This window comes from Tachypleus tridentatus, chromosome 9 (assembly GCF_004210375.1).
Source record: "Tachypleus tridentatus isolate NWPU-2018 chromosome 9, ASM421037v1, whole genome shotgun sequence".
NCBI classification, from domain to species: domain Eukaryota; kingdom Metazoa; phylum Arthropoda; class Merostomata; order Xiphosura; family Limulidae; genus Tachypleus; species Tachypleus tridentatus.
In genome coordinates this window covers 33,084,031-33,203,084 of record NC_134833.1, presented here as the reverse complement: position 1 = coordinate 33,203,084, position 119,054 = coordinate 33,084,031, and the positions used below count along the sequence as shown (strand labels likewise).

The following is a 119,054-nucleotide window of genomic DNA, read 5'->3' as shown; positions in this document are numbered from 1 at the left end:
TGTAGGTTTTGGTCATTCATTCGAATTCAGGGGTTAAATGTGAGTGTTGAAAGGCGTTCTGTTTCTTGAGAATCTACGCATTAATTTTCCTTGTATTTTGCTCTATTCAATGTCCTTGTACTCAGAGGTGTAGGTAGGTACGTTCCAACAGCCCATGAAATTTCAGGGAGAAAGCCAAAAGGATACCCGAGGGGCTAGACAAACTTATAGTTGCTGATAAGGGGAGAGACATACAATACAAGTTGTTTGAATTAAACGATGATTGCACTATTCTGTTAAGTTAATGAGATCAATCATACAGAATTCCCTATGGGAACAACATTAAGTCTACGGACTTACAATGCTAAAATCCGGGATTCGATTCCCCGCAATAGACACTGCAGATAGCTCGGTGAGGCTTTGCTTTAAAAGGAACAAATAAACAACCAGCCAAAATCGTAATTACAATTATAGCGAAATAAACATAAAGGGCCTAATTACTTTTATGCGTAAGGAGGGGGGGAGGACAACACCTTTTGTAGTTACGCCACTACTTGTACCATAAAATATTTGAATTAAACTCTAAGATAAACTGGATTATTGAGCTTGCCGCTATAATACTAAAGTATTTGTGGTAATATGTAAATTTGTGATGTACGAGGCGGCACTATTTAACATTTGAATATACTCTCATGAGGTGTAACTCCCTTGTTGGATCATTTTGTGATCCACAGGGCAACAACAAAATGGGTCAAAAAGGGAGTTCCTCCTTTTTCAAAATCACAACTTAACCAGTGGATTCTATGTATTTTATCTTACGACACACTTCATGCATTATACAAAAAACAACTCTGGAAACCTTTATACTGTCGAGTATGAAACTTGAACAATCGGAGCGCAAAGTGTTTGTTTTTGTGTGTGTGTTGTGAGACCAACAATAAGCCTCACAAGCCTGCTGGTTATCAATTACAAAGTTACTGTTTTGATGTTTAACCTTTAACCTATAAAAACTACACTTTTACATAAAACACTACAAATCATGGCTTCTGTACAAGATCCATACCTCTGTAATATTTTGCGTTATAAAAAATTGAATTATCCGGTTGTGTCTTTTTTAATACAAGTTATTAAAATTATTTTTCTTCAAATTTTACATTCTTATTTTTAAAATGGCAGTAATTGAAACTACAAATCAAGGGTTGTCAAAGAAATTAAATTCCTTCGTAACCCTAACTTACCTTGTACAAACTCAAGTTCTTCAAACTTTCATTGGATGGCTTATTCGTTTGCTATTTTAATGGGTGTGGGATTTTTATTAATTAAGTGATGTCAAAATAGTCTATAAATATTAAATCCCGTCAAGTACAATTTTCGAATTTCATTTCTAAAGGGGAGCCTTAATTAGCATCTCATTAGCTATGATACATTATATAACAAATATCCGAAGTAATTTCATTTAACCATGAGTAATATTACTGTTGATACCATATATAGGCCTTGGGTACAAGCACAGATTTATAAACAGCTGCAAAATATCTTGCTCGTTAATTTCATAACAGTGACACTTAGAAACACGAGGGCTTAGCGTGACCTAGTGGTTAGCGTCCCAGGGTCCGTACGCCGCGAAAAAATCGCACTCCACACATCTGGACTGTGGTTGAAAGTCAAACCTTACTATTTAGTTAGAGTTGTCCAAAGTTTGTAGATTGATGACTTTAATTAGCTACCTCTCTCTGAAACTCCAAAACAAAGGAACACAAATTCTAACTCTCCCAGTAACAAAGAGGAATCAGTAGTGTAATTTTCCATAAATATGCATTTCATAAATGAATTACGAATATTAGTAATTAAGAGGCAGATATTACATGAAAATTTCAAAGACACGAACATTCGCTAGATAAAACAATTAAGTGTTTAAGAAAGTACATTTTGGAGTCGTGCTATGAGATTAGCAGATTTAGTGTTGGTAGAATAACTGACGGAATAGAGACACGTGCTCACTAATTTGGAGTTGACATCAAATATGTTTAAACGAACCTTTTTCATGTAAACTGTTGGTTTCAACCCATCTACAGAAACATTATTACATCAAAACAGCTATTTCCAACTCAAGTAATTTGCATGTGGTCAGAGCAGTGAGATGTAATTCCTTAATGTAAACTATTACATATTTACACTTCAGTGAGCTGAACCCAAATGTGAAAATTATCAATTATTCCTAGTTTTCTATCAGCCTAATTCACACAGTGCTATTTGCAAAGGCTGTAATTGTACACATGTTCTTGGCTGGTACGAAATTGCCTGAAAATTGCAATTAAACTATAGTACTTTATCATACGTTGCTCTCACGTGATGTTATGTATTGTTTTTTAACCTTGCCACCAAGATGACACATTTTCTACTAATGTTTGTTTTATAAGTAAAACAACAAGACTTCTTTTTTTTTCTCTCCATCGGAACTGACAAAATTATTCAGTGACAACAATTACATTAATATGATTCTTTTGAAAAATAGTTATACCCAAAGCAAAAAGTGCAAGAATGATCTGATATTGTTTTTCAGAAAAAATTAAAACTAAATAGATGAGTAAATTTGTTACCAACTTGGAAGATGAGGAATACTCTTTTCTTTTTTTTTATTGAAAAAATAGCCTGTTCATTCTTGGCTTGTTGTAAGCTAATAAGACATATAATACTGTATTTCTACAACTTCATTTAGCATAGTTATATCTTACTTTGCCAAAAATTCAAACGCTATACCATATATATAACATATAATAAGAACTCTCGTTTTATATTTACAGCATATTCGTACATCGTTGTTTTGAGTCTGCCATTATCCAACCCGAATGCTTATTAAATCCAAACCAAGTGCTTACCACAGTTCGACAACTACCCTTCGTAACTCGTAAAACCGGGTTACTGTATCAATTTAGAATATATAAAATGACACCATTATAAGTACACGGCTACGACTTATGATATAATGTATTTATATAGACGTATATGTGATAACACGTGGACTTTTTCTATTTTATATACGGTATTTCTTGATTTCTGTTTGCTGACTGTATATTGCAAAGAACAGATAAAGCCATAAAGTACTTTCTTAACATATGAGTTCATTAGTCTTTAGAATTGCAGTATTTTCCTGTATGCCAGTGAGAATATCTTTGTATTTTACAAAGTTCAAGGCTTACCAATACCAATAAAATTATTTTTTCATGTGAATTCATCTTCCGTATCGTATAAAGCGAAGAGTTGAGGGTCATTAACGAAAGCTTGTATAGTAATGAGTTGTTGTTTTTACACGAAACTTAAAGATATCTCTCGGATATCAATAAAACGTCTTTTTTGATGCGTAACTTTTAGTGATTTGTTTATTTTCAACATTTATTTATCTTATAGAAATGTGAAGTGATTTATCAGTATAAAGAATGGGAACAGCATTTAATACATTAACCCAGAACTAAGTTATCTCTTTCACAGATTTGCTCTCTGGGTTAAGGATCTGCTTAACAAGTTCACATTAGTTTTGTTTCAAATTACTTTAAATTATGATTATGTAATTTGTAAGCATATTTTGTTTTGTCGCGTGCTATTAGAAAATGATGATCTTAATAAAAGTATCTATGTTTAATAAGTTGAATCAGTATACATTTACTTACGTATTAAACTTTTGAACATGGATATTTACACTTTATTTATTTACCATTTTATAATACACAATCTTAATATAAAACACGCACTCAATACGTAGTACGTCTAATAAAATTTTAACTCCTATTTAAAATGGAAAATACTAGCTATTTTATCGGAAAATCCCCTGAAAACTATTGTTAGCAACCTTTTGCGTCGATAAAGTATGACTTTAATAAAAAAATTATAACCTCGATAGGGTTAATATGTCTTTATAAAAACTTCTAAAATACTGATTAATTGCGAAGTTGAGTACAAAAATGGTGAAATTATAAGACTTTCACTGGGACTTAGGTATCGTATAGATTTTTTTATCATAATGATGCATGAACATTTGCTAAAAGCAAAATGAACTAAATGTCTTAAACTTTACGAGTAACAGACCTTAGTTTGTTAGATTACACCTTATTACAACATACAATATCAAATTTATGCATTTAATAAAATCGATTCGCAAATAGTCTAAGTATTGAAACAATGTAAAACTCATAGTTCCACACTCGTTTTACAGGACTGAGCTACTGCACGTTAAGCCTAAAACAGCAGTCCGTTAAAACAGGCGTTTTATAAAAATAACATAAGACAATATTTCATAACACAAATTAAAACAATGTAAAATATATTGTTGTATACTCCTTTTACAGAATAATGTGATCTATTCCACGTTAAGCCTAAAATAGTAGTCCATAATAATAAGCGTTTTGTAAAAATAATGCAAAATGATATTTTATAATATAAATTAATACAGTGCAGAACTGATCATTCTATATTTATTATCACGAAATACTCTTACAGTTGCACATTAAGCCTAAGACAGCAGTCCGTCATAACTAGCATTTTATAAAAGTAAAGTGAGACAGAACAATTCATAATAATTTTTATTAGATGTAAATATATTAAACTGTGATTAGTTGTCTTTAGTTTTACAAACTAGCAAATGTGGAAGTGAATTTAATAACAATTAAAATATTCAACATTATTCGAATGAAAATATCGCTAGTGAAAGTACAGAGTGCAAAAAAAAAGGAAAATAAAGGAAAGATTAATGATACGCTTACCTATCTTTCACTAATAGCATACCTTAAATTTCGTGTTTATATATTAATTTAAAACTAACTTTTTTCGAGTTTTTCGCCAGCTTACCAATGTAGTTACAGGCACAAAGTTGACTTCGATGATGCCAGATTTGGTCAATTTATAAGTGACTGCAATACGTGACACATTTAAAAAAATTAGACGAACGTGGAAATTACTCCGATACACTTTGTATTGTTCTTATCAGCATATGTAAATAAAGTAGATAATATTACAAGCGTCACCAGTCGATCGACTATCAATACGAAACTTTATTTTTTCTTATATGTATTATTTAATACTCCCGATACGCACCAGTTTTCCGTCACAAACTAATCTTTTTTTCGCCCATATGGTAATGTGACATATTCAGGAACTGAAGTGTTTTATGAATAAAATATGTATGCTTGCTGGAAGGTCTGTCTCATTTCTCCTACCCTTACGCTGATCGACAGAAGCATCGTGAATTTGTTTTGTCCGCCAGTGGCACAATAGCATGTCTAGGGAGTTACAACGCGAGAAAACGGGTTTTGAAAACGCTGTGTATCTTTTTGTTTATCTATAAACAAACGATTTTATTTTTTTTACAGTCACTGCTGATTGGAGATATTTCAGTAAAGTAACAGGATTAATTAATATTAGAAGCACAAAAGTTTCGAACATATTCTAGATGTGATAATTTATTGACTGGCGTCATCCAAGATGGTGCATATATTATTCAAAAGATGCAGTAATATCGGTCACCTGTGGGTGTCTAAAATACTGAAGTTGATGTTAGTGACAATAAAAACTTGCTTGTAAATTAATTCAGGAATCGAATTGGTTAGATTCTAGCCTCATCAAAGTTGCCACTGTGTAAATTACGCTCTAGGGTTCGTCTTCACCATTGTTCCACCAGATGCAAACAATCCAGTTCAAAGTTTCAAAATGGTGTTTAACGGTGATGATATTCTACGTCTGATGGTCGAGTACTGCCAGGAAACTTTATGTATAGACACGACAACATTCAACCATATATTATACGGTAAAAGAAAATTTATGGTCACCTTCAATCAGTGCTCTTCTGAAACTTTGGAAACCCGAGAACAATGACACCACGTAGAAAAGCATTATACTAAATTATTAAATTAAGGTCTATTGAGCTATTAACCAAAAATCTAAAATATAATTGAAAGCTACAAAAACTGCCCGTAGGTATTTTTACAAATAAATTTACAAATATTTATTGGACATGTGGGTGGGTTCACAGTAAAATGTATTACTTATCTTCTATAATTTCCTAATAATGTTACTGCGTTTACGGATTTATTTACAGTTTTACTCACATATTTTCAGAAAAACAAACTCAGCAGACGTGTTAAGTATATTTTATCGGTTTTAAGTTATGTTGTGACAACTTTCTTCACACGATATAGAACCTTGAGACTAATGCTTCACGAAAACAAGGGCTCAGTTAAAAGACAAAATAAATCTATGAATGAGAGGTTTCTGAACCGTATAAATTCAAATGTACTTATAATACTGAAGGGTTTTACGAAGTTATGAATAAGGACATAAGAAAGGAAACCATATGTTTGTATAATGTTTAATAATATAAAAATATTCATTACACTGCACAACAAATTTTTTGAAAAGTTTTGCTTCCTAAAAAGGTTTTGCTGATTGTGACAGGTACGCACAAATATAGTTTTGGTTTTGCTTCATCACGTAGGAACTTTGAGAAATAGACAATTAACTGTTTACCGGCAATAACGTATTTAATTGCGTTTATGTTTCTCATACGCTTTTAAGTTCAACATCATTAAAAGTGTTTTGCTCCTGATTTTCGTTTGTATTCAATGTCCGGTGCATCACATTGCAGTGTCCAACAGTAGTCAGCAAGCATTGACGGATTTCAGTTGCCCTGATATCGTTTTTCCATTGTAGCAATGTACTGGTGAAACTGAAGATTTCGATGAAACGGTACGTGATGGGCAAATTTGGATGTGATTTTCGTGATCAGCAGCCAAAAATTTATAAGGAACACCCAACAGTGTCCAAGAAGCAAAACCTTTGTTGTGCAGTGTTATCAACGAATGGCATGAAAATATTGCTGTACTGGAAAGAGGTTATTTGTTTAGAAGCATAGATAAATTATTTTGTATTAAAAACAATCTGTAATAGCATCTTCTATGGTAGTTTCTTTAATAAAGTAATCACCCACAATTTCTTCAAGGTTTGTAATTCCACTTGGAAAAGAGAAACCCAAATAATCTAAAATGTTCTCAAATTAAAGTATTTATCTATGTCCTGTTTCAGTTGGCAGGTAAACTAAGCTATATTTTTTATATCCTTACTGGTGTCGTAATCCTTGTCAGGAAGCACGTTAAATGCCAATAAGCATGTGTTTTTTGGTTATTTTTTGTGTCAGAAAATTCTACCTAATATTTTTGTTACATTTTGTGATATCGTATTTATCCTAAGTATTCAACCCACTTCTAGGAAGTAAAGTTTCCTCTTCTTTCACTTTTCTCATAAAAGACAATAAAATAATATAATGTCTCATAATATTACTTTTTTTGTTTAATAAACTTGTGACATTAACCAGTACCTTTGAAATATTTTAAACACTTCCTTAAATGAATATCTCAGTATGCTTGAATGGAATACATACTCTGGTGATAATAATATAATTAAATTTTACTCCCCTAAAAGTAGTAGAGAACACATTTTTATTTAGGGTTTTTCAGACTGTTTTTAAAAATATTTTAAAGATGATTTGTATGTTTAATATAAAAACACTAATACTCTTGGTTAAGTAAAAGTTACGTATTATAATGGCTATTTACTAGAAGCTTGTACTAGCTTGGCATTGTGTCTGTATCAACTTTCTTGGGTGAAGTAAGCCCATATCAAGAAGTAATTCGCAGAAGAAGAGCGCGAGTCTTTTGTTTGGATAGACTATTCTGTGCCATTTGGATAGTTATATAATTTAAAATAATTAGTCTATGCTTCTAAACAAATAACCTCTTTCCAATACCAAACATATACCTTCCTTCAATATCTCTCCACATATACTGTATAATGTTTCTTGTTTCTTATTTGGTAAGAATAATTTCGTGTAAAAGACACTTTATTTGGAGAAGCTAAGTCTTCCCAAAACTTATATATGCTGCCTCTAATGATATGGATACTTGTGCAAATTAGTATGAGCTTAGAGGTTATCTACTTTGTATATGTTTCTTTGAAATAGGCTTTCAACTAGGTGATTCTAAAGATTGTGAGAAACGGCTTCTTATGCTGGCATAAAATCGAGGTGTCGCCACGATTTTCCTTTTCTGACTACAGCTTTCTTTATTTCATTTTGTCTTTGTCTGGTGTGAAGGTCTGGATTCTGCTTTCCAGCGGAGCAGCCAATTGTAGTTTTAGAAGCAGCCCATTTCGGTTTAAAGCCTTGTCATTTATCTTCTCATCATATCATTCTGTATAAAAATTTTGTGAATACTACATTCTTTATATAGTAAAATATTAACATTTATGACAAAGAATATTATTTTTATGATAGTTTTTGTATAAATGGTTTACACTTTAGTGGACAGCAATTTTTTCGTGTAATTCATTGATAATGAATATTTTTATATTTTTAAACATTATACAAACATATGGTTTCCTTTCTTATGTTCTTATTCATAACTTCGTAAAACCCTTCAGTATTATAAGTACATTTGAATTTATACGGTTCAGAAACCTCTCATTCATAGTTTTATTTTGTCTTTTAACTGAGCCCTTGTTTTCGTGAAGCATTAGTCTCAAGGTTCTATATCGTGTGAAGAAAGTTGTCACAACATAACTTAAAACCGATAAAATATATTTAACACGTCTGCTGAGTTTGTTTTTCTGAAAATATGTGAGTAGAACTCTAAATAAATCCGTAAATGCAGTAATATTATTTGGAAATTATAGAAGATAAGTAATGCATTTTACTGTGGACCCATCCAAATGTCCAATAAATATTTGTAAATTTATTTGAAAAAATACCTTCACAGAATGAACAAATAATTCAAAATGTGTAATAAACTTACCAATACTTGACTAACTGGTTTTAGTGTCTCAAATAAGAAACAAATGCATCTACTGTCTAACGAAAATCTGAAAATACAAAAGAATAATTAAATTGATGGAAATATAAAAAAAATCTTTATATGGCCAAAGCTGTGAACAAATGATTTTCATTATATCTTCAATTTTTTACAATCCATTCCATGAGATATTCATACACAAAACGCTTTTTTCTGTGGCTTTCTCTCTTTACATTTCTACAGTTTTCTAACGAATACACTTATTGTATTTAAGATGTAGGATTCTTTATCTTTGAAGCTGTGCTGTATTCGCTGGTTGAATATTTGTAATCTGTATTATACTAAAAAATTGGTAGTAAAATAATGCATTTTTGTAAAACAACTGTTATTAAAATTCACTAAATCTTACAGTAATAAACCCTGAAACTTGTGTTTGTAAACATGTTTAATCTTTATAACAATGTGAAAATTTATTGTATTTTGTAATATATATATATATATATATAGTTTGTCGCTACTGTTTTTATACATAAATTTGTGCCAGATACGAAATGCGCAAAATTTAAACAGTTTTTACCTGAAAGCGATTTGTTTTCATTTAAAACAGATCTGACTGATATTCTGTTTTACTGTTTTTAAATTTTATAAAATTTTCCATTAAACTTTGAAGTATCAAACTGCGAATGAAAACAAATAAATAATTTAGATTTTACTATCACGTTTAGCTAGACTTCTTACATAATTTAAACATTATTATATATTAAAATATATTGTTATTATTATACACGTAATATAATAACTATGTAAGACACGTGGGAAAATGATTAAATGTTAAATTTCGTGTGATTTATTATACCATCAGATTATGTACGATAATACGCGACCAGAGTACGTATGCCAGAGACAAGATAGCACAGTATAATTATTAGTGAACCACTCGCAGTTCAACAGATGGCAGCACTAGTAATATAAAGTTGAGAAAATAATTGTTTATTTGTTCGAAGTGTAGCATAAAGCTACACGATGGGCTATCTCTGCTCTTTACTACCACGGGTATCGCAATCCTGTTTTTAGCGTTGTAAGTCCACAGACATGAAGCTGTGCCACTGAGGGATGATACGAACATAAAATAGAATACATTAGTTTAATGTCAGCATTCTGTAAAAAAAATTGTAATAAAGCAAGGGTGTGTGTGTTTTTCTTATAACAAAGCCACAGCGTTTTTAGCGTTGTAAATCCGTAGACTTACCGCTGTACTAGTGATGGGATAAAGCAAGGGAGATTGCAATGAACTTTTCTTAGTTTCAAGCATTACCAAGTTTTCATTAATATTTATAGAGTGTGTTAAATTAATAGACAATATATTACTTAATCAGATTTGATTCTGTAAAATAAAAACATTTTAGTTTCAGTGTCCTTGAGTATCCACTTTACTTGACTAAATGAAGTTACTACCTAAATAAACAGTTCGTGAAATTTCTAGATATTACAGTATTTGTCCTTCAAGTCCTCATAGTCTATTAATTTACTTTGTTCTTTACACAGTTAAGCAAGGAAAACGCAGAATCAGTAGACCTTACCTTTCCAACGCGTCTTTAATATTTCTATGTCAGTTTTTGAAAGTATGGATAAAATCAATAAGGAATGTAAGGGTCGGCCAGAAGGTCAAATCTCGATATATAAGATTGAGCAACTTAAATGTTTCCTCTTGTTTGTTTTTCTTTAATATTACCTTAAAATTTTAAGCATTTTTTATAATTTTGACATAATAATAGTCACAGTAACTTGTTTTTTAAGTCCAGCGCTGTACTGGAGCGCTCGTTCAGGGCACAACTCAAAAGTTAGAGCCAATTGCCCGGTTGACTCACAAAGCTTGTTTGAAGTTAAGCATAAAGTTAAATAATGGGCTATTTGTACTCTGCCTACCACGAGTATCGAAACACGGTTTCTAGCAGTGTAAGTCCGCAGACACACCGCTGGGTTACTGGGGAGCGACTAATAAAACGAAATAATGGAATGGGTTGGGAGACAAATGATTTATACATTCAACAGGGCGCTATCAAACAGCGTCCTTTACAATTGCTAATACTGTAGTTATATGAAGTGGAATCAAAAGACATCACAAAAAATAAATATAAAAACATCTGTATATGTGAATGGTGAGTTGGTTCATCTAACGTACTTATAATCCACACAAAATATCTTTTTCTACAGTATCATTTGTTTAATCTTTGACCTTCTTATGACCCCTTTCTATTCCTGAAACATTTCGGTGAATATTAAATTTTTACCAGTCAAAACAAAAAGTAAAGAAACATCTGATATGTTTTATATTTCACGTACATTCCATAGACTAACTATTTCCTTTATTTATATAAAATATATATATTTTTTAATTTTTCGGTGTTGAAAGTTATTGTTTATGTTTACAATGTATAGTTTATTAATAAATAATAATCGCTGTTTGGAAATACCAGTTAATTTATCGAATAGAAGTAGATATTCCTTGCATCTTACATTAAGACCTTCTTTCGTTTCTCTTATAAATTATCATTTGCATTCATGAGTAACTAACTTTATATAAAACACCTGTAACTGGCTTCATTTCTGTTGTCCCTTGCTGGGTCAGCGATAAGTCTTCGGACTTACAACGGTAAAATCAGGAAATCGATTCCTCTCGGTGAACACAGCAGATAGTCCGGTGTGATTTTGCTATAAGAAAATACACACGCTTATTTCTGTCGGCATAACACAATACCTGGGTGATCAGTTGGAATGTCATATTTCTGTAAACTGCACTTTTTTGCTTAAATCTTTGAAGTAAGGTTTGTTCCTAGTTAAGCACAAACTACACAATTGGCTGTATATGTTGTACCCATAATGAATATCAAAACGCAGTTTATAAGGTTATAAGTTCGCAGACTTACCGCTGTACCACCAGGGGGGTGAAGTAAGAAGTCCCACAAGTTCTATCGAATATTTTGCCATTGTTGTCTTATTTCAGCGAATAATGGTTAGTTTTAACGTCTTCCATCAACATTTACTTCAGAAGGTAGTTATTACTTTTAACTATGTCATTTAATTAAACTATTAATTCTTCTGAATTATAGTCAGGTTACATCAAACGAAATTAATCACAAATGATTGGTATTAATATCAAAATAGTATTGAGCTATTGATCCTTATCCTAATCTGATTTGTATACAACTTAAAAAAAATAAATAGTAATTATACTTCAAAAACTTAATGCAGTTGATGATGTAAATATCGTTTGTCACATCGAGTCCTCCACTGCGTCATTGGAAGTAGCAGGTAAATTATGGATAACATGTTTCTTCTTTGTTCTTTTCCTTGACATAAGTGTTCAAAAATCAGTGTAAGTTAATTTACTTGCGCGCAGTCAATGTTTTGGATTTATTTCTAACATATACAACACTTAAAAATATTAGCATTTCTAAGATTTTGTATCTGGTGGAAGGGCAAAAGAGGACAAAGAGGTAAACTAGAAGAATGGAAATCAAATGATATCAAAATGAAATATGGTTTATTCACTTGTAAAAATTATCTGTTTGTTATTTTTAATTATCAAAAGAATTGAAATTACCTCAGTGCCTTTTTCCACAATTTCGCGGCAGTCTGATGGTGTTTTAGCCACTATCAATTCCACCTCCAAGGTCTCAGCTGATTGAACTTTTGATTCACGTTATATAATATAGATATTCCCTCAAACAAACAAAAACACTTTCATATCAGTGTTTTTTTGGAATTTTGCACAAAGCTACTCGAGAGCTATCTGTGCTAGCCGTCCCTAATTTAGCAGTGTAAGACTAGAGGGAAGGCAGCTAGTCATCACCACTCACCGCCAACTCTTGGACTACTGTTTTACCACAAAGAATAGTGGGATTGCTCGTTACTTTATAACGCCCCAACGGCTGAAAGAGCGAACATGTTTGGTGCGACCGGGATTACGACCCTCGGATTACGGGTCGAACGCCTTAACACGCTTGGCCACACCGGGCCTCATTTTTCGTAAACGTTTAACATACTTTTAACCTTTTGTATTTCCAATGTTATAAAACGTTTATATCAGTTGATCACTAACTGAATTTATTCATAAAGTATTTACCAATAATCAAGCTACTTCAGCCGTATTCCTAGAAGAATAAAAGCCTTTGACTATGTCTGGGAAATGTCATTAGATACCGCTACCAAGATATGAAAATAAATAACGCAATTATTATATAAGATTTTCCTTGTGATCGCACAGCCTCAGTTAAAGTTAATAACACCAATTTCAAATTGTTTAACATTACTGCTGGGGTCCCTCAAGGTTTTGTCCACTTACCACTTCTTTACTTCGTTATTTCTGTTAAAAACATCACTTCCTGAATCTAATATTTACATAGTTTTCACGATATTGCCGTACGGAGCATCTAGCGAAATACCGTAACCACAAGTAGAGTACAAAAATCTCTTAATACTTACTAAACTGGTGTAATGATTGAAGAATAATCCAATTAAAACAACAGGAATCGTTTTTCGACATAGTTTTAATAAACCTTTCGTTAACCTAAAAAAAAAAAAAAAGAACTTAAAATTAAATACTGGCGAAATAAAATTATGCCCCTCAACCAAGCTTCTAGGTATAACCTTCGACAGCCACCTTACATAAGCTAAACATTTTAAAAACCTTCACAAATCCATAAGTAAACGTATTGCACAGAACACTCTCGTTATTTCTTAATGGAATATCTCGGAAAGTCGGTTTTTTTAAACCTTAAATTACCTCAGTTACTAACATCTGCATTCAAACCTTAACTAATCAGGATTGTTTTTCTTGCAAAATGCATGCTCCCCGCTAGTACAGCGGTAAGTCTACGGATTTACAATGCTAAAATCAGGATTTCGATTCCCCCTTGGTGGACACAGCAGATAGCCCGATGTGGTTTTGCTATAAGAAAAAACACAAATTACATAAACGCGAAATATATTATGCACGGATAAGTTGTGAATAATTCACCTTTAAGCGCATCTTTTTATTCTCAACACACTACCGTTTAAAAACCTTGAAAGAGTACTAAAGAATATGAGGACCATTCTATCACACAGTAAAGTGTTTGTATAATAAATTAATTTAAACATATATGTATTTAAAATAAAATTATATCGCTTCAAAATTAGCCTCTGTACGAGTGAGGTAAATCTATCTTACATAATCTCGTCTTGCAATCCCATGACGCTTCGGCAAGTAATCTCGAAGCAACCTGCACTCGCTTAGATATCATGTGAAAAAATTCATATTTACAGTAGCTTGTTAAGTGACATATTAGGAGGTAGGAATGTTTTTTGTTTTTTTGTTGAACTGCTTAGGAATTAGTAATTAATTTTGATTAATATGATCTTAAATATATGTATTCAAAAACATTTATTACTGATTTTTAAAACATATAAGCACTCAGCTGAGAAAGAAGTATAGTACCTGTCATTTGCTACTTACGAGGTACAAAGTTAAAAATGAAATGCTTATATTACTATTACTAATATTGGAAGTGTTGCTACTTTTAGTGCTACGTGTTACTGTCAAGTTAAAATTCATGCTTATAAATGTAACTAAAAATTAAAGTAAAAGTCGCGCATTAAGTTGGTTACAAATATTTATACCTTACTTGAAGTTTTTAAGTTGAAATAAATTTGTTACTGTTAGTTTTAATAGATTGTAATGATAGGCCTTGATAGTTTTCAGTAATTTAAAAAAAAAAAGCTGCAGAATATGTCTACTGGTGTTGTTCAATTACTTTATTCAGCTTTGATCTTCTGACTTAAAGAATACTGACAGTCTTTTGAAAAATAATTTAGCGAAGGGTAACAAGAACAGTGCTTGGTTTATAAAAGTTGGTACAACACTAGAAGCTAAAACATAAAATAATTTATGTTTTTAGAATAATTTAATTGGTATTTGGCTTGTTTTTAGGTTTATATATATTTCTAAACACACCCACACACTCAAAGTTTAGAATACAAAAAGTACTATTAATTTAGGATTTTTGATATATATTTTTTATAAGATCATTGGTAAATTTGATGAAACGAATGGCCTACTGTTATCTTGATGTGATATTTTCTGAAAATATTTATCCTTGTAAGATTTTTTGTTTAAATTGGCACTTTTCTCATAAAACATTCAGGTTAAGAAATGTATTCATTACAGTTGAGACATGAACTAGTATTTAAGTTCAATAAAAATATTTCTTTGCAAAACAAATCATTTACTTTTAATAATAGTTGAATCTTCATCTTTAAACACTCAAGATTTTGATAAAAAAATATACAAATACATCTTGGATATTTTTATATAAATATTATTAGATGCTCTAAAAGAGGCTGTAATTTTTAAACCTGACCTTGCTCGGTTCTCCCTTAACAATGAAATTTTTAAGAAGTGTATAACATATTCCAAATGATACTTAAAGTGACTTCACCCAAAAACATAAAAGTAAAGCATATGTTAAGTGCACTTCTGTTATTGTACTTTAAATTTTGCTTTAAGTGTATTTCTCATCATCTTTTTCAGAGAACTTCTCACAACCTACGTCAACATGGATCAAATTATGTCTGTAATTGAACCAGCTCGCCAGTTTGCAAAAGATTCTATAAGACTTGTAAAAAGATGTACAAAACCTGATCGAAAAGGTATTCTCCTTTTGTCTCCCCCTTATGCACAAGAGACCATTTAAGTTATTAAATTAAAATTTGTTCTTTTTCCTACAGAATTTAGCACAAAAATATAGGTCTATAAATACCCTAGAAAATGTCTTATTCTTATCACCTCTTACCCTCATTTTCTCTGAGAATAAACAAGTTGAGAAATCTTGCCTTTTCCCCATAAAACAATCCTCTGAACCTTTGAACTAAATGGTGTACATGGATCTAGGCTCTTACAAATAAAAAATATAACATATGTTAAAAAGTGTGTAATAGTTGTTTCACTACAAAAGTCAGGAGAGTTAGTTATATTGGTATATTAAAAACTCAGACTGGATCTGAATAACATAGAAAACCTAACCAGCTGAGAATGGTTTATTGGTAAGCCATATTGTAAATTTGGAGGTCCATTGTTTGTATTTATTTTCATAAGATCATGCTGTGCATTTTTTGGGCCACTGATACTGTATAGTCTTGCATCAGTATCCAAATCAAACTAAACTATTAAACTAATAGCTATTATGTAAAATGTATGGTTTCACTGGTATTATAGCTTGTACTTTACTGTCTTATCCATGAAGACATCATTTCAAATACTGTAAAAGTATCTAGCTTGAAAGAAATACAAGAAACCATGTTTTCATTTTACACATATTTAACCCTAAAATACTTACACGGGTTTTATCTTGTAAAGTAAATTTTAAATGTGTTAGAGAAAAAAAACAAACCATCCAGCCAATCCCAGCAACCAACAGATGAAAGCAATAGTGGAGACAAACTATGTATGATGAATAAAAAAAGAGTTATATATAACTTATATAAAATTATGTGAAAACCACAAGTTAGAAAAACGTTAGACACAAACTGTCTGAATATTCAAGATAAAAATGACATTAGGTTGTATTAATTTGATTATTTCACATTTCAAATATTAAAATGTCATTTTTCTGCCAGAAGTCTGTACCCAAGAAATCATTTGTTAAATACCAGTACTTTAGTTGGCTCAGTAATGAGAGACAGATATTTATCCAATATGGTATTGAAGAACATAAACTTGTATTTGAAATCTTTAATCAATAACATATAAAGAATGTTGGAAAAATCTTGAGCGAACCATAATTTTTATGATGAGTGTTTGTGAGTGACATGTATACTTTGCATGGTTATTGTAAGTGAAATAACTACTAATATCACCCATCTATAACTAGCACAGAATATATGTTTAATCAGGTAATTTTTCTCAATTTATATGCAATTCATCATCATATAATTTTTTTACATAGATAAATATTAATTACTGTCCAAACAGGTGATAAAGAATCCTATACAAAATGGCTTGTTGTATCTCAGCTGTGTGTGAACTACTGTTTAAGTATGTAACTTCATGAAGTATGCAATACTCCTTGTCCCAGTACAAGTTTATTTTTTTGCCACAGTCTGATATTAACAGATAGTTTTTGAATACATAGTGGATACTGGAGTATATTAGCATTTCATATTTTTAAATTGCTTTTGTTATGAAGCTGTTTTAAAGTGAATATATGCTCACAATTATTTTTACTTTGGTGTTCAAAAGTTTAAGGATTTAACCAGACAATGCACAAAGGTTATTCCCCAATTATGTTTTTAAACTAAAAGTTGTGGATACTACTATATAAATGTACCTTTTTTTTTTTTATATCGAGCATATAAACTCATGTAGTAGCAAAGAGTGCAAAATGTTGTAATTAGTATTTTTAAATGACATTTTGTTACATGCTTTACTTGTGCAAGAGTTGTTGCATATTGTTGTAATAAAAAAATGTAGCATTTATGGTAAAGAATTATGGTTATAAATAAATGGTTTCTTTAGTTGCTATTCTAAACAATTCTGGATAATTTTTATATGAAGCAATGAAGTTCAATTCATAGTAAACCAGTTAGTTTACAACACATAGAATATGATGTGTTTACAATAAAAACAAGAACTGATACATTACTGGGAAAGTTTTCAAAAATTGTAATTTATATTTCTAACCTATTTGTACCTCCAGAATAATTAAAAATAAACAGTTGAGATGAGATTACTCAAACCACAATATTACTTTACTTTCACAAGTGATTAAGGAAACTAAATTACATATTTATGAAATAAATTTTAATGAGTGTGTATTTTCTTATAGCAAAGCCACATAGGGCTATCTGCTGAGCCCAACGAGGGGAATCAAACCCCTGCTTTTGGAGTTGAAAATCCGGAGACATATCACTGTACTAGCGGGGGGCTTAATTTATAATGATTTGTTATTAAAATAATCAGTTTTTACATGGACAAAATATTATTATTTAATGTATCACAACTGTATACAACACATTATTTTTTATTATTATTATTAGAATTCCAGAAGATAGCAATAGCTACAGCCATAGGATTTGGAATAATGGGATTTATTGGATTCTTTGTGAAGCTCATCCATATTCCAATTAATAACATCATTGTGTAAGCATTTTTCCTAGTATTTGAAGTTTAATATTTTTTCTCACACTACTGGCAGGATCTTACAAAGTCTCATTTTCCTGTCAACAAGATGTGTATTGTCAAACAGTTGTGTTGAATGCATTTTAAATTTTTATTTTCAATATGCAAATGGGTGAAAATAGAACTTTAAAATACATAATTTTGTTTTATAAGCACTTATAATAATGAAGGTTTTTATAACTGCTCTTCTTCCTTACATACAAATGTTTGGATAATAAAAATTAAATTTAAAAGTACATAATTTAAATTGGAAAAAACAACTTTTCAGATATTTACAGAAAACCTTTTATTTTGTGCTTTAGGATTCTGCTAAAAAAAACTAAAACTTGAAATTAACTATGATTTTTGTTTTGTGAAGGTAATGAAGTTTTTGGCACAATTTTTGCCTATTTGTTTTTGTTTTTCATTCTAGTGGAACCTGATTTTCGACATGTACAGTAACATGTTGCATCTTTTCAGCATGGCTGCCAGTTCTTTTGAGAGATCAATAATGAAAAAAACCAATAAATTATGTGTATGTTATTTGAAATAAAATGTTTTTAGTTATGAATTAGTGTTTGTAGTTTTTATTACATCATTTGATGGACCAACAAAAAGTTAACACTTGTACATGTGCTTTAAATTTAACTTTGTATACCAGAAGTAACGTGATGATGTGTGGCGCATTGTTAGTTGCAAGATTTTCATTTAATGAAAAAATAAAATAAAAAAATGGAGTACCTTCACATGAGTACATATACTTGTTCAGAAAGTATATAAGAAATACAGCTTGTATAGTCATTAGTAACTAATTAGAACTTCATTCTTAAATGAGTAAATCAACCAGCCTATTCAAGTAATTTTTGGTCCAAAGTTGAGATTTAATATTATGGATATGTTTAGTTTGATGTGAGAAATCATTTACCAAGGCTTTTTCTATAAATGTAGTAGTTTTGGTGGCTTTCTGTTTCCCCAGTTAACCATCCTCACCACTTTTGCTGTGACCTCCTGCCAGTAACATTCATCTCCATAACCAACTCAACTTTGGTAAAGTTAATCATACTGCATTATGGGTTCTTGTGTAGCCTATTGTTCTTATTCCTTCACCAGTTTTATTGTTTTGTTTTTATCATCAGTTCATTGCTTTCTCTACGAACAGTTTTTGGCCACACAAAACTGGTTATGCTTAGTCATTGTGCAGTAAATATCTCCTGCCAAATTACTTTATAAGGATTGCAATCTGTAGTCATCTCACACAAATGTGTCGATGAATTTGTGTCAGTATCTTAGCCTTGAGAATATTGCTATAGGTGTTGTAATACAAAAACTGTTTGTTTTTGCCATTAAATAAAAAAATAGAAATCTTTGCCTCACATTTTTTGGTAGACAAAGTTGAATCATTTATGTGACAAGCGTGCATTGCATAAACATTTTAAGAATGTGCAGAAAATGTCCGATGCACAACTCCAGACAGTGGAATGCTATGCGTGGTCTTATTACAAGCATTGTCAAGTTTCTTTTCAATACGCAAATCTTTGAGATTCTGTTCTCATCCATTTAAGAGTAATATAGAAGCTGATAATATAAAGAAAAGCAATAACAAAAATCTGTATTATCTAATAACACTGCACAACAAAGTTTTAGCTCCTTGAATACTTTTGGGTGTTCTTTAGATTTTTGGCTGCTGATCACGAAAATCACATCCAAATTTGCCCATCACGTACCGTTTTATCGAAATCTTCAGTTTCACCAGTACATTGCTACAAAGGAAAAACGATATCAGGGCAACTGGAATCCGTCAATGCTTGCTGACTACTGTTGGACACTGCAACGTGATGCACAGGACATTGAATACAAATGAAAATCAGGAGCAAAACACTTTTAATTATGTTGAACTTAATAGCATATTAGAAACAAATGCAATTAAATGTTATTGCCAGTAAACAGTTAACTGTCTATTTCTCAGAGTTACTACATGATGAAGCAAAACCAAACCTATATTTGTGCATATCCACCAGGTACCTGTCACAATCAGCAAAAACGTTTCAGATAATCCATTCTCTTAAGATTAAGCAAATGTTTCACTTAAGATTCTTATGGTCAGTATAAAACCTATCAAATTTTGTTTTGACAGGATACAAATTAATATTAAGTGTGAACAATATCTGCACTAAAAAAATTGTAAAAAATCTAAATTTTTTTAAGAGACAATATTGCCAATAACTGATTCCCAAATTGCCTCTGAAGAAGAGAGGTCCACCTTTCAAATGTGCTCAGGTTATAAGAGTTTCTATTTCAGTTTTATCAAGATTTCTTGGACTTGCATGTTTTTAGCACATCATGAACCAAGTAACTGTGTATTTTATTAAAGTTTGGAATTATTGGCAAATTACACACATGCTTTGATAATCAACATTGAAAATATTTCTCTTAATACAAAATGGTAAAAATTTAAAGCAAATATATCAACATTAAACATAACCCTACCAAGATGGACCTTCCAATGGTTAGAGGTCAAAGGGCATGTCACATTTGTCAACTAGCCTTCAAAATTTAACTGAAAAACTATTTCATTAATTTGTTTATAAATTTGGTATCAAACTCTACATTATGAATAAAACTTTAATCTTGTATATATATATATATATACATATTTTCTTAATTGAAAAGGAAATATAAAAACAATCTGAACACTGAATTTTGTGGATGTTGAATGCAGCACTGGATCAAAATACTAAGTCTATTTTTTTTTTGTATGAATTAGGAACTAAAATTACTAATAAACTGACAAGTTAGAATATAAAACAAAAACTTCATATCTTTTCTATTTGCCAAGATATTGCTGATACTGAATCAAACATGATGGCTCTGCTCACTTTCCATTATTGAAAACTCCCATATATACATTTAACTTCTGTTTATGCATGCAAATAACCAACTGAAATGCAGAACATCCCCCTATTGGCCTTCTCAGCCATTTTAAAGTGTTATAATGTTCTCTTGTAACAAAACTTAAAGGCAGGTCAAGGTTTTAGTCTGCTCATAGTTTCATATTTTTGTTTACTCGAATATACCTTAGTTACTAATGTTTGATAAACTACACTGCAATTCTATGGTACTGATATAGCTATTTACATTTTTTTCCCCCCATTATTCCAAATGTATTTATACAACTTTAAAAAATAAAATTTGTTTCAAATCCTCCACATGAAAATTTTTAAAGGCTTAGCAACCTATGGCAACTAGTAAAAAGGTCATGGGAGCTAAAAGGTACAAATATTTGACATACTTATTGTTCTTTAAGAAAAAGTTGTCCAAATGTATGGAAATAGTGATGTATATACATAACTGAAACAAGACTATTTTACAAAAGTACTAATTCTCTTAAACAGCCAAGACAGGTCATTTTTTATTTGTAAAGGTAAGTTTTACATTCTCAGGTATGGTAACATGAGTGCTTGTGCACTGCTTAATTGTAAACTCTGATGTTAGCTAGCAATAGCTGAAAGGTCAATATAATAAAAAGTATATAATGTTATGACATTTCAGCTAGTTGAACTGAACATAATTTGTAGTCATTCTAAAAACAAAAAATGCATAATTTTTCCTTCCTTTTTTTTTTCTGGTGGTTATGAGATCAGTCAAATCTTTGGAATATAAACAGAAGTTCTAATTCAATGGTGAAAAATAAGTTGTTTTTTTTAAACCATCTGATAACTATCTGAATGTTAGATATCTTTCACATGCAGAATTTGAAAATTTTCCAATTCATGAAAGTATCTTTAACCTAAAAATGAAAATTATGCTACATGCCATATAGTCAATATTCTGAAATAAAATAATTTAAGAGAAATTCTTTAGTTAAAAAAATGCTAAGTCAGAAAACAAAATCTTATGTTTACTAATAACTTGCAATTTTTTAAATAAATGCATATTATCAAAAATCATTAACTCATGGATAGATTCCATCCAACCCATAATGAAAGGGTAATTTTAAATATCCTCTGGAAATGCACCAATATATGAATTAGATTTTTCCTTCTGATATAAGTAGAACCAAATTAAATTTTAAGTTACTATAGATTAGCAATCTTGAAAAAGTTATCCATGTACATCACATGAAGCAAAGCAGAAAAATTGCACATTTTCATAAAACTAATGATTAGCAGAGAAGTTAAGCAGTTCTAAAGGCATTTATTACAAATTGAGATGTAGTGGTTATATGGCTTCTTTATTGAAATTACTTGTTAATTTTGAGAGTAACAGTTTTGATATTTTGACCATTAAACAAAATTCTTAAAATAACTAATAATGATATTCAAACAAAATGAGGCTCATTTTCCAAGATTATATTGTTTATTACAAAACAGAAAAACACGTTCAAACAAACATCACACAAGTGAAATGTAATACAATGCTTGACACAACATCCATGTTATCATGCAAAAAATCAAAAATATATTCTACAATGAGTCAACAACTCAAATATAAGAACATGGTCAGACAAGAGAGATAAACATGAAGTTGGAGATAAGTTAAAACTGGCAGTAAAAATAAAGTAAATGCTGTTCTTTTTTTACATAACAAAAGTGAAATTACACATTCATATGTAATAAGAATAAATTTAAAAAGAAACTTCATATTTTAAACTAGTTCTTTAAAAAGATGTCATATTCATTAAAACTGTACAACAAACAGGTAATGTTCTCTTGCATGTACATTTTCTTGGCGTGGTTGATGATAGTGAATCTTCTGGTTTCTAACAAAAAAAATCTCAAACACTGAACGATGATCATGAGGTGACGGTTACCACTCTTCTGGAACCTTCTAATACATTCCTAAAATGAAGACATAAAACAGAGCTTAGACTAATTTCATGTTAATTCCTACTCCAAAGGGGGAAAAGAGGCAGGACAATTTCAAATTAAAACTTAATGCATGAAGTACTCACATTTCTTTCACTATCATAAAAGCTTTTTTAAATTTTAAACATCAGGATACCGAGAATGTTTCAGAACTTTATGCTGTGATGTAACCTAAAAATACTAATCTGTATGCATATTAAAACTAAAAACTTTAAATGCTTCACTTTAAGTGAAAAATGGCAAGCTTTGGTCAATTTAATAATTATCTGAATGACCAAGATTAACAAAAAAGCGCAAAGAAAAAAATGTCTGTGTGTGCGTGTGTGTATAAATACATTTTAGTATTCCCTGGAATTGAGCAAAGCCACAACCTTACCCCAACATTAAAACATTGCTGTTTTCCTGTACTCAAAACCTTCAGAAATTTCCACGTGTTCCTCTTCCATAACCACCTGTTACCATAATTTTAACAAATTAAATTTGGTTTGGTAAAATATTTTCTAAAAATTTATTCCCTCAAACATTAACAAATCTACATTAAATAGAATCCACAAAATATATAAAAACACGTTGGAATCACGATTTCAATGGAATGTATCCAAGTCATATCTAAAAATAATCCTTTAGACATACCTCCATATGGGCCAGATCCCCTTTGCATATAATTTGCACTTTTCATTGGTCCACCACCATATCCACCCCCAAAATCTCCACCCCAACTACCTGAAGCACCAATGAAAATTGCACATTAACACTTATAAACATACAATAAAATAACTGAGTAACAAATAGGTAATTTAAATTTGTACAATTCATTTATCTGCCTGAACATTTTTTAAATCTTCTCTACATCACCTTAATACATGAATTTCAAACAAATATTTTCTTGTATAAACAGAATTTTATCACTTCCTAACATTATGACTATTTATAAGCACTTGTGTTTTAAAAATATCTAATAGATGAATAACTTATTACACAGAAAAGTTGACTTTTAATTTTAATTGGGAGGGGGGAGCAGTAGGAAAATTAGCTTTGAAACAAACCCAGCAAATCCTTGAAACAATGTTGCACAAGAAAATTAACATTTTTTGTGGATGTTAAGTATTTTGATGACACTGAATGCTTATATCTATAAATCCTCTCTGCTTGGGTGTCCTTTACTGAACATAAAATCTTTGCTAATAATCCATATTTAAATAGCATACAAATTTTAATTTTATACAGCAATACATAAAAAAGTACTGAATTCTCCTAGTGCAAGAAATGCAACATTTTTTCTCTAAGCATTCCTTCTTCTGCAATTTATTTACCACCCCTTCAGTAAATATGACATTAATATAAATTGCTGTCAAACTTTCACCACTTACAAGAATTTTTTATAGCTTTCAATCTTGTTTGGTTACAGAGTCATCACATGGTAAACCACGCCTCTCTTGCCATGCCCACCCATCACACTTGTTAATATTTTTCCTACATTTATTCTGAACACATAATTGTAAGTTTCTCTTTCAATACAAGCTTTATTCCCATAGGAAACAAAACTGCTAGTTTGGATGAATTTGTAACTGTTATTGTTGCATAGTTAAAAAGCCAGAAAAATTGCAATAGTTATGGGACATATCCATTGTTTCTTGCATGTTATTATTTTATGATCTTTGGTGTATTATTTAACTGAACTAAAGATATTTAGTGAATTACAACCATTAATATAAAAAAGTATGGTTAAAATGTCACAGTCCACAGCAGCAACAAAAAGGTAAACATTTTATTTATCTATATTCTTCATATTATAAAAATAAAACTTTACATTAGATTAGATAAAATATTAAGAGTGACAAATTTAAAAGGCATGTATGCAAGCAGCTCGAGTTATGTTATTCAATAATGTAACATAAGCCTCACAAATTACGTGATTTACAACTTACACTGGTATAAATAGTTAGAAAATTTAAGTATAAAAAATAAAATTGAAATAACTACTGTTAAAAAAAGTTTTTATTGCAACAGGTTGATTAAATTAACCAATTTGTACATAGGTAGGGAAAAATTTTGAAAATGTACTTATGAAGTTCTATAAATTACACAAATGAAATTTGAGATTTCTGGGACGAAGAACAGTATTTTCATAAGATTATCTTGCACTCGGACTAGTAACAAAACACACTCAATACATTCATAGACAAGTTTGTTTTGTTTAATTTACAAGACTTTAAAGTATTTTTAAACTTCTAACAAATTTTATGAAAGTACAAAAACTGTATTGAAACTTGTAATATAAATATAAGCAGTACAAATGGGTATACAGACTCTATTTTATAGCAAGCCCATTGCAAAAGAAGCGTGCTTGCATGTTTAGAAAAGTTCCTTTCTCATGAAGTAGTATATTTGTTGCTAAAGACTGAAAAACATCCTAGCCAAACTTATGAACATAGGTAAAATGTTGTGAACAGAACAACTATCATTGGTTGGATGAAACCAGATGAATGATTCCAATACTCTGTTCTAAACAACTACCTAATCTTTCAGAAAAGAGAATTAAGTTAGAACAAGGGGTTAAGCTTTCTGTTTAAGATTATTTGTATGAACAGTAAATTAACATAATTTAACAGTCAGAATTAAAAACTCACCTTGACCAAAACCACCACTACCACCACCAAATCCCCTCATTCCTTGACTTGGAAAATTACCTCCAAATCCTATGAAAAACAATGTAATACTACAAAATAGTTTATACATTTTTTTTTTTTACTAATGCAACCTAAAATTTACATAAAACATTTAACTAAAAATTAAGTCTGCCATTAACAGTAATTATGTTTTTTAACCTAATATTTATTTTTATTTGCTATAATTGAAACAAAACTAGTAAAAGAAACTAACCTTGTCCACGGTACGTACTACCTCCCATAGCTTGAACACTTTCAAAAGGAGAACCTCCATAGTCACCTATTATGAATAGCATTAATCATCAACCCTTAACTTATAACACTTAGGTTTACACACAGATGAAGCAATGAAACTTACAAGTGACATTAATGTTTAATCAGTGAAAAATTATAACTAAAAGGATGAATGAACATTAATAAGTGACCTAAAATAACTTACTTTTTCCTGACATTCATAATATACAGATGACCTTCAATGGCTTACCAACTCTTGATAACAAAACAAATAGAACAAATACGAATGAAAGGTTTAGATCCTTTTGAATATTTTTATCCAGTAGAAAGATTACCTAAACCTTAATGTAGTAAAGCAATAATACATTTGAATACCATTATCATGGTATTACTGCCACGTGACATTGGTATGTATTCCAATTGGAACAACTGAAATAAATAAGTTGAAAATTGGTTGATAACTATAAACATGTTGACAGTGACAGGGGAATATAAAAAGGTATGTTTTAGAATGATTTCTATGTTTAAACTTGCAAATGTTTAAAAACCGTTTGATTAAGCAAAATATACATATGGTAAGAATATAAAACCAATACACTTATAAATGTGGAACCACTAGGCAACAGTAAACTGATACCAGTAACAATATTAGTTTTAATAGAAAGAAAGTAATAAGTACACAAGTACAATTAATTCTTTTTTTTTTTTTTTTACACAAATACAAATTATTCACAGGAATAGTTTCCATTAAATCTACTGGATCATAGAACCAACAAATGTGTTACCTTGCAGTCTTATCACAAAACTGGAACTATGACAAAATCCAAAAGGACAATAAAGTATTAAAGTTCCAAAATGTTAAGATTCCTTTTTAATTTTCATTTTATAATTTTCCAAGTATACAAACACTGGTAAAATCACTTCAACAGTGACTACCTCTTGCTCCTGAATATGATGGAGCATTTCTTCCTCCTTCTCTTGATCCAAAGCTGCCCAGACCTTTCAATCTGGCAGTTTCCAGTTCTTGTTTAGATAGAGCTTTTTTAACTTCAGTTTTTTTCCCTTTAAGTATGTGGTGCTTTTTCACTAAGATGGATAAGATATTTAAATTACAGTTACCAGATAGTAGTTTATATGTAGACAAATCAAGTGCAACAAAAACCACAATCTTGAAAACAATTTGTACATTACAATAAAAACTACTGAATAATCTAATGCACTTCATTCAGAATAGTCTACACATCACTACACAGCTAACTTTAAAACAATTTTTTCTGTCATTGCTGAATTCTCAGCACTACCTTTCAATTGTTTAATATATATTTTATTAAACTGTAAGTAACTGTTTAGAATTTAAGATGCACTTGAAATAAGTGATCAAAATAAACAATAATTTTCTAACAATAGCTATCAGCCCTCAAAGTGATTATTTTCACACAACCAGATAACTTATTTCTACCTATATGATATTCCAAGGTTAGCACAAATTACACTTGTATAGTAGATACTGCTATGTCATAATGTGCATTCATAATCTCAAAGCTTTGTTTTACTGAAATATAGACAAGAAAGTTAAACTCAGATAATTCAAATATGTAATAAATGGTTAATGTACAATATAAAGGGGTTATGGTAGTATGAAACAAAATACATGCTAAAACTAATAAGTTTCACTGTGTGTATATATTCAACAGTTTTATCTTAAACAACTGAATGTTAGACTGCTTGGAACAGTGACTGCTGTAGATTTGTTTCACTTTAATAAGCAGCAGCTAGTTTACCAGGCAATAACATAGTGCTCTTATAGCATAAGCTTATTAGTACAGGGTGTTCGGAAAGTTGCTGTGCAGTTTTGTCTGTTAATAAATATATAAGTGCACAGTGACATTTTGAACATCCTGTATATTGCATGCACCAACACCCGTGTATGTAAGCATGCATTTTTAAAAATTTAAAAATATAAAAAGGTATAAATACTGATATATATATATATATATATATATATATATATATTTAAATGTTTATTTCAGTTATACAGGTATCTAACTTAAAAGGGTTTTCAATTAAATACACAATAGTAATCAGTGATATAATCAGTAAATTATACAATGTAGTACTATGAGATTCAAATCTTTGTTTTATTAATGTTTTTGAACCTTTAAAACCTACCCTTCATTACAACCTTACAATTTCTCTACCTTTTCTCTCTCTCTCTTCTCCAATATTGAATGATAGTAATAGTTATGTTTTTATCTGATCTGACACTAAATACAAAGTATCTCATGAAACAATAAAACTATGCATTTATGACAACTATGCAATCAAGACATAAGAATAAATGTTTTGTTTAAAAAGTAAGCACCATAAGGTTACGGATGAAATCTTGGTTGTGGGAAGTTGCACAGAGAAAGGTAGCAGTTCGTACATTACACGTGGTTACTTAAATATACTTACAAACAATCTTATCGACAGCATCGTAGTCATCAAACTCGACAAAAGCAAACCCACGTTTCTTTCCCGTTGCCCTTTCTGTAACAATATTAACACTAACAATGTTTCCATATTCTTTAAAATGGTCGTTGAGGTCTTCTTCTTCTACGTCATCTTTCAGTCCTCCAATAAAAACTTTCTTTACTGTTGCCTGAGCCTCTGGTTTCCCACTGTCCTACAGAAAACAAAATAGATAGCATGCTTTAAAAATGCAGTCTTAGAACACAAATCACAAAAAAATAATTTGATAAACTCTTTCAATTTAAGTGGATTGGTCAAGTGTCGTGTAATCTGGTTCTTTTGGAGTAATCTTTACAAAGAACTGTAGTATAATGAAATTACATGTTTTATCTTAACCACATGTAAAAAGTTTCCCATAACAATTCAGTTCTCTTGACAAAAGTCAGTTATTTCTCTCAAATGCTCCTTATGATGCAATGTATCATTTCATCATTAAATTAACAACCATAACTTAAAAGAAAAACAAAAAAAAACTCACACAGAATATTTTTCCACAAACAGCAAATTTCAAACAAGTATAATTATTTTAGCTACTTAGGAAAATACATAAAACAAGGCCTATTGAACAAGAATGGACTTATCAGGAATTCATAAGAAAGTTCAGTATCAATACCCATTTTATAATTATACAACTTGCATGAAATCCAAAAGTTACTTTTAACTTAGAAATAACATTAAAACATGTGATGTTTGTAATTTCATAACTTGTTTTATTCTTGACATAATAATCTAATTTCCACATTGTTTTACCCAGACGTTAAAGTTAATAATTAATAACCATCAAAACACTAAGGCTGACAAGTTTTATTAACACAAATATGCAAGTTAAACAATGTGATCCATCAGAAAATTTGAAATTATAGTTGAAGAAATGTCTTAATGTACTGATCATACTTTCAAATATGGTTTCAACAATGAAGTTTTTTCACTAATAAAAAAATCACATGCTAGTATCAAAGATAATTATAAATTTTTACAGGAGTGTTAGGGTACTGCTGCTCTGAGCTTTACCAAAATAACTGTTACCTTTGCTGGTGAAAAACTTTTCCCCACCAACATGTTACCAGTGAAAGTTAAACATCACTTTCGTTGACATTATAGTTACAACATGGAAACTGCTTAATGAACAGGTAAATCACAAGTAGTTATTTTTGTCTGTTTACATGTGTTTGTTCAATTGGTTATACAATTCTTATAGGATATGTTATCATAGAATATAAACTAATAAAAACAAATGTCTGTCACAATTATGTCCAATTAAGTTGGATTACTACTTCACAGTATTTTTCCATATAAAACTTCTCTGCAGTCAAGACCATGCCAAGTAATTTTTAAGAAAACAGCTGAATGTAAAAATCATTTTACTTAAGTTCCATATATTCTTATGCTCAGTAATGGACCAATCACTTGATTTTTTCAGACTGTCATGCTTGATAGTGGTTCGTTAAAACATGCAAAGACATCTTAAAAACTTATTGAAAGGATGAAATGTAAGATTTGTTAACAAGATATTTTAAAAATTTTGATTGGACCAGCAAACAATTTAATATTCATACTTTGTTTTTTTATCTCCTTGTTATTGATAAAACCTATGTGATGAAATAAAAATGTAATAACATTTCAAGCATCCTAAAATTGTTAAATCTACAGGTAATGAAGCCTTTTGCCAATTAGTAAGACTTCAGACAAACTACGATCAGAATTTGGTAAAAAAAAAAACACTATTAAACTGCAACACAACTACATTTATTGATTTTAATGCCAAATACTATTCATTTTCTTGAATTAAACTGCTCATGATCAAGACAGTGTTCAAAATAACCTACAACAGGACATGCTGTATTATCAACAGGAGTCAATTTTCCACACATTTGCCTTTCTGACTGCTGTAGTCCCAACTGTAGTCATTTTCAGTGGATGATCTCTACTGGACTCTTACTCCATAAAAATTGAGGTAATTCATTATAAATTACCCAAGATACAACATCTCCAATTTGATTGGATTTGTCTTTTTTTTTGCACAAAAAGTGCAGAAACAATTTGTTCAAAGAACATACTTATTGTTTTTTCGTTTCAAATTTGTTACACTGATCTTTAACATACAGTTAGGAACATTATTTGGTATAAATATAGGCATAAAGTTATTTAAAAAAAACTTCAGATTTGACCATTTTTGTGGAACAATCATACAAATGGATGGTTATTACTGATTATTCTTTGCAACCAGTTTACTAAATTTTATAAAATTATCCTGATTAAAAGAGCATTTACCATAAATAATAATGCTTGTTACTGATGAGACAACTGCATGGGGATAATAGGTGTTAATCTAATGTCTATGGCATTACTATAAAGGAAGCTATTACTACTGTTTTACAGAGAAAAACAATTACTATATATTTTAAAAAGAGAAGTAAAAATGATGCTCAGCACATGTATTCATGTTACTGTATCTAACAATATGAAACTGACCTTTGGTTGCTGCAAAGTGACTTTTCTTGGCTGTGTTTTAGTGGACTAGTATTTTATGTACAGTAACATTTAAATTATTATATATTACATATTTATATAAATTACTATTTACAAACAAGTTTTTAAAATACAGAACAGTAAATAAAGAAGTAAAGTAAAAAATTATCTTCTAGCTACAGCATTTGAACTCTGTTCCTACTGGACATAGGATGCAAATCTTTAAACTTTCACATATGAAGGATATAAATTTAAATATTTCAGATTTACACACACACACACACACACACACAAATATAAAAAAAATTAAGTTATACTGACACCACAATTCTACAATAATTTATTATATTTAATAAGCTGTATTTAGATCTGAAAATATATGACATTTTGAGCATGATACAGACACAATCTCCCTCCTTAAAATCTTGGTTTGAAAAAACAAAACAGCTTCTAATGCATTAAAATGGCTGAGAAAACAACTAGGGGCATTCAAAGCTGTTGACTGGTTATTCACATATACTGAAGCAAGTGAATATACAAGACCATTTCAGAAAATAGAAAAAGGTGAAGTTTAACATTCATTCAACAGTTAGCTAGGTTGAACCTTTTGTTTTACCCATTACCATGTCTCAAGCTGAACAAAAAACTAGGCCTGTCAGGCTAATGAATTCTTTTCCAGCTGTACCTTTTATTTAAACCTAAGGTGATTTTAAATAGATTTAGAACTGGCAAGCTAGTGCTCATCTTTAAGAAGTTAATGTGAACAGAGAATCAATAAACAGTATATTAGTAATTATTAAAAAGTTCACCAATTTCTAATAAGGTGTCCCAACCACTAATATCCATACAAATAAGGCACCATCCATGCAAGATGTAGCACTGATGATACCTTAAGACACAATATTAGCATTTGGTGAAGTGTAATTTTATGTATGTCAATACATATCAAAAGTAAGTCCAAGATTACTTTATGCTATATTATTTAACACATAGCATGCAATTATACAAATGTATTACCAAATTTAATCTGTTCTATATATGATTATTTTTTGACTGTATTAAATATTTCATAAGCTAAATGGCCAACCCTGATCCAATGATAGCTTTCCCATTCAGATATATTTTTATATAAAATGTACATTATATTTTCAAGAAAGGTAAATATCTCATTAAAGTACCACACTCCAAAATTCACTAAAGATGAAATCTTTAAAGCTATGAAAAATTCTTAAGTTTACAAAAATGCAAAACTCCACTACTAAATATACATTTTTAACAATTATATACTAATTTTCCAAGCAGCTGTATAGACAAAAAGTAAATTTCACTTTAATTACATGTAATAGCCTCTGACAATTAACTTTTTCACAGCAAAAAAATTCAAATTTTTAAAAAGGTAAATAAAATTCACATCACAGTTTTTTCATTAATTCAGTTGATGTAGATATATAACAGTAGTAATGAGGATAATTCAATATGGAAGTTACTATAAATTTTAACACTTTAAAAAGATTGTTTCCACATTGACCCAAGTAGTAAACAAATTAGTAACACAGGCAGAAATTGTTTTTGTACTCTTGTATATTTGTGTTAAATTATGACAGTTTCTATGAACATTTTCTGACTTTTCACATAATACACATTTTTATATTGACTATATTTAAAACAGTAAGAATACCTCTCTTGGAACTGCTCGCTTTGGTTCTACTACTCTACCATTCACTTTGTGAGGTCTAGCAGCCTGAGCATCATCAACCATATACGCTTTCTTGTATGTAATGAAACCAAAACCACGGGACTTTCTAGTGTTTGGATCTCTTACTACAACACAGTCCACAATTTCACCCCATTTTTCAAAATGTTCCTTAAGAGAATCTTCTGTAGTTCTGTAATCAAGCCCTCCAATAAAAAGCTTGCAGTACTGTTCTGGATCCATATCACTCTGCAAAAAAAAACAAAAAAAACATTATTTATAGGTCTATATTTTCTTTTTTTCATTTCCTGAGCAGTGCAGGTCTTTTTCCAAGTTGTTGTCGGACACATTGACTGAAGTAAATCATTTGGGACATTTACATAAAAAAATTGAAGACAAATATTTTGTTTCTAAGTTTAACCCATTATGCATTAGCATGCCTTGTATATGCTAAATGTCATACAATGTTTTACAGTTATAACTTGTATTTAGAAATTTAAGTTACTAACTAACGATATTGTTAATAAAGTAGCATTAAAATATAGACTATAGTTTTATTTACATTTAATTTTTAAGTTCACTGGAGAATGGAAGTATTTCATTGATCTGTTTCTAAAGATTGTAACAAACACGTTAATTTATATGGCAAACACTTGACAGGGTGAAAGGTAAAACATATAAAAACCGGAATTGTCTAGCTTAGACCCAAGTATTATAATTTTTATACTGTCACTAGTTGCAGTCAAAGAAATCGTTGGTGGGAAAAAACTCAAGTTTGAGACTTAACCCAACTATTGAAGGCATATATTATTAATATTAACATTATACCATAGGTTAGGCCTAGAACTACGACACATGTAAATTATTATCACATAAAATAGCTTTATCTACTTAGTTAACAACATACATTCATTAAGAATTATCATATTACGAGTAAACTTAGTATTCTGATAACAAAATATGTTACCTCTGATGTGACCATCATAAAAAAAAAATACTGCAACACAAACTTCTATAACACAAAACCCAAGAGAAAGAATGGGCAGAGAACAAATATACGCTCAAGTACTGCCTACATACCACTAAAATAATGAATGTCATGTGATCTATGACGTTAATTTGAAATTATTTTTTTAAAATGACAAACAATTGTGATCCTGTAATTATTTCTTGTAGAAAAATTACTTCTATAATTATTTATAGAAAGAAATTTCTTTAAATGAATGAATCTTATTTTATTCACGATTTTATATCCCTCCACCTGCAATTTTCCCGCTTTTTTAACCAGAAAAAATATGTACAACATGTTTTACGCTTGCGTGAATACAAATCCTAAACGTCATGTGTAAGCTGTGTATTGAATAACTAAACTTGATGGTTATTAAATTGTTTACAAAAACTTTGCATATTTAGAGAAACAGTTTAGGTAGGATACAGAAGTGGAATATTAAAAATACATGAACGAAGGAGAATACAGTATTAAAGATTCAATGAAAAATCTAGTTTTTTAAGCCGTCTCCACACTTAGTTTTATTTTGTATGTATTGGGTATTAAAAGTAAGATCGTGTAATTATATTCGCTATTCTCTTCTGAAATTTATAAAAAGTAATAAATTAATATATTCATATGTATTTTAATATTACTAATGGTATTAATGTTTGTAGTTTAAATTTTAATAAATGCTTTAAAAGTAATCTTTATTTTACCCAACGTAAATATTTTTGGCCATGCATTTTTTATGTACGCTACAATACAGATCTAAATACATATTGACTCTGGCAAAGTAAATTTAAAAATTGAGTGATGAGTACTGCAAAGTTATATTTTTTGTAATAGTAATTAATAATACATTATGTTTAAATTTATGGTATCAACTGTCAGTTTCATATTTGAAAGAGAATGTTTTAATGTTACGTGTTTTGGTTCTGTGTTAAGGAATAACTTACTAATTAGCTGTTATACCACTCCAAGATATATATGTAAATGTTAAAATAAGTTTAAGATCTTTTTTTTGATATACATAAGTTATGTGATAACAAAAAATTTAAAGAATGGTGTGAAACTAATCAATCACTGGCTGGTTTTTGATATATCATTTTATATATATGTATGAATGGTAGAGACTAGTGTCTGGACAATGTACAAACTCTCAGCAACAGACCTATGATGTCTAATATGGCAGATTAATCTTATTCGAGCACTGGAGGCCTTGCCATAAATGTTGCAGCCATAATAATTCATTGGTAGTGGTAGTAGATATTTTTATTTTCTGTAACCTTTATTTCATGTACATCTTTCTTATGAGTTCCCCTGGCTGACTTTGCAGCTTCTACTGCTAGTATGTTGGTTGAAGGTCAAAGTATATTAAATTACAATTTTAATATTTATATCAGCTAAGTAAGAGTTGCAGAAGTCTGGAGGGCTGGGAAACAAGTCAGCTCAAATATTGGCATATTTTTGTTACCTGTGAGGTTTGTTAAGGTTTTTGGTGATTGTGTGTAGCACATATATAAGTTAGTGTGGCATTAACATCTTTTACAGTTCCATTTTAATTTTGTCAACAGTAACCTAATGTGATGTTTAGAGACAACAAGGGATCTATTTGTCTTTGACTGTTCCATCCTCTAAACTAAACTTGAACTATCAAATAAATAAATAAATAAAATAGAAATTTTAAAGCTAGCCCTTATCATCGATAAATTTATCAAACTTTCCTTTAAACTCACTTAAATGTACTGCCTTTACATTTGAAGACAATCCATCCCAGAGGCTAACTATTCTATTCAAAAAATAAAATTGTCTTTGTGAAAGATGACTCCTATCTTGCCAAAATATATATTTGTGTCCCTTAGTCCTACTGTTTTCACTATTAAGTATTTAACTGTTTTGCTTATTGAACACTGTTGGATGTTCCTTATAGAATTTTGGTTGCTGATCACGAAAATCACATCCAAATTTGCCCATCATGTACCATTACATCGAAACTTTCAGTTTCACCAGGACATTGCTACTATGGAAAAATGATATCAGGGCAACTGTAATCCGTCAATGCTTGCTGACTACTGTTGGACACTGCAATGTGATGCACTGGACATTGAATACAAACTAAAATCAGGAGCAAAACACTTTTAATTATGTTGAACGTAATAGCGTATTAGAAACATAAACGCAATTAAATACGTTATTGCTGGTAAACAGTTAATTGTATATTTCTCAGAATTCCTAAGTGATGAAGCAAAACCAAAATTATATTTGTGCATACCCACCAGGTACCTGTCACAATCAGCAAAAACTTTTCAAAAAAATTGTTGTGCAGTGTAATTCATTGACATTACCAATTCCTTTTACAATCATAAACACCTCAAACAGATTCCCTATAACTCTCCTCTTTTCAAAAGAAAACAATTTCAGAAATCTGTCTCTCCTTGTATGACAACCCCTCCATCTAAGGCACCATTCTAGTACTCCTTTTCTAAATTCTTTCTAGCAATTCAGTGTTGATCCTAAGGTAAAGAACCCAAGATTGGACACAGTACTCTACACGTGGCCTGTACAATGTAACTTATTTAGACTTATTTTCAGTATTTCTGTGTATACAATGTAAAATGCTATTTGTCATACTATGAGCAACACCAAGCTGCTCGGATGGCTTAATAGACTGATCAACCACTACAACAAAGGCCCTTCCTTACATGACAGTACTTAGACTATTTCCATCCAAATTATATTTATAATTTAAATTATGATAACCCATCTGTCATTTATTTGCCCAACTCACTAAATGAACTAAATCTCTTTATAAAACAGCAGCATCCTCCTCATATCTAAAACCTTGATATCATTAGCAAATTTAAGTAATTTATAAACCATTTTTCATCTATGTCATTGATGTAAATAAAAAAAACAAAGGTCCTAAGACTGAGCCCTGACTTACCCCACTTACGACATTAATCTAGTTTGACTGAACTCCATTTGTAACAGCCCTCTGCTTTCCTCCATCCAGCCACTCTTCTATCCAATTAGCTAAACTATTTTACACACTTAAAGAGATCATTTTTTACAAGCCTTTGTGGCATCTTTTTTATAGGCTTTCTGGAAACCCAGATACACCAAATCTATACCCTTATTCTCATTTACATGAGCAGTAATATTTTCAAAGAATTTCAAAATTTGTAAGGCGAAATGTACACTTGCTAACCTCATACTGTTCGAAGAAAAGTGGTTCTGAAGCAAGGAATAAGTGATGTTAACACTTTTCTTGTTTGTATATGTGGACAGAGAGTAGTTCCATTCACCTTATGGTATAACATATTCTACACAAGCCTGTCTCAAGAAGTGACACAGATGCTTGACAAACTATTTTAACTTTGTGGTTTTTTTCCATTAGTATATGATATGTATTATTTGAAATAGTTGATGGCATGCTTATGTTTTTTGGTTTTGGAATTTTGCATTTGAGCCATTTGTCTGATTTGATAATGAATTAGAATATGAATCTTGTTGTTTGTGCTTAAAATTATTCTCTGCTGAATATTTCTGGAAGCTGCACTCTTGCACATACACATACATAACTCCATGGTGAATACCATTGTACCCGAGTACTATAGGGTGATTGAAAATTAAAATTGTCAAAACATAACTAATTAGCTGCCTTTGTTTCATCACTCCATCTTCCCAGTTTTTCACTAGTTGAACACCTGTTTTCTCTCAAAATAAAATTAAATGTGCATTAGAAATGATTTAATGTACAATATTGAGATGGGTATTTTCATGATATAATAAAAATATTGAGAAATGTTATTGAATATAATAGCAGAACCATTCTTTACTAGGAACTTACTGGTATATACTTATTAGTTTTGATCTATACTGGTAACTTGCTTTGATCAAAAGGTTATGTTAATGGAATTTATACTAATTGTAAAAATAAAATTAGTGCAAAAATTGTCTTGAAGTATTTACTCAATTTGTATTGTGACATGGGAATGTAGAATTTATTTATAGACCTGCAGATTACAAATCAAAAGAAGTCATTCCATCTGTAAACAAACCACTAGATAGGCCTCAATTACAATATTTCATATAGTTTGCTTTCCTTCTGTGAGGAAAGATACTGACTTATTGGAAAGGGTTTAAAGAAAGGCTAACGGATTATTCAGAGGATAGAAGGGTTATCTTATATGAATCTTTCACCTTGATTGAGGAAAGAACAGTGAAAGGTGATATTGTTGAAGCTTACAAAATTATTTTGTGGATAAGTATGTTAAAGACCTCTAACCTCTTTGTGCTATTGTCTGAATATACAAGTTTAAGATTTGGAAAAGACATGTTAGGGTTCAGTTAGGATATCTTTTTTTTTTAATAATAAATTAAATGTTATTGAATAAGTTTCTTTTGGTACTAGAGAAGGCTAACACTTCATAGTAATTTTGTAGGGAAATTGATGATTTCTTGAAAAGTAAAAGGTGGATTTAAACTTGTTCTTTTCTCAAGCACAGTTATATTGATAGAACAATCATTTAAGAAGGAAAACTTATTATTTATGTTAATCCATTATGCAGTGTTTGCTAAATTTCTGAAGATGTTTTCCTTTTAAGCTTACAATGGAAAAGAAAAAAGCAGAAGGAAAGTAGTCCTGAAGTTGAAGAGTATATTGTTGACAAGAAAGTGGTCAGTGGGCAATTTGAATATTGCCTGAAATTCAAAGGTTATCCAGAGTAAGTGTTCATTTAAATTTACTTCTGTGGTTGTATACAGTAATAAAAGTACACTATATTGTGTGCAGCATTTAGTGAGAAAAAACACAGTAAATGGAACAAATTGTACAAAGCTTGATATCTGAGAAACAAATTTCAATATATTTGTGTTTTTGTCAGTCTTATGTTGTCTTTAGAATACAATGTGGAACTGAAGAGGACACACAAATGTGTCAAAACTATTGTTGTTCTAGGTGATTTATACACTACTAGTTGTTAAGTTTCATTTCACTATAATATTTTCCTAGACTGAGAGGAGTGATCAGTTTTGATTGTCTGAGCCAATTTTCCACAACAGTTTACTTAGAAGCCTTTTTTATTTTTAACACTTTACACAGGTGGATCAGGATATGATAAATCAGGCAGAAATGCCTTGTACATACATAATAGTAGCACTGTATATTTTGAGAAGCATAGAATTGCTCATGTTGTTTCTTTCTTTTAAACTGAAGAATACACACACCTATGAAATGATATACATACCAACAAACACTATGCATATTTTGTATACAAAGCTTTTATTCATACTGTTTGATTACTGATAGAGGTTTATTTCATTTCTTTTTAAACTGTGGAATACACACACAAACATGAATGAGATATATGCCAATGAATACTGTGCATACTCGGTACATGGTTTAATGCCTAATATATTTTTTATATAAAAATGTGTACTTAATACACATCTTACCTGGAACATTGGTTTATAAAACAATGCAAATTATCCTGGTTGAGATGTTTCTTTTAACAGAAGTGTTATTTTTAACATTAAAGAACCCAAAAGTGTTAATCAGTTTGTTGTGGAATGAAATTTTTACTTTTTAACATTTTAATAAAATTTTGAGAATGCATGGGAACCAAAAGAAAATCTTGACCACTTAGATTTTACAGATGAGTTTGAGATGAGTGGAGATGATTCGAACAATTTGACCCAAAAGAAAAACAAAGAAACCTGAAGTAAGAATGTCTTTATTGCATGGGCTTAGACTTTACATAATTTTACATTTTCTTTTCATTTTGTTTCATTTAATGCACATTTTTAAGTTATTAGTTTAAAATACTCAGAAAGTTAGTTTTTCTATGTGAATGTCTAGATTAAGTAACTATATCATTGGAAGTTGAGAAGTCGCTAACTGATATTTAGATGGTACAAGGGCAATTTTTTAATTGCCAAAAGTCTAAAATTAAGTAGAGTGTAAAATTCTACATATAGTAACATTTCTTTGAAGGGAAAAGTATTGAAGGTCATTTCTTAAAGACACAATATTTAAAACAATTTGGTGTAATGAACAAAAAAAAACTTTCATTTGAATTTGTTCTTACTCATGTAGTTGAAAAGCATTGCTATAAATAAACTGCGTAATTGGTGTATTACACATCCAAATATATGGATTATTTATGATGTTTAAATTTATATCTTTAGAAGTATATACACCACTTGAGATTTGTTATCAAGCCTCAGATACTTTGTTTCTATAGCCAGTTGTGCATACATAGTATGTATTAAGTAGAGAAGGTAAGAACCTACAAAATGCCAGTATATAACCATTATGAGCCATGCAAACACTAACTAATTATTACATTTTTAATTATCTCACCATTGCTTAGCATACAAAACATCATGCTAAGTCATAAATTATTTTTGTGTAATAGGAGTCAAAGTTCCCTTTTGAAACATTGTTCCTGAAGCTCATTTTCTTTGTTTTTAGAATGTGCTTAAATAACATTTTTAAGGTTTAACTCTTTAACTATTAGTGCTTCAGCAAATATTATGCCAGTAATACCCATCTAGAGCCAAAATTAAAGAATGAATCAGGAAAATTACTCCTTGATTTGAGATTACAATGTGTAATACATTTTACAACAAGATTTTTGTCTTTGAATATTTATCTGTCAGCTTTAGATACTAAGAAACATTTTTGTTTTGGAGAAAATTGCTGCAAATTGCCAAAATACAAATTTTAAAGAGAGACATTGTAATTTTATAGTTCTGTCTTATTAACAAAGGTAGGCCACTATGTCAACAACAAATGTTGTTCCTGAATGACAGAAATCAACCAGATAGAAATTAAACAGAATCAGTTTTTCATAATTACAAGGAATCAAACTGTGGATCAATAGTGTTAAAATCCAAGATCATGGAAGACTTTGTTGGGGTTTCAGGCTTGGTGAAAAAAGAATTATATATAATGAAAAAAAAACTTAATGGATCACTTGAAGTACTTTATTTGAAGCTGGTTCTAGTTTTAGTTTGAGCACTCATCAGCTTCAAGATAATAGTGATTTATAATTACAACGTTTAGCTATTATAAAATAAACAATAGTTTTAAATAAATAAACAGACCTTTCAAGTGCACGAAATATTAAAACATACCTAAAAGTGAAGTAAAGCAAAAACTTCAAATTAGTAACATATATGAATCAGGGTCTCTTTCCTCTGATAAATTTATATGTAAATAGATAGATATGTGTTTACTTGTGGTGTATTAGTGTGTCATACTCTTTTATGTTTATCATAATACATATTAAACTGTTGATCTCAATTATTTTTCACACAAGCATTTTTTAATTTTTAAATCATTACATTATATTCTTGGTAAGATTATGTAGTTTGAGTTATTTAATTCTCTCAGAAGTGTATATAGTTTTACTAACAAGTGTGTGAAATTATTGATTAAAATGCTGTAATTACATTAAGTAGAGACATTTCACATTATTGTGAACAGATTTTTTTTCATCACACACCATATTCTTATGAGTCATTTTAACACATGATTAACCCTTGCTGTTCACACGTTACATAGTTTCTTCAAATAATTAATCAGAAGCGACTGGTGTTCACATATCTAAATGTAAAATGACTAATAACTGTTAATCAGCTATAATTGTATTAATATGAAAAGAACAAAAAATATTAATAATGAAATAAATAAATAAATCTGGTTTGATTTCCCTACATAGATTTTTAAAAGGCACAGAAAATGTTCTTCTTACTATCACGATAAGTCTGTAATGTTCTATTTCCAGAGATTTTGTTTTTTGAACAAATCTATTTTGATTTTCATTTCTTATCTTATCATTACTTTGAAAATCATTAAAAGTAAAAACTGAGATAAGATTTTGAAATTGTTTTTACATTTAATTTTATTTTAAACAGTTTGTTTTTGATTTTATTTTAAAGAATGAAAACAACCTCAAAGGATTTGACAGAGGTTTAGAACCAAACAAAATTATTGGAGCCAAAGAATCAAGTGGGGAGTTTATGTTTTTTATCAAATGGTGAGTTTTGTTACAAGAAAAACAAAACATTCACCATCTTTTGATATATGTATGTGTGTCATTTTGTCTTACATGATGTGAAAGTTGTAGCTCCCTCAAATATTGCAAATGAACACATTTCAGGATGGAAACATGGATGCCCTAAGTTTTCTACACTGCTGTGTTACAGATGAAACACAAATGCTGGAGCCACTATATTCTGTCATTTTAGATTCTGCCTCCACTCTTCTTTTCAATGAGTGCAAGTTACTTTAAAAACAAAATTCCAGTAGTAATACCAGTTGCCTTATCATAGTATAAATATCTACAAGTTAAAATTGTTTATATTGTACATGTATGTACTTTTTAAATTTTAAGTTCAGTTACAAAATTGCTTTCTATGTGCCATCACCTGTTCAGGAATGAAAAGTGGCTGACATATTGTGAATTCCTCTCTTTTACTAAATTGGCAATACACACAATTCATTCAAATCCTGCAAGAAATACTTTGGATGGGCTGGGAACAGAGGTAATCCAAGTACTTAAGAGTAAGTTATAGAACTGCTGTTTTTATCTTTATTCTTTATGTTAAACTTAAGTCAGTATGTGAGGCTTCTTTTAACTAAGGCATTAATGAACAACTGACCGATTACAAAACGTCTTTTAAAGCTGAAGATGTCCTACACCTCAGAAATGAATGAATTTTTAAAGTGCAATGACAGATGGTTCAAGAGGATCAGCTTAGAAGTAAGTTTTAAACATTCTGCCATTCTCTTTAATAGTACCTGCTTTTGCCCCAATGTTTAGAGTATAACATGTTATTTTTATATGTGAAATTTTTTAGATGGAGCCTAAGTTGAACAGAGATAGACATGATCAGATAAATATTGGAGGAAAGAGGTATATGACAAAATTTTTGATCGTGAGGAATTTTTATTACAAATACAGTAAATGTTACAGTTTCAAAATTATTCACTCTCATAAGTTACAGGAGGGTAAAATCCTGCAGTAGTAATTTCAAACACATTAAAAATTATTCAGCACTTAGATAATTTTGACTACATTTTCTTTTCTTCTTTAAAAAATTAACAAAGTTTCCATAGCTGTCTTTTAAAAGGCTTCCTTTGTACAGAATTACTGGTCATTAATCTGTTATACTAGACATTGCTTTGTGCAAGTATTGTCCTTAGTTTCCTTAAAATTACAAGTTTCTATTTAATTGGTCTTGTGTGATAGCATTTTTTTTATGATTATGGCTGTGTTTATCACTTGTTTATTACTTTCTTCTATTGTTTAGTTTATCTGTGATTTTTTTACAAAAAGTGCCAATTTACCTTCTAATTAATCATCTGTATTTTGAGTAAGCTTGTCTGTATGATGAAACTGACACCAGTTATCCTAGTGGTGACTGTAGATACTATTAATGTAGCAGAAGAGTATGTAAATTCATGATCTTGTGATTAACTCTGTGAATGAATACTCTTCAAGAAAATTCAGTGAGAGAGAGAGGAAAAGTCAGTGAATTATTGCTGTTTGTCACTCAATATTGTTATGTATACTGAAAAGTATTTTCGTGTTGCCATACTTGGGGTGGGTTTAAGTTTTTCTTTCTGGTTATTCTCCTGATTTCACTATTATTGATTTTTTTAATATGTATGATAAATTGTTTATTAATAATATTGGTGTGAAGCCTTGACCAGACATTTGTTTATTAACTGTGTTTTGGTAAGTGTTGTATTTATTTCTGTGTGTTATTGTTGTGAATAAACTATTGATTTTTTTAACCCTGGTTGTAGCACCATGCTCATTTTAAACCGTTACATTCTAATCAGTGTAAATTTATGTGTCAACTGACCTCTTAAGTCTGACCATGGGAACATAATTAAGATTACAAAAGGCCAGTTTTCACTTTTCATCTTAGTAGCAATCAAGTGAATACTTAGTTCCCCAAAGTCACCTAGAATGCACCACAAAGACTCCACTGTCCTCTGATGGGTGTCTCCAAACCTCTGTGAGTTGGGATCCAGAACCAGTGAAAAGTTTCATTTTTGGTTTTAGCTTTCCATGTTTAAGACAAGATGACTTCATAGTCCCCCCCCCAAAAAAAAAACAACAACAACCGACGATACTCAAAAGTTTCCTTATATATGAGTTGTTTGCAGTACTTGCATTCACAGCTTGCTTGATCTCAGACACCAAACATGCTTGCCCTTTCAGCTGTGGGGGCATTATGAAGTGTTGGTCAATTCCACTGTTCATTAGTAAAAGAGCAGCTTAAGTGGGTGGTGGTGATTACCTGTCTTCCCTTTAGTCTTACATTGCTAAATTAGGAATGGCTAATGCAGAAAGCCTGAGTGTAGCTTTGTGCAAAATTAAAAACACACAAACAAACAATTTATCTCAAACACTTGATGTAAGCCTACCTTAGCATATAATATTTTTTATCAATTATAGCTAGGTTTGTTGAAAGTTAGCTAATTGTCTTTTTTTTAATTTAGTTCTGTATTACTAATCTGCAATTATATTACAGTTTAGATTCAGAAGTAGTTTTATTATATCTTTATCTTTAATAATACAGTAAAATGTAATAGTGTATTGTTGTTGTTTGCATAACATTTTACATTCTAAAGAAATTTAAGACTATATTTATTGTGACTGATATTTTCAAATATAAAAATTTTGGATTGATTTGTAATACTTTAAAGAATTTGCAACATTTATTCTACTATTATTCTTTTCATGGAAACAGAAATTATCATAAAAGCAATTTACATAAATTGGAAAGGGTGTTATTACCATTATATCTTACATTTGTTACTTTGATGGTTATGTTGTTGGAAAGAAGGACTGTCTAAATCAATTGTATTACTTGACACTTCGAAACTTACTGCCAGTCAGCAACTTTAAACTACACCCTCTTAAATGTTAGACTAAAACTGATCCGTTAAGCCTTCCCACTGCTGTTATTATAAAACAACAACATACACAAAGCTATAAGCATGCCTTGGTTCAGTTTTTTTGTCAGTAACTAAATTTTACAGGTCCAAAGCAAATAATTCAGTAGAATGTGATAATTTTAAGACAAATTTGTAGCAGCAATTAACAAGTTAATCACATTGAATATAAGACAACACATGTATACTTTTGATTTATTAGGTGTGTGATACATGAATGTATCATAAATTGATTCTGCCTGTGTAGTATTAATATACAATTTGAATTTATTATTTGTTCTGGATATGTGCAGGTTTTCACACAATACATGATCAGTTAATGCTCTTAAATCAGCCTTGTTTCAAGTTAACCTTTGCTATTCTCAAAGTTATATAACGTGTGCTACTGCCCATGGAGAACTTTGTGTACACTGACCTTGTTTCAAAATGTCAGGGGCAGTGTCCTTCAATGTAATATCTGGAGGTTTTGGCCCCACCCAGTGTGAAATGAGAATGATTGCAGTGGTATAGTCATGCAAGGTAAATGAAGTAGAAACCTATTGTGTAGTTAATTTTCCTCAAGTCTAATCCAAGCCTGACCGTGGTTTTTAACCTGATGGAGAAAATCCATCCATACTCAAGCAGAAATACACTCTGTTTCTGTATTGAGGTTTTTTTTTCAGTCTCTCTATTTCTATTAACAAATTATTAGTCATTTAGTACTTTAAGTATTAATTCAGAATTGCATGTCATGGTCAGATCTCTTGTTTATTTTTATTGAATTTCTTTTTATCTGAGAATACCTCAGAAATGCATCTTTTGGCAGAGTCTGTCTTAACTAGATTTTGCATACACACATACTCACATATCAGGGATGCTATGGATAGTCTACAAACCTGTCTTGGTTAAAGCCTGTTTGAGAGCCACAATCAGATAATTAGATTATGATCTTTCTCCAAAAGGTTATATACTTGTGTTAAAAAGGTCAACGTTCCATAATGGTGCTAGATATATACATAATGTTTCAAAATATTATTTTTTCTTTCAGAGGTAAACATAATCTCCTTATTTATCAAGTTCAAAACCTCAACAAATGTACTAATTTCTTGAGTATCATTCCATGTCACAAAACAACTGTGTAGAAATCTTCTTTGCACCCATTACTGTACCTATTTTTTTAAGACTAGACTTAAGCCTTTTAAAATAAAAACCTTTATTAAATTTGAAATTGATTAATTCCTTGTATTGATCCAAAAGAAATTTTATGGCAATAAATCCATAACTATGTTTGATATTTGGATATAGAGCTACCACATTTAAAGAAACAAAGTTGTAATTTTCTAATAATTTTTGCCACATCAAAAGTTTGGCTCAGATGTGACACAACTGCTGAATAAACCAAATGTCCCAGTACCTACCTGAGTGATGACAAGGAGCAACTTCAAACAACAAATGCATTGTCTGTGCAGAGAATTGTTCTTTTGAATTTCCCACAAAGCTATTCAAGGGCTATCTGTGCTAGCCATCCCTAATTTAGCAGTGTAAGACCTAGAGGGAAGGCAGCTAGTCATCACCACCTACCGCCAACTCTTGGGCTACTCTTTTACTAACAAATAGTGGAATTGACTGTCACATTATAACGCCCCCACAGCTGAAAGGGTGAGCATGTTGGGCACGACGGGGATGCAAACCCGCGACCCTCAGATTACGAGTCGCACGCCTTAACGTGCTTAGCTATGCCAGGCCCTGTGCAGAGAAATACAAGCAAACAAAGAGAGGGAAATCAGGAAGCCAAGAACAAGGACCTGCCAAAGTATACTACAACAATTTACTCGTGTGAGGTGTACCAGTACATTGGACCTGGCAGTGAGAATTGCTTTGAGGCTTATCATTCCAAAGTTCAGTTCCAGCAATAAATCATTGAACTGTAGCATCAGAAATGTTATAAATAAGAAAATTCATTGTTTTGTACTGTAAACCCAAAATTATGTTACAACATTTTGGAAAGTCACCTTGTAAGATTTCTAAGTTTACAAATTAAATATCAGAATGGCTGAAAATTATTGGGGGAGTCCAAGAGCCATAGTACTGAAATGGTGGGGAACCTGGGGATCAAAGGGTTAAATTAAAACCATTTTCATTAAATAGTCCATATGTAAAAAGTAGAAATTATCATAAGTTTTGTTTTTGGTTTACTATAATTTAATGAGAGTTGGTTTTTAACTAGAATAAAGTAGTTTTCTTAATACAAATAACTAAAATACTAGAATTTTCTTACTACCTCTTACAAAATAATCTTACAAATAACTATTAAGCTGTAAGTACAGAATTCAGGTATACATGTATTATTCCTTATAAAGAGGTTTTTGACAGTTGGTAGAGACAGCTATTTTTCATCAAAGTATTAACAGCTCAGATTTAAATTAATTATTCTGTGGAAGTGAACAGTAAAGTTAAGGGAAATAAATAAAACATCCCCTACTAAAATTATTATCACTTTATAAACCAGTTGCTTATAAATCAAATGTTAGCTATAATTTGTAATTTACTAAATGAGTCCATGTGAAAAGTGCCAAGCTTTTACTAAATATACAAGTCCATTATACACAAAAAGTTATATGTGTCACAAAAATATAATTGCACTTGTGATATGACTGAATTGATGACATCAGTTTGACTTTGCACACTGACCCCTCTTCTGTGCTTGATATTTGTATTTTTATCCTGACTTTGACTTCTCCAGACAGTTTTAAAGTGGCTTTCAAGTGTGAAGTGTAACCAGATTTGTATGGTGTGGACGGTGCCTATTTTCTCTAATCTTTGTTGTATTATCAATTATATTGCAAACTGTGAAGTTTTATATGAATCACAATTTGAATTCAAGCCATCTTCCATCTATATGTATACAATATACAAACTGTTGTTTACTAGTGCTATCTATATTTTGTATTATATATATTAACAATATATTAAATATTAGACTAAATTTTTCTCCTGGGTTTCAGGTACACACTAACAATGCTGTGTTGAATACATGTAAGATTTTGTAGTGATGGATTATTTTGAGAATTTGATTATATATACATGTAGCAAAGGGTGTATATTGTAGGCCTGAAAGTTTAAGTTACCACAAACCTTCAATGAATGCTTCTTAAAGGGGTGTATCATTAAAAATGTTTTTATAGCTTTTGGTTAGAGAATTAATAGTTGGAATCTTTTGGTATAAAACTGTTACTTTTCATACACATCAAATCCATTTTTTTTTCCGTGGAATACTATACAATTCCAGAAACACAGTAATGGAGTCACTAGTTTTCACAAGTTTTTCACTTGTGTAAACAATTTAGGAATTGCTACAACAAGTTTTAACAAGCTGATGGTAAAAATTTGTTCTAAAGTCTAATTGTTTACCTAAAATAATTTAAATAATTTACACTATTCTTTTTTAAGCAGATGTGCAATTTGCCTGCTAAAGAATTGTTGTTTTTTCAGTTGTTATAGTCTGTTTGTGGTACCAGTACTAACCTAAATTTCTGTCAGTTAACTTGTAATTTTTTATTTATTTAACTTTCTTAACGTGCTTTAATTTTTTATTAAAACAAGTTTTTCTACCAAAAGATTTCCATAAATAACTTAGAGTAATGTGTTGGAAAATAAAAGTAGACTTGTTTTTGCATTTTAAGTTTCATGATGTATGGAAATACACCTACCATCCATCAAATTGTTGAATGTTTTTGTGGGTATACCTAACTTGAAAAATAAACTTCATTACACCCAGTTCATGAAAGACTGCCATGAAATTAAATATAAATACAGTGTATTTAATATTTTGAAAACCTTTTGTAGCAAACCTCACAGCTCTGTCAAACAGTTACTCTACTGTATTTTAATAGGTGTAGGTGATATAGTAATTGAAAACATAATTTATGGTATTTGATAATAAATCTATCATTTATTTTTAAAAAGTGATTTATGATGGATTTTGTAATTTATTAGTGTAGCTAGAATTTGGCCTGGCATGGCCCAGCGCGTAAGGTGTGCGACTCGTAATTCGAGGTTCGCGGGTTCGCGCAAGACGCGCAAAACATGCAGGTCGCCCTCCCATTACTTGGGGGCGTTATAATATGACGGTCAATCCCACTATTCGTTGGTAACAGAGTAGCCCAAGGGTTGGCGGTGGGTGGTGATGACTAGCTGCCTTCCCTCTAGTCTTACACTACTAAATTAGGGACGGCTAGTAACAGATAGCCCTCGAGTATTTGATTAAATCTATCAATTTTTAAAAAACAAACAAACAAACAAGTAGCTAGAATTTATTTTTTTACGTACGTTTAATTCTAAGTTGTCTAGATGAAGTGTAAAGTTATTCTAAAAGCTTTATTAAATTTAACAGTGAGAAGAAAATTATAACTGAAAATTGTTATACACGGTTTATTTTAAAATTGTTCATTCTAGATACTAAACTTCAATAATCCAATATTAAATATTTTCGTGTTAAATAACTGTAAAATTGCAATCAACTACAGTATGTCTTATGAGGAATCACGCCACTCGAAAAGCAGGAGTAAATATTCATGATTGGTTGGTTGGTTTGGGGTTTTATTGTCACAAAGCAGCTGGGATATCTGCGCCAAATATTCATGGGCACAGCACGGATAGTTAGCCCATTGTGTAACTTTGCACTACACACATATACCAACTTTCCGAATTCAAATTTTGTGTTTTATAACTAAAAGAAGCTGTTTCTTTAGAAACATTTATTATGAGTCAGTACCATTAAGTGTAATGGGATAATATTTAGTTTGTTACGACATAGTTTATATATGCATTGAAAAATATTTTTAACACAGAACTTCATTATCTTAAATGAACTAAAACGTGACTTACGAAGTTTTTAAAGTCAACGACCGTTTTACTTTTTACACTTTTCTTTTTAAGCACAAATCAACTGCACTGTGTTCATAGTTCTGTAAATTAGTGTTCAACAGGGTCATAACGTAATTGTCGAAATAGATAAAGCTGTCCATGCGCTAAATATCAGTTATTAATTGTTAGATTAACCCAAATAATCGTTCTGATTTTGTATGTCATCAATTATTGGCCATGGCCGGGTGGGTTAAGGCGTTAGACTCGTAATCTGAGGGCCGCAGGTTTGAATCCCCATCGTACCAAACATGCTCGCCCTTTCAGCCGTGAGGGCGTTACAATGTTACAGTCAATCCCACTATTCGTTGGTAAAAGAGTAGCCCAAGAGTTAGCGGTGGGTGATGATAACAAAGTTTCCTAACACTGCTCAGTTAGAGACTGCTAGCGCAGATAGCCCTCATGTAGCTTTGCGCGAAAATTAAAAAAATATTATTAGTCTTTTTCTTTATTGCTTTAATCATAACAGAAAACAAACCACTAATCGAAATACAAACTCCATACATCAAATTTAATATTACTTTCTCATTTTAAACACAAACGTAATAGAATGCTTCTTTAACATTGGTTCTTCATTGGAATGTTACAGAAATGATGGCATTTGTCCGATTGAAACATTTAAAGTAGGAAACAAATTAACAACATTTTCAAGGAAACTCATCTTTTTGTCCATCCCCGTATGTATATACGTATAATTATGTTTAAAATACTCTTGAAACTTTATGGGGCAGAGTTCTGTTTCTTAGATGTAAAAGGGGTAGGTATAACAAGTGTTATGCCTCTTATCTACATTATGTAGTTTTTTTGTAAATGATACGCTCTAATGAGATCTATAGTTGTTCTTATGAGATATAAGCTGACGGTTATACGTTGAATGAAGATATGGTCTCGGTGACTTATCATGACCATTGTTATAGCACCCTGATTTTTAGAGTTATAAACCCACTAGAGGGCAACACTATGTAATCAAACCAGATACATGAGTGCTATATCTCGTTGATTTTTTTTATTATTTTTGGAGAGTTTCTAAACTTTTATAAATTAAATACATAATTAGTCTCAATATATCAAATAGTACATTAAAAATGTAAAATACCTAAATTGGCAATCCAGTCTATATTTCTACTGAGTAATCAAATCCTGTTGAACATATTTCTGTGATGTAAACGCAATTTAAATTAATTTGTAATAGAAAAACAGTTTTATTGCCAATGTTTCTCGGAAGATGTCGCTTGTATGCTATACCGAGTGTTCCGATTATTTAGTTTTATTTTATTAGTTAAATAAAGAAGATTTTACAGATTGGAACTTTTTGTTTGCAGTACTGTTATAGATTTGTCTTATTGTACTAATCTTTGATTTAAAAACTGCTGTTCATTGGCTCAGCGGAAGTTACATGAGCTTATCATGCTACAAATCAGATTTCGATTCCGAGGGGAGGGTATGTGTGTGTGTTTTTCTTACAGCAAAGCCTCGGTGGGCTCAGCAGATAGTCCGATGTGACCACAGAGCTACAGCGTGGGGTATCTGAGCTGTATCCTCCTCCCCTCCCCTCCGGGCCCCCGCTAGTACAGCGGTATGTCTACAGATTTACAAACAAACTGAATTTCATCAACAATACTTGATAATAAGACTATTTTTAGTGTTATTTTTTTAAATAGATAAAGCTAATTAAATTTCTTGTTAAAAATTGCTGTCGTACCATTTCACTTTTAAAAAAAAAATCATAAATAAATCTATTTTCGGGCAGTCTTCAGCCACCTACGAAATTAGTTAACCAGTGTTCCTAAACGTGATCGAACTTACGCTAGGCTTATCTCACTGTCTCAGTAAAAATTAAAATACGAGGTCTGTTCAAAAAATACGCGGACAGACGTCATAAAACAAAATGAACTGTATTTAGAAGTTACAGGTCTGGGACCCCTTCAAAGTACTCTCCTCCCCAACGCACACACTTATCCCAACGGTGTTTCCACTTGTTGAAACAGTTCTGGCACGCTTCTTTTGTATTGTCCTCCAGCTCCTTCGTCGCATTTGCCTTAATCTCGGGAATCGTCTCAAATCTTCTTCCTTTCAAGGGTCTTTTGAGTTTGGGGAACAAGGAAAAATCGCAAGGAGCAAGGTCAGGTGAGTAGGAGGGGTGGGGAAGAACAGTGATCGAGTGTTTGGCCAAAAACGCACGAGTTCTGAGGCACAAATTTCGCAGCAACGCGGTGCATCTTCAAGTTTTCGGTCAAAATCTCCTAACAAGATGTCTGACAGTCAGACGTCGAATTGTCCGCACCAGGGTGTTGATTTTGTCGACGTGTGGGTCGTCAGTTGACGTGGAAGGACGTCTAGGACGCTCATAATCTTCAATGGACTGTCGACCATCCTTAAAACGTTCATGCCACTTGAAACATGCCGTACGCTTCATAGCAACATCACCGTAAGCCGTGTTAAGCATAGCAAAAGTTTCAGTCGCAGATTTTCCAAGTTTAACACAAAATTTCACAGCAAGTCGTTGCTCCTTCAGGTCATTCATTCTGAAATCCGCCAAACGAAAAAATCGCACTTCACTTAAAACCGCGTAGCTAATACTCAAATAAAGATATCTGCAATCGGGAAATGGCGTCGTAATCAGCTGATCTGTGCGAACCTAGCGACATCAAGCGGATTCCCCTGGAACCAACTGGAGCCGCGCAATTCAAACAGTCCGCGTATTTTTTTATCAGCCCTCGTAAATTTATCAGATTTTGAACTAGCATTATGTGTTATTTACTGTGTTTGTTTTTCTCAATCGGTTTTAGACCTTCTTACGTAATGTATATAAAATTTGATCTAACTTAAACTGCTATGTACTTGATTGTAGTTTTGACCATGGGTCATAAAAGACCAGGAGTAATTAGCATGTTTAATAAACAAATTAATTAATGGATATACCAAACTTCGTAACTGATATCTTTTTTAACGTAATTTATTTTTTAAATATAGTCATATTTTCGACCACAAAACGAGACTATTTTCAATTTAATTTGTAGAAAGACCTTATATCTCCTTTCTATTGTTATGTCATTAATTTGAAATATAAAAATGTTGGCAGAAATTAAAACTAAAATATATAAATTATTTATAAGTCTAAATTACTAACTGATAGCTGTAATAACGATAAGCTTCTGGTGACACCAAAAGAAAACATATCGAGCAGTTAAAATTATTTTTCTTCAATGTTGTATAGTAATAAAAAATGTTTTCAAACGCATTTTTATTATTGAAGCAATTTTGTGTGTGCTGTGTAGGTGTAATGACAAAATGAAAACAATAATTAATTGTTAAATATTAAACGTCTTATTTACGTATTCGTCGTAATTTATTTAACTGTGATTATGACCGGAAGTTTTTGTTTTATTCTTTTATTGAATTATCGTTCTAGAATGAGCTGCTGAAGTTGTGATGCTTGAGATCAACCAAAGTTGCAGAAGGAAGCCTTAGTTAAACGTCACAATGTCGTCTTTCGTGACGTCAATGCTCGATTTTCCTTTTATGGGAAACGAGGCCGATCCTTCTGTTGAGACGCTGATGTGAGATCGGGGTAGCGAAAACCGAATGAATTATCTGAAACTTGTTTACCGTGCATCGAGCAATGAAACAAATTTGATGCCAGAAGAGAAAAAAGTATATACATTTAAAGTTAAACCATATTTTTAATACGCGAAAGGTCTGTTTACTGACTTATACTGTTTAGAAAATTTTACGTTGACGCGAGCTACAACACGCTACAACTTCGGTGTAGAGCTATACAAATTTAGAGCCGATCCACTTTACCATAACACTTGAAAGGACAAACAAATCAAATGAAACGCTATTGATGGTGCTTGAGAATACTACAGGCTCGGTACATTTGGACATAACTAACTACAGATATCACTATGGAAAAAACCGTTGAAGGTAGGCCATGTTTAGGTTAATTTATAAGCGATTAACCGACTGTACTATTTATTTTCTGAAATATTTTGTGAGTACTTAACTAAGCAAATGTGTCACTTTTTAAGTTTTTATATGGCTAGTCTAGTCAGCGTAAGCTAGAAGTAAAATGAGAGGTCTTAATTTCCAGAGCCAAAATTCTGGATCACGTGCTTCGAATGTGAGGTTTAATATATTATATTGTTTAAGGCATTTTTAATGCAAATAAAAATCCAGAACGATTAACACTTTTCCTGGTTATTTGATAACTTGTTTACTAAAAGTAAATAAAACTCAGATACTTAAATTCGACCAATTTACCGTGTACTATTAATATATATATAAATGCCCCAACGGTAACGAAGTAACGTCGTAACAAGACTATAGTGGAAGCCCACCCTCACTTAGCATAGGCAAATTATTACGAGTATTGATTGATTTTATACTGTGTTAATATATTCGATAAGCAAGTCATTTGATATTTATCTTACACGAGCTTATTTTTTAACAAATCTTTAGATCAAGGTTTACACTAAATATATTAGTAATGATATAGGACACGTTAGGTAGTGATTAATCATTTATTAAGAACAAGTGACAATATGTAATAATTATAGCGGTTTGTCGAAAACATTACTTACCGTTACTTTTAGGGTTAGTTAAGTATAATATCATCGTAAAATACAAAATTTTCAGCAAAATTATGGATTTTGTAAAGAAATTAGAATAAATATTTTAAAACTCAGTTCGATACAATTTCATAAAAATTGATACAAATATCATGATTAACAAATACACAGTTTATGTGAGTATATCAAATTAGATGTATTATAAGGTAAAAACCTATACACATTTAAAAAAACGATTTTATTATACATCAGTTAGGACTTCTACTGTATATATCAAAAATTTGCATTTTCTGTTTGTAACATGAATATACACGAATCACTTGAACTCTTTATTTTCCAAATGAAACAAAAATGAAAGGTATTTTTCATTCAACATGTTTTTAACGAAACAGAATGAAACGTTTTTATAAATAATGTTTTCAGTTTTAACGAAAACCTGATAACTAAAACATTTTCTATTCTAATTCCAGGAAAAGTGTAGTTTTCCTCACATTCAGTATAACATATTATAGCTCATTTGTAAGTTAATATTTTTTAATAATGATAGTATTTAAATTAGAATTTTATTATTCGTTATCAGAAATCATTTTCTAATTCAGTTCTTTATTGCATTTGTTTAATTTCTGTGTATAACATTTAATACCTATAGTAACTGCCTCTCACGCTTCACGGTATGTGTACACTACAGTGTGTCAAGAAAGTCAAAATCCTGGTTTCGTATGGTTTCGAACAGCTGCTCTTTCGATTGCAGTTGTGCATTGCCACATCGACTTATCTGAGTAGAACAAAGTAACTGTTTATATACACCTGCAGAGAAAGAAAAATACGGGTCAATAGCAATTTTTCTAAATAAAGTAATTGTTTTATTTTTGAAAATTGTAAGTGTTCATATGATGTATAAGTAATGTATAAGCGTCAGACAGGAATTGAAGACATTGATACCAATACATGTGCCAGCACTCACATTGGCTTCTGGTAAATTTCGTTTGGTTTACGATCTTTACATAACTGAATTAGATATTCGTTCCAAAATATTGAATCACTAAAAATAGGTAAAACTGGAGTTGAAGACTTAAAAAGTAGTCGTGATTAAGGTAAAAAAATGTAAATTGATCCTTGAACTTTGCTTGTGATCTCTGATTTCCGTTGCATCGTGGCCTCACTGCGTTAAAATAAATGCAAATATTCATAAGATTCTATGTTCTGTTTTCGGATTACAAATGAAAATAATAAAAAGAAATGCCCATTTATTCGTAATTTCTATACTATTACTTTTATTTTTAATCCGAAAACAGAACATAGAATCTTATGAATATTTATAAAGAAACAATCGATAATATTGTCATTAGGGTTATCATAATGGAATTTATGCAAATTGCAACTGTTTTAACATGGCTAAGAAAAGGTTTTCTGAACTTTTGTGTATATTCTAAGACTTCAACAGGCAACAGAATCGATGTAAAATATCTGCAGCACTGTAATTAAATTAATCTATCCTGGCTCCTTGCCAAACAGTGTTTCGGTCTTCCTTTGGTGTTACTAACCAAACTCGGAATGGATAAGTTTAGGAAATGTTTACGCGCAAGGTGTTAGTGAATGTTCAAGAAAGAAAAGTGACTGAAAAAAAAAAAAACCCGATTCGAATCAGGCTAATATTGAGGGAACGGGTAGTACACCGAGAAGGTACCGAAAAAAGCCTTATTGTGTGTAGATACGGGGCAAAAAGATTTTGGTGTAAATAGACCCTATTTAAGGTAATACATAAACAGATGAAATAGAAAGTAGAATATCACACCATTACGAAGTTCAATGCAAAAAAAATTTAGGACATCCTCTTCGCTCTAATAGCTTATCTTCGTATATACTCTACATGTTATTTTACTAGGCTGGCACAGCACTATGTCTGCGGACTCGCATCGCTAAACGGGTTTCGATACCCACGGTGGGCAGAGCATAGATAGCCCATTGTGTAGTTTTGTGCTCAATTCCAAACAAAAACAAAAAATTGTTCTTTACGTATAAATACGTGTGTGTGTCTATATATATATATACGTGTTATAATGTTAAAATATTTCAAGTATTGATGTCGTTGTACGAGTACTTGTTCAATAATGATCATAGCGCTGAGACTACTTCCATAAAAAATATGTATTACTTTGAGCTGTAAAAACCACTGTAAGTTGTGAGGATGTAAACGGAGATATAAAGGTTATTATTACTATTGTTTTCTTAATGTCCGATTGTTTCATAACAGGTCAATGTTCTTAACGTGCTATTTAAAAAAAACAGTACAAAGATCTCTGAAGACTTCTTTCATTCTTTGTCTTCCTATCGACAACATCTCTATCCTTTACTGGTACTTGTTTCTTATTAGGCACAAAGCTATACAAAGGTCTTCTCTGTCCACCATGAGCATCAAAACCCAGTTTCTAGTGGTACAAATCCGCAGATATAACAATGTGCCATTGTAGGGGGGGGTCGAACTAATTCCAACAGATTGATATTTCTGGGTCACTACTTTGACATGGGTTATCTACACCTACGAGGATCATTCTACAGGGTTTGTTTATTTCATAATTTTTGCGCGTATTTCTCCCTAGCGTCAATTTCACAGGCTAGAAGAAAGGCAGTCAACTAAATAGCATAATATTGGAATGGGATATTAATATTGCTTGTATAAAGTGCCGAATGGGAGCTGCGAACCATGAGTTCTTGGATTCATAGCCCAGACACATTAACTGCTAGGCTATGCCCGGGCCAATTCTATACGGAAATTAAGTAAAATATTTGATGAATTTGTACACATTGTGATAATAACGACGTCAGTTAGTAGTTGAAAGTGGTCATTTATTTTAGTTACTGTTTACGCTTTCTATTATATTTGACTCTATCACATATTATAGTCTCACGAAACTTTAGTACATTAACGATAAAGTAGTTAATTTAAGGGAGATCACGATTCAGACGCTTGTACGACAAACTTATATTCATGAAAATAATCTTCACACCAGCTAAATTAATGTCATTTTGTTACAAATATATTTAAAGAAAAAAGGTTTGTTTGTTTTGAATTTCGCGTAAAGCTACACAAGGGCTATCTGCGCTACCCGTCCCTAATTTAGCAGTGACTAGAGGGAAGGCAACTAGTCATCACTACCCACCGCCAACTCTTGGGCTACTCTTTTACCAAAGAATAGTGGGATTGACCGCCACATTATAACGCCTTCACGGCTAAAAGGGTGAGCATATTTGGTGTGAGGGAGATTTGAACCCACGACCCTCAGATTAAAGAAAAAAGGAAACTCTAGGTGCAGTTTATACAAACACAAGAATCGCCGTCCATTTCAATGTATAGATCACACTGAAACCTTTTCTTCCTGTCACATTTTAACTGACCTTTTTGTTAACCGGACAAAGTGTGGAGAGGACTTTCCCATACTCACTTCCCATCGTGAGTACAATTTTTGTGTACATCGGTCTATTAGTTTTCGAGATACGCTTGCGGTGACACACCCACAGATCCGATTGCAATACCCTCGCTGGATGAGGATAATTACGTGAAATCTTAACGTTAAGGCAAAATTTTTTTGTAATGTTGCTTCCTATATAAACCATGTTCATTTCAGACAAGTTTTTAATAAAATCTGTTTATTTATAGTTTATGAGCAAGACCAAATACATCAAACGAAACGGTTTGACCTCCTGAGTCCGAGCCTGTAATTAGATATCAAATCACTCAAGAGAAAACGGAACTATGAGTTAAAAGTTTGTATTTAAAAACCTAGAGTCATTCTATGAGCCGCGGCTAAAAATTTAAGGCACACGAATGAATTTCTAACTTTCTGTATTTTTAATAAGCTTGACGCCCACCAGTGGCAGAGCGGTATGTCTGCGGACTCACAACGCTATAAATCGGGTTTGATACCCGTAGTGGACAGAGCACACATAGCTCATTCTGTAACTTTGTGCTTAATTCCAAACAAACTAACAAGGTTGGCTCATCACAGAAATAGCGTCTCTTTCTTCGTCCAAGAATAAACCTTTTAATATAAAATATGTTTTCCGCTTACAAAAGTATAGGCCACACTATAATTTTTCTTAAGCCACATAATAGTTTTAACGAAAGCAACTTGATAAAGTGTTGAACCATGGCAGTGGAATTAAGTAGGAAGAAAGAGACGGGGGTGGTGTGTAATGTCATGCGTGGTATTCTCGCACTCCCTGAGTTTCGTCTTTAGTTTATTCATGCTAATACAGCGTGTGATCACGATTCATTACAGTTAACGGAAACACTGATTTTGAAATCCATGTGTCATTCTAACCGCAATAACTATACTCATGGTAGCAGAACTTCTCAGTAAATATTTTCGTGTGTACGTAATTTTTATAAGCAGTTCCCCAATGGCTCAACAGTAAGTTTGTGGGATTAAAAAAAAAAAACGCTAAAAAACGTTTCGATACCCATAGTTGGCACAGCACGGATATACGTAGCGTAGGGTTGCTCGTAAAAATAAACAAATAAAACTTAGTATTTATATACAGTTGTTCCGTCATCCCCTTTTAGAGATTGCAAACATTTATATTGGATAACGTAAGATTTCAACTTCAAAAACTCAGAAAATCCTTTTCATATCCAGAATGATCAACAATCCAGCCTTTTTTTTTTAATGTGATGAGAAATCTCAACCTCTGTCCATGAAATTTGGTACAAATGCGATGACTTTACTGAGTTACCAACCGAAATCCCCGAAAATTCCTGATCTCCCCCTTGAAAAACTTTCTTTAAAGTGATACAGAATCCGGATCCTGGCCAAATTTGAGGAGGACTGAACCATACTGACTTCCCATCTTGTGTTTGTTTGTTTGTTTTTGAATTTCGCACAAGGCTACTCGAGGACTATCTGTGCTAGCTGTCCCTAATTTAGCAGTGTAAGACTAGAGGGAAGGCAGCTAGTCATCACCACCCACCGCAAACTCTTGGGCTACTCTTTTACCAACGAATAATGGGATTGATCGTAACATTATAACTTCCCCCACGGCTGAAAGTGCGAGCATGTTTGGCGCGACAGGGATGTTTATGAGTCGCACGCCTTAACACGCTTGGCCATGCCGGGCTTCCCATCTTGTGTAAAATGTTGTTGCACATCGGTTTATCAGTTTTTTGAGATAGACTTTTGGAAAAACAACATACACGAACCGGATCGCTATAAACTCGCAGGGCGTAGGTAATTACGTGAAATCGTAGACATGAAGTTATTTGTGATACAAAAGTCGGATCCTACCCAAATTTGAGGAGAACTGTCCCACACTGACTTATCATCTTGTGTAAACTTTCTTTTGCACATCGATTTATCAGTTTGAAGAGATACAGTGGCACAGCGGCATGTCTGCGGACTTACAATGGTTTTGATACCCGTAGTGGGCAGAGCACAGATAGCACATTATATTTCTGATTACTACTGTATTCTGTTTAGTGTCTTTGTTCACATTACAAAATGTCCAACAGTTTCTTCATTCCGCGGTGTTTGAAAGTAATGTGCTTGTCTTCTGTTTTGGTAGTTTCTAGTGCATAAGATAAGAGTAGCGACACTTCATGATCTAAAACTTTCTATTTGTCATCTACGTAAATGTATCTAATTTTTGGTATAAAGTTCTTTACTTTCTTAACTTTAGAGGAGAAGGATTTAATTGTTTGTTTTCGAATTTCGCGCAAAGCTACACGAGGACTATTTACGCTAGCCGACCCTAATTTAGCAGTATAAGACTAGAGGGAAGGCAGCTAGTCATCACCACCCACCGCCAGCTCTTGGGCTACTCTTTTACCAACGAATAGTGGGATTGACCGTTACGTTATAACGCCCCCACGGCTGAAAGGGCGAGCATGTTTGGTGTGACGAGGATTCGAACTTGCGACCCTCGGATTACGAGTCGAGTACTTTAACCACCTTACCATGCTGGGGGCCCGGCATGGCCAGCGTGTTAAGGCGTGCGACTCGTAATCTGAGGGTCGCGGGTTCGCATCCCCGTCGCGCCAAACATGCTCGCCCTTTTAATAATTGCTTTAGAAACTGCACTTTGGTTAGGTATAATTCCTGTGTGGTTGCCATATTTTTAAACGCTTTAGTTTTTGAGTAAAAAATGAAACAAAATGTGCGGGTCCCTGAACTCAAGTTCCTCTCTGTCGTTCGGCTGTTTTCGTGACGTTTTACAACTATGACGTAATAGTTGCCAAACACGCTTCATTGCGCGCCGACCATTCTGTTCCTTTCAGTGCTGGTGTTTTATGTGAATATATCGGTGCTTTTTTCGGATTACATACTTTGTGAGACTATTTTTTGTCTTGATATTGCTACTTTATGTTTGTTTTATGATAACATGGTTTACTGCGTTGCTTATGGTTTTAAAAACGATTCGTCATCGGGCAAAAGCTTCTTTTCGTTTTCGTGCAAGGAGAAGGAACCGGCAAGGTGGCGACAGTGGGTGCGGATGATCAATAGGAAGAACTGGACTCTTTCACACCATGCAAAGCTTTGTCAAGATCACTTTGAACGCTCATGTTTTCTGTCGGATCCCACTGTTTTGGATTCCGTGGGTTTCAAGCCAGGCAGGTTGATACTGAAAAAAAACATCGGCAGTAGACAGGATCGTCCCCACCTTCTTTCCTCGCGTAGAGCTGAGGACTAATCTAAACCTACAGCGTACAGGTTCCACCCCTCTGAAGCCATCCCTTGCCATCACGAAAAGAACAAACTTAAAGGTATGTGTGCAGTATAAAGCGATAAACAGTAACTAGTATAATATAATAATTTAAAAAATACAAGTTTTTAAAGAATGTAACTAGACATACACATTTGATATTCATGAGCGTGTTTTGCATTTGTGGCACCTGTAAGTCAGTGAAACTTTCATTTCCAAGTCTAGACAGTGGACAAATCTTTCCCAAATAGAGTATATTCCAAGTTTAAAAGCTGGTAGATCATTCTGTAGATGTTTTTGTATCATTTTTATATAGTTTGAAGAATTCCATTTTTCAAATTTAACATTTCTAGATAATTTAACTATTCAGACTGCTACATCAAGTTTGATTTTATAGACAGAATTATGACGTATAATTGAAATTCAACTTGTTACGAGTCATAAATACTCGGTACAATGATTGTGGAAAGGCCGAGTATTAGTTACCATAGTCGGCGAAGTATAAACAAATAAAACCCAGCCTGTGATACCAATAATTTATAAACACCAGACAGGTTTCGAGATGCTTAAAATTGCACGTGAAATAATACAGACCATATTTGTTTTCATGGCTTAGGCTTACCATTCTTCCACTGGAGATATAACCGACTCGCAACCAGCCTGGGCGCTATCAGTATCACTCACAGTTCCGCTACTCTCACTCGTGGAACTGTCCTCATCACTAGAACTTGTCAGATCTGTGTCAAAAGTAACTGTTCTAGGTTCGTTCAGAGTAGGTTCGAATTGATATGGTGCTACTCAACACTGTTCAGAACACAAAGTCAAAACAGACTCTGTCTCTGTTTCTTCGTATGCACTGGCCATGTTTATTTACATTCAACACGCTGACGTTGGCGGTTTGTTTGGCAACTATTACGTCACAGAACTTTTCCTAGCGGCAAACGAGAGTTTTATTTTAACTTATGTAAAATAATTTTTCAGTTGTGTCATAAACTTCTGTGTTTTAGGTAAGAGTAACACTTCATAGTTCATATAGTGTCTTAAAATCTGCCTGTCCAGTGATCACCGGTGCATGTTCGGATTGCCGCTCGGAAAGGGCTTTTTTTTGCACCAAGTTCTATGTTTCATTTATTAGCACATATTTTTTATAAAAAATGTGAACCTGCAAAATTAATTAGTATGAATAGTTCTTTTGACTGCAAAGTTTTCTTTTTTCTGTAAAATTCACCTTTAATACATATTGTTGAACTGTTCAGCTTCTACCATTATAGAGGGCTAAACTTGAACAAAAATGGTAACGCTGCTAAAAGGTTTTATACAGCTAGTTAAAAAAATAATTCTTAAACTAAAATTCCAGCCATTGAACGGGTAGCTTAAGTAGGAAGTGTATAAATAGAATTTTTTGCGTAAATGCTTTTATATCCAAATGTTTCTCTTTGTTAATATTTTTAGAGTTAAAATAGCAGTAAATAAGAATAACTATGTTGCGCTTATCACTTGTCATTGGCTGAAATATGAATTTAGGGTTAAACGAGGTAAGTCCCTTGTTTTTTTTAACAATAACAGTTTTATTTTAACATATGTAAAATAATTTTTAAGTTGTGTCATAAACTTCTGTGTTTTAGGTAAGAGTAACACTTCATAGTTCATATAGTGTCTTAAAATCTGCCTGTCCAGTGATCACCGGTGCATGTTTTCCTTAGTGTTTTTATGGCGGAAGTGATGTAGAATGCATACGGGATTCGCTTAGTATTGGCCTTGAATAAAGTAAAGACACGAAAATAAGTAAGTAAAGAAAGGGCGTGCGTGTTGTTGTTTTTATAATTTGATAAACATTATTTGATCCAACCTAACAACTGTTTCATCCTAAGATTGTAGGAAGGGTTCTCTATGATCTGAGCATGTTCCAGGAAAGGTTATTTATGATGGGAGTGTGTTAGAGTAGGCTCTTTATAACGTGAGGTTATATGCTACGAAAGATTATTTATAATGTTTGTTTGTAGTTAAGCATAAAGCTGCACAATAGGCTGTATGTGCTATTCCCTCCATGGGTATCGAAGCTCAATTTCTAGCGTTGTACATCCGCAGACATACCGCTGTGCCACTGGAGAACATGTTATTATGTGCTAGAGAAGATTATTTATGCTATGAGCATGCGTAGGGACAGATGTTTATGATGTAGGCATGTGCTAGGAAAGGCTATTTACAACGTAGCTATGTGTAGGGAAATCACAGGTCTTTTCAAAAATACTGAAATGCTTGTGTTTTTACACACCAACAATTACGAACCGAATTAGACAAATCAACTGGAATGTGAAAACAAAATGCGATGAACTTGCATCTGTTTTTTATATTGTTTTTATCGTTATTTTTCTTTCAGTTTTCTTCAACAGTTATAGAAAATGCTATTTGCTCAAAGGTATTTCTAATTTTGAGTTCATAGGTCAGAATGGAAGCATTAATTGGCTTTGACCATCAATCTCGTTGCGGACCCACGGTCTTAGAATGCAGAACAGTGGATGGTAAACAGTTAACTCCTGGATTTACAGTCAGAGTACCCTAACCACTAGCCTACGTTTGAACGGAAATTATTCCTGATATAAATAGTTAAAAGTTATTGCGTTTATTCAAGTTGTCTAACTGAGGTATTTTATCTTGAATGTATATTTAACTAGACATTGTATGCTGTTGATTAGTTTGTTTGTTTTGAATTTCGCACAAAGCTACTCGACGACTATCTGCGCTAGCCGTCCCTGATTTAGCAGTGTAAGACTAGAGAGAAGGCAGCTAGTCATCACCACCCATCGCCGACTCTTGGGCTACTCTTTTACCAACGAATAGTGGGATTTACTATTACATTATAATGCTCCCACGGCTGAAAGGGGCGAGCATGTTTGGTGCGACCGGGATTCGAACTTGCGACCCTCGAATTACGAGTCGAACGCCTTAACACACTATGCTATGCCGGGCCTCATATAATATTGATAAAATCTGAATTTTATTGTAATTTCACAATAAACAGAATGCTAACTGGATAAAAGCCTTTTCTTTTCTTGCCGGCTACAAATAAATTAAATAATGTAATAAATGTTAATGAAGAACTTACAACTAAACAGAATTGTAATGAAAATCTATCCAAACGTGTATACTTTTATATATTTTCAGTTTAGTCAATGATCATTTTGGCAGATCAATCAGTAGTTTGTTGGAAATGCGATAACATCACGCGAGAGTAATATACGTACAACTGCATTTAAATTTGGTTGCAATTCTAAAGGTAACAATTGATATATGTACTTGAAATATGAGTACGGCACCGTATTGTTCAGTATTGAAACTCGCAAAAGTACAGAAGCAATGATAAACATAGCGAAATAGAAAACGGTTCGTTTCACTTTGATGGTTCCTAAAAAGCGTTGGTCTTCTAAATACCAAAATTAATAGAAGGTTTTTTCCCCGTTAGGCCTTTGTGTTGTATAGCCTTTTGTGCACACGTTCGGCCAACTGTTGAACTCTATTGTGTACATCCCTCTGTACTTGCAGGTTCATAACTACCCTGTCCATCCCTGAGTACTTGTTGTGAACGGCAACCCTAAGTTTCCCCTCTGTGTCGCACCGCCAGCCGTGAGAACTGTTAGACCTAAGCCAACGAGACGTTTCCTGTCTTCTCGCACTGGGTATACTTCCGTCTCACAAGCTAAGCTGTCAGGTTTCCACTTGCATGTTGTACCCTGAAAACCTTCTATTGGTCCTTAAACGTGGAGAAAGCGAAACAAAAAATACAGACGAATAGTAATTATTCAAACTAAAAATTTGGGACAATAGTGATTATGATACAGTCTCGTCAAAATGTACGTCTGTAATAAAACTTCCTTCATTACCCATTCAAATTGTGTTCAGTTTTTGTCTTATAAAAAGTGGGTTTTTCGTAACCAAATTTAAATGTTAAAATATATTGGAAAAGTAAGAACCAAACAACATCAAAACACGAGCGAAGTGCAATAAAACTATAAGGAATATTTAAACACGTGCGTTAAAAACAGTAAAGCATAAGAAAGTTTAACGTAAGAAATCGTTAACAATAGCACCAAATTATTAGTTTGTTTTTAATTTCGCACAAAGCTACTCGAGGGCTATCTGTGCTAGCCGTCCCTAATTTAGCAGTGTAAGACTAGAGGGAAGGCAGCTAGTCATCACCACCCATCGCCGACTCTTGGGCTACTCTTTTACCAACGAATAGTGGGATTTACTATTACATTATAATGCTCCCACGGCTGAAAGGGGCGAGCATGTTTGGTGCGACCGGGATTCGAACTTGCGACCCTCGAATTACGAGTCGAACGCCTTAACACACTATGCTATGCCGGGCCTCATATAATATTGATAAAATCTGAATTTTATTGTAATTTCACAATAAACAGAATGCTAACTGGATAAAAGCCTTTTCTTTTCTTGCCGGCTACAAATAAATTAAATAATGTAATAAATGTTAATGAAGAACTTACAACTAAACAGAATTGTAATGAAAATCTATCCAAACGTGTATACTTTTATATATTTTCAGTTTAGTCAATGATCATTTTGGCAGATCAATCAGTAGTTTGTTGGAAATGCGATAACATCACGCGAGAGTAATATACGTACAACTGCATTTAAATTTGGTTGCAATTCTAAAGGTAACAATTGATATATGTACTTGAAATATGAGTACGGCACCGTATTGTTCAGTATTGAAACTCGCAAAAGTACAGAAGCAATGATAAACATAGCGAAATAGAAAACGGTTCGTTTCACTTTGATGGTTCCTAAAAAGCGTTGGTCTTCTAAATACCAAAATTAATAGAAGGTTTTTTCCCCGTTAGGCCTTTGTGTTGTATAGCCTTTTGTGCACACGTTCGGCCAACTGTTGAACTCTATTGTGTACATCCCTCTGTACTTGCAGGTTCATAACTACCCTGTCCATCCCTGAGTACTTGTTGTGAACGGCAACCCTAAGTTTCCCCTCTGTGTCGCACCGCCAGCCGTGAGAACTGTTAGACCTAAGCCAACGAGACGTTTCCTGTCTTCTCGCACTGGGTATACTTCCGTCTCACAAGCTTAGCTGTCAGGTTTCCACTTGCATGTTGTACCCTGAAAACCTTCTATTGGTCCTTAAACGTGGAGAAAGCGAAACAAAAAATACAGACGAATAGTAATTATTCAAACTAAAAATTTGGGACAATAGTGATTATGATACAGTCTCGTCAAAATGTACGTCTGTAATAAAACTTCCTTCATTACCCATTCAAATTGTGTTCAGTTTTTGTCTTATAAAAAGTGGGTTTTTCGTAACCAAATTTAAATGTTAAAATATATTGGAAAAGTAAGAACCAAACAACATCAAAACACGAGCGAAGTGCAATAAAACTATAAGGAATATTTAAACACGTGCGTTAAAAACAGTAAAGCATAAGAAAGTTTAACGTAAGAAATCGTTAACAATAGCACCAAATTATTAGTTTGTTTTTAATTTCGCACAAAGCTACTCGAGGGCTATCTGTGCTAGCCGTCCCTAATTTAGCAGTGTAAGACTAGAGGGAAGGCAGCTAGTCATCACCACCCACCGCCAACTCTTGGGCTACTCTTTTACCAACGAATAGTTGGATCGACCGTCACATTATAACGCCCCCACGGCTGAAAGGGCGAGCATGTTTGGTGCGACAGGGATTCGAACCCGCGGCCCTCAGAGTACGAGTCGCACGCCTTAACACGCTTGGCCATGCCGGGCCATAGCACCAAATAGCTGGTGTGTATTTTAACACTTGGGTACTGGAGTTAATCAAAGTTTTATAAGAATAATGTTTCGGATCCTGTACCGCCCTTTGAACCATGATACGTTCTCCATCAAAGAACGTTGATATTAACTTTACACTGCACGTCTAATCAGAATATGTACATAGACGTCAAATTCTAAGGTTACGTTTAAGCAGATCAAATGCACAAAAGTCGGTTATAGCTGAGTTTGGAGAGTTGGTATGCGTGAGATCAAATTATATTTTCTTGGTTCTAATTTCGAGTCGTTGCTGGCAACTTATGACCTTATTGGCTTTAGTTCCTTGTTTATTTTATTGTTAACGGCACTAGATAATATGAATACATTTATCACAAAGGCTTTTCGAGTTGGAGAGTTTCCCCTTCATAGGTGTAGCCACTTCTTGAGTTGAAGGGTTCTCTTTCGTAACCATGACCTTCATTTTAGAGATAAGTTTGATGAACTCTTTGAAACTGATCTTTAGTGTGGTTTGAGGAACCCTTGCTTTCCCAAACACCAATGTATGAGTTTCTTTCTTATAGGCTTACTCTTTTGAAATTTGTCCTTTAGCTGTATAACGTTTAACAGTTTTGATATGCGACTATGGAGATCATTAAACTTACCGTTTGTGGCACTGTGGCGACTTGCCATTGTACTAGCATATACAAATCACTTTTATAAAGTGCTATTTACCTTCTATGTTGTCCCCCGCAAGTACAGCGGAAAGTCTACGGATTTACAACGCTAAAATTAGGGGCTCGATGGCTTTTTTGTAATAAAAACACACACACACCTTCTATATTCAAACTTGCTATTTTATCAGATTTTCTGTAAGCTCAATGTCGGTCACAAGGATTTTGTAAGATAAGGTTGTGATGGCTTTTATGGATGAATAAGATAACTATAGATTATAACCTCCATTATTATAAAGCACAAAAGATATAAAAACTCATGTATATAATTTTGTTTTTACCAAACCTGAATAATTATTCTTCATGACTACAGCGAATTTTCGCATAATTTTATGACATACAGCCAAGATATGGGCTCAAACAACCCGTATAATTATACACCAGGTATACTTAGTGCTTACATGAGGTTACCGCAATCTGTATGTGTGTGAAATTAAATTCCTGGTAAAAGAGAACAGTAGCAAAAACAAGCTACAAAAGTTTTCGTTGTTCCAATCGAAAAAAAAAATTGTATTGTTTTACATTTCAAAGAACTCTTGGACCTCGCAGTAATTTATTAGGAAAGAAAATCAGTATATATTTACGGTGTGTATATATATATACGATATGCACATGAGGAACAATTGTGAAACATGGTAGCCTTTTTTAAGAGTCATTTTCAGTTGGCAATATTACACGTTTGTTTTCTTGTGCAAAACTTTACTCAAACCAGGTAGAAAAGCTGAATGTCGGTTGTCCTCGGACAAGTGAATTAATGTTTCGCGAAATTGAAACAAAGATTTAAAAAATATTGTGATATAGTCGGTATCTCCGGACAAGTACACATTTTACAATGTAACGACACTAAAAGGGGACTTATGGGAGTATTGGCTTACAATCGTCACGTGTTTTTATCAGGGACGTGTTAAGAAGTCTAGCATAAAGTTCCAGTTAATGCTACTAAGATAGATGTTCCCCGGATTTACAACTCTACAATCATGTGTTCGATTCCCCCTCGTTGGACACGCATGGCTTCGCTATAGGAAAACACAAACAAACATAATTAAGAAATCTTACCTGGACGTTACTAGGTTAAAAGGTTACGTTTTTGAGCTTATTAGAGACAAATGTGCGGATTTCATGTCATTAACTCGTCGTTAAACAGAGAGAGAGAGAAAAAAAACGTCGTATTAACCAAAATGATTTAAGAAAATTCCTAAGCAAAGCTTGCCTTTAGGAAAGGCCTCTTCGGAAGTTTGAAACCTCTTTAAGTGCTCAGGTTGATGCAGTTTCACATAAGATACTGATTTTTAATTTGTTTTCTTTCATACGAGGTCTGTTCAAAATACGCGGACTGTTTAAATTGCGCGGCTCCAGTTGGTTCCAGGGGAATCCGCTTGGTGTCGCTAGGTTTGCACAGATCAGCTAATCACGACGCCATTTCTCGATTGCAGATATCTTCATTTGTGTATTAGCTACGCGGTTTTAAGTGAAGTGCGATTTTTTCGTTTGGCGGATTTCAGAATGAATGACCTGAAGGAGCAACGACTTGCTGTGAAATTTTGTGTTAAACTTGGAAAATCTGCGACTGAAACTTTTGCTATGCTTAACACGGCTTACGGTGATGTTGCTATGAAGCGTACGGCATATTTCAAGTGGCATGAACGTTTTAAGGATGGTCGACAGTCCATTGAAGATGATGAGCGTCCTAGATGTCCTTCCACGTCAACTGACGACCCACACGTCGACAAAATCAACACCCTGATGCGGGCAAATCGACGTCTGACTGTCAGGGAGCTTCCTGAAGAGTGTGAGATGTCAGTTGAAGCTTGTTACGAGATTTTGACCGAAAAATTGAAGATTCACCGCGTTGCTGCGAAATTTGTGCCTCAGAACTCGTGAGTTTTTGGCCAAACACTCGATCACTGTTCTTCCCCACCCCTCCTACTCCCCTGATCTTGCTCCTTGCGATTTTTTCTTGTTCCCCAAGCTCAAAAGACCCTTGAAAGGAAGAAGATTTGAGACGATTTCCGAGATTAAGGCAAATGCGACGAAGGAGCTGGAGGACATTACAAAAGAAGCGTACCAGGATTGTTTCAACAAGTGGAAACACCGTTGGGATAAGTGTGTGCGTTGGGGAGGAGAGTACTTTGAAGGGGTCCCAGACCTGTAACTTCTAAATAAAGTACATTTTGTTTTATGACGTCAGTCCGCGAAAATAACCTTGTGGTTAGGGTTCTCGAATCGCAGTCTGTGTCGAATTTCGTCACAAAAGTTTCAGTCGTGGAGACACTACATGTGACGAAAATTCAATTGTTCGTTGGTAAAGAGTAGCCTATGAGTTGGCGGTGAATGATGTTGACTAGCTGTCTTCTTTCTATTGCTTCAAAATTACAGACGGCCAGCGCAATAGCCCTCCAGTAACTTTGCGCAAAATTCAATAATCAGGAAACATAAAGAAATGTTAAACTTCCTTGAAGTTCAGAGTATGTATACAGTTAAAAAAAATTTCCAGTATTCTCAACACGACTTAATTGAAATAAAGTGTTATTCCCATACCAGCCGTCTTGAGAACACATCTTCAGGTTAACATGCAGATGGCCGAGAAAGGTCGAAACGTTGGTCTGTACTTTATGTTAATTAATGCTAATACTCCTACCAGCCGTCTTGAGAAAACATTTTTACTTCAAGTGGGTTTCTCGTCATCATGAAAATTGTCCAGTGTTGTGCTGTCCTGGAAAACAGTACTATGTGGTTTGGTTAAGAGGAAATCTTAGCGTCCTGGAAGTTCAGAGTATGTGTACAATTAAACAAAATTGTCCAGTGTTGTGCTGTCCTGGGAAGCAATACTATGTATGTTGGTTATGAGGAAATCTTAGCTTCCTGGAAGTTCAGAGTATGTGTACAAAAACAAAATTGTCCAGTGTTGTGCTGCCCTGGAAAACAGTACTATGTATGTTGGTTATGAGGGAATCTTAGCTTCCTGGAAGTTCAGAGTATGTGTACAAAAACAAAATTGTCCAGTGTTGTGCTGCTCTGGGAAACAGTACTATGTATGTTGGTTATGAGGGAATCTTAGCTTCCTGGAAGTTCAGAGTATGTGTACAAAAACAAAATTGTCCAGTGTTGTGCTGCTCTGGGAAACAGTACTATGTATGTTGGTTATGAGGGAATCTTAGCTTCCTGGAAGTTCAGAGTATGTGTACAAAAACAAAATTGTCCAGTGTTGTGCTGCTCTGGGAAACAGTACTATGTATGTTGGTTAAGAAGAAATCTTAGGTTTGTTGAAGTACAGAATATATGTACAATTTAACAAAATTGTTCAATGTTGTGCTGTCCATGGTAATAGAACTAGAATATGTATAGAATTTAATAAAAATAAAATTATTCACGTAAGTGCAATCAAAATTTTTCGGAATGGAAATATGATAAATGTGGAGCTCTTTAAAGTTTGTTGGAAGTTTTGTCTATTTTATAGTTAAAACAAGAAATTATATCTCGTGAATCAGAGTCTTTTTTAATTACGTCGTTAGAAATTGTTTATGTAATATGATTACGTTAGTGTATTATGAAAAAAATCATTCCTGAAGGCGTTCAAAAGAAATACACTGTTGAAAACACGACTAACGTGTAAAAAAACATACATGTACATAAAACTGAAGGGGTTTTTTAGCCGTAGGAGTGTTATGTGATGGTCAATCCCACTATTTGCTGGTAGAAGAGTACCGAAGAATTGGCGGTGGGTGGTTATGACTAGCTACCTTCGTTTTATATATATGTATATATATATATATATATATGTATGTGTATGTACAGAGATAGAGAGGAAGTGTACAGCAAAATCTCCATCTATTGTTGTTTATAAATTGCCGGTTTGGAGGAAGTTTCGTGTACTTCGCTTGTTTACAGTTACTGAGTGGAAGGTGGAACACATAGTCTTGAAGAACACAAATTGGTTTCGATGCATGAAATCCAGGACTCCCAGTCCTTAGTCATTGTTCTTGCTCGGTCAAACGTTTGGAACTCGTGTTGGTGTTCAGTACAGCATGAAATCAGCACTGTGGTGTTTGATATGTTGTTTTTATTTCTATTTAATTCTGAAAATTTTATATGCCAGATACGTCCTTCCAACATTTTGTGAAAAATTAATTTCGTTTTTGGCTCTGTGATTGGCTAATTTAGGAGTTTCTTTGTAATGTATTGTGTAACATTATTAGAATAACATGTTTAGACTTACAGTTGATGGTATCTGTTTAATTTCATTACACAACTTTGTGTGTGAAGTTACTATTATGACAAAGAAATAGGATAAGTAAATTATTTATTGTATTTCGGATGGTTACTTCTAAATCAAAATCACAACAGATGGACCAGTCTACACGGCCTGTAGATCCATGCTATTAAATAAAACTAAAAAAATAGGTATATTAATTCGTTTCTAAATTATTTTGAAATTAATATTGTGAGTCTCTCGGGAGATAAAAACTGCATTGGTTAACTTTTTCATTGTAACTTCGATAGGTCACTATTCAAAAACTAGTTACTCTCTTCGTTGCTACTTTTATAGAAAATAGCTCAACAATTAGTAACGCTTTCTTTGTTACATTTATAGAAAAACTGTTAAAAATTAGTAACTGTCGTTGCTACGTTTATAGAAAACAGCGTAATAAAACTACGCCGGGTTATTCTTTCACTGCGATGTTTACAGAAAAGAACTTCCTCAGTTTTTAGGAACGCAATTAAAAAAAAAATAGTAGTGTAAATATTTCATTACTCATTTGAAACTTGAAACTGGTGGATTTTGGGAAGTTAGAAGGGTACATTTCTTCTTCATGGTGATACAAAATCTTATAATAGTTCTCTAGACGAGGAAATATGTATCTACGTCAGCAGAAATGGTAACTCTTGTAATTAGAATAGAGAAGTAACAGAAATTCTTTACCAAGTACTGTACTTCAACGTGTGGAATGGTAGTTATTATGAATACTTAGAATGATTCTATAATAAAGTACTTAGTTTTTTGGTATTCGTGTGTTTTTAAGTGGTAAAGTTAAAGAGATTTGTGTTTAAAATGCATAAACGATGTGTAACTTGGTTGTTCAATGATTTCTCTGTCTATGTCCCTTGCAAAATATCTGATTTTTACTTTAGATTTCTTAGGATGCTGAATGAATAGTTGATATATGTGGCAGATGTGTTTAGAGCATTGTTGTTGTGACTTCCCCAACCAGAAAAAAATAGTCATACTGTTAAGAACATTTGGTTTAGCCACATATTTGGAATTCAGGCAAAGGCCCCATCACCAGCACAATCAACAACACATGTAAAGTGATATGGCGGTACAGGATATGCATCATGAGGGTTTTAACTTAATTGACGAGGGTGACAAGGAAACTGTCGGGTTGTCTGTTACATACACCTAATGACATTACACGTGACGTCTGTCCTCATGTTAACTACAGTTCTCTGTCCACCTTCTGGATCCCTATCATTAACCCACATGGTTTAGAGAGAGACTTCCTGTTCTTCCTATTACTCTCTTCCTTTCTAGCCAATCATCAACACTATTGGTACTTTTCCTTTCCTCCCACCGGACATTTATTTTGCCACACCCTATCCTACTGTTTCAGGAACTTCTGAAATAAAGCATTATGTTAATAAACAGTCGATCACTAAAACCTTACTTGTTCCCCTGAAAAAAGCTTTACTGACTAAACTATCTCAGAATTGAGGTTAAGGTTTACATAAACATTCTGTACATGTTTGTGCTTATGTAACGGATCATTTAGGAAATGGAACGTGATAAAATACTAGTTAAAAAGTATTTGTAAATATATATAAAGTTTGGCCAAAAGATTGTCGATTCCCCCAACCCTTATCCTAGTGTTTCTAGAACTGTAATATACAAGCAACAGGCCAGGTTAGTACAAAATTACTTACGAAATTGCCCTAAAAAAAGTTGATAGTATAATAATGGCTTATATACTCACACATTTTCACCACAGCCCGTAGTTTAAGGAATTTCTTGTATTTTACATACTGCTATCTGCGTTGTTATTTGTCTTGAATAGTAGAGTTTTGAAAATTTTTATTTTGCTGTTTGTTTGTTTGTATTTATTTCCACGTTAGCGGTTCGTAATAGGAATCACAAGGAATTACACAAAACCCTGATAAAATGTTCGGAAAAAAGAAACCTCAAAAGGAAAAGATTCAGTTTAATCAACGCTTTAAAACCTTTAGTATTTAGATATTAAATGCACAAAAAAACACGCGTGTTAAACATATTAGGAAAAGAGAATCACCTCAAAATGATCCGTTTCTAATATTTCTTATTTTGATTATTCTCTTGCCAGCCTACAACAAAAATAATTTAGTATATTGTACTCAAACCTTTTATAGAATAGGAACTAAATTACTGCGAAGGTCGTAGGGGTATTGAAAAGTTGATTTGTTTCTTCTATATTATAAATAAGCTAAAAATCATCATATTTCTAGGGAAAACAATGTTATCGTAACTCCTTGAAGTTAAGTTTCATATAAACATCTGAAGTTTCTTTAAAGAGCTTAAGTACAGAGTGAAATGGGAATTACCAGACAGTAATAGATGAAGGTTAGATACCTCTAGCGTGTAGATGCTCAATGCTTTGTACACTATACAATCAGTGTTTTTAGGGTGTAAACCCCGATACTAAGTATGAAATGAAGGATTAGAAATTAATACACGTTCTATTAAATTTTCTTACACAAATTCGTTGAATTGTTACTTTAAACGACACGAAGTTTTATTTAAAGCGATGTTTTATTTAAAAATGCTGTTTTCCTACTGGTACAGTTTAATACATGCTTAATAGGGGTTGTGTCTAAGTATTAGCATATATATATATGTTTACTACTATGCATTATATATATGTAAAGGATGAGAGAGAATAAAGTTACACAACAACTATAAATGTGTACCATGTCCTCATGGGTGAGAGAAAATTAAGTTACGTAGCAACTATAAATGTGTACCATGTTCTCATGGGTGAGAGAGAATTAAGTTACGTAGCAACTATAAATGTGTACCATGTTCTCATTGGTGAGAGAAAATAAAGTTACACAACAACTGTAAATGTGTACCATGTTTTCATGGGTGAGAGAAAATTAAGTTACGTAGCAACTATAAATGTGTACCATGTCCTCATGGGTGAGAGAAAATTAAGTTACGTAGCGACTATAAGTGTGTACCATGTCCTCATGGGTGAGAGAGAATTAAGTTACATAGCAACTATAAATGTGTACCATGTTCTCATGGGTGAGAGAGAATTAAGTTACGTAGCAACTATAAATGTGTACCATGTTCTCATGGGTGAGAGAGATTTAAGTTACATAGCAACTATAAATGTGTACCATGTTCTCATGAGTGGGAGAGAATTAAGTTACATAGCAACTATAAATGTGTACCATATTGTCATATAAATCTCAAGTTTCAGCTTAACATTTGACCCGGCATGGCCAGGTGATTAGGTTGCTCAACTCGTAATCTGAGTGTCTCGGGTTCGAATTCCCGTTCCCCCAAACCTGGAAATTTAAAACCTGCAGTTATGGATAAAAAAAAAAGGTAAGGAAACAAGGTTGGAGATACTGCATACATTATTTATTCAAACGAGAAATCCGTATTTCGACTCCACTAAATGTTATTCAGTGTAACAACATGAAGCCAAAATAGGGATTTGTGGTTTGAGTAAATGATATCCACAGTCTGCCCGCCCTTGTTTTCTTATTGTCTCTTGTTACGATCTCCGTTTGCAGGTTTTTAAATTTTATTTTTTTACTTTTTTTTTTTTCTATAGGAACCTAACCATGGATAGACGCTGAATTAAACAGTTTATACATGTACCTGATAAACTGTCTTCGTGACAAACCCAGAGGTTGGAAATTACATAAAGTGTATGATAAGCTATTGCCAGTCTGTATGCATCCTAGTGTGTCAACTTCGAAACTACATGTTGCATCGGTGTGTTTCTCCACTACTTTCTATCTTGTCGCGACCTTCAATTGTCCAGATTTTTGGAGCGATATATTTCACGTGGCTCTGCCAGAATATGAGAAAAATCTAGACTATATAAAGTTAGAAGCTACTGATAAGCTATTGTAAGATGTTTGTGAGAGCTTAAAACCACTCTGAGTTAAGACAACTTCCAAGATTTAACTTAAACTTTGGAGGACAGGTCGTGGCCAAGTGGTTAGTGTGCCCTGACTGTGATTTTAAGGGATTTACAATTATTTTCTGTTCGCCGCAAAAACACACTCTAGGTTTACTATAAAAATGACAACAAGCAGACAAGAATAGTCCAAGACTGTACCTTTTCTCTAGTCTGTCATATGTATGTGCGCATAGTCTGATCCTGTAGTTTGATTCGACAATCTCTTGTATAGTATACTCACGACCCTAGAGTGTGTGTTTTTTTGCGGCGAACAGAAACGAATTGCAAATTCCTTGAAATCACAGTTAGGGCAAGTGACCTGTCCTCCGAAGTTTTAGTTAAATCTGTGTACCATTGTCGAAAATTCTAAAAGACGAACACCATATAGGGAAAGCAAATGTTGTTTTTGATTATTTGTTTAAAATCAAGTTCTACTGGTATCACTCAAGTTTATGTAAATTTCATCTCATTGTGTATTTTCAGACATATAAGAATATACACTGTAAAAATATTCCGTAAAAACACCTTCAATTAACCATTTATTTGCGGTGTTAAAATCGTACTTTAAAGTAAGGGTACAAATATTAAAATAACGTGAAATATACCGTTAATTTAAAACTATTTCTTTGTAGAGTGACTGTAAGAAAAACACTAGAAATGGACGCATAAAAGTATATTTTATGTGGGTTACACGTTAATTTAAAAGCAATTATTTATGGAATTACAATGAAAGCACTTCAAGTACACGGTAAAATATTTTATATGGAATCGGCGTTAATTTTATATTGAATAACGATAAAAAACACTTACAAGCTGAAACAGTTATTTTAGAGTATGTTCCAGAAATATACATTGGTGAATCACTACTAATTTAAAAGAAAACACCGTAAATAGATTTAAAGTTCTAAACTATTATTGTGGAAAGTCTGGAAGCTCGCCTGACAGTCTTTTTTACCGTAAATTAAAAGTGAATTATTATGCGGTATAGGCCGAAGATATTAGTTTCTTATCTAGTAAACACACGCGTTAACCACATATTCTGTGAGGGCAAAGAAAATAATTCCTTACACTAACAATCACAGCAGCAAGATACACCTAATGTTTAGATAGATTGTTAGTAGGTCCAACTTCTGCGACATTGTGAGTAATTTCAAAGTCCTCTTTTATTGTATTTTGAGTCTGTTTCTCATCTTGCCCTCTTTGGTCATATTTCATATTCTAAGACTGTACTTCTTCTTGTTCTCTTTGGTCATATTCTAAGGCTGAACCTCTTCTTGTTCTCTTTGGACATATTCTAAGAATGAACTTCTTGTTCTCTTTAGCCACATTCTAAGGCTGAACTTCTTTCTACCTCCATTTGATCATATTCTGGGACTGGACCTATTCCTACTCCTTTTGGTCATTTTCTGAGTCAGGACCTCGACATTCCTTCGAAAATTGTCTATCACAGGAGGGTTGGTCATTCTTGTAATACTCATTAGCTTTCTGTACGTCCAATCACTGAATTGTTAATTAAAGCTTAAACTTATGCATATTGCAGTAATCTCATGTCTTTTATACTTAGTGATTCTATGGCTGAACTAGTCACTAATACGTTTTTGTCTATTTTTTTCTTTGGAAAATGTGTGAAATTCCTCTTTTGATAACCACAGTCATATCATGCACACAGACTTATACATACCATCACGTTTTTCTTTTTCATTAAAGTATTGCGTGCCTCTTTGCTTAGTTAGATTTCCTGTTTGTGTTTTGTGTCAACTAGCACATGACGGTAGATCACAATGCTACCAATAAGACGACTGTCATGTGACCAACATGATTATCCTCAATATCCGTTACGTTGACATTTCTGGGACTGTAACAGGAAAAAAAAAAGACGGAAAATCAAAATTATAGTTCATTGATGATATCGGCTTTTCACGTCATTCATCCACTTTCGCCCCCTAGTGGCTCAGCGGTATGTTTGCGGACTTACAACGCTAAACACCGGGTTTCGATACCCGTGGTGGGCAGAGCACAGATAGCCCATTGTGTAGCTTTATGCTTAATTCAAAACAACAACATCATTCACCTTCCAATTGGGGCTGAGCATAGCCGTTAGTGACTTATGTCGGACACTGAAACTGAGTGCACGTTGTTCGAGGCTAGACACAGATATTCGATATACATTTTGGAGCTGTGGGTGCCTTATTTATAAGAGTATCGGTCAAAGCATTCGATGTGACAAGTGCAGCTGGGTGTTTGGTTGCTGACTAGCTGCCTTCCCTTTAGCCTTATCAGTTCAAAATTAGGGACGGCTAGCCGAACTAGCTCATTCTCTCATTAGATATTCTTAAATACTTCTTCTATCAAATATAATATATTTTCCTTTTGATCAGATTAGACTTTGTTAGTTTTTTTTAGGAGATTGGTAGTTTTTTTTTATATTTTTGCATGCAGTTTTAACAAGTAATTCACGAAACTTAATATCTTATTTTTACTTTGACATGCTGAAAAAACCTTGGGCAGAATTTTACTATAAATTTAGTAAATTCAAATATAGTAAGTCTCTACTGATTGACTTTTGCAGAAGACGAAATGACGTTGATAAATGGATGTAGCCTTTCTTAATTCACTGCAGGGTGCGCCACTGTGTGTGCGCGTGACGTGTTTAAAAACAAGTTGTAGTTTGTTTTGATTTTCCCTGAAAAGGACCAGACTAAAGTTATCATATCATTCCAGCCATTCAGTATTTATTCGAAATATATTAATCAGGCTACTCCAACAAAGTTATGGAAAGAGGTAAAGGTCTAGTGTACCTGACCCTCCTGGGTATACAAATATATATACCCAAACACCAGAGAGAGAGAGAGAGATTTTCGCGTAAATCTACATGAAAGTTAGCAGTGTAAGACCAGAGGGAAGGCAACTAGGCATCACCACCCACCGCCTACTCTTGGGCTACTCTTTTACCAACGAATAGTGGGATCGACCGTCACATTATAACGCCCCCACGGCTGAAAGGGCGAGCATGTTTGATGCGACGGGGATTCGAATCCGCGACCCTCGGATTACGAGTCGAGTGCCTTAACCACCTGGCCATGCTGGGCCTAAACAAGTTAGAATATTCTAAAATTCTTAAAGCCCTTCCTTATCGTAGTGGTTTGACATAAAACAGTTCACCCAACTAAGATACTTTTTTTTCACGCGAGAATTCAACTAGTTGTTTGATTGTCGTAACAAAAGTTTAGTTTCATTGTTTCTCTAAAACTAGTCTCATTAGTACAATCTGTTACGATGTTTAACATGTACGAGTGCTTAATAAGTTAATATAAGTACATGTACAAAGTAAACAGTTTGTAAGTATACGTTTATTATTATTACTATGCAAAAGTATAAATACAAATTTAGAACTGAACGCCATCTTGTGGGCGAAAATTGTCACTAATCACAAAAGAATAAAGTGAAAGTAAATGCCCACAACATATGATTTTTTTTTTTTTTTTGCCAGGTGCCGGTGTTATTTGTATTCTGAAATTTTTAGGTTTACATGTAATTTGGTTCTTTCTTTGATCCTATTATTAAACAACTGCCTTCACATAATTAGCTACAGACAGTAAATGTGTAATTAGGTTTAGGAAATTATGGGTTCAAGCACCTACACCTAGACTCTAATGATTCCAAATTTGTTCGACTGTTGTTACACCTCATCACATGGCCCGGCGCTGCGCGGCCGGGTGGTTAGGCGCTAGACTCACAATCTGTGTTTCTCGGGTTCGAATCCCCCTCACACCAAACATACTAGCCCTTTCAGCCGTGGAACATTATAATGTCACGTTCAATCCCAGTATTCGTTGGTAAAAAGAGTAGCTCAAAAGTGGGCGGTGATAACCAGCTGCTCTCCCTCTAGTCTTACACTGCTAAAATAGAGACGGAGTGCATAGTTAGCTCTCGTGTAGCTTTGCGCGAAATTAAACACAAAACCAGAAACACCTCATCACTCTTATCTGGTTCGTGTATAATTGAAGAGGTGAACTACCATCAACGCTTTTGAATACTAGTATTTAGTTATACACCACTTAGGTTTGTTTGTTTTGGAATTTCACACAAAGCTACTCGAGGGCTATCTGTGCTAGCCGTCCCTAATTTAGCAGTGTAAGACTAGAGGGAAGGCAGCTAGTCATCACCACCCACCGCCAACTCTTGGGCTACTCTTTTACCAACGAAAAGTGGGATTGACCGTCACATTATAACGCCCCCACGGCTGGGAGGGCGAGCATGTTTGGCACGACTCGGGCGCGAACCCGCGACCCTCAGATTACGAAGCGCACGCCTTAACGCGCTAGGCCATGCCAGGCCCACCAGTTAGGATCTTCTAATTTGATTTTTGTTGTTGTTTTTTAACATGTATTTTTATTTCTGTCCTTGTGTGTATTTCGATTACATTTTAAGATACGATAAAAACAAACACACTTCTTGAGATGATTTGCATTGTTAGATTGATGTATGGATTTAAACCTAAATATTCTAATGTGGACAACCTCATGAGACATTAAGTAGGACTACTGCCGAAAACATCATGATCGCGAGAACATTAGCTGATGAATAGTTTCTAATCATTTTTTTTTAATGTGCACTTTACTAATTAGATCGTTATTCATTAGGTTACGTTTTAATTAGCTTGATTTGATAAATTATTCATGTTCACGCACAGTTACAGTATGACTACATGTGCTTAATATCCATTAATAAAATAGTAATTGATATTGACGAAAGATCTCTTCGGGGACTGAATAAGACACATGAAGCGTATTTTGCATATTATTACATATTCTCCTTTGCTTTCAGTCATGGGTTCTTAAAAGTGTTTACTGTTTTCGATTTTTTTTTACTGACTAGGTTTACCTATTTTAACAGTGTCTCAGCTTTATGCGCATCAAATAAGTATAATTTTCATAAACATGCTCTACACTTTACTGAGAAAACTAATATCAGAGTAAAATAATAAAATTACAACGTGGTTGTACCAAAACCCGTTGATGCGAACAGTGCAGCAATAGTTTTGTCTTTGTTGTTTGTTTTAGTATTGGCCTGGTATGGCCAAGCGTGTTAAGGCGTGCGATTCGTAATCTGAAGGTCGCGGGTTCGCATCCCGGTCGCGCCAAACATGCTCGCCTTTCAGCCGTGGGGGCGTTATAATGTGACGGTCAATCCCATTATTCGTTGGTAAAAGAGTAGCCCAAGAGTTGGCGGTGGGTGGTGATGACTAGCTGCCTTCCCTCTAGTCTTACACTGCTAAATTAGGGACGGCTAGCATTGATAGCCCTCGAGTAGCTTTGTGCGAAATTCAAAAACAAACAAAACAAACTGTTCTAATATAATATATCTTTCTTTTCCATTTTACACACAGTGTATTTATACACCGAACTTTGGAAAAAGGATATTCTCTGAGTAAGATATATAAATCTATGAATAAAAAATGAGAATAGCTTAAAATGCGAAAATGTTTCTTTGTTGTTATACAAGGGGGTATTTGTAAGGAAGATTAATATACTGGTAATTCCATGATGTGTACTACAGTGTATTAGAAATTACAAAAAATACGTATCGTGTTACCTAGACTACTGAACGTTTGCTGAATGGTGAAACCGATTTCTTTCTTGAAACTGTGTATCCCATAATTATTTTTTTAATCAAATCGTTTTACTTTCAGTCTGAGATACATTTTTACATGTTTAAAATTTTGATATTCCTGTTTTTAAAGAAAATAGTCTATCACAGAAGAAAACATCTTACGAATATTTATAGTTTGCTGTTAATGTTGCTTTTATAAATGCTGCGGCGAAATGGCAGTGCAGATATAAGAAATATCGATGAGACAGGAAAACTTATGCATGTTTGTTGGACGTTGGTGAGTGTGGTGTTTTACGACAGTTCTGTAGCCAAGCTATGTGATTATAAGGTTGATGTACAAATGTAGAGTCCCCCCCCCAATGGCTCAGAGGTATGTCTGTGGACTTACAACCCTAAAAACCGGGTTTCGATACCCGTGGTGGGCAGGGCACAGATAGCCCATCGTGTAGCTTTTTGCTTAATTCAAAACAACAACAACAACAAATTTAGACTCGGATGCCTAAATTTCAAGGGAGACATGCAGGGTACTTGAAATAGTTGAGGGGGACACGTTCCACTTATCCCTCCCCCGGTTATTGTTGTGGGTCCTCACGTCGCGGCAAGTTGGAGCTTTTGCACGTGTGAACATAGCATCAAAACGTGTTCGATACATCTTATTATGCTGTAAGTGTAAAACTGTTTTATTTCAGAATTAGGTTACCAACCCACAGAGACAGTTTCTTCGTAAACTATACAGGTCACTGTGTCATGGTTAGTTTAGGATATTTTCACTTAAAGCTACTTGTTGAAATATCAAAAAGTACACATACTCGACTGTCAGGAACATATTTGTAAAATTTGAAAAAAAAAAAAAGCTGAAAGTATTCCTCCAGGTAGCTCAGGGTAAATCAGAGGGCTTGTGGCCTGGCATGTCCAAGTAGTTAAGGCCACTGAGGGCCGCAGGTTCGAATCCCCATCACAACAAACATGCTCGCTATTTCAGCCGTGGGGGGCGTTATAATGTGACGGTCAATCCCGCTCTTCGTTGGTCAAAGAATAGCCCATGAGTTGGCGGTGGGTGGTGATGACTAGCTGTCTCCCCTCTAGTCTTACACTGCTAAATTAGGAACGGCTAGCGCAGATAGCCCTCGAGTAGCTTTGCGCGAAATTCAAAGCAAATCAAACTGAGGGCTTGTAACAAAAAAAGATATAGTTTCGATACGCGCGATGGGTAGAAGCACAAATTCTCCACTTTGTAGCTTTGCGCTTATAAATAAACGAAAAACAGAAATAATGATAAAAAAATAGGAACAAGTGAAAAGTACAACAATGTACGAATTTTTATATTCTGTACCTCTGTTGGAAATATCTGTTGTAAAATATTTTAACAACTCGAAATGTTTAACCAGTCTGAAAGCTCAATGGATAACGTAATTGTATTATCATTACTTGTGGATATATTGAAATAATTATGTGGTGTTTATCATTGAACGTCATACATTTACTTACCTGTTTAAACTTAAAAATACTGGCGTGGTACAGTCGGCACGTTTTCTACATCGTTTATGCATGAACGTGCCTGTGGGACTATGACCTAAATCGTTTTAGGGGTCTTAGTAACAAATATGAGTCACACAGAAAATTATTATCAACGTTACAGCTAGTCACACTAGTTACCACTCGGGCCAATGATGCATGTTATTTGGGTAATGGGTAATTTGACAACAAAAATGTCAGTTTTTTACACTTTATCTTGGCTTTTTTTTGCTTGTCATTCAGCGTTACATTATCTACGATAAAGTATAGTTTAGAAATTGTCATGTTGCTCTCAAATTTCATACTTGAATTAAAGTAAAGGAACGCATGCAAACACCAGTTGCTTCCCGCTAGTACAGTGGTATCTCTACAGATTTACAACACTAAAATGAGGGGTTCAATGCTATAAGAAAGCACACACACACAAAACAGTTTATTTAGAATTATGTTGACATCACCTGGAGTCATTACATTGAAGAAGCTGTCAAAACTTGTTCCCTTGGTAACATGGAAAGTATATTGGCTCATTCCAATAAATGTAGGTATACTTGTGCAAATGTTTTGCTGTTATATTTACAACGTGTAATGGTTGAAACCTAATTAACAAATTTATTTAAAATCATGAAATTTATGTAAACGGAGTTTGGGCTGAAGAAACGCCAGGGAAAACATTTTCCACAAACTTTAAATTTTCCACCAGCATAAATTATTTTGTTGTTTAGAGCAGCGGAAAGCGTCACGGATTTAAAAATCTTCGACAGTTTATACACCAAAAATGTCGCTGGTGGAACTCAAGTTTAGTTTTGTTTGTTTGTTTTAATTTCGCGCAAAGCTATACAAGGGCTATCTGCTCTAGCCGTCCCTAATTTTGTAGTGTGAGACGAGATGGAAGGCAGCTAGTCATCACCATCCATCGCCAACTCTTGGGCTACTCTTTTACCAATGGACAATGGGATTAGCCGAAACATTATAACGCCTCCACGGCTGAAAGGGCGAGCATGTTTGATTTGACAGGGATTCGAACCCGCGACCCTCAGATTACAGTCGAACACCTTAACCACCTAGCCATGCCGGGCCAAGTTTTAACTGAAGACTTGATGGCGGATATGTTATTAATTTGTATACACATGAAAATTTAAACAAAAGCTTGTTTAGAGCACCTTTAGCACAACAAGTTGCAAGACATGACTTCTCTAATTAAATACTGGTTTAGTTTACATATAAAAAAACTGATAAAGTTATGTAAAAACACGTGTAAAAACGTTACTGATTTACAACATCACGAAATGCTGTAAATATAAAATGCGCTTATGATTTCTGTGATATCCCACTGGTACTCTATGGTTTTAGTTTCAGTTTTTGGAAATTGTCTCTAACATCTGTGTCACTTACCAATGTAACAATGTCATGCATGGAGCTGAGTCTGATGTGATCTAGTGGCATGCTGAGTCTGATGTGACCTAGTGACATGCTGAGGCTGGTGTGACCTAGTGACATGCTGACTATGGAGCCAAGAATCAAAAATTTGCATCTCGCTATCGCAAAATTGCGCTCAATCTCTTGGGCCCGTGGGTGCGCTATTCGATTAGAAAAATCCAAGAGTTGGCAGTGAGGGCTATTGAACAGTTGTCATTTCTTTAAACTATCAGTTCACATTAGGAACGGTCGACAAGCCTAGGTAGATCTTGTGTGGCTTTACGCAAAAGTCCGAAATAAAGAAATCTACATTTTTTTTATTCTCTAGAGTAATTTTTCACGTTACCAAGAAATGTACTTTATAAATGGACTTTGAACTCCAACACTTTACATGATTTGTACCAAAACTGAATTCATATAAAAAATGGTCGTTATTGTTTTTATTACACGTCACGATTCAAATTGTTTTAGTTATAAGCGATTAAACTCGCAAATTTATGAAACTTGAAATATCGAATTTAAATAATTATGTGATAATGAATTTTAATGGGATGATGTAATTCAGTTTTATAGTCTATTTCTGAAATGATGAGGGTTCGAACACTGATTCAGTGGAGTGCTGAGAACATTTTCATGTGCATTCTCAAACTCTCTGAAAATCAAAGTTTTAAGAGTACAATCTTCATTAAAACTAAGCTTTGAAGAAAAAAAGATCCATAATCACTCATGAATAAAACATACAACTACAACTAAAAAGTTCCTTATTTATTTCTTCGAAGGCACTTTGGAAATTTCACTGTTCTAGGGCCTGGCATGGCCAAGCGTGTTAAGGCGTGCTACTCGTAATCCGAGGGTCGCGGGTTCGCATCCCCGTCGCGCTAAACATGCTCGCCCTTTCAGCCGTGGGAGCGTTATAATGTTACGGTTAATCCCAGTATTCGTTGGTAAAAGAGTAGCCCAAGAGTTGGCGGTGGGTGGTGATGACTAGCTGCCTTCCCTCTAGTCTTACACTGCTAAATTAGGGACGGCTAGCACAGATAGCCCTCGAGTAGCTTTGTGCGAAATTCAAAAACAAAAAACAAACACTGTTCTAGAACACAGGAACTGCAAACATATACGGATAGACGTAAAAGTAAAAGACAGTAAAATCTGGCATTGGCAAACCAATCACCTCCAGGGCGTTTAATATACACATATAATTAAGTCTAATAAAAGAAAGTTGTGCTTTGTGTAGTCCACCTGTTACACGAGGATGACGGTTTCCCAGCGTCCATTTCAACAGGTCGATCTATAGAAATCTGTAGGCGCCGCGTCTAATGACATTATCGGTAAATCTTCGTATGTAGTATCATAAATAATCATTTCGCTATCCAGCTGTTTGAGGTATACGACGGTTGAATGGATATGTCATTGTTTGTTTGTTTCTTGAGTTTCGCCCAAAGCTGCTGTAAATCTCTCTGTACTGACCGTCCTTAATTTAGAACTGGTAGATTAAACAAAATGAAAAGTAGTTAATCAACATCACCCACCGTCAACACTTTGGCTGTTATTTCATAAACCAAATGTGGAACTGTGTTAAATTACACCTTCCCTACGGCTGAATTGACGGGCGTTTACAGAGACAAAATTTGAACACACAACCAACAGATTACGAGCCCTGCGCTCTAACTGCACGATATCTCGTGTAGGCAACATGTTTCGATGCCCGGCATGGCCAGGTGGGTTAAGGCGTTTGACTCGTAATCTGATGGTCGCGGATTCGCATCCCCGTCGTACCAAAGATGCTCGTGGGAGCGTTATACAGTGAGGGTTAATTCCACTATTCGTTAGTTAAAGAGTAGCCCAAGAGTTGGCGGTGGGTGATGATGACTAGCTGCCTTCTCTTTAGTCTTACACTGCTAAATTAGGGACGGCTAGCGCAAATAGCTCTCGAGTAACTTTGCGCGAAAAACAAATCAACAAGCTTTTGGCGAAATTCAGCAAAAAAAAGAAAAATCTTACCTTAATAACCTATTGCAGTCATTGGTTTGTTTTAAACCTTTTCACGTTGAAAACTGTTAATGTTAAAAGACAGAAAATATATCATAAAAGAAGTTAATAATTCTGCCTCTTTATTCAGGTTATAAACGTAAAACAAATATTTATAAGCGTACAAACAGTTTTAGTGTTAACAACAAAGTAGCGGATCAAGTTGTAAAGCCCCCTAGTAGCACAATGGTATATGTGCGGACTTTTAATGCTAGAGTTCGTCTTTTGATATCTGTGGTGGACAGCTTTGTGCTTAATTACAAAGAATCAAGTTTTGAAATTCAGAAAAAACGTACAGAACTAATAATGATATTTGATTGGTGTCGTACCCACACTAAGATGTTTATAAAGTGTTTCGGTGAAGTTAAGAAATTTGGGTAGAACCTTGATATTTGTTTATGGGGAGTTTCTGTTGTGTTATTTTAGTTTGTTGTTCTCACAACACTGCACACGAGCGTATAGTAACTGAATATTTTAAACGATAGAATCAACACTTTTGCAAGTACATGAAGTTCACAAAAGTAATTGGAAGTAATTTGTTATTATGACAAAAAACGTGGATACTCAACTGATGAAGCAATGCATTATTGTCATTATCAATCTATAGATAGTTGTACTTCTTTCCTTTTAATTTTAATTACTTATTTTTACTACGTACTCGCTTTAAGCAAAATTTTATGTTAATTTACAAAAGAACTCAAAGGTTTGCTTGTTGTTGAGCGCAAAGCTACATCAATGGGTTATCTGTGCTGTGCCCACTGCAGGTATCGAAACCTGATTTTAAGCGTTGTAAGTCAGTTCGCAGACTTAAGGCTCTGGTACCAGGTGGACAGGACAGAAAGGAGATATTAATTTTATTAATTTATTATTTTTTTATTTTATGAAAATATGTTCAAACACTCACATAACAGCGTTAGAAAGGTTACATTAGATAGATTGATTTCAGTAACAATCAACATATTTTTACAGTAGTATTACCTGACTAAAAGCACCACACATACTTTTACAGTAACATTAAGTGACTACAAACACTACACGTACTTTTACAATAGTATTAACTTACTCAGACACTACACATAGTTTTACGTTAGTATTAACTGACTACAAACACTACACATTCTTTTACAGTGCTATTAACTGACTACAAACACTATACATACTTTTACAGTAACATTAACTGACTACAAGCATCACACTTACTTTTACAGTAACAGTAACTGACTACAAACACTATACATACTTTTACAGTAACATTAACTGACTACAAGCATCACACGTACTTTTACAGTAACAGTAACTGACTACAAACACTACACTTACTTTTACAATAACATTAAGTGACTAAAAACACTACACTTACTTTTACAGTAACATTAACTGACTACAAACACTACACTGTGGAGATGAGATTACCGGTTCACGTTAGGTTACCACCACAATTTTTTTTAAACCCTGCTCCGTACTCCCAGGCCGTGGGTACGTTACAAAAGTGATGTTGGGATCCCACTATTCGGTTTAACAAGAACTAACACTGGGGCGGGGTGACTGACTAGTTGTCTTCCATTTTGTCTATCACTTCGAAAGTAGGGAGGGTTAGCATAGATAGGCCTATGTAGTTTCGGACGAAATTCAACAAACAAGTGTTAAACTTTGTTGTATAACGCAGCTTAGCTGTAACATACAATGTTTTATGAAGTTAGACTTGTTTAAGAACCTGTGTTTATGAACATCTTAATAAAAAATATAACAAAGTAATATAAAGAAAACTGTATTTTTTTCAGTGTCTATTTTGAGTGTTAGTGATCAAGAATACGAGAAGTAAAATGAAAACAATATTACCTGAAATTTTAAACTGTGAACTTAACCCTTTTGGGGGATCAAACACGTTATGTCTAAGACAAGAAACGTTATTATTCATTATTACGGCTAATGTTAGATGAATTTAAACTTTAAAATTCTGAAATAAGTTATTACCGTTTAGGAAATCTATACATTTTTTTTTTCAAATATAAAATTATTGTTATAAGATACGGTTAGAAATGAGCAATCTTGGAAAAAAAACAGTTTCAATCCAATTGTTTTCACATTTCACTAAAGGTAAGGATTTTGACTCAAACCAGTCACAAAACACGCTTCTTAATAACAGTTTTAAGCCAGTGCTGATACTTGAGTACAAAAAAGTATATAAGGTATAACTGAATTAGCTTGTATGTGTGATTAAATTTTTTACTAAAAATCGATTTTGTTTTTTTCTAAAAGTCGTAGAAACAGGCGAGAAAAAGTTAGAAAATAACAGGATTTTCCATTTAAGCTTCAGCTTGCTTGATCAACAACAGTTAGGTTGGTGTACGTTTTGTCATTCAAGGAAAGAGAAAGAATGTAGGGTGCTCTACAGTGGAGACTTTACTGAAATACGATAGTTTTTTTCCAAAACGTGTTAAAATTACCGTGTTTTTTATACGTATATATTTACCGTATAGAACTAGCTTAAAACCATAGACACTAAAATAGGGTCTACTACCTGAAAACAGCAGGGAAATACAGTGCTCAGTTTAAAATAACTTTTTAATCTGGCGAGTGACTTGAGTGAAAGTTGTAGTTGACTTGATTTCCAGCAGATGGCGAAACAAAACTTCAAACATCCCCTGGCGGTATGTTTGAAGACTAATCATGGTTAAAATTTTGGATGCAGTCGCCATTGTTGACACATCTTATTCTACAGTTTTGCGCTGAAACGCACAAACAAAGAACTTAAATAATACAAAACGAAACTTTTCACAACAAATATGCACCTAGTGACAACCAAGCGTAACACTCATGGAAACGTTCTCTGAAGTCGCGCTAAAATGTGCAGATGTTTTGCAACAATAAATTGTATAATGTTACAAAAGTTGAGGTTTTGTTTCTGTACAAAGAATATTTCTGCGACATATTCTTTCACCAAAATTTCACAATCTTTAAAAATATATATTTAATTTTTGTTTGTTTGTAGTTTAGCGAAAAGCTGTACAAAGGGCTATCTGTGCTATGCACACTACCAAGACGAGGACTTACGGGAGGAGTGGAGTTGTCTATGTTATTTTGCTACTGGACTCAACCTAGCTAGTTTTTTTAGAGGGGGTAAGACTTAATCAGAATTAAGTAACAATTGTATACAAAGCTTAGAAATTGGGATGTCGAACTAAAATAAATATTATTTTTACTTTCAATTTATATTAATAGTTCAGGGGGCGTGTCTTCGGTTAAAACTATCGAACTGGCCCAGTGATTATACTGATCAGTGTTTTGACCAGTTAGTCCCTACTCACCACGGGTATCGAAATTCGATTTTTTAGCTGAGTTACTGTGGGGAGGGGTGTTAATGACAAGAAAGTTACATGAAAGAAAATGACAGGAAAGTGAGAGTTAAGACTAAAAGAAGTGAGTATAGCGTAAAAAAAAATTCTATTTATATGCGTCGAAGCTAGGGACACCCACTGGGGAGACATTCCCCTACTTTTTGTGCAAAATAGTAAAGTTCTCCTCTTTCAAACAATATTATAAATATAATAAAGTCGCTACATTAGCAAGCAGGGCTTAAAAGTATAATACGGTTTATAATTGTCGACATTATAACTAGCTCGACTTAAGTTGGCGTTTCGCTTTACTGATCAGTAATAAAAAAAAATGCGAAAGTAAGGAAACTGTTTTACCTTGAAATGCAGCTCTATGGTTTTAGATTACACTGTGAGTAACAGTTCAGGCTAACGCTCAGTTAACCCAAATGATGGTAATATAGCCTGAACTGTTACTCACAGTGTAATCTAAAACCATAGAGCTGCATTTCATGGTAAAACAGTTTCCTTACTTAATACAGAACAGTTCAAAACCTAAACTAGATACGGATAACTTTAATAGAGGAGAGCGTGGCTCAACGTACTGGGCTGCATATCAAAATGTCGAAGGTTCAGATCGTGATACTAGCAAACACTCCACACTTATTCCTGTGAACGTGTCATAAAAGTGAAAATTATTTCTATTTTTCCATGTAAAGAGCCCAACAAAGCCCACATATAGGTGAGTAAAGAGCCAGACAAAGCCCACATATAGGTGAGTTATTTTGAGTCGCTTCCTTCAGTATTTCAAAATTAAGGACAGCTACACCTAAATTCTATGAGATCCTCCCCCCCATCATTTACTCAACATGTCGCATAAGATGCCGTTCAGGTTGAGAATTCCAATTTCATCTTTATAATAATCATATAAAAAGGAAGAGTAATTTTATTATATGAATCTACCCAAGCTTACGTCGTAACTCTTGAACGAGTTTGACCCATAACACAATGATTAAATATGTGGAGAATTATTCTCAAGGCCTAGAAAGTCATTGAAGGAAAACTTTTAGTGACTTGTTTGAGGCCTGTCGTGACATCGTGCATTTAAATTTTCTTTATTTCTACCACTTGTGTTTTCTCTCTCTTGTTCTCTTTCTTTGATATGAATGTTTAAACTTCACATACATATTACATTTGCGACCTTCATGCACTTAATGCGGTCATGAAATGGTGTCGTTTTAACCACATATTTCAATTTGGTACTGGTCATTCAGGTTAGTTCTACACGTAGTACAACAATGGCAGGGTAGTGACCAAGTCGCTAGTTTGTCTGATATCGTTGTTAAGTATGTACTGTGAACATACCTTTTTTTCTGTGGTTTGGTGTGTTCTGAATTTCACGCAAAGCTACATGAGGGCTGTCTGCACTAGTCGTCCTTGATTTAGCAGTGACTGCCTAGAAAAGAAGGCAGCTAGTGAATGATAACCACCGCCAGCTTTTTAGCTACTCTCTTATCAACGAATAGTGAGAATGACCATCACATTATAACGCTCCTACGGCTTAAAGTGTGATCATATTTTATGTGACAGGGATTCGAACCCGCGACCCACATATTGAGAATCAAGCGCCCTAATCATCAGGTCATGACAGGCTGGCAGGCCACATGCATGCTGAGAGAGTACGTGTAAAAAGTTTTTACTGTATATATGTAGCACGACATTCTATGTGTCTGTCTGTTTATTCATTATCTAAATACTCATAGGTCGCTCGCTAATCGCAACCAAATATTGTGGGATAAGAGTTTGTGAAGGTTCTACCCCATCCACATTATTGGTGTTGGTATTTACTACCTTGCACGTGAGTTTACGTCATCTACATTCATAAATGGCTTTACTTTCTTCGCATATAGATAAAAGAAATTAAATTTTCTCTTACACAATGCGGAGAAGTACACAAAGGTGTCTAACATATGGCAGAGAATGTACTAGCATTGTTTGTAGAGGAATGTTATGAAAAAAAAATGTCCCCACGTGGGACGGTGGTAAGTCTTTGGATTTACAACTTTAAACCACACACACACTTTAACTCGTGAAACTCTCCTCCGACCAATGAATTCATTAATCATTTGACACTCTGTGGTAGGCAAAGCCGGATTAAGGGTTTCATTGGCCATAGGTTTTATGGAGTTATAGAAGCCCCCTCAAGACAGAACCTCTATATGCAATACATTTATAGTCATAGCTTGTGGTCCCCTAATTAGTGTGAGACCATGGGCTTCAGTCCAGTAAGCCCATGCTTTAATCCAGGGTTGGTGGTAGGATATTAAAAGGTAGGTGTTGGGAGCGGGTAACAGAAAGCAATCTTACCGCCGCGATGTTTCGCTCTTACCTCTTAGTACAAGCATGCCCCAGTGTGTTAAGGCGTTCGACTCGTAATCCTAGGGGCGCGGGTTCAAATCCCGGTCGCATCAAACATGCTCGCCCTTTCAGCTGTGGGGGCGTTATAATGTGACAGTCAGTCCCACTATTTGTTGGTATAGGAGTAGCCCAAGAGTTGGCGGTGGGTGGTGATGATTAGCTGCCTTCCCTCTAGTCTTACACTGCTAAGTTAGGGACGGCTAGCACAGATAGCCCTCGAGTAGCTTTGCGCGAAATTCAAAAATAACAATAATCTTAATACAAAACCATCCTGATCATCTCGTTGTGTATACCGTGTTTTAAATATATCGAGTTCTTAAATCTTATAAAAAACGTTTGGTGATGTTATCATAAGTACTGGAATAATATTATTTTATAAATAAATATATGAAAGTTAGGCTTTTTGTGTCATTTGTATGGCATCAATCTCTATATTTTTAACGTCTTGCCTATAATAGAAAATTCGATACAACGGTATTGTAAAACATAACATTTTAAGTTTAATGTTTTATCGTTATAAAATAAAAGTCTTGAATATCAGATAAAAATAATTTGATATAATTTGTGTGGTTACTGCCTTTTTATATCCGATAAATATGGATATGTTAATAAAACAGACGAAAAAAGACAGCTGGATTTATTTTTATAAAGTGTAGATCTTTCAATCTCTTCACAGTTAAGTGTATATTAGATGCAAAGTAGATTAACAACAACACTCACCGCCAACTCTTGGCACATTTTAGTCAAGTGGTAAAATTTAAGCGTCTCATAGTGCATCCACAGATCCAAAGTGTGAAAGTGAAACACGCGATCCATAGATCATAGTCTAAGCTCACTAAATACAGGCAACACCCGTCCTAATAAATTCCGTCTAATGATTCATGTATAAAAAAGTTAAGCGTTAGGAGTGATTTTAGGTCTTTAAGTTCTATGATCTGGTATTTTGGCACGAAAACTACATATGGAAAAGTATTCAGTATAAGGTTTGATTCGTTCGTTATTACTGGGTTTTTAGACAATGTAATGGTGAAGTGAGAGAGAGATCCATCTCCACATAGAAGACGTGAGCACTCACCTCTCTCCCCACTTCATCAATTTTTGATAATTTTACGACTTCACCAACTTTAACAGATTTACGACCATAAATATTGAATGTCTGTTAAGAGAAAATATTCTAAAAATAAATTATTTAGCGGAGGTAAAAATGCAATGCACAAATAATGGAGGAAACTAGAAGGTCGTCTGAGTTGGTCATCAAACTGATTATCTTAATGTTAATTGAGTTTTTTACCATGTGTTTCACCTGGTATCAGAACATCAAAATATATGGAAACTACAGGTTTAGTTATGAAATGATTGCAAGTAAACATCTTTCCAACTTTCTTAGTTTCCGATTATGGAAGGAAGGCACATTTTTAATAAGCTTAATTCATTTCTTGGTTTGTTTGGTCTTGACTGAATTTTGCTCAAGGGTACACGAGGGATATCTGCGCCACTCGTTCCTAATTTAGCAGTGTACAACTAGAGGGAAGGCAGCTAGTCATCACCACCCACCACCAATTCTTGGACTACTCTTTTAACAACGAAACTGAAATTGACCGTTTTTTTATGACGTCTTCGCAGTTGCAAGGGCGAGCATGTTTGGTGCGACCTGGATTCGAATCCGCGACTTTCAGACTGCGAGTCGAGCGGTCTAATTCACTTTTAAGTTTGGGTCCACGTACGTATTTCTTCCGATATTAACGAAATGAATTTTTTTAATATCCTAAACTGGATCTCTGATGTATCCATTTTTTATTGTTTGTTTGTGTTAGAGCAAAATAACACGGCTATCTGCTGCATCCACCAATGGGAATCGAATTCGGATTTCAGCGTTGTTAAGTCCGTAACTTACTGCTTTTCCGCCAGGGGACTCAACTTTTGAAGACTTGACGTAGAGACAGATGCAGCATAATCGAATGAAAGGATTTCATTTAATCTCTTTCCATCTTACAACGCTAAAAAATGGGTTTCAATGCCCGTAGTGAGCACAGCACAGATATCCAATTGTGCAGCTCTGTTCTTAAATACAAAAAAAATGTATTTCATTTTATGCAGGAACACTTTCACTTCTAAGACAATACGTTATAGATTAAAATTTTGAATAAATCAAAATATCTATATGATTTATATATATTTTTAGAGAGGATAGTGATGACTCCCATCAAAAAGGGACTTGGTCACACCCGTATTAAAATTGAACGAGTACAACAAACAGATGAAAACAACAGCTCTGTTATGCACGTGGCCGGAGGAGCCCACAAGGGGATTGTTATTAACAAGGAAGCACCGTCAGGTAACGTCCGAGTTGCTAGATAAAAGATGTTTTATTTGTACTTTTGGTACCAGGGAAACTTTCAAAACTGTTTGTGCTAAAGTTGTGTCTACAGTCGATGTTTTTTATCGCTGAATTATCCCGTCCACTAAGCAATGACTCAGGAAATTTGTCGACTTTTAAAGGGTGTCGAGGTTGATGCATATATTAATGCCATGGCGGCTTGCATGCCTAACATGCCACTTGAAAATAAGTTAATAATGTATATATTACAAATTATTGCTTTAGAAAAAGTTGCATATAGAGAGAAATTGGTTATTCCACAAAGCTTTATACTCCCAATTACTTTACGTTTTAAAACCTATTATTTTATGTGTGAAACTAGTTAGAAACATAATATTAAAATCTGATTATTATTAAAATTTAAGTCCTAACATCGTGCTGGTACAACTATTCCCTCCTTGTTTAAATGACTGCTGTTGTAAAGCATCACGTAATGCCTCAAGAACATTGTCAACACTTGTTATTCTTCTTCACATGACGACAACCATGTAACAGTCATAAACCCCTAAAGGTTGAACGAAACTGCTTTTCATAATATATCCCATAATGCATAGAATGAATAGCTCTTTTCTCAGTTATGCATGCTTTCCGTTAAATGCAAACACATTTCTGAGATTTTGTTCTTGTGATTTGCGAAACAGATGGTTTAATATATTCAGGCCCGACGAGAGGGGAGGTCAGGGGGGGCCAGTGCCTAGGGGCCTGGGTGTCTAGGGGGCCCAGGAGGAGAGCCTATATATATAATGCCTTGCCACTTGGTGTATGTGGGGAGGCCCCTTAATGCTTGCTGCCCTGGGGCCCATAATGGCTCTCCAGGACCCTGAATATCATCAAAGACTTGTCAAAGCAGACTAAATTTTTATTTGTAATACAAATACATAGTTGGATATTTTTTTAGAAAGGAAAATTTTGCAAAACTTAAGATTGAATTTATAGCAGTAAGTTTCATTGTACATTTACTAGCAATCTTCTAATAATCTTAAAATTTGTGATAATGTATGCATATAGTATTTATATAATGTGAGTTATTTCAAGATTTTACAGGTTGCAGCAAAGATATAAATGAGAGGTGTATAAGGTTGAAAATGGAATAAATGTTGCAAGGCTTTCTTGTAGTAAAGGTTAATTAATAGAGCAGTAATGCCTTCTGTGGGAGAAGGTGTTCTCTCTGAAAATATCACTCTCCATAAGACAAAAAAAGTTTGATTATATTTCTAACTGTAACAGCGAGACATTGCTCAACTATAATCTATTTCAACAGGTGAAGATGACCAGTTTCATTCCCAGCTTACATTGGAGTTCAAAGTGTTTTTGACCAATGCAGCAAATGACACACATACACAGGTATTGTAAATGTTAATTTTTTTTTAATGTAATCTAAGTTAGTGAGAACGTATTAAGGCACTATCTTAATTATCGATTGCTAAAATCTCCTTTATGCTTTTTCAATGAATAGCTTCAATGTAATTAGATGATATGTATTCCACGTGCTTCACATCTAGCACAAATTCAGGATTTATTTCAGTTTTAAGTATTGGTGTCAAATATGACTCCCTTTTCAAGATTTTTCTTTTGTCCTTGCTGTTTTTATTTGTGACAGGCTTTCAAACATAGCATAGAAGTTAGTACTTAAAAATTTGATTGGTGTTGTTATATTCTAAGTTTTCAAGCATGTTAACCCAAATTGTGACACGGTAAGTAAACTGTTAAGTTGAATATGTAAAGCTTGAAGTTATTAAACTTGTGGCAATATAAAGCATGAACTTAGATCAACAAACAACTTTTTTGCATTACAAAGGGTAAAATTAGAGTTGTCGTAAATTTGTTACCTATATAAGTTGTAAAGTTAGATCGTACAGTAACTTTGTGATTGTTTTAAACTGTATGTGGTTTTGAACAAGTAATAACACTGTGACATCAGAAAGTATAGAAATATTTTGAGGAAATAAGGGCATTGTACCCCATTCTGTTAGTGCTAAGCTTCAATATCTCAGTTCCAAAAATAAATGTTATGAGCAATGGTGTAGACTTCTGTAATACAGCTTTCAGTTTGTCCCCAGTGTACAATTTTTAACAAAGATTAACCTTCAGTGATTGAAATTTCATGTGTAACAGGAAAGCCGTCAACTAAAGTTTTGGTTTAAGAACGAAGTGTCGGAACCTGATCAGATGCGAAATGCACAGGATTTCTTCAAAGAACTTGTAAGCCCCAGTCAATTCCCAAAAGGTAGGTCATCATTCAGAGTAATTAATATTTAAGTACAGTTTGTGTCTACTATAACTTTAATATACTATCTAAGAGAAAATGGCAACCATTATTATGTATTAGTATTTATATCTTATAAAAATTTGAAATTGAAATACATTAATTTCTAGTAATCTGTTGCTCTAACACCTTTACTTCCCATGTAGTGAATTACAAAATTGAATTTATTTACAGACTATGTGGGCTTCATCAAAGGAATCATGAAATTAATGCAGCTAAAATATCGAAATATTAGAAAGATTGAGGTAGAAATTAGGCAGATTGAAGAGATCACTGAACCTCCAACAAGGCCTAGTAAGTATACTATTTGTGACATAAATTTATGTATTGTAAGCAATTTTTTAGTTATAAGATATTTTTCAGAATACCTGAACAGCTTTTTCTATTATGATGTGTAATTACTGCCAGATAAATAGTTGGGGAAACTCTGTGTCCTTACAACTGTTTGAAATGTTTCTGTTTTGAAACAGATGTTACTGTAAGCAGAAATTTAGATAACTGAATAAATACTGAAATCCTTTCTCCTCTAAATTCATTCAAGATTGTTACAAAATGAACTTTTTCTCTTTTTACTAAACATGCTGAAGTGTTCTGGAAATATGACATACATTTTATGTATTAATATTTATTTCCTAATTCAACAATATCATTATTTTTTTTATTATTTTTTTTTTTTAGAGGTAGGCCATATTGCTAACTTAATTTGTGTAATTCAGTTAATTATTAAGTTGTGGTATGACAGTTTATAAAGGACTGCAAAACATTGGGGGGTAAGAGAATCCTTGATGCTTTGAAAGTATCAGAAATGCTCCTTATGGTTATTGCTCATGTTATTCAAGTTATACATGCACTAAAGCGTACTTGTACTTAACAAAACTTTTTTCCATACTGCTACAACTTTTAAAACAGTAGTCACTTGTGCATCAATTCTTCCTGTGTAGTGGTGATGAAATGGTTACTGAAGAAAGGGTATATTTGTTATGAGAATTTGTTACATTAGTTATTTTTCTTGCACTAGTGACATAATTACATAAGGAAATGAATGCCTTTTGATTAGAAGTTCAGAAAACAAAAGTTTTGAAAAACAATAAAATTTTTCTATTTTTGAGGAACAGTAATTTCCAAATGACCTTACATCTGATTAACATTTTGATGATGAGAAACCCACTTGAAATAAAAATGTATCTCCAAACAGCTGTAATGGGTATTAACACTTTTACTAATAAAGTAGAGAACAATGTTTCGACCTCCCTGAAGATGACCTAGAAATGTTGAAACGTTTTCTCTGCTTTATTAGTAAAACTGTTAATACCCATATCGGCTGTTCTGAGATACATCTGATTAACTTGTTTCTGCTTAATAATCTTCTTCACTTTGTCTTTTAAGCCAGAGCTTAAGAGAGTAAATGTTATAAGTGTATTTTTAAGGGTATATTATTTTGTGTTTCAGTTCTTTTTTTAAAAAAAAAGAAGTACAAGCAAACAAATCGTTATTTTAAGCTCTTCCAAATGGTATAGTGTTGGCTGTTCACTCACAGAAATTCATAATGGAAGAATTGAAGAAAATGTCTGGAGTTACCACCTGGCCATCATCCAGCCATAAAGGTTGCATTCATTAGTTTTTATTGTGTGCCACCTAACCTGCTGCTCCAGACTGCATGGCTTAGCTATTGTAATTTACTTGAATCATTTTAGCCACTAAGGTTTGTCAATACAATAGCCATATGTGAGTGATCAAAACAACCAATGACACAGAAGATATATAAAATAATCAAAACAATTCTGTAACAGCCCAACAACTCAATGTGCATCTTAATTCATTTGTTTCTGTTATCACTTTAATAATACAACATCATTAAAATCATTCTCGTGGAGTGAAGTTTTGCAAATTACCATATATATAGTATTTCAGTTTGAAAAGTTAGGTTCTACTTTAATTTTCACTGTTAGCTCTAAATTAAACTAATTCCTCATAAGTTATTCAAGTTATTACAAAATTAAAGGGGCCAAAATCAATCATGCCACATGATCCAAATATGGCCAATTTTGACACCAGGAAAATTATGAAAAACACAAGCTGAAAACTCTCTACATCACTTCTCACAATCTGCAAGAAAGCATCTCTATACCAAATCTCCCATGTAGCTTGGTTGACACATACTTGAATTGTTCATACAAAACCCACATTTTGCTTTCCTTCCTGAAAAACTGAGCAAAACCCAAAAATTTCAAAATGGTCTCTATATCTGTTTGGGGCCTGCAAAGAATGTCTTTTTGTACAAAATCTGACATAAATTGATCAAAATATGGCCATGAAATTGACCGATATACCTGTTATTTATACAAGAACAGAGGAAGCCCCAAAAGGATGTATGAAACTGAGAAGGAACACCCTGGAAGATTTTACAAAATGCTCAGATTAATAATACTTTCTTGAGTTTTATGACTGTTGTTTTTAATACACTTATTTATTCTTTAGTGCAGATGCATTTCATTTGGATAGTTTAATGAGTATAATGTAAACTCGCATAACTGTGTGTTTCTCTCACTATGTAAAATCATAAAACTTTGTGTTCTTAGAAAGATCCATCTTGTCAGGTTCTAACATTCTTAAACTTTTAAAAAAGTACTCAGAAGCCTGTACATTGCACTCATTTTTTTTTTCACAAACATAAAAAATAACTGCATGATTAAGTCATGTTTTTATTATTATGTTTTTGTTCTTCCTAATCTCCAGACTGAAATATTTTATTTGGTTGAAAGAAAAATAATTTCCTAAAAAACAAAAGTTGAAAATATTTTTATTATTATCAACTGTAGATGTGAAAGTGAGATTATGATCTGTACAAAAGTTAAGAGTTTCTGAAACTACTTCTGTTAATGTGTTAAGTAGATGTTGTCTTTTTTACTGTATTTTGAATTTAACCACTTTTTTCAAGAATATCAAGTTATTTTATCAGATTATTTCATGTTATTTTGAATATACCCTTCAAAGAATGTAATTTCTGGATGGTGTACAGTATTTTGTTGTTGTTTTTTTTCCTTAGTTTCTATGGATGAGAATTCTATTGGTGCTAAGGTGGGAGTTAATCAGGAAAAGGTTTTGGAAATGATTGAATCAGCTTATCCAAACCCTCTCACAGCTACTGATATGGCCAAGTGAGTACATCTATAATTTCTATGGTAAATTAATTAATGGATAATTCATTTTGCACAGTAAGTTAAATGTTTGTTTTCAGTAACACGTGAAGGCTAACTATCACCTAATCTGAGATTGTGAACCTGGAGATTCATATTTCATGGTTCAGTGTTGTAAAGATTTGTTCCATGCTTTGAGGCCATGAGTACCTATACAAGTGATAGTGAAATTTGATTATTTGGATGGACAAGAGTTTGCAGTGGGTGCTCTTGAATAGCTACCTTTCTTCTAGTTTATTATTTTAAAATTATAGACATCTTTATAAAGATGGCCTTTTGCGTAGCTCTATACAAAAGTTCTAAAATATGAAACAAGTGAAGTCTGTGAAGTACTTAATGTAACTATTTGATATATTTTTATGTTTTGGAATCAAAATAAGATATGAAGTTAAGAGAGTTTAAACTACTTTTAACAAATAAAGCTTGTCAATTTAATTATTTGAGCAATTGCAACTATGTGTTGTGTGTTTCCTTCATGTTTTATATTTTGTGACTAAAGTTAAAACCACAGAATAAAATCATGTAAATCATGCATATTAGATCTTAACATTTTTTTTAACATTCCACAATTTTATGATGGGTAAAAAATGATGAAAGTTCTTTTTTTAATGTGATATGAATAAGAAAAAAAAAACGTGTTAAGTCTTATATCCTTCCATTTTTATTTTTCCAGAACATTACAGTGTACTGAAGAGGAAGTTCACCAACATCTTGATGAGTTGAAGTCAAAAGGAATCATCAAGTTGTTAGAAAATGGTAGCTATACGAGAGTCACTCAGAATGATACAGGTAATAGGAGATGCAACTTCTTACATTAGTGAATTTTGTACACAGAAAACAGAGGATTTAAGCACGCTTTAAACTTACTGTATTGTCATTGTATGGTGTTTTGAATCATAGCTGATAAAGTAATCTAACAAAAGTTTCCCTTTTAAGCTCCCCTTCTGTGTGACCTTTGAATTTTTGTGAATTCGTAAGAAGTGTGTGAACAAGGCCCATCCAATGGAACATTCAGTTTAACAAATGTATATAACATTGGTTTGATTAAATTACTAAAGCCATATAATTTGTGATTGAAAGAATGATCTTTTCTGAAAGTACTTGCATGTGAACATGTTTAAAGTTCACAGTTTTACTGATTAATGTTATTGTAAAAAAAACAAAAAACTAGCAAAATAAAGGACATTTATTAAAGTGTACATGCACATTGTAGGATATTTCCTTATTTAATACAGTAGTACACTAGAGTTGGGCTTTAGAGCATGTGACAACTCCTAGAACTTCTGTTTTTGGGATATTACCTCTACTGAATTTTTCTTTTTCTCTGTTTGGTCTTAGTTACTTCAGTATCTTATCATTATATCTCTCTAGCTTTAGTTTTTATTTATTACAGAAGTCAAAATGGTGCGTCAAGTCCCAACGGTCATCAGTTCCCAACAGCCTTCCATTGCAATCATTACAGCTCAATACTGTGAGAAAGTTGCAGTGGACACTATGATAGAAAATAAAGATACTTATGTTAGGTACAAAACTGAAGGTAAACAATGCACATATTGAATATTAGAGGAATATTATTTTACAGATTTTTTTTTTTGATTTTTTCACCTACGACCAACTACACTTTGAAATGACTTGACATTTGAGAGAATACAGTGTTTATGTAGATACACACTAATGTAAGTTTTCAAATACAATTCTTGAATTTGTTATCAAAATATTAACTACAACTTGAACAATTAAATCATGAATTATAAAAATTTTCGAAACCTCTGTCTTTTTTTTTTTGGGGGGGGGAATTCAGGAAGATCATATTGTGCATACAGACAAATTAAACTTAATTTAAAGGGTTCTCTTTATCAGTGCTACCTACCAACTATGATTTTTTTTTTCAATAAATAATTAAAAGTAAACAAAATTAGTTCTGGTAATGTCCAGGTTCTGCTAATTATTGATAAAATATACAATGATTGCATAAACTTGGCTTATTTACTAACAGTATTTATTCTGTTTTTGGTTGCATTAAAAGTATTGGTTGAAATGTTTATGAAAATTAGTTTTAATTTTTTCACATTACGTATATTTTATCATGAGGATCATTTTGCATTGTTAGCTTGTTATATGTATGGTATTGTTAGTTATTCCTGGTTCTAAAGGTGCAGTTTTTTTATGTAACACATGGTCAAATAAAATATTAAGTTCATTGTGCTTCAAATTATCTTTATTATAAGACTATACTGTGTATGAAGTAATTCGTGATGACGAGAAACCCACTTGAAGTAAAAATCTCAGGATGGCTGTTATGGGTATTAAAATAAAGTTGAGAACAATATTTTGACTTTCTTAGGTCACCTTCAAGTTTAAGAAAGAGTCATTTAAATCTTTATATTTCAAGTTTAACATGGCTTTTAGTAGTGTTTTCTGTAAATCATGGATAATGTTCATACGCTGATTTAAAATTCTTGGATAGTTTAACTTTACAAAATTAGGGATTAGTTTTTCCTTTCTGCACTGTTGGTTGAAATAAATGTGATTTCTTCTATTGATAATTTTTGGGTTTAAGTTTCTTAGTTTTGCACAAGCTTCTACAGTTAACAATGGCATATTGAAGGGAAGTTCAGGCATATGGAGTGTACACAGATAACACTACACAAAGAAACACTATAGACTTACACTTCTCATATAATTGCTGTGGTGAAGTAATTCCTGATGATGAGAAACCTAATAAAGCCTAATAAAATAAAGTAGGGAACAACGTTTTGACCTTCTTAGGTCATCTTTGTTAACCTGTAGATGACGTAAGAAGGTCAAAATGTTGTTCTGTAGTTTAGTTTAATAAAAGTTTTAATGCCCATATCAGCCATCTCGATGTACATTTATACTGTGTATGGACTTAGGACTAACCTGGATCACTTTATCTGGCTGAACTTCACAAGATATTAAGATTATGGCTAAAAATATTACTAACAGTAGAGGTATGAAGTTTCAAATTAATGCATTTTAATCACTATAAGTAAGGATTATATATGAAATTAGATGTATTGATTAATAGGCTAATTTTTAATTCTGATCAACAATTAATGTTAGCAAAAATGCACGAAAAATGTATTACCCATTTTGAACATGTAATTCAATTAACAGATTGATTTTGGTGTGTGTGTGAAATGTTTTTTTTTTTTTCATGATTGATCATTACATACATGGTAAAAAAGATTGTCATTATTTCAAAATCTGTGACCTTTCAGATAGATAGTCAGCCTTCAGGTTAAACTTGTGTTTTTATTTGGTGTTAGAATAACTTTTAAATAATTAAAATCTACAAATAAACAAAGTGTCATTTTAATATAAATATAAATTGCCTGTTGAAATTCTTACGTTTCATTTAATCCATTGTTTTTACAAAAATACTAAAAAAAAATCATAACTACATGTTAACTTTGGATCTTTCCAATAAGCTTGGTGCTTGAACCTTTTCATCATTCATACATGAAATATAAAAACTTTTCACCTGAATTCTTTCACTTATTTTCAGTTTCATAACTCTGTATGTTTATTTTCCAGTTAAATCTTGAAAAGCTTTTAGCAGTTTTCAATTTAACTAATCACTGCTGTATTTTTACTTTTCTGTTAACATAGTATTTTTTTTTAATCATGTTATTTATCATAGGAGAATCAAATGTTTATACTCTCGGCAACATAGGAGCACATCGTGTTGTAGCCACAAAGTTACCTGCTGTCGGACATCACAGAGGAGCTATGATTGCTGCAGGTAACACCACAACTCGTTTGTTAGGTAAGGTTTTATTAATTGTTTTTCTCTGTCTAAATGTACCTCATTTTACCTATCATATTTTACAACTATTTGTTGTAGAGTACACAAATTCAGTGTTGTAACAACTGCTGTTTCAATAATCTGACACACACACACACACATCCCCAGTGTTATCCAAGTTTCATTCTGTACTTTGTTGATATTCACTCCATACAGTCCAATGCTACTATAAATGTACATTTATAGATTGGCAAAGTTGATATATGGTTAATGCTGTATTAATATAAATTTTTTTAATGTTTTTTTTTCCCATTGATCTTCTGTGTTAGGGCTTGAAACTAACTTGCAAAAGTGCCAGCCACACTTGCAAAAGAAAAGAGAGGAAAAAACAGTCAACTGTTTGAAGAACATCTGACATGACCTGACTTTCAAATTTATTTAACAAATTGTATACTTTTCTTAAAATGTCTCCAGTCTGCAGCTCCAGTCACTAGTTTGCCTGATGAACATCTTCAGTTTTACCCACTCAATCAGGACTGCCAAGGTGTACACTGTAACAAATCTACCCTTATGACCAGCAAGTTGTTGATGTTTTTCTAAACAGCAAAGATAAATATTCTGATCAGCAAATGCATGTGGTCAAACACATTTGTTACTGTAAAATGTACTTCAGTATGGTAACTTTTAAAGCATTGGGTCCAAAGTATTGCTGATGGCTAACAACAGTTTGGTTTTATCACCAGTCAGATCACATATAGTTTTCACATTTTTTAGTATGGAAAGAGGCAAAGAGATATTGGATTAACTTTCCAGTCAGATAGCAGTATATATTCTGTGCATTCATGGCATTACTTTTGGCTTAATATTGAAAGGAATAATCAGTTTTTTCTTATGCATTTTCTTCCACACTTTAGTCATAAATATTACATGCTTTGAGAATTATCTCATAATTAATTATAAAGAAAGTTTGGCATATAAGAAAGAACAGTATCATTTCCAGCTTTATATACCTCAGATGGTGAGGATGGACCTACCTTGGCTTCGTAATTTCTTCTTTCTTCAGAAAATTTTGGAGATTATCTACTGATTTTGATTTGGAAGACTTATCCTTGGCTCTTTTAATCACATTGCACAGGGAGAAATTGCTAATCATCCCACATGTTTTTTTTTTTTACAATTTTATAAGTATTATTATATTGAATTGGTTTCTGAAAAAAATCTGACAAAAAACATTGATTCACAGAAATCTCTTACTGCTCAAGTTATCTGTTTCCTTATCATATTCACTAATGTGATATCCATATCCTAAAGATTTGCCTGAACAGATCAAGATTAGTTAATAAAACTTGTACAAAATTCCATTTTATTATAAGATGAACAAAACCTATTAAATATTTCATATAAATTAATATTTCAACTGGTTATGTGATTGTCTTCTTAAAAAAAATGAAACCTTGTTTATAATAAAGCTGGACCATCCAGGTAGTAGTAGATTGTGCCTATTTATATTTTGGAAAAGAAATTTATAGCAAAAACTATTTAAGATACTTTAGCATTGTTTATTTTTTTTATGTTATAAAACAACTCTTTTATAAATATGATAATACCTAAATCTAAGAAATGAAAAAAATAACACCTAGCTCTTAAACAGTGAAAGAAAAAATAATATATTTATCCCATTCTTTTTACAGGGAGCTTTCAGAAAGTTGAATACGTTTTTCTTGTTGGAATTGGAGGTGGTGTTCCTCACTACACTGATTATTCAAAACATGTACGCTTGGGTGATGTTGTAGTATCCACACCCCCTGAAGGGAAGAATGATAAATTCATCTACATGTATTGTGAAAAGACTAAGAACTCGTCTGAAGATAAAACAACAAATGGAACACTCAGTAACAAACATAACATTAAGAGATGGTGTCCACCTAGCCTCTGCTTACAAGAAATGGCACAACAACTCTGGGCTCAAGGATTAGTTGATGCCAAGCAACGGCCATGGGAAGACTACATCAGACGTGCCACTGAAACTCTTGCCAATCAAGAAGCTGACTTCAACCGACCATCTCCAGAAACAGACAAACTCTTCATGTCCATTGGTGGAAAGGATATCATTGAAGTTGGGCATCCTCAAGCTCCTGAAGGGACAGTGGATCATCGACAGCCTGGAAAGTCCATGATTCACTTTGGAGGTGTTGCATCTGGAAGGGCACTGATGAAGGATGATGCTGGTCGACAAGAATTTGCCAATCAGCGAGGAATTCTGGCTTTTGATTCAGAATTCAATGCTGTTGTGGAATCAATCTATGGGAATCGTAAAGACAACTATATTTTCATCAGGGGAATATCAGATTACAAAGATGGAACAAAAAACAAGGAATGGCAACCTTATTCAGCTTTAGTAGCAGCAGCTTTCATGAAGGCTTTAATTTGTGCATTAGACCCTTGTGATGATCAAGAATGATAATTCATTATTAGAATAGATCTCTCAGAATTTTATCATTCCACTTTTGTTTTTAAACATTCAATTGTTATAATGAATTATGTAACACAGCTTTTCAAACATACGTGTATATTACTCATAGCTAAGATCTGAATATCTTTTAATCTTACAGCAGGAAGTTAAACATTCTGATTAATCAAGTATTATACTTAATTTAGTTTTTAAATTAATGATTTTGTAAAAGATTATTACTTCAAAAAAAGCAAGATATACATTCAACAGTTAAGAATTCCAACACTTTACAAAAAATATATCGATACATTTTTTCTTCCATTTTTATTTTTAGAAGAAAATCAGTAACAAAAAAATTAATATTTTTCTTATGAGCTTGAAGATTTCATTAGAAAACATTCTAAATATGTTAATTTGATTTACTAACCATTTTATAATGCTGATGTGATATTTGGTTTCAAAATTTATTTTTTCAAATACTTCTCTACATATGGAAGGATTCATTCTTTCCACAGTAGTTTTTCGTTTTAATTGAATTTTTACACTAATATAAGTTAGTTTGACCCCAAAAGAACTTGTATAGGTTTTATTTTCTTTATATATATGTATGTGTGTGTGTTGCAGTGAACAATTTGTAAAACATTGTAATTAATTACAAATGTAAATAAGTGTGTTACGTGCATGTGTATTAAGGTTTATGTTAGTCTTTTAAAAGTGTTACAGTATTTATTTGAAGTTTCAGGTTTAAACTGTCTTTGCTCATTATGGTGAAAAATTCTTTGAATCAAAAATACAGTTAATTTGTTTTCATATTATTTTAGGCCTATTGGTTCTTCCCAATATTCTGCCAACTTTTGGCATTTAAGTTGCAATTGCTCATGCTCTCTTACATGCTGTTCTTCATTAGAGAATTACTGTTGTGTGTGAGTTTGAATTCAGAAAGTAGGCTTGAAAAATTGAAACTTTGGATATTTATGTTATGTGTTTAGAATTAAGTAGAAATTAAAAATGAATCTGTTGTTGTTACCATTTTACAAATATAGAAGAAAGACGTGGTCAAAGTTTATTTTTTATCGTACTGTAAAAGAGCTCGTGTTTCTAAATTTTTATATTTTACTTTGATTGAGGTAGTAATGTTTAATATAATGTTTGTTATATTACTAATGGAAATTTAAAACTCGTTCAAAGAAGTATTGAAACTAAGTAGTCTAAAAATACCTAGTTTGCTGTTGTATGTATGTGTGAAAATATATTGTCATTGATTTGATCATATAATAATAGAAATAATCATGAAAACGAATTTCAAAGCACTTGTGTTTGTGTGTTCCCTTACGCTAAACTTACTTTATAATGATGCTAACAAACACCTGTAATTTTGAAGCCAAGTCGAGCAAGATTTTGTAACATTATTTTTACCACAGAAAAGGACTGATTTTACTTCTAAACGTTCAAAATACAACAGTCTTCACAAAGACACTTTGTTAAACTGAAATAAGTAATTGATTTCCTGTTGATCTGGAAATATAAAATGCGTAAACCAAAATAATTCCTGTTTAATTTTCTATTAACATGTGTCCTGATTTATTCATTGAAAAAACTTAGTTATTCATTTTCAAGTCCCAATAAAACTTTTATTCCACTGACTGTCTAGTCCTAGAGAATGTTTAGCATTCATTAAAAAGCCCAGAAAGAAATAACAAGGCAATTTTATTATAATTATTGTACTTGTTTTCAACCTATAGCTCAACACAATACTTTCGCCTATTTAATATGACTGTCCTTTCTAATAGACCCGGCATGGCCAGGTGGGTTAAGGCGTTCGAGTCGTAATCTGAGGGTCACGGGTTCGAATCCCGGTTGCATCAAATATGCTTGCCCTTTCAGCCGTGGGGGCGTTATAATGTGACGGTCAATCCCACTATTCGTTGGTAAAAGAGTAGTCTAAGAGTTGGCGGTGGGTGGTGATGACTAGCTGCTTTCACGATAGTTTACACTGCTAAATTAGGGACGGCTAGCATAAATAGCCCTCGAGTAGCTTTGTGTGAAATAAAAAAAAAATAATTCTTTCATACGTGTAATATTTAATAACTTGATCAGAGTCTTTCTGTTATTAATTCACAACTCTGAGTGCTTCTTTAAGAATGATTCCAAGAATTGTCTTTAATACCTGTGCATTATCGTAACGATAAACCTTACACACAAAAAAAAAATAAACTACGCCATGATGCGAAAAATACAAGCATTAGCTGCAGCTTTTTACCGACTGATGAAAATTCCTCGGTGAAAGGAAATTATTTTCGTTATTAACGGTTGTTTATTTGTATTATCCAATAGTCACTCTATACTGTTTATAAGTATATTATCATACTTGGATAACGAGAAATAGAGAATAAACTGACGCGTCTAAATAAAAACGTTTAGGTCGACGCCCTTTGTCAGGTAGTGAAATCGTATTATAATGAAATTAGCGTAATCATGCAAGCTTCGTAAAACTTGTTTTAGTAACGGATTTTCCATAATTAAGCTATGCAGATTTCGATTTTTTTTTTTTCTGACAAACCGTGAAGAAAAATTTATTCTGACCAAATTTACCACAAATAGAATATGTTTGGGTCATTTACACAAACTCTTGTTGCCGTAGAAACGATTAATATTGAAAAGAAAAAATAATGTCAAAGTGCACGTGCGCCGTGTTAACCGTTTATATACCAGTGGTGTGTTTTACGTGGGTCCCAGAACGATCGATAAGACTCTTGCGTCGCCGCTGGTCTACAGAAGCCTATGGCACTTGTCAGCATTTTAAGTAAGCCCCCGCTATACAGTGGTAAATCTACGGATTTACAACGCTAATATCAGGGGTTCGATTCTCCTCGGTGGACTCAGCAGATAGCCTGATGTGGCTTTGCTATAAGTAAAAACACACTCCCTGCCAGTAGCTTAGTCATCTATTTAGGCCCGGCATGGCCAGGTGGTTAAGGCGTTCGACTCGTAATCTGAGGGTCGCGAGTTAAAATCCCCGTCGTCCAAACATGCTCACACTTTCAGCCGTGGGTCTGTTATAATACTATGGTCAATCCCACTATGGTAAAAGCGTTGGTAGTGGGTGGTGATGACTAGCTGCCTTTCCTCTAGTCTTACACTGCTAAATTAGGGACGGCTAGCGCAGATAGCCCTGTGTAGCTTTGCGCGAAATTCAAAAACAAACAAAGATTATTTTAAAAGTTATTATATATATTTTTTACTTGTGTAATTCAGTAGTTTTGTATTTTGTTCTTTTTCTTTATATTTCAACTATATACGTTCATTTGATAAAAATATCGCTAATTAAAAGTAAAATGCAGGGATTAGACCTGTGTTAACTTTTTTGATTTATATAAATATAATCAGGAAAACAAGATTCCGTCAAACACCCATAGAGACATTTTATTTGTTGTTAAGCGCAAAACCACGCAATAGGCTAACCGTTGAGCCACCTTATTGAACTATATATATATATATATATATATATACATACATACATATTTGAAAGGCAAGGTCGGATTAAGAGTTTTACTGGCCTTAGGCTTTACAAATTAGAAAAACCCTCAAGACAGAACCTCTACGTGAAATACATTTATAGTCATAGCTTGAGGCCTTGGGCTTCAGTCCGTTTAGCCCATGCCTTAATCCGAGGTTGCTGAAAGGTATTAAATCATAATAAAATTATTTTTTAGTCTTAGATGAATCATTGATAAAGTATTGATTTATGAGTTAGTTACTTTGTTTTGTTTTTAAACTAATAAAATAAACAAACGGTCCGGGACTGTTATGCAAGGAACAAATTGAACAATGTCATCGAAGGAAAATAAATAGACACAAGTGAGCTTAGAAACATAAAATTAGTTTCTAACACATAATGTTATGTTACCAAACTCACCAGGTTTCTAACTACTTTGACTGTTGTCTAATTGGATTAAGGGCAGGAACTATAGTAAAAAACAATAACCGAAAGGATTAGTGATAACAAAAGAAGTAAAATAAAGCATAATAATGGAAATATCGTACTTTTTACCTAGATTGTAGTCTTAAATGATATCCTATAATCCTTTAGGTCACAAGTTTCAACCAATATTCTATATATAATTATAAACCATTCCAAGTAACTTGGTAAATGTTTCTGTAACATTTTATTATTCATAGTTTACTTTCTCAGATAGGCTTTTAACCCTGGAAAATTATTTTCCACAATAGCGTATGTCTAGGGGGAAAAGACATGAGATACGTTTTGGAAATAGACTATTTTGAATAATAAACTTAGAAAATTTTTATCCTACGTTTTAGCAATAAAAGCTTATTCTGTTTTTGCTTCCCATTTCTCACAGCAGAACTAAGAGAAAGTTATCCAATTAATAAAAACATTTCCAATTTGATGGTTTTTAATCACTGAAAATCTACAGTGATTTATTGCTTACTGATATAAGATGGCCACTGCCAATGATGCAGATAGATGTGTTTGTCATATTTTAGATGAAAATAAAGGATGTCATATCCTTAGGATATCAACTGACTTACCAGTAAAGAAACACTACTTTCAGTTATTATACAGTGTGTTCTGTGTTATAGAAATCTTTCATACAATAAAGGTCACATGACACTCTAGTTGAATAATCTAGTTCCATGAATAACTAGGGTAGAAGGAACTTAGTACTTTCTTTGATCAACACCATACATTGATAATAAGTGCTGGCTGTGTGCAGAAACTCTTTTGTATTTAGTGAGGTGGACAGGAAACGTGTAATATGCCTACATAACATTTATACCGGCTACCACAGATTTACTAACTCCAAATGTAAAAGCAATGAGCTAAAAGAAAAGAAAGATAGGCTTCTAAAAATAGAGAGAAAAAGAGGCGTAAGGGCTTGAACAAAAGTCTACAAATACTGTAATGAGTCTCCTGATAATATTACATTAATAAAAGCAACCCAGCTGTTTGTTTATTTTAAACAATTCCTTGCACTTTCAAGTCTTTGTAAATGTTTATTGTCATTAACTTTCACTTTAAAATTATATGCAGGAACTGCATACAATTTTACAATAATTTCTTCTCAATATATCTGAACTTTGTATTTCTGACAACGCTAATCAAGCTATTTCTTGCCATCCATAATTTTGAGAATCTGACCAAAGGGTTTGTGTCTCAGAACGGCTAGTATGGGTATTAACACTACGGGTATTACCAATCGTTCTGAGATACATTTTTTATTTCAGGTGGGTTTCTCGTCATCAAGAATGACCAAAGAGTTTGATTTGTATTGAATTTCGCGCAAAGCTACACGAGGGCTATCTGCGCTAGCCGTCCCTAATTTAGCAGCGTAAAACTAGAGGGAAGACAACTAGTCATCGTCACCCACCGCCAACACTTGGACTACTATCTTACCAACGAATAGTGAGATTAAACGTTACATTATAACGCCCCCACGTCTGAAAAGAAGTCACAGGGATTCGAACCCGCCACCCTCGGATTATGACTCGAGTGCCTTAACTACCTGGCCATGCCGGGCCCCTGACCATAGAGAAGAAGGCCAGTCAGCAGTACCTTTCTACCCACGATCCATGCATGCTGAGAGATTGATTGTCACTCTTGTAATTCACCCATAGCTTACGTTGCAGGGAATATTTTTGTTTTATCTCATGCATTTGAATTCCAGAATCACGAGTCTACTACAGGGCTAACATATTAGTTACAGAGTTGTGATATTAGTATCTATTTGAGATACGATACTGAAGTTCAATCCCAGGTTGTTCATATTACAGCTCATTAACAAACACGTAGTATAATATAGAGCTTCTATAAGAATATAAAGATTATGAAAATTTGTGAAAAGTTATTAGACTCATTTTTTACTAATTTCAGTTCTTACTTTTTTTTTCTTGCTGCTTATTAACAAAGGTGCCATGTAAAGAACATATATTCATTGTTCGTCTAATTTTATTCCTGTTTCTTCTAGTTATAAAATGTGAATATTATTTTAGGTTTATAACCAGTGTTTACAGTTTTTAATAAAACCAAATTCAACCAAAACTGGCAGAGTTGAACGCTGAGTTTAGAAAGTAATGCTTCACTTTAATAAAATGTATTTCTATAGTTTCTTTTAAATGCAGAGAGACTTATATGTTTCGGAGGTTACTGTTGTTTTTCCTAATTGTTCTTGCCTAACTCCTGAGCTACTATTGTTGTGACTGGATAATGAGATTTGACTGTCTTATAGAACATCCATGGATCCAAAGTGTGGAGTGTCTTTGTGTGTGTTTGTGAAAACAACTCATGAACCATACATCATTGCGTTAATAGTTCAGGTACATAGGAATGGAAATTTGTGGTATTTTCAGGTGAACTGAACTTAATATAATTTAAGTTACTAAAAATACAGAACAACGGGTTTGATAGTTTGTGAACTGTAAAACAATTTAAAATATTGACACAGTTGTTCAACAATAAAATATTATTTTGTTGAATAAATGAAACATGTACGTTACTTCCTTAGTGAAAGACAGCACCAATTAATACTTTTTATTTTACAAGCAGGATCTCACTTATGCCTAAAATAGTCAGTTACTCTATTACGTGCCGTTTTGACATAACAAGTGTCGAGGAAAGTCGTTAAATTGCTTTCACTCTACATACCTATTGTTCTGTGTCATTCCGGAGATAACCCTTGGTCTGCCCAAGAGAAAAATATTTGGTGCTTATGTCTTGAGAGGGATAGTGTTATCGAACTCGGTATATACATGCAATACTTTATATAAGCCCTTAGTTACTTCTATATTTCTGTTGAGCTCAATTTGTCAATTTGGTAACTGAAGTTTAACTTCCTTCTGTAAATGGTAATTCTCTCCTAAAGTTTAATCTGTAACGTTAAGAAATTCTTAATAAATCTCAATAAATTAATAGAAGAGTTTAGGGAGATAATTATCAAGTTAGGACAACGTGCTTCGTCCCGTGGACTTATTTAACTCTTGTTGTTCCAGAGATGCCAACTATTTCAAATGACTGAGCGTAATGATTGTAGACAGAGCCCTTTATCATTTGCGGCTACTAGGCCTGACCAATGTCTCTAAGCTGTTTATTATTATATTATTATTTATTACTGCTCTAGGTTGCACATTTATGACTGTGTTTTGTGTATTTAATAAATAAATTATTCTGCATTTTTGGTTTCATGTTCTGAATTCTTACTCATAAATGTCGTTATCTGTATCGTTTTCGTCTTTGCCTCAGTCTTTTGTTGGTGAGATGTCGATTTTGTATGTCTGGAAGAATCGTTTATCCCGCCATGCGCCACATAAAAATCGATGTGACAAACTGTACAAAACGCATGACTGTCACTGACGCTGGATGCAATGACCGGATATTTTGCGCTATACTCTTTCTTAAATTTTTGATTCACAGTTTTAGTCCTTTTAGATTTGCCAGAAAGAAGACAATCTGGTGAACGAGGCCTCTTTTTTTCCAACTTGTGAACAATCGCATTGGTGTTTCTATGCCGCTTATAAAATAAGAAATACCCATTTACGCGAGCGCTGATTGGCTGACAAGCACTGATGACGTAACTGCACCGCTCCCAAACTATTGGTAGACGTCGGAGATTCAAATATTTTTTATTATTTCAAGCACAAACATGATTATCGCAAGTAGCCATTTGGACTATGTCTTTTATTTATCATCAAAATTTATCTGTATCTCACTAGAAATTTTCTTTTTACCTCTTGTTACCCTGGGGTAACAATATATCACTTTATTGTATAGGCCTATATAATATATAATAGTTTGGGAGTTGTAACAAGTTCTAATATTTGTCTGTTTGAGCGTATAGTCGTAATGTATACATCAAAATCGTAATGGTTGGCATCTCTGTTGTTCGTAAAGCATTCTAAAAACAACCATATATTTCAACTATGCTTTCTTATTGGCTAACTTCAATCCTTGAGCTTCTGACCATGTTATGAAATATTAAGCAAACGTTTCAGCTTTCATCCTCTCGAGCTGAGATGCCACTTTGCAATAAACACATGCCTTGACCAAGTTAATCTGTGATCTTGGGACGTGTTGCAAAATAATAGTTGTGAAATGCTAACGAAAAACAAACATTGTACACAACTATCAAGAACCTAGCATTGTATGCATATCATTGAGAAAGGAAAGGATTCTAACTAGACAATTAAGTTAGTTTACACACTTGTTTTCAGGGATGTGAAATGTAATCTGATATCACGTAGTTTGAAAAATGTTTATTCAAGACAGACTATCCAAAATGAGAAACTGTATACACATGAATAAAAATCCTATAACTCAAGCGCTTTCTAAAGGTGGACCTTTCTTCTTCGAGGGCAAATTGATTCCCAGCCTTTTATATTCCCAATTTACCCCTGCAGAAGAAAGGTCCACCTTCCGAAAGTGTTCGGACTATAGGGTTTTTATTCAATTTTCTCAAGACTTCTTGAACCTATATGTTTTTCTAACATCATAAACTGTATATACAGATAACGTATTCCACAACCTTTGTACAGATAGCCTAGTTGCTTTGCGCCATAAAACCAAAACCAAACTGACCATAACCTTTCACGTTATTTGACGTGAAGCCCTTCGTCACTGATCATTAATCGCTAGAGGTAAACCAGTCCAATCTAATTGCTGACCCAATCACCTCGAATTCTACCTCCATATTTCGAATGGATTATACTGCCAAACCATATAAAAATTGATGTCTCTGTACCAAAAGTGAGGTTGTTCCCGGCTTCGAGATTGTTCCAGACTTTCTAGTTCTTTTTGCTAAGTTTCCGAGACATATAGACATAAAACAGCAGTTTATCTATACATGCAAAACTTGCACTACACTATTAAATGTAAATTTTAATTGCTACTCTAATAATACTGCCAGGCAGAAATATGATGTCTAATGTAAAAGTCGCTGGTGTAGAATTGGACTCGGTATCGTTTATTCCTTGCTTTACTTAATTATAAACTTCTTCGAGTTGGTTAATTTGTGTACCCAATCGCGACTACATACCTGGAGCTTTAAATAAATCCAATGTACTGGCGTCTTGTCGTCCCAAACGATACTCTGTCATTCCAACGATAAGAGCAGGGGGCGTAGATCTTTTACACCCGATGGGGATGATGATATTTTCAACCACTTATGTGAACTGTTGAATTTGCAAATTGGTAATCTCTGATTACGTGAAGTACGCGAGTAGAGGCTTTAGGCAGTTGAAATCGCTCCTATTGTGTTCTAATTATACAAGAAAATACAATATTTTTACTATCTATGATAAGAGAATATATTGTTCTTTTACCATAAAGCACCAGCACTTTATTAGAGGGCGGTGATAATTTGAAATTAAGAAATAACACATACTATCCAGGAACAAAATTTGTGTTACATTGTGTAATAACATACAATGTGGAAATAAGGAGTGAGAGGACTTTCCCAGAAAACTCCTTCATGTTTTTGTGAAAAACCTCAGACAAGAGATGGACCAAGGAAAGGTACTGCAACAGAGTCATCACAGTATGACAAAGACAGGAATAGTGAATACTTGACAGATGAATGGGAGATTCGTGATCTGCCACTTCCACCCCCGAACAGGCAGAAGTGAACCCAACCATTTATTTGGTCCACACACGAACAGTCTATCCAATGTTAAGAGAGAGAGAGAAGGAAATGATCCATAGCATGAAGGGACGAGGCATACTGATGCTATCACCCAACTAAGAGATGAAGTGCTCAACACAAACCCAAATATCAAGAGATGGGGAAAATAAATGAGGTAGGGAGGCAGAACTATGTGAAAGGGAAAGACTGGGACAATAAGAAGTAGAATGAAGAAATAAAAACATTTCATGAGAAATAAATTCGAAAAACAAAACAAATGAAAGTTGATCAAAATCCTGTGTGAGAAGGCATGGCAAACTCGGTTGGGATAAGAAGAAATGATCAAAATCCCTTTCAGACAAATGTTGCTCCATATAAAACTCAGTCTTCCTGTGAATGAATCCAAGTAAATAGCTTGCTTGGTCTCTTGCACCTGTGGCCTTAAGTATGGCATCACATAAATGAGAAAGATCCGAAGTAGTACTTAACGTTAACTTCGGAATTCGGGCTTGAGATCCAAAAAACAAGTGAAATATTAAAACACGGCTAAATAAATTCTTTCAAAGTCAACGCAGAAATTTCTTGAAATAAATAGTAAGTTACATTAACGTAAACCACTCCAAGCAAAACTTTAACAAAAAGAAAAGTGTCTAAACAAACTTCATCATTACCAAAAAAAAAAAAAAAAAAGTGATGTTTCGATAGTGGCGCATAAGAGAGAGATACATGCGTCACGTGACCGTGGTGTATTCCTATTGGTGGAAAAATGACGCATGATGATTTGCGTGGGAGATTTGTTGAAATCTTTTATTTCAATCAGGCCCGACGAGAGAGGGGTCACGGGAGCAATGCCCCAGGGTTTGAGTGTCTCGGTGCCCGGGAGGACAGCCTATATATAATGCTTTGTAACGGCCCTGATTCCAATAGGTGGGTGCAAAATGCTTGTGGAATGCGTTATAAAAAAAATCGTATATAAAGAGCAGAACAAAATGGGAAAAGCTAGGACGGACGTAGAGAAAGCTGACTTATTAGCTGACTATTACAAATCCTCTTTTAGCGATTTAAACTCAGTAGATTTCGACACACAACACCAACACCATGTCAACAACTTCATAAATACAAACCAAGCTTCATTCTCACCACGATTCCCTGGCGAGACACTAGAAGCATACTCAAGTTCAATCAATAGAAAAATAACCATAACCGAGCTAAAAATTAATATCAAAAACTTGAAGAACACTTGAAAAAAGCTCCACTCTCCTACTACAACACCTCACAAACATCACGAACATTTCACTAGCGACAGGGTACTACCCTGACACGTGGAAAAAAGCCATCATAACAACGATCCACAAGAAACAAACTAATAGAACAAATCCAGATAATTTCCGCCCCATCAGTCTGTTAAGCTGCCTTGGTAAACTGATGGAGAGAATTATCTCCAACCGTCTCCTCCATTTTTGCGAATCGAACAACATCCTTCCATAATCTCAAAATGCCTCCAGAAAAAATAGACAAACAACAGATCACCTCACACGACTCACCGAATCAATCTACAAAGCTTACAACAACAACCAAGCAACCATCGGGGTATTCCTAGATGTCAAAAAAGCATTCGACAGCGTATGGCACAACGCCATCATATACAAACTAAATCACCTACAAATAAATCCCACGATAGTCAAATGGATTTCAAATTTCTTAACCAATAGAATAGTACAAGTAAAAGTCAATATAACTATATCAAAATCATTTAATATAACGGCAGGAGTGCCCCAAGGATCAGTCCTCTCTCCACTTCTATACATAATTTTCGTCAGTGACATACCTTTTCCAAATCTAACATACACACACAATTCACAATACGCAGACGACATCGCAATCTGGAGCACCTCCAGAAACCCAGTAATGGCCATGTCTCGCGTACAAGAATCATTAAACAACGTCTCAACATGGAGCAACAAGTGGAGAGTCGTGTTAAATCCAACAAAAACACAAGCAATCACCTTCTATAGAAAACTAAAGAAGCAAAGAAAAAATCTAGAAAAAATAAAACTATCACTTGGAAACACAACCATTAACATGAGCAAAAACATCACATTCCTTGGCGTCACTTTCGACACAAAACTAACATGGAAAAAACATATAAACAATATACACTCATCAATCAGAAAAAGGATTTCATATCTAAAGACTATAACTGGTAAACAATCGAAATGCGCACCGAACACTATTATACAAATATACAAGGCTTACATCCGTCCACTAATAGAGTACGGATGTCAAGTAACATACAATATGTCAAACAACACACTCCAGAAAATCCAAGTGCAACAAAACAGAATATTAAAATCTGCATTCAGCCTACCATCATTTACGCCAACAAATTATCTACACCAAATTAGCAATTTACCAACTATAAGAGATAGAATAACAGAACTTTCTCTCAAATATTATCTAAAAGCAGAAAATAGAAACAAACTAACGGCATCACTACACAAATCATCAAGCGCACCAACAAAATACATATCACCTTACAACATATTTCAAGAATCACAATCCACTCAACAAAAAATCTAAATAAATAAATTCCATGTCATTAACATGAATTCCTTTTTTTCAGATACAGGGCACATGACAGGCAAAACTTTCGGTGCCTGTCCTGTGAAAGTGGGTTTTCTCGGGGCACTCCCGTTTCCCCATAATCAAAATCTTTAGGCATTGGATTTCTAGATCCCAGCCCAGGCAACTCTTTTGCCAGACCTTGAATCGTGCCGTTTGATTTGATTTGATCTGGATTTGAATGAATTATATTCATGTTCACATCTGCTCAACTTCTTCCTTTCGGGACAAGTCCCGGCCTTTCTTTTCGCTGCTGCCTTTGCCTCCACCCAAGACAACATTTAGAGAGACATCCTCCAAAAAGTCAAGAATAATAACAATAATTAAGTTATTATAAAAAAAAACACCACTTAATCTTAATAACAATCCACGAAAGGGGACGAAGAGGAACCACAACGTTCCTGAACACCCCGGTTGGGGAGAAAACTCTTCTGATTTCTCTCTCTCTAAACTGAACCCCTGCCACGTTAGTTTAGTTTGGTTTAGGGAAAAGCTAATCTTGTGAGAGGAAGAAAGTACGTTATTACAAGATTATTTTCTACATTGAATAATGTGGAAAAAATGTTTATGGAAGATAAAAACTTTTATTTGAACAGTGTGTGTTTTCTTAGAGGAAGGCCACATTGGGATATATGCTGTGTCCACTAAGAGGGATCGAACTCCTGATTCAGTGCTACAAATTCAAAAACTTTCATTTATTTCATCAGGAGTCGTTTAATCAGAAACACCGTAAGAAATATCCAGTCTGTTTTCTTGTGATATAAGCATTAATATTTGCTTTATATTTTATACCTGTGCAATACAAATGACATATTTTATGATGAATTATGTTTCAAGTTAAATTGTGTATCCTCTAGGTGGTTCATAACTTTATTGGTATAATTTAGAGCATTCTATACAAGATTTTGTTTACTTTTCACAGTCTTGTGATTATATAATTCAAAAGCTGCTCTTTGTTTACATCACTGGTGTCAGAGCATTGAATTTTCAATTACTTTCTAAATATACGTATATCACTGAGTTAGAATTATTACTTCATAGTTGTAATATTAATGACTACATTTTTTTACCAGTGTGCAAAACTTATTGAAAAAGAGATAGTAGTAAATAATTGCTCATTCCTTGGACTTCGAGGAAAGGATATCAGAAACAGTAACAATTCCTTGATCAAGTCAGATATGACATATGAAGAATTTATGCAA

At 33.2% G+C, this 119,054-nt stretch overlaps 3 protein-coding genes across 11 annotated transcripts; 2 read left to right on the top strand and 1 right to left on the bottom strand.

Moving 5' to 3' along the window:
• The first annotated feature begins 13,984 nt into the window (after positions 1 to 13,984).
• LOC143225016 (protein transport protein Sec61 subunit gamma) lies at positions 13,985 to 18,577 on the top strand. 2 transcript variants are annotated; one of them, XM_076453658.1, is made up of 4 exons: positions 13,985 to 14,143; positions 15,382 to 15,500; positions 17,886 to 17,988; positions 18,440 to 18,577. In XM_076453658.1, exons 2-4 carry the CDS (start codon positions 15,407 to 15,409, stop codon positions 18,447 to 18,449), a joined length of 207 nt encoding a protein of 68 aa, XP_076309773.1. In that variant the 5' UTR covers positions 13,985 to 14,143; positions 15,382 to 15,406; the 3' UTR covers positions 18,450 to 18,577. The 2 variants fall into 2 exon arrangements, with proteins under 2 accessions (XP_076309773.1, XP_076309774.1); XM_076453659.1 differs by lacking the exon at positions 13,985 to 14,143 and adding an exon at positions 14,178 to 14,310.
• A 3,766-nt stretch (positions 18,578 to 22,343) lies between these two features.
• Positions 22,344 to 33,572, bottom strand: LOC143225014 (heterogeneous nuclear ribonucleoprotein 87F-like). Of its 6 annotated transcripts, XM_076453651.1 has the most exons (9): positions 33,415 to 33,572; positions 32,433 to 32,696; positions 28,229 to 28,439; positions 26,711 to 26,860; positions 25,755 to 25,820; positions 25,502 to 25,570; positions 23,505 to 23,594; positions 23,248 to 23,323; positions 22,344 to 22,844 (listed from the first exon to the last, which is right to left on the bottom strand). In XM_076453651.1, the coding sequence occupies exons 1-8, from the start codon at positions 33,430 to 33,432 to the stop codon at positions 23,289 to 23,291; spliced, it is 903 nt and encodes a 300-aa protein (XP_076309766.1). In that variant the 5' UTR covers positions 33,433 to 33,572; the 3' UTR covers positions 22,344 to 22,844; positions 23,248 to 23,288. The 6 variants fall into 6 exon arrangements, with proteins under 6 accessions (XP_076309766.1, XP_076309767.1, XP_076309768.1 ...); XM_076453652.1 differs by lacking the exon at positions 23,248 to 23,323; XM_076453653.1 differs by lacking the exon at positions 25,502 to 25,570.
• A 408-nt stretch (positions 33,573 to 33,980) lies between these two features.
• On the top strand, positions 33,981 to 106,905 carry LOC143225013 (uncharacterized). Of its 3 annotated transcripts, XM_076453648.1 has the most exons (15): positions 33,981 to 34,053; positions 38,046 to 38,165; positions 39,087 to 39,161; positions 41,386 to 41,455; positions 42,132 to 42,209; positions 52,731 to 53,245; positions 93,720 to 93,872; positions 95,176 to 95,258; positions 96,030 to 96,141; positions 96,355 to 96,474; positions 99,227 to 99,338; positions 100,051 to 100,166; positions 100,771 to 100,914; positions 103,042 to 103,167; positions 104,838 to 106,905. In XM_076453648.1, exons 6-15 carry the CDS (start codon positions 53,227 to 53,229, stop codon positions 105,605 to 105,607), a joined length of 1,755 nt encoding a protein of 584 aa, XP_076309763.1. In that variant the 5' UTR covers positions 33,981 to 34,053; positions 38,046 to 38,165; positions 39,087 to 39,161; positions 41,386 to 41,455; positions 42,132 to 42,209; positions 52,731 to 53,226; the 3' UTR covers positions 105,608 to 106,905. The 3 variants fall into 3 exon arrangements, with proteins under 3 accessions (XP_076309763.1, XP_076309764.1, XP_076309765.1); XM_076453649.1 differs by lacking the exons at positions 33,981 to 34,053; positions 38,046 to 38,165; positions 39,087 to 39,161; ... (1 more) ...; positions 42,132 to 42,209; positions 52,731 to 53,245 and adding an exon at positions 60,236 to 60,646; XM_076453650.1 differs by lacking the exons at positions 33,981 to 34,053; positions 38,046 to 38,165; positions 39,087 to 39,161; ... (2 more) ...; positions 52,731 to 53,245; positions 93,720 to 93,872 and adding an exon at positions 94,654 to 94,852.
• The last annotated feature ends 12,149 nt before the right edge of the window (positions 106,906 to 119,054 follow it).

What these genes read in the sequence shown, in the direction of transcription:
- LOC143225016 (XM_076453658.1), top strand. Translation starts at nt 15,407, where the DNA reads ATGGATCAAATTATGTCTGTAATTGAACCAGCTCGCCAGTTTGCAAAA. An exon ending in TACAAAACCTGATCGAAAAG is followed by an intron (nt 15,501 to 17,885) that starts GTATTCTCCTTT and finishes TATTATTATTAG; the next exon opens with AATTCCAGAAGATAGCAATA.
- LOC143225014 (XM_076453651.1), bottom strand. An exon ending in TGCTGTCGATAAGATTGTTT is followed by an intron (nt 26,861 to 28,228) that starts GTAAGTATATTT and finishes TATCCATCTTAG; the next exon opens with TGAAAAAGCACCACATACTT. An exon ending in TAGTGGTGGTTTTGGTCAAG is followed by an intron (nt 23,595 to 25,501) that starts GTGAGTTTTTAA and finishes TTGGTGCTTCAG; the next exon opens with GTAGTTGGGGTGGAGATTTT.
- LOC143225013 (XM_076453648.1), top strand. An exon ending in CCCCAGTCAATTCCCAAAAG is followed by an intron (nt 96,142 to 96,354) that starts GTAGGTCATCAT and finishes ATTTATTTACAG; the next exon opens with ACTATGTGGGCTTCATCAAA. An exon ending in CACCACAACTCGTTTGTTAG is followed by an intron (nt 103,168 to 104,837) that starts GTAAGGTTTTAT and finishes TTCTTTTTACAG; the next exon opens with GGAGCTTTCAGAAAGTTGAA.